This window comes from Dendrobates tinctorius, unplaced genomic scaffold, assembly GCF_039654945.1.
Source record: "Dendrobates tinctorius isolate UK_male_01 unplaced genomic scaffold, ASM3965494v1 ptg000263l, whole genome shotgun sequence".
Taxonomy (NCBI): domain Eukaryota; kingdom Metazoa; phylum Chordata; class Amphibia; order Anura; family Dendrobatidae; genus Dendrobates; species Dendrobates tinctorius.
The window spans coordinates 8721423-8865601 of NW_027361930.1; positions in this window are offsets into that span (position 1 = coordinate 8721423).

Sequence of the window (144179 nt, forward strand, 5' to 3'; positions counted from 1 at the left end):
TGGTGAGGAATATGATCCTGGCTGCAGCATTCAAGACAGATTGGAGAGGGGAGAGTTTGGTAAGAGGGAGACTGATTAGAAGAGAGTTACAATAGTCGAGACGAGAATGAATAAGAGAAACAGTAAGAGTTTTTGCAGAGTCAAAAGTAAGAAAAGGTCGAATTCTAGAAATGTTTTTGAGGTGCAGATGACAAGAGCGAACCAGTGATCGAATGTGGGGGGCAAAGGAAAGCCCGGAATCAAGTATGACCCCAAGACAGCGGGCATGTTGCTGGGGAGTAATAGTGGAACCACACACAGAAATAGCAATGTCGGGTATAGGTGCATTAGTAGCGGGAGGAAACACCAGGAGTTCAGTCTTTGACAGGTTCAGTTTCAGATATAGTGAGGACATGATATTAGACACAGCGTTTAGACAATTGCCAGTGTTTTCTAGAAAGGCTGGCGTGATGTCAGGAGAAGAAGCGTATAATTGGGTGTCATCAGCATAGAGATGGTACTGGAAACCAAATCTACTGATTGTTTGACCAATAGGGGCAGTGTACAAGGAGAAGAGGAGGGGGCCTAGAACCGATCCTTGAGGAACCCCAACAGTAAGGGGAAGGTGAGAGGAGGAGGAACCGGCAAAAGAAACAGTAAAGGAGCGGTCGGAGAGATAGGAGGAGAACCAGGAGAGAACGGTGTCCTTGAGGCCAATGGAATGGAGCATAGTGAGGAGGAGCTGATGATCCACAGTGTCGAATGCTGCAGAGAGATCCAAGAGAATTAGCATGGAGTAATGACCATTTGATTTAGCTGTTAGCAGATCATTAGAGACTTTAGTGAGGGCAGTTTCAGTGGAGTGTAAAGAGCGGAAACCGGATTGGAGAGGGTCGAGAAGAGAGTTTTCTGAGAGATAGCGGATAAGACGGGAGTGGACCAGGCGTTCCAGGAGTTTAGAGATGAAGGGAAGATTAGAGACAGGTCTATAGTTAGCGGCACAGTTTTGGTCGAGGGATGGTTTTTTAAGTAGTGGATGTATGATGGCATGCTTAAATGAGGAGGAAAAAATACCAGTAGAGAGAGAGAGGTTAAATATTTTAGTTAGGTGAGGGGTGACAGCAGGGGAAAGGGACTGGAGGAGATGTGACGGAAATGGGTCACTGGTGCAAGTAGTTGGGCGAGAAGATGCAAGGAGCCTGCTTACTTCTTCTTCTGTGACTGGTTCAAAATCAGAGAGTGAGTTAGATGCAGTGGGGGAGGGAGGACGGTGCATGGTATGAGGGGATTTGGAGATAATTTCCTGTCGGATCTGGTCAATTTTTTCTTTGAAGTAATTGGCCAGATCGTCAGCTCGGAGCTCCGTGGTTGGGGCCTGTACTCTTGGATTGAGTAGAGAATGAAAAGTGTCAAAGAGACGTTTCGGGTTAGAATCATAGAATCATAGAATCATAGAATCGTAGAGTTGGAAGGGACCTCCTGGGCCATCTGGTCCAACCCCCTGCTCAAAGCAGGATTCGCTAAATCATCCCAGTCAGATGTCTGTCCAGCCTCTGTTTGAAGACTTCCATTGAAGGAAAACTCACCACTTCTCGTGGCAGCCTTTTCCACTCATTGATCACTCTAACTGTCAAAAAGTTTTTTCTAATATCTAATCTGTGTCTCCTCCCATTCAGTTTCATCCCATTGCTTCTAGTCTTTCCTTGTGCAAATGAGAATAAAGTTGAGCCTTCTACAATGTGACAGCCCTTTAGATATTTGTAGACAGCAATTAAGTCTCCTCTCAGTCTTCTCTTTTGCAAACTAAACATTCCCAAATCCTGCAACCTTTCCTCATAAGACAGGGTTTGCAGACCGGTCACCATTCTGGTCGCTCTTTTCTGAACAGTTATTGGACAGTGAGGTGATGAGGGTGTTGAAATAGGTTTGTTTGGAGAGGTGAAGGGCAGTGTTGTATGTTCTAAGCATAAACTTAAAATGGATGAAAAGGAAAGGGAACCTTACAGGCCTTCATGGGCCAGACGATGATGTAGGCTCAACACATCCTGCCTTAGTTGCTATTGTGCTTTTGCCAGAACCAGCCGATGCACCACCACCATCATTACCAGCCGTGCCCCCCTGCCCACGTCCGCGGCCTCTTCCACCATACTTCCTCATGTTTGGGAAAATGTACCAAAAATACCAGCAGAGAGATGGTACTGTATGAGGAGTGTCCAGCTGTGTAAGGTGTATTAAAAAAATTAAATCTACGTATACATTTTGTTAGTCACAGATGCTCTCCCAGTATGTATTTGACCGTAATCCAACAAGCAGATATACGGTACTGTATCAGAAGTGTACAGCTGTATACATTTTTTGTGTAACTAACAATCTCCGTATATGTATTTACGGAGTGTCACACACACACGCTGACTCTGTATAGATGTGACTGTAATGCGAACAGCAGATATACAATACTGTTTGAGAATCGAACAGCTCAATATGGTTTATAGAGAAAAGGAAATGTCCATATATGTATTTACGGAGTGTCACACACAAGCTGACTCTGTATAGATGTGACTGTAATGCGAACAGCAGATATACAATACTGTTTGAGAATTGGACAGCTCAATACAGTGTATGGAGAAATGGAAATGTCCATATATGTATTTACGGAGTGTCACAGAAACACGCTGACTCTGTATAGATGTGACCGTAATGCGAATGGCAGATATACAATACTGTTTGAGAATCAGACAGCTCTATACGGTGTCTGTATGGAAAATTGTAAATCTCCGTCTATTTTTAAACGGAGTGACACACACTGTCTCCGTATAGTTTTGACCATAATCAAACAGCAGATATACGAAACTGTTTGAAAAGCGGACAGTTCTATACGGTGTAGGTCTGGAAAAATGGAAAATCTCCTCGGTTTGTTTTTCCAGAGTCACACACAGATAGCTTGTATTTGGCCATGATACCAGCCGGTACACGGTAGTGTGTGAGGAGCATACACCGCTCTACGGTGTCTGTATGGAAAATGTTAAATCTCCGTCTATTTTTATACGGAGTGACACTCACTGTCTCTGTATAGTTTTGACCGTTATCAAACAGCAGATATACGAAACTGTTTGAAAAGCGGACAGTTCTATACGGGTCTGGAAAAATGGAAAATCTCCTCGGTTTGTTTTTCCAGAGTCAAATACAGATAGCTTGTATTTGTCCATGATACCAGCCGGTACACGGTAGTGTGTGAGGAGCGTACACTTCTATACGGTGTCTGTATGGAAAATTTTAAATCTCCATCTATTTTTATACGGAGTGACACCCACTGTCTCTGAATAGTTTTGACCATTATCAAACAGCAGATATACGAAACTGTTTGAAAAGCGGACAGTTCTATACGGGTCTGGAAAAATGGAAAATCTCCTCGGTTTGTTTTTCCAGAGTCAAATACAGATAGCTTGTATTTGTCCGTGATACCAGCCGGTACACGGTAGTGTGTGAGGAGCATACACCGCTATACGGTGTCTGTATGGAAAATTTTAAATCTCCGTCTATTTTTATACGGAGTGACACACACTGTCTCTGTATAGTTTGACCATAATCAAACAGCAGATATACGAAACTGTTTGAAAAGCGGACAGTTCTATACGGTGTAGGTCTGGAAAAATGGAAAATCTCCTCGGGTTGTTTTTCCAGAGTCACACACAGATAGCTTGTATTTGTCCGTGATACCAGCTGGTACACGGTAGTGTGTGAGGAGCGTACACCGCTCTACGGTGTCTGTATGGAAATTTTTAAATCTCTGTCTATTCTTATACGGAGTGACACACACTGTCTCTGAATAGTTTTGACCATAATCAAACAGCAGATATATGAAACTGTTTGAAAAGCAGACAGTTCTATGCGGTGTAGGTCTGGAAAAATGGAAAATCTCCTCGGTTTGTTTTTCCAGAGTCACACACAGATAGCTTGTATTAGTCCGTGATACCAGCCGGTACACGGTAGTGTGTGAGGAGCGTACACCGCTATACGGTGTCTGTATGGAAAATTTTAAATCTCTGTCTATTTTTATATGGAGTGACACACACTGTCTCTGAATAGTTTTGACCATAATCAAACAGCAGATATACAAAACTGTTTGAAAAGCGGACAGTTCTATACGGTGTAGGTCTGGAAAAATGGAAAATCTCCTCGGGTTGTTTTTCCAGAGTCACACACAGATAGCTTGTATTTGTCCATGATACCAGCTGGTACACTGTAGTGTGTGAGGAGCGTACACCGCTATATGGTGTCTATGGAAAATTTTAAATCTCTGTCTTTTTTTATACGGAGTGACAGACACTGTCTCTTATAGTTTTGACCATAATCAAACAGCAGATATACGAAACTGTTTGAAAAGCGGACAGTTCTATACGGGTCTGGAAAAATGGAAAATCTCCTCGGTTTGTTTTTCCAGAGTCACACACAGATAGCTTGTATTTGTCCGTGATACCAGCCTGTACACGGTAGTGTGTGAGGAGCGTACACCGCTATACGGTGTCTGTATGGAAAATTCTAAATCTACGTCTATTTTTATATGGAGTGACACACACTGTCTCTGTATAGTTTTGACCATAATCAAATAGCAGATATAAAAAACTATTTGAAAAGCGGACAGTTCTATACGGTGTAGGTCTGGAAAAATGGAAAATCTCCTCGGTTTGTTTTTCCAGAGTCACACACAGATAGCTTGTATTAGTCCGTGATACCAGCCGGTACACGGTAGTGTGTGAGGAGCGTACACTGCTATACAGTGTGTGAAAAATGAACGCTCGGTAACTGACCAGAACAAAACAATAAAAGTTGAAGTGCTTTGAAAAAAGCAGTTTGAACAGTGGTGTGCACACAGCAATGCAGGTATCAGGTAGCCTTAAAAGGCAGCCTAATCACCACCAGTGATGCTGCACACAACAAAAATCCTCCCCTTTCACTGCACACTAACTGTACAGTGAAAAGCGCTATCAGCAGAAGCTATTTTTTTTCTTCTTCCCTGCTTAACGCTCTCCCTATTCAGAATCAGCAGCAGCCCCTCTCCCTATTCTAAGATCGGCATAAGTAAGATGGCGGTCGGCGGTCACGGCTTTTTATAGCCACTGTGATGCCACACAAAGCTAGGCAATCACTTCAATACCTTTCTCTAAGATAGTGGTGGCTGCTGCCCATGTCATCCCATTGCCCACAGTGTGCGTCCTCCATCATTGGCTGAGAAAAGGCCCTGGAAGCATTATTTGAAACGCGACTTTGGCGCTCGGCTAGGCGACCTCATGGCCGACCTCACACTATAGTCGGGTTTCGATCGGCGAAACCCAACTTTAGCTAAAGTCGGCGACTTTTGAATTTGACCGACCTGTTTCGCTCAACTCTAGGACCAACACGATGGGGGCCGCCGAGGGGCTCTGGCTTTCTCGTATGACCCCCTTGCGGAGCATTTGGCCCATTAAAGTTTTCACCTCCTATTAGAGCTGTGGAGGGATCTGCCGATATAGTTCCCGGATGGGGGCCATTCCTGCCACGGGAATTCCATGTGTGATGACTGTGGTGCATCCAAAATCATCCTCGTGGCTGGCAAATACCTCGGGGTACTGTCCGAGTAAAGTTTCTACCTGGAGGAGTTGGGCTGGAGCGAGGCAGGAGAGTTCGGCCCGCATTCTTTCCAGGATGTTTCGACCCTTCTCCTCGGTCAAGGACTCGGCAGTCTGCAGAGTATGAATAGTCACTGCCCAAGGGTCCTCGGGTTGCACCTTTAGCTGGACCGTAGGCGCTGGCAGCACCTCTTCCAATGGCCTTACCAGCTTGGCCATTTCGGCCCAGGGCTTCAAGACGATGTCTTGGTCTTCTAGGTTGATGCAGCGCACCATGACGGTCCCTCTCTGCACCGTGGCCAGGGAGCGGGCCACCAGTATGCCAGGGGCAGGCGTTCCGAATAGCATGGCTCCACCTGCATCTCCACGCCCTCCAAAGCCACTGGGGCCCTGATAGGAAGGGCCACCACTGTCTGCCCGGGGGGCAGTACGAGCGGGGGAGCCGCTGGCACAATGACTTTGCCCAGTGCCTCGCCCTCCTGACAGTCTTGGAGTACTCGTGCCTCCCGTACCAACTGCTGGAAGACCTGCCCTTGGGCCGTGCGGGAACTCCACTGGTTCAAGGTCTCTTGCGTGGGGTCGTTGAGGAGTAAATTGCCAAACTCCCGCAGTATATTCATGCCCAGGATAAGTGGATGTTTGTTACTAGTTTCCCCTTTGGTCAGGATCACTCCCCGGCGACCGAGGGATTTGCCACTCGGCGTCACATGCATCCAAACCACCCAGATGACAGGGACCGGTAGCTGATTGGTGGCTACTAGTCTTGTCATGGACCCCCACTGGGGTCTTGCTGCCTCTGGAATGTGCTGCTGGAAATAAGTTGCAGGCATGGTCGTTACTTGCGACCCCGTGTGTTGTGAGTTCATTTTTCGGTCCACCAGTTGTGAGTTCTCCTTCCAGGCTCCCTCTGGTGGTAACTGGAGGTAGTGAGGCTGATTTAATCAGTAGAAAATTGCCACCTGATAATGAGGATGACGATTGGACCTCAGGAATCTCAGACTGGATTTAAGACAGCCGACGCCCTAGTCTGGTGCTGTTGATTCCTTCTGGCTTGTCAGGTCTTGGTTTTCAGCTCTGTTCCAGTCATCTAAAGCTAAGTTTTTCTGCTAATGTTCACACTTGATTTTGTTGGTCTATTCAGTTTTTTGTGTGGTCAGCCAGCCCGGATGGGGCTGCGCTAAATTTCCACTCTTATTTATCTGTATTTGCTTTTTGTCCCTTATTAGATTAGCCTCTTTTTGCTCTGTCTCAGAATATTTCAGAGTGCTGATATAGTGGAGAAGTCTAGTGACTTCAGGGTTAATTTTGCTATCAGAAGTGTTGGACTTTATTTTTGAAGGTTTTTTTGCAGATTGCAGACAGTGTCTTTCCTTTCCTTTCTATTTAGTTTGGGCCCCATCATTTGCTCAGCCTATTTTCCTGCCTGTGTTTGTGCTTTCATCTTGTTTCACCGTCAATACATGTGTGGGGGCTGTCTTTCCTTTGGGGTCTGCTCTGGGGCAGTTAGTTTTCCCCTTTTCATGCTTCAGGCTTATTTAGTCCTCCGGCTGTGACGAAGCATCTAGGACCATCGTAGGTACGCTCCACGGCTGCTGCTAGTTGTGTGGTTAGGATCAAGGATCTGCAATCTGCATAGTTACCAACCTCTCTGGTTTTCTGTGACTTAGCTTGTTTTGTTTTTTTCTCATCGGTGACCCATTCATAACAGATTCTAGGGTACTCAAAAGCAGGAAAAAGTTGTTAAAAAGAAAAAAAGTGTCAGAATTTTTTTTATTTAATTTATTTATTCCTCTTTTCCTTTTTTTTTTTTTTCCTAATGGAGATTAAGCAATTGTCTGATCGTGTGGAGCAACTTGCTGCTGAAGTCAGGGAATTTCCACCTACCTCATTCAGTCACATGCTGCTGAACCTAAGATCCCTACTCCTGATATGTTTTCTGGGGATCGGTCTAAATTTCTGAATTTTAAGAATAATTGTAAATTATTTCTTGCCTTGAAACCTAACTCACCGGGGAGCTCTGTGCAGCAGGTTAAAATTGTCATCTCCTTGCTGCACGGCGATCCCCAGGATTGGGCTTTTTCTCTGACACCTGAAAATCCTGTTCTGACTAATGTGGATGCATTTTTTCAGGCCTTGGGGTTGTTGTATGATGAACCTAATGCTGTTGATCAAGCTGAGAGAACCCTGTTGGCATTAAACCAGGGTCAGGATTCTGCAGAGTTATACTGTCAAAAATTCCAAAAGTGGGCGGTCCTTAATACATGAATGATAGTGCATTGGCGGCTCTCTTTCGGAACGGTTTATCAGAGACCGTCAAAGATGTTATGGTGGGATTTCCTGTTCCCTCTGGTCTAGATGATTCTATGTCATTAGCCATTCAAGTTGATCGGCGTTTATGTGAACGTAAGACTACACGGGAGGCGCTGCCACCTTTTGAACAAACGTCTGAACCTATGCAATGTGATGGGGTTTTGTCTAGGGCACAACGTCAGGAGTTTAGAAGGCGTAATAAGCTGTGTTTTTTCTGTGGAGACGCCTCTCATACTATTTCTGTCTGCCCTAAATGAGAGAAACGTTTTGCACACACATTTGCTGTGGGCAGTGTACAACCTAAGTTCCTTTTGACAATTACTCTGATCTGCTCTTTATCCACGTTTTCTACTAAGGCTTTCGTGGATTCAGGAGCAGCATTGAATCTGATGGATTTGGACTTTGCTAAACGTTGTGGATTTTCCATGACACCTCTGCAGACGCCTATTCCTTTGAGGGGTATTGATGCTACTCCTTTGGCAGAGAATAAACCTCAGTTTTGGACCCAGGTGATAATGCGAGTTGCCCCAGACCACCAAGAAAATTGTAAATTTTTGGTGCTGCATAATTTGCATGATACTATTGTTCTGGGTTTTCCCTGGTTGCAAACTCATAATCCAGTTTTGGATTGGAAGTCTGGGTCTGTGGTGAGTTGGGGTGTCCGTGTGTTCTTAGGGACGCTCCAGTTTTCTCGACCTCTCCTCAGTCTCATAATATTCCTGATTATCTAGCCGATTTTTCTGATGTATTTAGTGAAAGTCTGCATCTTTGCCTCCTCATAGGAGTTATGACTGTGCAATTGAGTTGATTCCTGGGTGTAAATTTCCCAAGGGTCGGCTTTTCAACTTATCAGTACCCGAGCATGATGCTATGCGGTCCTATATTAAGGAGTCGTTGGAGAAGGGTCATATTAGGCCATCCTAGTCACCTTTAGGTGCTATTTTTTTTGTGGCCAAGAAAGATGGTTCATTAAGACCGTGTATTGATTATCGTTCCCTTAACAAAATGACTGTTAAATATCAGTACCCGTTACCTCTGATGTCTGATTTATTCTCCAGAGTTAAGAGTGCCTGCTGGTTTACTAAGCTTGACCTCAGGGGGGCGTATAATCTTATTCGCATCAAGCACGAAGATGAATGGAAGATGGCGTTTAATACCCCGGAGGGACATTTTGAGTACCTGGTGATGCCTTTTGGGCTCACTAATGCCCCTTCTGTCTTCCAGTCCTTTATGAATGATATTTTCCGTTACTTTATGGATAAGTTTTTGATCATCTATCTGGATGATATTTTGATCTTTTCTAGTGATTGGGATTCTCATGTGGAACACGTCCGGACTGTATTCCGGATTTTGAGGGAGAATTGCCTGTTTGTTAACGGATCGAAATGCCTCTTTCGTGTACAGAGGATTTCATTTTTGGGATTTATCCTGTCTCCATCAACTATTGAAATGGACCCGGCCAAGGTACAGGCCTTTTTTGATTGGGTTCAGCCTACTTCTTTGAAGGCCCTCCAGAAGTTTTTGGGTTATGCCAATTTCTATCATAAATTTATTGGTAATTTTTCTGGTATTGTCAAACCACTGACTGATCTGACCAAGAAGGGCGCTGATGTGCTGAATTGGTCTCCTGAGGCTGTCTCAGCATTTCAGGAGCTTAAGCGGAGATTTACTTCAGCTCCAGTTTTACGGCAACCTGATGTCTCACTTCCATTTCAGGTGGAGGTAGATGCTTCAGAGATTGGTGCAGGAGCTGTTTTGTCCCAAAAAGACCCTGTGACTTCTAAGATGAATCCATGTGCCTTCTTTTCTCTAAACTTCTCCCCATCTGAACGCAACTATGATGTGGGGAATCGGGAATTGTTGGCCATGAAATGGACATTTGAGGAGTGGAGACATTGGTTGGAGGGAGCTAGACATCAAGTTGTGGTCCTCACCGATCACAAAAATTTGATTTATCTGGAGTCGGCCAAACGCTTGAATCCTAGGCAGGCTAGATGGGCCTTGTTTTTCACGCGTTTTAATTTTGTGGTCTCTTTTCTTCCGGGCACTAAGAATGTTAAGGCAGATGCCCTTTCTGCCATTTTGCCCGATTTGAGACGCGCCCTGGAGGAATTTCAAGAGGATAAACCTGAGCGATACCCTAAGGGAAAATTGTATGTGCCTGACCAGTGGAGAAAGAGAGTGATGTCTGAAATTCATTGCTCTGCATTGGCTGGTCATCCAGATACTTTTGGTACCAGAGATTTGGTTAGTCGGTCTTTTTGGTGGCCTGCCTTATCTCGTGATGTTAGGAATTTTGTACAGTCTTGTTGGACTTGTTCTAGGTCTAAACCCTGTTCTCGCTCTAGTGGGTTGCTGATGCCCCTGCCGGTGCCCTAGAGGCCATGGACCCATATCTCAATGGATTTTATTTCTGATCTTCCTGTCTCTCAGAGAATGACTGTTATCTGGGTGATTTGTGATAGATTTTCGAAGACAGTCCATCTTGTACCACTCCCAAAATTGCCATCTTCCGCTGAGTTGGTGCCCTTGTTTTTACCACAGGTGGTTCGGTTACATGGGATTCCTGAGAACATTGTGTCCAACAGAGGAGTCCAGTTTGTTTCCAGATTCTGGAAAGCCTTTTGTTCCAATCTGGGAATTCAGTTATCCTTCTCCTCCGCATTTCATCCCCAGACCAATGGACAGACTGAGAGAACAAACCAGACCTTGGAGTCTTTTATAAGATATTTTATATCTGCTGATCAGGATGATTGGGTCTCATTTTTGCTGTTGGCCGAATTCGCACTGAACAATAGAGTTAGTTCTGCCACTTTGATGTCACCCTTTTTCTGTAATTTTGGGTTTCATCCTCGATTCTCTTCAGGGCAAGTGGAATCTTCGTCTTGCCCAGGTGGGGACACTGTGGTTGAGAGAATGCAGCAGATATGGGACCAAGTGGTGGATAAGTTGTCACTCTCTCAGGAAAAGGCCCAGCGATTTTCCAACCGGCATAGTTCCATTGGTCCCCGGATTAAAGTGGGTGATATGGTTTGGTTGTCATCTAAGAATATTCCTATGAAGGTTGCATCTCCAAAATTTAAGCCAAGATTTATTGGACCTTATAAGATTTTGGAGATTCTTAATCCTGTTTCTTTTCGATTGGCTCTTCCAGTTACGTTCAAGATCCATAACGTATTTCACAAGTCTCTGTTGAAGAGGTTTGTTGAGCCATTGGTTCCTATGGCAGCACCTCCTGACCCTGTGTTGGTTGAAGGCAATATGGAATATGAGGTAGAGAAAATTTTGGATTCTCGTTGGGTTAGACGGAGACTCCAGGGTTTGGTCAAATGGAAGGGTTATGGCCAGAAGGATAATTCTTGGGTCTCTGCCTCTGATATTCATGCCAATAGATTGGTTCGTGCTTTTCACTGGGCCTGATGGCGTGGTTGAGGGTTCGGTGACCCCTCCTCAAGGGGGGGTACTGTTGTGAGTTCATTTTTAGGTCCACCAGTTGTGAGTTCTCCTTCCAGGCTCCCTCTGGTGGTAACTGGAGGTAGTGAGGCTGATTTAATCAATAGAAGTTTGCCACCTGATAATGAGGATGACGATTGGACCTCAGGAATCTCAGACTGGATTTAAGACAGCCGACGCCCTAGTCTGGTGCTGTTGATTCCTTCTGGCTTGTCAGGTCTTGGTTTTCAGCTCTGTTCCAGTCATCTAAAGCTAAGTTTTTCTGCTAATGTTCACACTAGATTTTTTTGGTCTATTCAGTTTTTACTGTGGTCAGCCAGCCCTGGCTGGGGCTGCGCTAAATTTCCACTCTTATTTATCTGTATTTGCCAATTTGCTTTTTGTCCCTTATTAGATTGGCCTCTTTTTGCTCTGTCTCAGAATATTTCAGAGTGTTGATATAGTGGAGAAGTCTAGTGACTTCAGGGTTAATTTTGCTATCAGAAGTGTTGGACTTTATTTTTGTAGGGTTTTTTGCAGATTGCAGACAGTGTCTTTCCTTTCCTTTCTATTTAGTTTGGGCCCCATCGTTTGCTCAGCCTATTTTCCTGCCTGTGTTTGTGCTTTCATCTTGTTTCACTGTTAATACATGTGTGGGGGGCTGTCTTTCCTTTGGGGTCTGCTCTGGGGCAGTTAGTTTTCACCTTTTTTTGCTTCAGGCTTATTTAGTCCTCCGGCTGTGACGAAGCATCTAGGACCATCGTACGTACGCTCCACGGCTGCTGCTAGTTGTGTGGTTAGGATCAGGGATCTGCAATCTGCATAGTTACCAACCTCTCCGGTTTTCTGTGACTTAGCTTGTTTTGTTTTTTTTCTCCTCGGTGACCCATTCATAACACCTGTGTCCACTAGGCACCGTACGGCACGGCCCTCGACCTCTGCCCATACCACCGGACATTTTGCGACCAGATCTTCGGGACTTCCACCACCCCATGTCGTGGCTTCTGGCTCCGAGCGGCGTCCCCCCAGCCCAGAGCCCTCTATTTAATGACCGCCGGGGTGGGCACCTCCCACGCCACAGACACTCTGGTGCGAGATGGCCCAGCTCCCCGCACTCATAGCATCGGGGCTGTGAGGCCCTACTGCTCCGGGCATTGCGAGATCCCCAGGGCCCGGGATTGAAACTAGGCCGACCAGTCGTGGGCTCAGTCCTTCTTTTCACTTTGGCCAACTCGCCCCTGATGCTCTTCAGCTCTTGTCTCATCTCTTCTATCTACTGGGGCTCCCCGACAGCATTTACGGAGGCCTCCACACTCCGGACCTTCCCCACGGGGACCATCATTCCCTGCTCCTGTTCTCGAGCACGCGCCTGACTCCCCACCTCAGAGAAGGCCAAACATGGGTTTACTCGGACCTGCTCCTATAATGCCTGCTTTATTAACGGGTCTTGGAGTCCAGTCACTAACAGGTCACGTAGGGTAATGTCGATGGGTCCTACCTAGAGATGAGCGAGCATACTCGTGAGGATTCGGTACTCGGCGAGTGATGTGGTACTCGCGGCACTCGAATCCTCGCGAGTATTTCACTACATGCCTCGCAATATTCGCAACAACCAGCACAGTCCCCGCACAACCCTGCACAGTCCCCGCATAGCCCTGCACAGTCCCCGCACAGCCCTGCACAGTCCCTGCACAGCCCAACACGGCCCACCACAGTCCCACACAGCCCAGCACAGTCCCGCACAGTACCTGCACAGTCCCCGCACAGCCCTGCACAGCCCCCGCACAGCCCAACACAGCCCACCACAGTCCCACACAGCCCAGCACAGTCCTGCACAGTACCAACAAAGCCTTGCACAGTCCCCTGCACAGCACGGCACAGTCTTCGCACAGGCCAGTACAGACCCGCACAGCCCAGTACAGTCCCGCATAGCCTGGCACAGTCCCCGCATAGCCTGGCACAGTCTTCGCACAGTCCCTGCCCAGTCCATCACAGTCCCCGACCATTAATCGCATTTCCCATAGACTTACATTGGACTCGGTACTCGTTAAGAGTACCCGAGTATTAGGAGGTACTCGTAACGAGTACAGCGAGTCCGAATACTATAGTACTCACTCATCCCTAGTCCTACCCCTATGCCGTCCTTCCGCTCGATTGCTGTGTATACAGTTGTGGCCAAAAGTACTGACACCCCTGCAATTCTGTCAGATAATACTCAGTTTCTTCCTGAAAATGATTGCAAACACAAATTGTTTGGTATTATTATCTTCATTTAATTTGTCTTAAATGAAAAAACACAAAAAGAATTGTCATCAAGAAGTTTAAAGCCCATGGCACTGTGGCTAACCTCCCTAGATGTGGACGGAAAAGAAAAATTGACAAGAGATTTCAACGCAAGATTGTGCAGATGTTGGATAAAGAACCTCGACTAACATCCAAACAAGTTCAAGCTGCCCTGCAGTCCGAGGGTACAACACTGTCAACCCGTACTATCTGTCAACGTCTAAATGAAAGGGAACGGTATGGTAGGAGACCCAGGAAGACACCACTTCTTACCCCGAGACACAAAAAAACACAGCCTGGCTGGAGTTTGCCAAAACTTACCTGAAAAAGCCTTAAACATTTTGGAAGAATGTTCTCTGGTCAGATGAGACAAAAGTAGAGCTTTTTGGACAAAGGCATCAACATAGAGTTTACAAGAGAAAAAAGAGGCATTCAAAGAAAAGAACACGGTCTCTACAGTCAAACATGGCAGAGGTTCACTGATGTTTTGGGGTTGCTTTGCTGCCTCTGGCACTGGACTGCTTGACCGTGTGCATGGCGTTATGAAGTCTGAAGACTACCAACAAATTTTGCAGCATAATAGGGCCCAGTGTGAGAAAGCTGGGTCTCCCTCAGAGGTCATGGGTCTTCCAGAAGGACAATGACCCAAAACACACTTCAAAAAGCACTAGAAAATGGTTTGAGAGAAAGCACTGGAAACTTCTAAGGTGGCCAGCAATGAGTCCAGACCTGAATCCCATAGAACACCTGTGTAGAGATCTAAAAATGGCAGTTTGGAGAAGGCACCCTTCAAATATTAGGGACCTGGAGCAGTTTGCCAAAGAAGAATGGTTTAAAATTCCAGCAGAGCATTGTAAGAAACTCATTGATGGTTACCGGAAGCGGTTGGTCGCAGATATTTTGGCTAAAGGTTGTGCAACCAAGTATTAGGCTGAGGGTGCCAATACTTTTGTCTGGTCCATTTTTGGAGTTTTGTGTGAAATGATCAATGTTTTGCTTTTTGCTTCATTCTCTTTTGTGTTTTTTCATTTAAGACAAATTAAATGAAGATAATAATACCAAAGAATTTGTGTTTGCAATCATTTTCAGGAAGAAACTGAGTATTATCTGACAGAACTGAAGGGGTGTCAATACTTTTGGCCACAACTGTAACTCCTGGAGGACATTCATATACTGGGTGATGGTCTCCCCCTCTCCCTGCATTCGACTGAACAACCGGATCCTCAACTCTGCCACATTTGTTGGATCCCCATGGGTCTCTTCCAGAATCCGCAAGACCCTAGCAAAGGTGTTGCGGTGTCCCGGGGGCCTCAACATTACTGAATCTTGGGCCTCCCCATCTAATGCCATAAGGGCTACCTCGGCTTCCAGGTCAGGGGTCATCGGATGCATTCGGAAGAGCCCTCGCATTCGCTCTGTCCAGCTCCATAGCATAGTGTTGGAGCCGGAGAACCTAGGCAGGTTGCTTAGCATAGCCCCCACAGAAATGCTAGACCGGGGGCCACCGTTATTTGCTGAATGTACGGCCCCACTTTGATCTGGGGTGTCGTCTGTGCTCGGAGACTGCATTACACCAAATGTGGTCATGGCAGGTACGAGGGATGCAGTGACGAGGCGCGAGAAGGATTATACTTTTAGTAATAACTTTTATGGATTGATGCCGCTAGGGCTATCCTAAGCAACCACACAAAATAACAGAAATTGTCCTTGCAGGGACTCAGTACAAACTAACACTGGTTATAAGAACACGACTACTCCGGCAAAGGCCGGTCACTATAGGGCCGCGATATGGCCGACTACGGGTCCTTAATTACGTGGTGTCAATTATCCGTCCTGATGTCCCTCGGCATCCTGGACGATGGTGCTTCGGCGTCGCAGCCGCTGAGCCCAGCTACTGAGGATCTGGTGTAGTCTTCGGTCGTTCCGATGCCCAGGGGAAGCAGGGGCACAACAGGCCCTAGAAAGGTTCTTTGGTGGGATGTCCCGCAGAGGCAGCGGGACACAGCCTGGGATGGGAGAGTCGAGGCCACAGTCCCTGTATGGGGGCAGGCAGCGACATGGCTGAGTGGCGGTTGGTAGGCCACTGGCACAGCCAGCGGCTGTACTAGGGGACCCGCGGCGGGCAACGGCCCGGCCCTTGCCACGGACTGGAGCGAGGCGGTGGCGGCTGCGAGCGGCAATGGACAAGCTGCAGCCGCGGTCGGGAGTGGAGTGGCAGTGGCTGTGTGCAGCAGCGGACAGGTCGCATCCACGAGCTGGAGTGAGGCGGTGTGACATCTGCGAGTCTGAGCTGCAGTAAGACAGCACCCTGAGCAACCCCAATACCCTTTACCCCTATACAGGGATCTGGATTTACAGCAGAGCCCAGGAGGTAGCTGTCTGAATAAGAGCAGCGGACCAGAGCAGGACAGTCGCCAGAAAGGGGTTAAAAAATGGGACCAAAAGCGTAGTCAGGAATCCAAGTCTAAACCAGGCGGGCAGCAGAGGTACAAAAATGGCAGACAGTAGCAGAGTCAAATCCAGGCCAAGGTCAGAGTCATAAACCGGGAGGGAGGCAGAGGTACAAAATAGTTAGGCAGTCGCAGCGTCAAAAACCTGGCCAAGGTCAGAGTCGTAAACCAGGAGGGCGGCAGAGGTACAAAATCGTCAGGCAGGAGCAGAGTCAGAAATCCAGGCAAAGGTCAGAATAAAAGATAGCAAATAAACTAGCACACTGGGGAAACCAAGACTATATCTGGCGGCCTGCAAGACAGGCCCCAAGGTATTTGAAGAATCAGGCTATCCCTCACAGGTTCACAGTCTGATGATGTCATTTGGACCGCCCCCAGGACCAGGCCAGATGGTGATGCACCAACCCTTTCATGACTGACAGAGGAGCGGAGCCTGCGCCCACCAGATGCCTGCGCAGGAGCCCCTTCTTTGTCACCACCACCCATGGGGAAACCACGGCGCCTCCTAGTGGCCAAGGCAGGAACAGCCATCCCCAAGTCTGACGGTGACGTGACCGCCCGGCACCTCCCAGTGGTTGAGACCGGAACAGCAGTCCCTGTATCTGACAGCGACGTGACAGTCCGGTGCCTCCCAGTGGCCGAGGCAGGAACAGCAGTCCCTGTGTCTGACGGCGACATGACAGTACCCCCCCTTCTAAGAGGGGCCTCCGGACCCTCAAAATCTGGTTTGTTAGGGTGAAGGAGGTGAAATTTCCTGATCAAACCCTTGGCATGAATGTCACCAGCAGGGACCCAGGACCTCTCCTCCGGACCGTAGCCCTTCCAGTGCACCAGATACTGCACGGACCCTCTTACTAAGCGAGAGTCAAGGATACCCTGGACTTCGTATTCCAAGGCACCCCCGACCAAACCTGGAGGAGGGGACCGGACAGGACAAATTGGGGAGCGGTACAATTTGAGGAGAGATTTGTGGAAAACATTTGGCAGCTTGAATGACTGAGGGAGTTTTAGACGAAAAGCTACTGGGTTAATCACCTCACTAATTTCGTACGGACCAATGAACCTGGGACCCAGTTTGGCAGACGGCACTTTAAGCCTAATATTCCTGGTAGAAAGCCAGACTTTGTCTCCAACTCCCAGGTGCAGCCCTTTGGATCGCCGTCTGTTAGCAGCCGAAGCTTGTCTAACCTGAGCCCCTTTCAAGTTTGTGTTCACTTCTGCCCAAATCGTCTTTAACTGATGTATAGATCTTTCTACCCCAGGGAGCTCTGACATCTGAGCAGAGAATGAGCCAAAGCGTGGGTTCAGCCCAAGATTGCAGAAGAAAGGGGTAGTCTTGATGGACTCCTGGTACTGATTATTCAGGGCGAACTCTGCTAACGGCAGATGTTCCACCCAATTGGACTGATGCTCAGACACATAACAACAGAGATATTGTTCCAGAGCTTGGTTGGCGCGCTCGGTTTGACCATTGGTTTCAGGGTGGTAGGCAGAGGAGATGGACAATTCAATGCCAATGCGTTTGCAGAACGCCCTCCAAAATTTCAAAACGAACTGGGTACCCCTGTCAGACACAATATTCACAGGAGTGCCATGCAGTCATACAACAGGAATAATGAACAGTTTACTTAGGGTTTCGGAATTAGGTAGTCCAGACAGAGGAACGAAATGACACTGCTTACTGAACCTATCCACCACCCCCCAGATACACGTCTTCCCTTCTGAGGGCGGGAGGTCAGTAATAAAGTCCATGGAGATGTGGGTCCATGGACCCTCAGGGGTAGGCAAGGACTGGAGCCAGCCGGCAGGGCGATTATGGGGAGACTTAGCGCAAGCACAGATTTCACAAGCCAGTACATAGTCCTTACAATCCTTTATTACAGTTGGCCACCAAAAATTCCTGGTCACCAGTCTGATGGTATTATGTATACCTGGATGCCCTGCAAGGACGGAATCATACGATTCCTACAGAACTTGCAGGCAGATTGTGGCTGGAACAAACAATTTTTGGGGAGGCGTAGTGTCAGGGGCTTGTTCTGGGGATCTACAGATCTCTTCCAGAAGATCCAAGGACACAGCCGAAGCAACCATCCCGTTGGCCAATATTGGAGCTGGTTCAGAGTCCTCGGCCTGAGAGGGGCAAAAACTTCGAGAGAGGGCATCAGCCCTTACATTTTTAGTACCTGGTCGAAAAGTGATCACAAAATCAAATCTTGAGAAGAACAGGGCCCACCTTGCCTGTCTAGGATTCAGTCTTTTTGCTGATTCCAAGTAGGTCAGGTTCTTGTGATCCGTGATCACGGTGATCTTATGTTTCGCACCTTCGAGGAAGTGGCGCCATTCATCGAAGGCCCATTTTATTGCCAACAGTTCCCGATTGCCTATATCATAATTCCTCTCAGTGGAAGAGAATTTTCAGGAAAAGAAGGCACATGGACGAAGTTGAGTGAGGGATGCCGTGCCTTGTGCTAGCACTGCTCCTACTCCAATATCAGAGGCATCAACCTCTACAACAAAGGGGCGGTCTAGATCAGGCTGAATCAATATTGGGTTAGACGCAGAACATTCTTTTAAAACAGAAAATGCCTGAAGTGCCTCAGGCTTCCAATTAACCACTTCCGCCCCTTTCCATTTCAAATTCGTGAGTGGTTTAGCAATCTCCGAAAAACCTTTGATAAATTTGCGATAATAGTTCGCGAACCCTAAGAATCGCTGCAGCGCTTTAAGAGACTTGGGTTCCTTTATGGGCTGGATTTTGGCAGGATCCATGCAAAACCCTTTAGCTGAGACAATGTATGCTAGAAACTGTACCTCCTCAGCCATAAAAACTAATTTCTGTAATTTGGCGAATAGAGAATGTTCTCTAAGCCTCTGGAGAACAGAACAGACATGTTGGACGTGCGTCAGAAGATCAGCAGAGTAGATCAGGATGTCATCCAAATAAACGACTACATATACTCCACAGATATCTCCAAAGATATCATTAACAAAATTTTGAAACACGGCAGGTGCCTTACTGAGCCCGAATGGCATTACGAGGTACTCAAAGTGGCCAAGGGGAGTGTTAAACGTGATTTTCCACTCATCTCCCTTTCTTATATGGACAAGATTATATGCTCCACGGAGGTCAAGCTTAGTAAACCAACGGGCTCCCAACAGCTGATTAAAAAGATCAGGGATGAGTGGAAGCGGATAATGGTTTTTTACAGTGATTGCATTTAACTCACGGTAGTCAATGCAGACCACCATCTTTCTTTTCCACAAAAAAGAACCCAGCTCCAACAGGTGAGGTGGATGGTCTAATAAACCCCTTATGTAAACTGTCTGCTGTGTAGTCTTACGTGGCCTGACGCTCTGGACCAGAGAGATTAAATATTCTCCCCTTTGGGAAACCATGGCGCCTCCTAGTGGCCGAGGCAGGAACAGCCGTCCCTGTATCTGACGGCGACATGACAGGCGGCAGCGGCCGCGGGTGACTGCGGGCAGGCCACAGCCGCCAGCTGGGGTGAGGCGGCAGAGGTCACGGGTGACTGCGGGCAGGCCGCAGTCGCGAGCTGGAGTGAGGCGGCAACGGCCGTGGGTTGGATTGGAGCAGCGGTCTTCTGTCGGTCGGCTCAGCGCCATCTCTCTGCAGTCCACCATGAGTCTCCCTCCCATCGCTGTCCTCCTCTCTGGTTTCTGCTTGTGGCTCTTGCTCCCTGGGGCTCCCACGGTCTCTTGCTCCTTCTCTCCCGTTCTGCTGACTCACTCTGACTGGTGTGCTCCGCCCCTTTTATATAGGCTCTGCCCCAACCATTCCGTCAGTCTCAGCGGTCCGTCCCCTAACTCTGCTCCCCGGAAACAGGCTCCCTAGGAACTTAGATGACGGTCCCCTTGGTTCCGGCCCAGACACTCGGCGGGGGCCCTTCTTCCTACAGAGGAAGAAGCAGATGCGGTTGATGGGACAGCCAGTGGTTGGCGAGGCCCACTAGTCCGCATTTTAGCAAAGTGAGATTCCCTGACTAATGCATGTTGATCGTGCATGTGTCGGTTCACTCATGTTGTAGTCAAATTATTGCAATTTTTACCTCTACTGAGTCGTGTTTTGCAAAGTTGGCAACTAACGTGAGTTGGGTCATCCTTTGCCATCTTAAAAAGGCCCAGGTAAGGCAATCCTTGCCTCCCCTGTGAATTGCAGACCCGTGACTGCTGCTGCCAGAGTTGCCGCTGAGGATACAGTGTTGACGTGGTTGCATCACTCCGTTTCTGTGAAGCAAGCCACAACAAAATCTTCTCATCTTCCTCCTCCTCCACCTCTAATGATGAGCTACTCAGCTGATTTCCTCTGGGTTCACACCAAGAGGGATCTACTACCTCATCCTCTATTCTACCACTCCTCACCTTGAGAGTCACCCTTCTCCTCTTCACGGTAGAGTCCACGTGCATCTCAAGTATCTGAGTCTCATCAGGATCACCTCCACCCCCCCGAAGTTAACATCTGTTGATGATGGTTTGGGTTCTGCTCGGACCCTACTTCATCCAGCCCTGGATCAAACTGAAAAAAAATGTGGGCATTGGTGCAGATGATTTCCTCATCTTGACTCTGTGAATCTTTGGAGTACACTTCTGATGCCCATGGCATAGACACTGTGAACAGATCTGCAGATTCAGCCATCTGTAGTTCTCTACAGTCAGTTGGAGAGTTGTGACGTGGGAGGAAACAAGGGTAATTAGATTGTTAACGCCACAGATTGTACTGTGTGTGATGTTAAGGTGGAGGAAGAGGAGGAAAGGCCACTTGATGCAGTGCTTGCCATTCACTGGAGCACATGCTCTCTCTGGCCCTCATCTACAAGGCATACTGATGTGTGGCTGCCAAAGAAAGGGAGTGGAGTAGCCTGTCCAGTAATAGATGTTGTCAGTTGTCTCTGGATAGGACGAGATGGTGTTTGTTCAGTAGAGCTTTCAGTATCATTACCATTTAACGCATGTACACCTTGAACACCAAGCATTTTCCCCCTTCCACCATGACCTTGCTTTTTCCCACTCATGTTGGATGTACCCTTTCCCTCTTTTAACCAGCTGTTTCACAACCCTAGGCCCAGACCTATCAGTCACCTGTCAGTAAATTAACAATCAGTATTTATTTGCTGAGATAGTGTGTCTGGACCACACTATTAACAGAAAGGATTTAGATTCTGAAATGTGGCCTGGTGTATGGCCCACACTATTAGCACTAACAATTTTGATTCTGAAATATGACCTGGTGTATGGCGCACACTATTAGCAAAAAGTATTTAGATTCGGAAATGTGGACTTTTGGCTGGACCACACTATTAGCACAAACAAATCAGCAGGAGCAGTCTCTCTGCGCTGTTACACTGACAAAATGGGCGCAAAAACCACATGTCCGCTTTTTACATGAAGAGGGATATCTGACTTTGGAAGCCAATGACAGAAGCCCTTGTGTCTCTACATGGAGATGATTTCTGTGCCCTGATTGGCTGCCAGAATCTCCACACACTAAGTTAAATAAAAAAATAAAAATACAATCTGTAGCTACTCTGACCTCTCCTCACACCCTCCCTCATCAAACATGTTTCCTATGCTCATCATACAGCACCACTATCCTAGCCAAAGTCCGAAAAAAAGCATTTGTCGAAACTCATTTATTTACTGAAATTTGGCCTAATTTTGCAGATTTTGAGGAAAATGCCGGAGAATCTAAACAGGAATCCCCGAATGTGCAATGTTTGAGCCGAATTTGAGATTAGCAAACGTTTTCTGAACAAGTTAGCTCATCTCCACAGGTGACCACATTTTTTGTTCCAAAAATTAACTTTTGTCATCCATACAGTTTAACCTGCTTTTTGTGAAATTACAGTGGTTTGAAATTTAAAAAATTGCTTGGCCTGCTACAGGTGAGCACATTTTTGGTTCCAAAAATTGACTATTATCATCCATACAGTTTAAAGTGCTTTGTGAGACATTACAGTGGTTTGAAATTTTTAAAAACCGTCTGGCCTGCTTCAGGTGACCCCATTTTTTTTGCTCCAGAAATTGACTATTGTCATCCATACAATGTAACGTGTTTTGTGTGAAATTACTTTGGTTTGAAATGTTTAAAAACTGCTTGGTCTGCTATAGGTGACAAAATTATTTTGTTCAAAATATTGACTATTGTCATCCATACAGTGTAACGTGATTTGTGTGAAATTACACTGGTTTGAAACTCAAAAAGGCGCTTGGCCTGCAACAGGTGAACAAGCATTTAGGAAATGCATAAGGCGAGTGGTAAGGGGTAGGGAAAATGAAAGTGCTGATGGTGGTGCACATACTGTAGATGGAGAGGTTGTGAGGCAGATGTGACTGCGCCTGTTGCTGTAGCATGAGAAAAATGCAAATCCACAACACATTGCTTCCTGTCCCATTTTGCAGGGAGGCACAGGAAACCACTTCTGAAGCCACACCAGTGCGAACAGGTGGTCAATTGGACAGCACATAATGCTTCCAGCATGCTTGCCAGCACCATTTAGTCTAACGCACTGTCCAGTCTCACCAGCCAAGAGTCTGGATCACTTAATCGTAAGTCCAAGGCCTGGGTCAGACTTGCGAGAGCTATGCGAGAAACTCGTGCGAGTTTCTCGCAGCAATACCCGGCACTGCCACCGGGACTTGGGACCGGAGTGTGCGGCTGCATAGAAATAAATTCCGGTCCCGAGTGCCAGCGGCAGTGCTGGGTATTGATGCGAGTTTCTCACATAGCTCTCTCAAGTCTGACCCTGGCCTAATCCATCTTCCTCCCACCATGTTGAATCTCAGGAGACCAGTGAATCCCACACTAGGAAACTCCAAGGAGCTATTTACATATTGATTTCTTGATTGTGGCCTCTTAGCCTGCATGTTCCAAGAGGGACAGGAGGACTTGCTGTTTAGTGATGCCCAAAACTTAGAACAGAGATGGTCACAAGAAGATCACTGTGGGGAACAGCAAATTTTTTTATGGAGGTAGATGATGCTGAGTCAGTTGCGGATAAGTCAAGTTGTTGTTAAATCACCAACTCAGGAGGACCAGAGTGCAGCGGTGGAAGACGAAGTCACTGACCCAACCTGGGATGCTAGCTTGCAGAGTGAGGCTAACAGCGCTGAGGGGAAGTCATTGGCAGCACCAAAAAACAGGCAGGAGAGGCAGTGGGGTGACCAGAGGGAGAAAGTGGGAAATTGTTCTGCAGAGCACTGACACTCATGAATTTCTCCATCAAAGAGTTAGGTGTTCCCCAGTTTGTGACTTTTATAAAGCTTTCTGAGACAAAAAAAATTGTCATTTGCAACCTGTGCCAGGCTAAGATCAGCAGAGGGCTGACCACTAAAAGCCTAACCACCACTAGTATGATCAGGCACATATCATCTAAGCATCTGACTCAGTGGCCCGAACACCTGGGTCCACAATTGGTGATATCACTGCCTCTTCCCCTGTGCTAAGTGCTTCCCAATCCTCTGTCAGCGACACTGGTGAAGATGTCCCCCGCTTTGCACATTCTGAGGCATCATCATCATCAGGCACTTCCAAATCCTTGTCCCAGCTCAGTGTTCAGCTGTCCCTACCCCGGAGTGAAAAACAAAGTTCTCAACCACACAACCACAGGCACAAATGCTAAACAGACACATTTTTAAGCTGATTGTGGTGGAAATGTTGTTTAGACTTGTAGACACAGAGGATTTACGCCGACTCATGATGGTAGTCATCCCTCGATACTCTATCCCGAGCCACCAATACTTCTCCTGTTGTGGCATTCCTGCTTTGTACCAGCACATGTCCAGGAACATCACTCGTGCCCTTATCAACACACTTACTGTTATTGGCCACTTAGCGATCGACATGTACACAAGTGCTTATGGCAAGGGTTGCTACATTTTGCTGACTGCACACTGGGTGAACATTGTGGAGGCTGGGGTCAAGTCCCACCCTGACACGTTACATGTGCTAACGGCGTTGATGATTGTTGGCTCTAGTTCTATCAGGGTTTCCTTCACCTCCTACAACAGTTCCTGGCAACTCCTGCTTGTCCTCATCCTCCATCTCCAATTTGGTATCTCATAGCACATCGTCCACAACAGCTGAAAGCTGGAAGCTCTGCAGCACTGCCTTAGCGAAGTGGCAACAGGCTCTGCTGAAGCTGATTTTTCTAGGAGACAAACAGCATATGTCGGCAGAGTTATTGAAAGGAATAACAGACCAGGCAGATCTTTGGCTCTCGCCGCTGAACCTACAACCAAGCATGGTTGAGTGTGATAATGGCCGTTACCTGGAGGTGGTTGTGAAGCACTGTGAAAGTGCTGATGGTGGTGGCCGCAGATGAAGAGGTTGTGGGGCAGATGTGACTGTGCCTGTTGCTGCAGCACAAGCAACTTGCCCATCCATGACACATTGCTTCCTGTCCCACTTTGCAGGAATGCACATGACAAACTGACACTTTGCATGTACTACCGACACTGACTATTGTTGGCCCTACTTCTATCAGGGTTTCCTTCACCTCCTACCCCAGTTCCTGCCACCTCCTACTTGTCCTCATCCTCCATCTCCCCATTTTTGTATCTCAGAGCACGTCATCCTGGAAGCTAGAAGCTCTGCAGCACTGCCTTAGTGAAGCGGCAGCAGGCTCTGCCAAAGCTAATTTGTCTAGGAGACAAACAGCACATGCCGGCAGGCTTATTGAAAGGAACAACAGACCAAGTAGATCTATGGCTCTTGCCACTTGGCAAGCTCACACATGTACCAAGCTTGGCCCAGTTGCCCAACTTGGTATTTCAGCAGTTTCTGAAAACCTATCCAGATTTGCTAAAGCTTCTGGTCAAGGTAGGCCGCGTCAGTGTCCATTTCTGCAAGTCAGCTACTGCTGCCGCCGCTCTAGCAGTGCTGCAGCAGTGCATCAAAGTGCCAGCTCACCAAGTGGTGAAGCGACATGTTCACAGGCTGAAACATCACACTGCACATGCTGGCAAGGCTTTGTGAGCAGCAGAGGCCAGTTGATGAATACCAGCTCCAACACGCCAATCGGTATTCTGGTCAGCCTTCACCCATAGCAATTTAAAATTGGTCATGGATGTCTGATATTTGTGTGATTCTCCAATACTTGAAGAACTCCACAAAGCGGTGATGATGCCATAAACAGCACAATGATCTGTCACTACTGAAATAGTCACTGCTCACAATTAAACAGGAAGCTTTGCATGCTTACCAGGTGGAGATGAAGGAAGACATGAGACAGGGATATACTACCCAGCCTTATCTCATCTGTTCAGTGCGCATTGGTAACAATGAAAAGATGGAGGCTGAGGTGGAACAGGAGCTGGTTGCTAGTGCAATAGAGGCTTATACCTACACAAGCTTCATCCTGTCTCTCTTACATGGATGAGCTGAGGAGGGGAATGAGGAGGAAAAGAGGGAGGAGGAGATAGAAGTCTTCATCATTGTGGTGACAGGGAAGTGCTGGCTGTAGGGAGAGTGGCACATATGGCAAACTTTATGTACCAATGCTTTTCCCGTGACCCTCATATTATATTCATGTTCAAAAATGAGTACTGGTTGTTCACCCTGCTAGACCCACGCTACATGGAGAACCTTGCATCTCTACTTCCTGAGGTGGAGTGATCTACTAAAGTGGTGCTATACAAAAAGGCCATTGTGGAAAATATGTTGAGAAAATTCCCATCAGACAACGCTAGCTTTAGAGAGCAAGTTTTCTTGCCCAACAAAGGAGGAGAGGTGAGAGAGACACACACCAGGTACAGCAGAGACAGGGGTACACTGTCAAAGGCCTGGGACAATTTCTTGACACCCTCCCAGAATCCAGACCCTGATGACAGGTTATTTTTGACAAGGAAGGAAAAGTTTTTATAGATGGTCAAGCAATACCTGGCTGGCTAAACTTACTCTCTAATTCCTCTGTGACCTTCAACTATTAGGTCATAAAACTAGACTCGTCACATGAGCTATCTGCTTTGTGGGTGTTGTGCTATTAGGCTGGGTTCATATTGAGTTAATGGTGTGCGTTTACTGCATCCGGTACATAGCGGCATTAACGCTATGTAACGGATGCGTCAACGCACCCATACATTGCTATAGACGAGCGCATCACTAACGCATGTCATATTCAGTATGCGTTAGCGATGTGCCGTCATTCTGTGACGGACCCTCAGACACGAGCTGCAGCCTTCGTGGGTCCTCACTGCTAGCAGGATCGCATAACGCGATCGCATAAGGGCATAGCATTAATGCAGTCCGTCAATGCTATGCGTTGAACAAACTGCATTAACGCTATGTGAACCTGGCCTTAGGCATTGCTCGGTTCGAGTAACGAACTTCCAAGCATTTTAGTGCTGGCTCATAACTAATATTGCCCTATTGTGCGCGTCTGTTCCTGCCAGACCTCAGCATTCTCATCCTTTTCATTTCTCTTTGATCCATATACTATGAAAACTTTTTGCATCCACAACTCATCTGTGCAGATTTTCATCTTTTTCAGGCTAAGTTCACATTTGCGCCGTTTTGCGCAGCGTTTCGAGTGCACATAAAATGCATGTAAAAAACGCTTGTAAATGCTGGTAAATGTTGTGATATTTTGCTGCATCAGCGTGCGCATGACGACAAAAAAACGCAGCGTTTGTATGCGATTTCAAGCGTTTTTCCATGCATTTGCATTTTTTATGCGCATGGGTTCTCCTAGGTGTCACATTTCACAGGAGAAAAATCATTGAAAAATTCTTGCAACAGACTCCACCAATGGGACATCAGTGGGTGTGTGTTATGGGAATTCTTTATATAGACCTTGTTTACAGCCGAATTCTTCACATTTGCTTGCTTTTTCTCTTGTCAACATGGATCTGCGCTGGAAGAGTTTTCACTTCAACTTGGATCTGGACATCACGATGGCTCAGGCTTATGCATTTGCTTGCCATCAACAAAGGGAGAGAGAGACAGCGAAGATGGCAGCGGGGGCATTTGTGGATACATCCGATTATTGAACTCCGGGAGAGCCGTGGAGCGTACCACACCCTCTACAGCGAGCTCCAGGCAAACCTGGAGAAATTTACAGACTATACCCGGATGTCCCAACAAAGCTTCAGGGATTTACTTGCTCGTGTTCAACAATCCATCCGGAGACAGGACACACAGCTCCATCGTGCGATTCCTCCGGAGGAACGGCTCCTGGTCACATTACGGTACGTATTGCAAAACCAATGCCTGCATAATTTTCTTTGTTCTGACATGTACTATTCCAAAGCTGGCAGAATTACTGTTCTGCCATGTAGTAAACAAAAGGTTGCAGAATTATTTTTATGCCAAGGACTTATTTTTTTTGTTTGTTTAAAAAACCATATACATAAATATTAATTTTAGTTCTTTCTCTGTTTCACAGATTCCTGGCTACTGGAGAGAGCCTCTCTTCACTCCACTTCAAGTACCGGATTGGAATATCCACCTTGTCAGGAATTGTTGTGGACTCCTGCTGGGCTTTGTGGAACGTTCTCTGTCCAGAATTTATGCCCCTGCCCACTGCCGAAAAGTGGATGGAAATAGCAGAAAAATTCTGGACATTTTGCAATTTCCCCAACTGTTTGGGAGCGGTGGATGGGAAACACATCCGGATAATCAAACCCAAAAGAACAGGCTTGGAGTACTACAACTACAAAAAGTACTTTTCTACAGTACTCATGGCCATTGCGGATGCAGACTGTGTGTTTGTTGCAGTGGACATTGGGTCATTTGGCCGTGGGAATGACTCCCAGGCTTTTAAGAACTTGGACATGGGCCAGAAGTTGTATGGCAATCATTTCAATTTCCCCATGCCACGGCCTCTTCCCAACACCGAAGGTCCGCCACAGCCATTTTTAATGGTTGGGGATGAGGCCTTTCAAATGTGTCAAAACCTGCTTAAACCCTACTCCAGCCGGGACTTGGACCACACCAAAAAATCTTTAATTACAGACTGACCGGGGCAAGAAGAACTGTTGAGTGTGCCTTTGGTATTCTTGTCTCCAGATGGCGAATTCTCACCACAGCCATTAATCTGAAACTGGAAACAGTGGATGAGGTGGTGAAGGCGTGTGTGGTTCTTCATAATTTTGTGATGGCTAAAGAGCACCCTAACTTTGAACTAGTTAAACCTACTGCAAACCCATTGCCTGAATTCAATCAGCACCCTCGCAGGTCATCCGTTGAAGTTGGCCAAATGAGGGACCAATTTGCGGCCTACTTTATCTCAGATATAGAACGGGTGGAATGGCAAAATCAAATGTTGTAAAGATTTTTTCTTGTGTGTTTGTTAATAAAAACCCTATTTTGATACCTGTACCGAGTGTCAGGAACACCGCACTGTACTTGCTCATTGAGCCAGTGCGCGTGTCCTGAGTGTCAGGATCCTGTCAGCGCCGGAGTGCAGCCTCCGCTGAGCAGGGACTCAACTGCACTGTAGGGGTACCGGGGTCAGGTACAGCCAGAAAGTACCGATGCACAGGACCTGTGGATGCTGAAGTTTAGCAAGCAGACACGGGACCTACGGTCATGTGACTGCAAGGGGGAGGGGCTTAGCATCCTGCTTAGTGAGATGGAAAGACACTATACAGAATTACTCAGAGTCAGGCAAAACGGGGTTCATACACATAGATAGCCGTAATGTACCAAGGATGAGACAGAGCGGATAGTCAGGGCCAAGCAGCAGTCAAAACCAAACAGACATAGAAGGAACCAAGCAGAATCCAAAGCAATATCCAGAGAACAGACCGAGTCATACACAGGTTATCAAGCAACCAGAACACAGCAAAAACACACTCAGGGGTCACCACACTATGCCAAGGGCAAGAGTATAACTGACAGGGATGGGAGCATCCTGAGGCTATAAGAAGCCTCTCCCAGAACCAGGGAGAGGCCACAATCATAGCCCCAGGTGTGCAGGTAAGCCTGCACCGGGATCACAACCTTTAACCACAGAAATGCCAGTCATCAGCACTGGTTCCAGACATTAACCCCACGTGTGCGAGTCAAACCCGCACTGAGATCTGGACCCCCAGGCTTGCCCGGATACATAGCATGGAAAGCCTGCACCAGGCAATCAGCATGCATCAACCGGGCCGGTACCCAGGACCTGTCTTCCGGTCCATACCCCTTCCAATGAACCAGGTACTGTACCGACCGCTGTACCAACCTGGAATCTACGATATGACCAACCTCGTACTCCACCTGCCCCTCGTCCAAAACAGGAGAAGCAGCAGACTCGGAGTCTCCCAGGACTGCTTCAAAAAGTTTCAGTAGAGATTTGTGGAAGACGTTAGGGATCTTGAAAGTGGGTGGAAGGTACAGCCTATACGCCACTGGATTGATTTTTTCCACAATCTTGTTTGGGCCAATGAATTTAGGCCCCAACTTGGCTGAAACTTAATGTTTCGAGTGGAGAGCCAAACCTTGTCTCCAACCTGAAACGTGGGCCCTAGTGTTCGTTTCCTGTCCGTGAAAAACTTATACCTGCCCTGAGACCTAGATATACTCCGCTGAACTTCTGCCCACGTATTCTGTAATCGCTGAACAGAGCCCTCAGCCCCGGGACACCCCGAGTCCAGACGAGAAAACTCACCAAAATGAGGACTGAACCCATAATTGATCAAAAAAGGAGTCATACCCGTGGATTGACTCATCCGACTATTGAAGGCAAATTCAGCCAACGGCAGTGCATCGCACCAGTCATTCTGTCTAGCAGAGGTTAGACACCTGAGGATCTGTTCCAGGGACTGGTTAGTGCGCTCCATCTGGCCATTGCTCTCAGGATGGTATGCAGACGAAAAGGACAGAGACATCCCTAATTTTTTTCAGAAAGCACGCCAAAAATTAGCCACAAACTGCACACCACGATCAGACACCACATTCAGGGGTACCCCATGAAACCAGATCACATGCTGCACAAACAACCTGGACAACATCTCAGCAGACGGTAGTGCGGACAGGGGTACAAAATGAGCCTGCTTAGAAAACCTGTCCACCACTACCCATACCACTGTATTACCCTTAGATGGAGGGAGATTGGTAACAAAATCCATGGATAAGTGAGTCCATGGTCTTTCGGGCACTGCCAAGGGCATCAGCTCCCCTGCCGGCCAGCTATGAGAGCTTTTAAAATGAGCGCAGACCCCACAACCAGCAATGAATTTTTTTATGTCCGAACCAAGGGTAGGCCACCAAAAGATCCTAGCCACCGCCAGACGTGTGGCTGAAATACCAGGGTGAGCACTCAGCTTGGATTCATGGAACTTCTGCAAGAGTTTCAGGCGAAGTTGCTCTGGGACAAACAACTTCCCCTCCGGCTTGGCTGCCGGGGCCCGCGACTGGGCCCCTTGAATCTCCCATTCCAATTCAGATGAGACCTCTGCTATCACAACCCCAGGGTGAGGAATGGAGGACGGTGGCTCAGGGGGCGACACCGGCTGAAAACTGTGTGATAAGGCGTCAGCCTTGACATTCTTAGGCCCCGGACGAAATGTAATCGTAAACTGAAAACGGGAAAAAAAAAGTGACTAATGGGCCTGACTGGGCGTTAGTCTTTTAGCAGACCCAAGGTATGACAAATTTTTGTGATCCGTGATCACCGTAACCGGGTGACTGGCCCCCTCCACAAAGTGCCTCCATTCTCAAACGCCAATTTGACCGCAAGAAGCTCTCTATTGCCTACATCGTAATTTCTTTACGCAGCAGAGAACTTCTTGGAAAAGAAAGCACATGGCCTGAGGTTGGTTAGAGTGGCAGGCCCTTGGGACAACACTGCCCCCACCCCCACCTCAGAGGCGTCCACTTCCACGACGAATGGTTTGGACGGATCTGGCTGTACTAACACAGGAGCAGACATAAAGCTTCTTTTCAGGGTCGCAAAGGCCTCCTTTGCGAGCGATGACCAGTTTCTCACATCCGCACCCTTACAAGTAAGATCTGTGAGTGGTTTGACCACCTGTGAAAACCCCCGAATAAATTTGCGGTAATAATTGGCGAACCCCAAGAAGCGCTGAAGACCCTTAAGGTCTCGGGGTTGCACCCAATCCGCAATGGCCTGCACCTTCTTGGGGTCCATGTGAAAACCCTCACAGGACACAATTAATCCCAAAAAAGACAATTCTTGAACAAAAAACACACATTTCTCCAATTTGGCATACAGATGATTTTCCCTCAGTCTTTGGAGAACGGTTCGTACATGATTCAGATGAGACTGACTGTCGTGTGAGTATATCAGAATATCGTCTAAGTAAATGACAACAAAACGACCAATGAGATCTGAGAATACCACGTTGATGAAATTCTGAAATATGGCTAGGGCATTGGTAAGACCAAACGGCATGACTAAATTTTCAAACAGTCCCTCGGTCGTGAGAAACGCGGTTTTCCATTCATCCCCCTCCCGGACCCTTATCAAATTATATGCCCCCCAAAGATCCAGTTTGGAGAACCATTTTGCCCCTGAAAGTTGGTTACACAAATCGGGAATCAACGGAAGGGGATACGTATTTCGTACAGTAATCTTGTTCAGCTCACGAAAATCGAGGCAGGGACGTAAACCACCATCTTTTTTCTTAACAAAAAAACCCCATGCCGCCACAGGTGAGACTGAGGGACGTATGTGTCCTTTGCGAAGACTCTCAGCAATGTAATCTTTCATCGCCAAGCGCTCAGGGCCAGATAAATTAAACAGACGGGCTTTAGGCAATTTAGCCCCCGGGACTAACTCGATAGCGCAGTCAAAGGGTCTATGTGGCGGCAACGTCTCGGCCTCGCTTTCAGAGAACACATCTTCGAATTCTTTCAGGTACTCCGGAATACCTTCTAGCTCGACAGATGACACAGATACAGATTTAACAGGTTCAACCAATAGTGCAGACTTATCACATAACATCGAATCATTAAACCCCCACTGAACAATCTCCCCCATTTTCCAGTTAATGACTGGGTTATGGCGTTGTAACAAGGGCATGCCCAACACCAATCCTGCTGGTAGATTGTCCAGAACCAAACAACTTACTTTTTCCACATGGGTAGTGCCCACTTTGAGTGAAAACAAGTCAGACATAAAGAGAATTCCCTCTTTAGTGAGTGGGGAGGAGTCAATGTCCACCACTTTGATCGGAACCTTAAGTCTACCTGTCCCTATCTTACAGCTTGTGACCAATTGGGAGTCAATGAGATTGATGGATGATCCGCAGTCCACGAAAGCTGTAGAGGGAAAACAACAATTGTCCACTAACAGTTCCACATGAAGCAACACCTTAGAAAATGAGGAAAAGGGTACCTGAGGGTCTGAGTAGTCTCCCCGCTGACTACCCAGACCTAGTCGTTACCCATCGACTGGGTTGAGGATGGACAATCAGGACACTCCCTTTTCCAATGTCCTGTTTTACCACAGTAGAAGCATAACTACTTTTCTCTCCGGCGTTCTCTCCTTTTCCTTCAGGGAGAGAGCCCCTACGTCCATGGGTACAGAAACAGTCTCTTTTCCACTAGGGAACAATGGGGTCTCTGCCTGCATCACCCCCTGGCCCGCAGCCTGCGGTCCATCCGGACGGCCTGGGTCATGGCGTCCTCGAGAGAGTTAGGTGGGGGATGTAATGCCAATGTATCCTGTAACCGCTCGGACAAGCCTCTGAGAAAGAGTCCTCGGAGTGCGTCGTTGTCCCAAGAGACCTCTGCGGCCCAACGGCGGAATTCTGTGCAAAACCACTCAGCTGAGTGTTTCCCCTGACAGACACTCATCACCATGTCCTCTGCCAATCGCACTCGGTCCGGCTCATCATATATGTGCCCGAGGGCCTCAAAAAACGCATTCACAGACACTCTCTCAGGGGCAGTGGGAGGAAGGGAGAAAGCCCAAGCCTGTGGGGACCCTCTTAACAGAGACATAAAGACCCCTACCTTCTGACTTTCGTCCCCAGAGGAACGTGGCCTCAAACTAAAGAAGAGTTTAAACCCCTCCATGAAGACCCTGAACTCCTTTTTGTTCCCAGAAAAATATCAGGCAGTTTAACAGGTGGTTCTGGGGACACCAAAACAACATCACTCGCCCCAGCCCCCAGAGACCCAGCAGCTAAAGCCCCCGCACTGTCTCAGAAACCTGCTGCTGAGAACGAGCCAGAACTTGCTGCTCCAGAGATAAACCCTGAAACATCTGACTCAGATTTTTCATTTGCTCAGCAAGAGATTGTATGGGATCCATATTTCTCAGCAGAGAAAAAAAAAACAAAAACAAAAACTTAATGGTCAGTTATAATGTCAGGAGCACCGCACTGTACTTGCTCACTGAGCCAGTGTGCATGTCCTGAGTGTCAGGATCCTGTCAGCGCCGGAGTGCAGCCTCCGCTGAGCAGGGACTCAACTGCACTGTAGGGGTACCGGGGTCAGGTACAGCCAGAAAGTACCGATGCACAGGACCTGTGGATGCTGAAGTTTAGCAAGCAGACACGGGACCTACGGTCATGTGACTGCAAGGGGGAGGGGCTTAGCATCCTGCTTAGTGAGATGGAAAGACACTATACAGAATTACTCAGAGTCAGGCAAAACGGGGTTCATACACATAGATAGCCGTAACGTACCAAGGATGAGACAGAGCGGATAGTCAGGGCCAAGCAGCAGTCAAAACCAAACAGACATAGAAAGTACCAAGCAGAATCCAAAGCAATATCCAGAGAACAGACTGAGTCATACACAGATTATCAAGCAACCAGAACACAGCAAAAACACACTCAGGGGTCACCACACTATGCCAAGGGCAAGAGTATAACTGACAGGGATGAGAGCGTCCTGAGGCTATAAGAAGCCTCTCCCAGAACCAGGGAGAGGCCACAATCATAGCCCCAGGTGTGCAGGTAAGCCTGCACCGGGATCACAACCTTTAACCCCAGAAATGCCAGTCATCAGCACTGGTTCCAGACATTAACCCCACGTGTGTGAGTCAAACCCGCACTGAGATCATGACACCGAGTTTTTTCTTTTTTTATACACTCCAATACAATAATCAACTTCCCAGGTGTACCAGTGAATTCATGATGCTGTGTTTTTTGCATCATGAATTTACTAGTACTCCTGACCAGGTGACTATACATACACACACACAAGTTGTATTCGCTTTATCATCTCTACAGTTTGTGTTCAATTTACAGTGACAGTGGAGATAATACAACTAATATTTGTGTCACCTGGCCTGATGTTACAAATAGTGATGTGGGGATGCACTAGTGTCCTTCACTCTTTATGACACCTGACCATGTGACTATAAATATTATTTGTAGGATCACCACTGTGGCTTGAGTTTGAATGCAGACTGGTGAGATAATAAAGGTTATACAACTTCTACAATACCCAGGCCTGGTGTCATGCTTAAGTGAGGATGCAAAAAATAATGCATCCTGAATTCAGAATGTTATCACACATGGGTAGGTGAATACATATATGAGTTAAACTGCAGCATTGCTCCAGTCTGCTTGAAATAGATAATGCAGACTGAAGTGATGCTGCCGGTTAAACTCATATTTGTATTCACCTGGCCAGGTGTGATAAATAGTTAAGATATGAGGCCACTGTATTGTAGATGACATGTATTTTCCCCATCATCTCCTCAGTTCATTCACCACACACTGAATAGAGGATGTGGTTAATTGCAAGGTATATCTAAAATCCCCTGGCCTTGTGTCACAAAAAGTCAATTGATGATGGTAAAAACACACCATCCTCAATTAACTTTTTATAATACCTGGCAAGGTAACAATAGATATGCCTTGCAATCAACACCACCCTCTATTCAGTCAGTGCAATATTAGCAGACTGAAGACAGCAATGGTGGTGAAAATACAAGTCATATATTTGTGTTTTTGACTACACATATCTCCAGGAATGACACAAGAAACGTGTCATTCCTGGAGTTATGTTGTGTCAAAATCGCAAAGTGTACGGCGCAGTGTGCGTACAGCACAGTGTGTGTAGGCAGCAAAAGACTCAGTAACCAAACAGTTTTATGGTAAACCATAATTTGACTTTTATTTGAAAAAATAAAAAATATAAGTTTTATTGTGAATGACGGTTGGGGGAAGATGGGTACGCTTTGGGGGTGTGGAGTGACGAACGGCTGGAAGGCGAGGAAGGGGTTCTAGGCAAAGGGGCGATGAATGTAGGGGGGAAGGGAGCTCAGGGATGGAACTGGAGGCAGGGTGAGACACATTAGGAGGAGAGGGGGGAGCCACAGACAAAGTCTTTTTTTATTTTTAATTTTCTTTGTTACTGGAGTCTCCTGGCTGGAATTACTTAAAGTGCTTGACCGCCTGGAGCTGCTGGACCTTGGCCTTGACTCAAAAAAGAGGGAATGGAGGTCATCCCTCTGATGATGCTCGGTGGTGGCAGTGGCGGTGGCAGTGCTCCTATGAGGAGGAGCGCTGGCGGTGATCCGAGCAGGATGCGTAGTGGTGGCAGTTCTCCAAGGAGGAGGAGCGCTACCGGTCCTCCGAGCAGTATGAGGAGTGGTGGCGGTGATCCTAGTCAGAGAAGTGGTAGCGGTGCTCCGATCTGGATGAGGAGTGGTGGTGGTGCTCCTAGACGGAGATGTGGTAGCGGTCCTCCGATCAGGATGATGAGTGGTGGCGGTGCTCCTTGACAGAGAATATGCGGCAGTGGTCCCAGAAGGTGGTGCAGTGGCGGTGCTCCAAGATGGTGGTGCTGTGGCGGTGCTCAAAGCAGGTTGAGCGGTGGCGGTGGCGGTGCTCCTAGGTGGAGTGGTGGCAGTGCTCATAGGAGAAGAATAGTTGGCAGTGCTCAAAGAAGGTGGTGCGGTGGCGGTGCTCCAAGCAGGTGGTGCGGTGTCAGTGCTCTAAGCAGGTGGTGCAGTGGCAGTGCTCCAAGATGCTGTAGCAGGTGGTGTGGTAGCGGTGGTGGTGCTCAAAGAAGGTGGAGCAGGTGGAGCGGTGGTGGTGCTCCAAGATGATAGAGCAGGTGGAGCGGTGGCGGTGGTGGTGCTCCAGACAGGAGCAGCACTTACCATGGTGGTTGCGGGGGAGTGTCCAGCAACACTCGGGGCGGTGTAGTTGTGTCCGGCTTGGCTTGGAATGCTGGTGGCCGTGCAGTGGTATGCAGCAGAAGTCGGTAGTGTGGTGAAGCGAGTCAGTGGTGGCACATTTGGAAATGACACCACTGACTGCTGAATGTACTGATTCTTCTGCATAGCCTGCAAGTAAACATTGGTGCAGGCCTGCATCACCTGCAGCTCTTGATCAGGACTAAGGTGTTCCGCCATGGCCCGTTCAATTTTGTTGAAAAAATGGTGCGCTGGTCTGTTGAGATCAGCCTCCAGATGGTCAAGGCGACTGTCGACAAAGTGGAAGTGGTGGTCCATGTGGGTAAAACCATGTTCCATTAGGGCAAAACCGCTTTCCACTCTGTCTGACAGCGCCTTGAGGCTCGTCTGAAAGACGGAGCCCAAGTGCATGAACTCGGGCATGACATTCCTGTCCAAGGCCCTCTGCCGCTGGCGAGAAGTGCCCGCATAACCAGTGGCAGAGACCTGGGACAGGGGAACACCTGATTGACCAGCTTCCTGACCTGCAAGATGCTTCCTGGCTGTCGGATGGCTGGGACGGGTTCGAGGTCGTTCGATGAAGGACCGCTCCAGGGACAGGTTGCAGGGTGCTGCTCCAGGTGCTGTGGAAAGAAAAGAAAAACATTACTATCATGCATTTACAAGAAGCAACTGCTGTGGAATAGAAAAGCACAGATTTAAAAAAAAAGGAAAAAAAAATACTTACGCTCTGCTGGCAAGGACCAGTCTTAGGAATGCCAACTCCCGATGATATTGGTATTTTCTTGTGGTCCTTGCCGCTGAACCACTACAAACCTGTCCCTCAACATGAACATCCCTGTTGAAGCGGTCCTTTATCGAGCGCCAACGGGTTCTGACTTTGTTCACTGTGGGAAAAACAAAGAAAAAATAATTAAACAATGCACTGAAGGCAAAATCTGTATCATCATACACACCTGAGTGAACATGGCAAACATTCAATGTGTCATCACCAAACAATTCAATGGACAATACAAGTATTGTTGGCCATGATAACACAATTGTGTTTCCTGCTAGAATATATCTTGCAGGAAACACAACAGTGTCATCAGGGACAATAGTCAACGCGGCACAATACAGCAATACATTACACCATGCAGACACTGTTGACCATGATAACACTGTTGTGTTTGATGCTAGAATATATCTAGCAGGAAACACAACAGTGTCATCAGGGACAATAGTCAATGCGGCACAATACAGCAATACAATACACAATGCATACACTGTTCACCATGATAACACTGTTATGTTTCATGCTAGAATATATCTAGCAGGAAACAGAACAGTGTCATCAGGGACAATAGTCAATGCGGCACAATACAGCAATACATTACACAATGCACTCACTTTTGGCCATGATATCACAAGTGTGTACCATGCTGGAAAATATCCAGCATGCCACACAATTGTGTTATCACGCCCAATAGTCAATGCGGCACAACAGAGCAATACAATACACAATGCACTCACTGTTAGGCATGATAACACAATTGTGTACCTTGCTGGAAAAAATCCAGCATGCCACACAACTGTGTCATCACGCCCAAGGTGACTGCAGAATCACAGAGCATTGAAATACTTACGAAAACCCTTGCGGACCCTGGCACAGGCGTGGTCCCAGCCATCCATAAGTGCAGCGGCCACCTCATTCCATAGCGTCCGGGTCACCGTCGTTTCTGCGTGCTGCAGATCACGGCTGTCCCACAACGACATGCTCCTGGACCAGGCGAATCAGGGCGTCATTGTCAAGATAGACGTCTTCATCCCGTTGTGAAACCTAGAAAAAAAAAACATTACAATCTTGGAAAAATTGGAGAAGGAAAAGGATAGAGAAAGATAGAGAAAAGAAGAAAGATTGAAGATGAAAATCAAGACAGAGGCAGGAGAAAAAAAAAGTCAATACTTACTTGCCTTCTCCCCGTCGGGACTTGGCGTGTCTGCTCCTGCACTGCTGACTCTGATGCCGTGTCCGAAGATGTCTGAAAAAGAACATAAATTATTGTACACATGTGTATATAAAGGCAGCTATACTTACCCAAAATCTAGGGCAGGAAGATACTCACATCACACTCTGCTTGGGCCACTTCTTCCCGGGATGGTGTATATTCTGATCCAGAAGACATTCTGCAATAAAAAAAATGAAAGGCATTAGTACATTAAAGGACAGGCAGACATTAGGTTTAAGAATACTCACATTCTTGCTGCTGCAGCTTGGATCAAAATTCTGTCTCTTTGTGTGTTGATGTCTGCTCTCCTCCAGGCTGTCTGTAGAGTATTGTTCTGCCAGTGCAAACAGGTTCTTTTATCTCTACAACCAACGAACAATGTTGCTTTGTATAGGAGGTAGTTTAACCAGGTCTAGACATTGTTTACTCAAAAATCGCATGCGCTCAAAATCGCAGACGTGCGCATGGACAGCGATCCCATAGACTGTAATGTGATTTTTTGGCGCATTCCGTGTGCACACGTGCGCATGCGCTTTTTTTGACGAGGTTGGGCGGAACAAAAAATGCAACATGTAGCGGCTAGCGCGTCTGGGCGCACACCTGGAAAAAGCACAGCGCACGAAAATTCTGATGAACGCATGCAAGCGCTAGACCATGCGCCCGCCATGTTAAACATAGGGGAGCAGGGCGCAAGCGACCGATAGCGCACGATGCGCTGCGCTATAAAACACTAATGTGAAACCAGCCTCAGTCTTCAGCAGCAAATCCAAACTTGTTCCCTTAATATTCGGGATCATGGAGGTCTAAAGGATTGGATCTCGGAATACTTATTTGAATATTGGTCTCCCATGCTTGCCTGAATAACATTTGGATTCCATTGTTTCAAGATGTCTTTATCAGCAGTGTAAGGCCGGGGTCACACTTGCGAATATGATGCCAGAAACTCGCACGAGTCTCTCGCATCGATAACCGGCACTGCCGCCGGCACTCGGACCGGAGTGTGCAGCTGTATGTATTTCTATGCAGCTGCACACTCAAGTCCCGAGTGCCGGCGGCAGTGCCGGGTATTGATGCGAGTTTCTCGCATTGTACTTACAAGTGTGACCCCGGTCTAAAGAAGAACATTTTCGTCCAATTTATCAAAACAGGTTTGAGACTTTTGCATTTTCACACTGTCTCCAGCGATCTTCCCTAACAATTTGATGAGTTGGCAAAGTATAATCAGGAGGAGGCTTGGGCAATTGATCAAAGTATATGCGAGGCAAAGGGTGTATATTAAAACACAAATATACTTCAATTCTTGACGAGTCCATTTTTTTCTTGTGTGGTCTCAAGATAACTGAAAGACACTCCTAACTCATTAAACTGCGTACACATCTTAATGAATTTGTTACATCTTCATCCAGCGTACTTTTCATCAAGAATAGGGTACAATCATGTTCACCTCTTCTGCTTGTTAAATAAAGGAAAAACAGGAAAAATAAATCTATCAAGTCTGTCAGCGTTATGTATCCTATTAAAACTGAAACACAAGGCCAGTGTGAACTAGACCTTATCATTATACACATACTCATAATGTAGTATCGTAATGTTTTACAAAAGAAGCAAAGACAATGGTTATAAAATTAACACAAAGCTGGTGTTAAAAATAAGAGCATGAATTAATTAGAAAATATGAGAAAACTAGCTGGGTCTGTGATTGTTTTGATGTGTTTAAAGATCAGATACATTGTAAGGAACAGTATACAAGAACTGCAAAATGAATGAGACTGGTAGGTGAAGGGATCAGAGGCTCACAAGCTCATCTTTGCCTTGCACATGAGATGTCCTGGATGCAGAATAAGGGGACTGCAGCCAGTTGCACACATTTCCATTTTCCCTACAAATCCATGTGAAGTTCAGCTCCTGCTCCTCCTCCAGTCCCAGCAGTGAGGCAGGCACAGTGCAGGCAGCTATGTGAGACACATGCATGCTGGATAGTAGAGTCAGTATTGTTTCCAGTGTATTGACAGCTGTAGGATTGGCTGGGCATCACTGACTTGTGACATCCCTCATCCCTGCTGCTCCCTCTGCCTCTGATCAGCGCACAGCTCTTTGAATTGCCCGCTGCCAGTATATGCCAACCAAGACAATAGCTGACCCTAATTTCTTCGGGAACCGTCTCAGGATTCTAGAGGGGTATGCCATTGTGGAATGGAGTTTCTAGCAAGTTCCCCATCACAGCTCTTGGATGTATGGAGTATTGATGCTCCCTGGTACACAGCTCATGACTGATCAGGACACTTGTTTGATCCACATATTGCAAATTAAGGTAATGGGCAGGAAAGATTCCTGGGGAAGGTGCATTGAATGAACTGAATGCACCTCCATCCTGGTCTAAGCTTCCATAAAGCCAAGGGCAAAGGACACTGACCTGGCTCACCAGTCAAAGATACAGGATCCAAAGAGAACAGCTGTGAGGATCAGTCAAGTAGCAGAACACAGACAGGTAAGGAAGGACTCCTCCTTCATCCCATTTGTAACGATTGTATCTGTTTGAGGCTCCAGCAAGGAAGAGGTTAACGCGCTGGTCATTGTCAAATGGTCCTATTCTGTTCTGTAGTTTGGGAAATAACCTGCTTTCCTGAAACCTGTTGTCATAGTGCTGGGGGATCCTGCTCCACTCCTGCATTACAGCCTATGTGCAGGTCCTTGCATTTTTTTTTTTTTTAATTAGGAGATGTATTTTTTGGCTTGCTCTAACTAGAGTCCAGTAATTTAGGTTTGCTCATTTACCTCCTCACTGGCTGCAGTGAATTGAAGCATGGAGCTGTTCATCACTCTGGTAATGGAGCAGGCTTCAGATTCTGTGGTACAAGCAGCAGCCTCTCAGCATGGACTGGACGAACTGTAAGAATTTTTTACATTTACTTGCTCTTGTCTGTGCCCCCCCCCAAAAAAAAAAAATCTAGGCAATCTGGCATCCATGCGGCAATTTACTGCTATTTGTCTTATGATATAACGTGGAGGATATGAGACACAGTCCATTTATGAGTCATTTGTCAGAATCCTTTTTATTGTAGCTTTGCATTATAAATTGTCACATCATGAAGCCTTGCAATAAAAAGATGGAAGGTTTACTTATTGAGGAGTGTGCTCTGCTATGCCCTTGGTGTCCCACAGCTAAATGCATTTCCATGAAAATAGAGGGAATAATACCTGTGTGTAGTAGGTGGACAGTGTTGGTAACCAAATACCTGGGTTATATTATGGCATTTTATGAAGTACACACCCCAACTGTAAGCCCAGTCCTCTAATCGCAGCATATGACCACAGTAACTGCTTGGATAATCATTTTTGCTTGCAACTGTGGGATAGTTCAGGATTATCTGGGCTGAAAGACAATCATTAGCACATAAGAACTAAGTTGTACAGCTGTACAGTAATTCAGATGAATCATGTCACGCAAGACCATGGCTCGCAGGCTGCAGCGGTCTCATGGACCACAGAAATTGTAATATGTTACACTGTATATTATATATTCTGGTGTAAAAAGCTTATTTGTGGAAGCGTCAAGTGAGTCGAGGTTTTGCTTTGACTCATTGAATACATCTGACTGCTAAACACAATTCATATACATTAGTATTAACACTATGACCTGCCATCGCTGTATAAAGCACTAGAAATGCCATTGGAATCCCAGCTACATGGAGCTAGGTAAATGTTAGCAAAATATATATATTCTTATCCGTGCCTGTGCTGTATTTCCATACACCAACATGTTTCCAAAATGTCGTAAAATCTATTTTTTTTTACGGTGAATTACTACGTGGTTTAAGAATCTAATTTGTATTATTTCTATAAATTGTGCAGAATAATCATAGCGCGAATAAGTTAAAACTCCTTCTCTGCTTGTGGCATGTTGCTCTGGAAATTGCTTGGCTTTATAGCAGACATGTTTTGATTTTTTAGCAAGGTGGAAGAAGGAGTGGGGTTCAACATTTTTACAGAACAATCACTGCCCCCCCCATTGTCTTCCTCAATTTTCATTGTGAGGGGTCCCGGAAAGCCTAGCAGGAATGTTGCAGCATGTATCTAAGCAAAGAACTGTTCTCAGATGATAATGACTTCCAGTAGCTGCTGACCCAGGCCAAGTTCCAACTTACTTCCTGTAGGTATAAAAACGACACATCTCAGTGCCAATCTATTGAGGCATCAGTGCCGTTACTCATGTTCTGTGTTGCTTCTGCTAAGAGCCAAAGATGAGTCATAACATTTGGGCACAGTGGCATACTGATTAAGATGCAGCTTTACCATGATGAAAACTTTGATCAGCAAGCAGTAATGGATCTCTTTACGGTGATGCGTAGGTTTCTTAGTGATGTAGACAAAAGACTTGAAGGAAGAAACCTTCAAAATACCTAGATGCAGAATACGTGTTTCATTCTTCATTTGATCTTTTCCCTAGATGCTGAGCACCAGACATGATACCAATTTAGTTGGGTCTTTACAGTTGAAGCTCGGGTTTACCTATTGTCATATACACCGCCAGATCTCTTCCGATAGGGAAGGCATTGATACATTGATACAAAAATCATTTAGTAAGATTCATCCAAATTGCAACAAATTACAATGGTGTGGGAGAATATGGAAACATTTTTGTAGACTGTACTTAACCAGCATGGATCTGTGACGCTGATGGAACAATAGTCCAATAAATTACACTTTATCCACAGTCGGCTCCTACATAGCATTTCTGACGTGTTAACGTGGGAATATTCGGAGATTAATCATTGTTTAGGAACATATCGTTAGATACAGTAGGTTTACTAGAGCATAGTTATTATGTTTCAGCATATTAATAATAATCTCTCAAAAATTGCTACTTTTTACACATTAATAAGAGGAGGAATACTCAGCCATATGAGGCTTTCAGTGTATGAACTTGGAAGTACCTAAAAATAATAAGTTATGCATAAAGCATAAGAAATTAACAACTGTGTGTTCTTGTAATGACCATATAGGACTATACTGTGCAATCCGACTGGCAGGATCCCACTTCATCAATCACCCTTAGCCTAAACACACCGCCCGTTATATGAATCAGTTATATCTTTTTTTAAACAAGACGTCAGGTGGTGACAATTTTTGGTGAAGTTTTTGTATATTCACTATAAGATTACGAGCAGCTTAAGAAAAATACCATTCAAAGTATGTGTAGTAGAGAGTAGAGGCAATGCAAATGCAATGAAGATCCATGTGACATATAGATATACATAAATACTTGACAATTCATGGAAATGATTCACTATCTACAGAGCAGAATAGAAATGGGGTTTTATTAGTATATTGGATGTTTCAATTTTGATATGCTACGTTGGTTTTCCTTTAGGTTTGAAGCTGTAATTCATTCTGCGAGTGACATTTTTCCTATAAATATTTATGAAAGTATTGGATGTAATTTGTACATAGGTCTATAGCGCTCCATAGGTGATAAATGATTTTACAGTATGTATATGAAAGCTGCTTTTCATTACTATTTGAATATATTTGATTTTACATGGTGAATAAAAAAAACATAATAATAATAAATAATATTTAATCTACTACAACAATTGGATTGATATTATGTTTCTTTGCGGCCTGGCATCCTCTCTGTGATGCATTGCAAAGTATTTTTTTTTTTAGTGCCTTGCTTTCAAGTTAAGATCACTCGCTCTACTTTGTCTTGACACCTTTTTATTTTTGTTCTTTCTTAAGGATGACATTTTGAAGGTCATGAAAGTGTTTTCTGCCCAGCCAGTTCGTGCTGCTTATTGTATTTTGTCTCTTCAGTTGGTTCTTCTTGTCTGAATTTTTATCATACAATGCGATTCTTTTATTTTTAGAGTTTATAGCAGAGAGCAAGAGTGAGATGGGCTGAAGTCGATGACATAAAACGTGTTTAAGGATTTCTTAGAAAAGGGTTTTTTTTTAAAGAAAAAAATAACTATATTAGCTAAATCTTACTTAAAATGTATTTCTTTGTAACATAATAAATCGAGTAGGCTAAAAAAATCACAAACTATAAAATGATATATTGCATGTGTATTGTGAACAGAGCAAATTTAATAGCCTTAGGCTATGTGCCCACGTTGCGTTTTAAACCGGACATTCAAAACCGGACTCCTTCCCAGAAATCGCGCGTTTTTTCCACGTGATTTTACCGCGATTATGTTCACGATTTTGCCGCGATTTTCGCGTGCGATATTCAAGCACTTTCCAAGTGATTTGAAGCATCGCTTGGAAAGTGATTGACAGGTTGGTCACACTCGTCAAACATAGTGTTTGACAAGCGTGACCAGCTTTTTACTATTGAGGCCGCCTATGCGGCATCAATAGTAAAAGATAGAATGTTAAAAATGATAAAAAAATAAAAAATCGGGGTATATTTACCTTCCGACGTCCCGCGCAGTCTCAGCGACGCTCCCGTTCCCAGCGATGCCTTGCGAGACCTGCGATGACGTTGGTCTCGCGTTGCTATAGCGATCTCACAAAAATTCCGCAAAAAAGAATGAGCATGCTGCGATTTTTTCCGCAATGCAATTCCGCCACAGAAAAAAGTGCAGCATTAGCACAGCATGTGCGGAATGCCATAGGAATGCATGGGGTGCATTCTGTATGAGTTTTTAAAATGTTTTCGCAGCGTTTTCGCGCCAAAAATCGCTGCAAAAATGCTTAAAAATCGCATCGTGGGCACACAGCCTTATAGTAAAAAATATTTCACTAACTGGAGTGAATAAAAGGTAAGATTTTTTAGGCTATACTGTTATAGCATCGAAGTTTCAGAGAAAATCAGTCTTAAGTACGGTAGGTTGTAGACAGCCATTACAGAAAGATGTATGACGCTGATTCTCTCTCCCGTCTTCCCTCTACCTAGAAAGAAATAAAACCAGACCACATGTAACAGATCGCAGTGATAGTATCACTTGTGTGTTATAGACCTTACCTTGGTTTTGCTGCAATTTTTGCTAAAATTGAGATCTACGGGTAGGCGACAGTAAAATTTCATATTATATTAGCAAAAGAAGCACCAAGGCCAAATTCGCTAATCTTAATAAATTTGGTGAATATTTAGGCTGTTTGTGCCACTAGAAAATGCAATCTAAATCAGCTTTGATCTAACATAGATTTCACTTACATTTCTGGAATACATTAAATTTGTTGCACAGTTGGCCACTGAAGTCTACTCGCTTTTTGACAAGAACGTTGGGGCCAGCACAAAAGGGCAAAAATAGAAACATTTTGGTGCAAATGTCCTTTGTGCCACATTTGGTGATCCTTGCTGTTTCCATGCTTAGTAGTCCAGTGGGCAGCCCTGTTAAGTGATTGACAGCTACCTCTGTTTACACAGGCATATAAGGAAAACTGTCAGTGAATAGAATCTCCCACTAAACCCAAAATCTTAGAAAGTACAGGGACTTAAATGAATAAAGTGTAAGTTATACTAATCTTTTACCACAAAACTATAAAACATTCTGCTCAGCTCTTTCTGCTCGATAGCATGAGATGGATGTCTACACAATATGTTAACTATACTCTGATCTGGAAAAAAACAGAAAATGGTAACTGGATATTTAACAGAACACAAGCCATTGAATATATCAAGTTAGGTGTGGAGATAAGATTTTGTACAGCAATACATTGCTGCACTGTAGTATTTATTTATTTTACACACATATAACACCATTAATTTCACAGCACTTTACAGACATCATCATCACTATTCCCATTGGAGCTCTAAATTTCCTATTGGTATGTTTTTGGAGTGTGGGAGGAAACTGCAGTAAAAACTTGCAAATGTAACAGTGGTGGTCTGTTCTGTCACATTTCTAACCTTGAAGATACCAATTGTGTCATGCCAATAGTGTTGCGCGTCATATAAATATATTGTGTTGTGTGACATGTAAACTGATCCAGGGTAATGTATAGAGTGTTGAAAAGTGTATGGAAAGTATAATATTCATAGTGTATAGTAATGTAGGATGTGATAGAGTAAAGTATAGTATAAGTATTGTTAATGCATAGTGTGTAATATGACTTCTGCCCAGCGACAGACAACAGGGTCAGAAGTAGTTAAGTGTTGGGACTAGCCCACAGAGGATGGACTTAGTGATAGAGAAAGGACTGTGTTTTTTGGTTGAAGTCAGATATTAGAGTCTGAAGAAGTAACAAGTGTGCAATGCTGCCAAGGGGTGATTCACAGCATAAAGAGACAGTGATAAAGAGATCCTGATGAGAATTACTGATGAGAAAGAGTGGCCTTCTACCTTAAAAGGGTCCTGTGATAGGATGATGTGCCACAAAAAAACAGAGAGCTGAAGATAATAGACCTAAAGAGAACTGAGAGAATAGGAAAAGTGGGGGTCCTGAGCGTTAGATGCAGGCGATCCATAGTAATAAGACACTGGACCGCTGAGTGTGTAGAGAGATTCATTGATTATGAATGTGGCCTAGAAGCTGGGTTATGGTGAAGTAGGAGTGAAAAGTGTGCTTCACTGGCCCTGAAGTAGACTACAGTGGAAGGAAATGATGTGCGTGAAAATTCTTTTCATTGAGAAGAAAACGTGCTTAAGACTATGTACCTGCTATCCCTTGTACATAACTGTTATCAAATTAAGTAAAGTCACCATGTCTGAACAGAAGTCTCCTTCATTAATATGTGGAATTTGTGGTTTTGGCCAGCCAATACTATCAGTTAAAGGCAGCCTGCATGGGCGCAAGGCCCCCACATCACCAACACCCTGCCAGGACCTATTTTTCCTGTAAAGCGTCAGGGCTTTATGAAGCAGCAGCTCGGCCATGGCTACTACCTGCGATCACTTTACACAAACACAAGGAGAACATACAAACGCCTCACATATCTTGTCCTTGGTGGGAACTGGACTCAGGACCTCAGCACTGCAAAGCAACAGTGCTAACAATTGAGCTACCATACTGCCTCATTTCAGTTTTGTGTGGGTCAGCCAGCTCCGGCTGGGGCTGTGCTGAATCACCATCCATATGTTACTGCTTGTGCCAGTTTGTTTTTGTCCCTTATTCGATTGGCCTCTTTTTGCTCTGCTTTCAGAATATACCAGAGTGCTGATATAGTGGGCGAAGTCATGCGACTTCAGTATTTTTCTATCAGACGTGTTGGACATTTTTGCAGGGTTTTTTGTGTGATTGCAGACCGTGTCTTTCCTTTCCTGTCCTGTCTAGTCAGTGTGGGCCCCATCGTTTGCTCAGTCTATTTTTCTACCTGCGTTTGTGTTTTCATCTTGTCTCACCGACAATATATGTTTGGGGGCTATCTATTCCTTTGGGGTCTGCTCTGGGGCAGTTTAGATTTCCCCTCTCTTGCTTTAGGCTTATTTAGCTCTCTGGCTGTGCCGATGCGTCTAGGATCATCGTAGGCACGCTCCACGGCTACTGCTAGTTGTGTGGATAGGATCAGTGGTCTGCAATCCGCTTAGTTACCAACCTATCTGGTTTTCTGTGGCTTAGCCTGGTCTTGCTCTCCTTCTCGGTGACCCAATCATAACAGATATCGCTAAAGCGTCACCGATTTTGTGACGCAACAGTGATATTGCTAGCGATCTCGCTACTTGTAACACATACCTGCGATCCAGCTCCCCGCTGGATATCGCTGATCGCGCGAGAACGTCCAGTCCCATTTTCTTCTCGCTGGCTTCCCGCTGCATCCCGCTGGCGCCGACGAGCGATGCATGGACGCAGGCGGAAGACGTCATCATCGCTGCATCTGACAGGTAAGTAACGACTGCCGACGGGCTGCTGCGTCGCTGGTAAGATCTGTCTGTTTGGCAGCTCACTAGTGACCATTTAGCGATGCACCAGCAATCCTGACCAGGTCGTATCGTTGTCGGGATCACTGGTGCATCGCTAAATGTAACGGGACCTTTAGGCTTTAAAACACTGAATTCAACAATGTGTCACATATTAGGCTGTGTGCAGTTGTTTATTTACACTGAAGCTTTTATCACTAGGAAATTATCATTTTCTGCACTACAGAAGCTACAGAATGCTGATCGAATTCCTCCCCTCCTGTGATAAGCAGTTCACTGTTTATTGACAAGGTATATACAGTGGGTAGAAAGTATTCAGAACCCTTTTAATATTTCACTCTTTGTTTCATTGCAGCCATTTGGTAAATTAAAAAAAGTTCTTTTTTTTCTTTAATGTACACCCCATCTTGACTGAAAAAAACAGAAATGTAGACATTTTTGCAAATTTATTAAAAAAGAAAAACTGAAATATTACATGTTCATAAGTATTCAGACCCTTTGCTCAGACACTCATATTTAAGTAAAATGCTGTCCATTTCCTTGTGATCCTCCTTGAGATGGTCCTACTCCTTAATTGAAGTCCAGCTGTGTTTAATTAAACTGATAGGTCTTGATTTGTAAAGACACACAGCTGTCTATATAAGACCTCACAGCTCACAGTTCATGTCAGAACAAATGAGAATCATGAGGTCAAAGGAACTGGTTAAGGAGCTCAGAGACAGAATTGTGGCAAGGCACAGATCTGGCCAAGGTTACAAAAGAATTTCTGCAGTACTCAAAGTTCTTAAGAGCACAGTGGCCTCCATAATCCTTAAATTGAAGAAGTTTGGGACCACCAGGAGTCTTACTAGACCTGGTCGTCCAGCCAAATGAGCAATTGTGGGAGAAGAGCCTTGGTGAGAGAGGTAAAGAAGAACCCCAAGATCACTGTGGCTGAGCTCCACAGATGCAGTAGGGAGATGGGAGAAAGTTCCACAACGTCAGCTATCACTGCAGCTCTCCACCAGTCGGGCCTTTATGGCAGAGTAGCCTCTCCTTAGTACCAGACATATGAAAGGCTGCATAGAGTTTGCTAAAAAACACATGAAGGACTCCCAGACTATGATAAATAAATTCTCTGGTCTGATGAGATGAAGATAGAACTTTTTGGTGATAATTCTAAGCGATATGTGTGGAGAAAACCAGGCACTGCTCATCACCTGCCCAATACAATCCCAACAGTGAAACATGGTGGTAGCAGCATCATTCTATAGGGGTGTTTTTCAGCTGCAGGGACAGGATGACTGGTTGCAATTGACGGAAACATGAATGCAGCCAAGTACAGGGATATCCTGGATGAAAACCTCTTCCAGAGTGCTTTGGACCTCAGACTTGGCCAAAGGTTCATTTTCCAACAAGACAATGACTCTAAGCACACAGCTAAAATAACAAAGGAGTGGCTTCAGAACAACTCTGTGACCATTCTTGACTGGCCCAGCCAGAGCCCTGACCTAAACCCAATTGAGCAATTCTGGAGGGACCTGAAAATATCTGTCCATGTCCACCAACGTTCACCATCCAACCTGACGGAACTGGAGAGGATCTGCAAGGAAGAATGGCAGAGGATCCCCAAACCAAGGTGTGAAAAATTTGTTGCATCATTCCAAAGAAGACTCATGGCTGTACTAGCTGAAAAGGATGCTTCTACTCAATCCTGAGCAAAGGGTCTGATTACTTATGACCATGTGATATTTCAGTTTTTCTTTTTTAATAAATTTGCAAAAATTTCTACATTTCTGTTTTTTTCAGTCAAGATGGGGGCAGAGTATGCATTAATGAGAAAAAAACGAACTTTTTTTAATTTACCAAATGACTGCAATGAAACAAAGAGTGAAAAATTTAAAGGGGTCTGAATACTTTCCGTACCCACTGCAGAGAGCCTGGTGTTGGAGTGGTAAGCTTTCTTAGCTATCTTGCATTGCTAAATCTAAGAACTCTGTGTCACAAATGCTGCACCCAGAAAAACTAAGTTATACATCGTTGGATTTAGGGTCTCTTTTCCTACATCATACTGCTCTCAGATGAGGTAGCAAAAACCTGCTGACAGATTCCCTTTAAACTAAGGTATTTTACTTGCAATCATTCAGATATGCCAGGAAGTTCTAGTAATTGGAAATATGTAGTGTAACGTAGAGATCATAAGGCAAACATGTTTCAGAGCTTCATGATATTAATTCCATTGATGAAATTTGCAATTATTCTCCGATAGGCTGACATGACTTTTTACTGTCATTAGCCTGTTTAATATTGGAATACAATAAACAGATTGCTTCTCTGTATTACAATATTTTAAGGTCACTTCTAGTAAATGCAATTACCTTTATCTGTGCTTCACCATAGTAAATTTATCTCATATTCCATTTATAGAAAGCTAAATCAAGCTGAATTAAAAATTACAGCAATCTAATTCGTACAATGTTTTAAGTGCCTCAAGAAATTTTCAAGATTTCAAATGTGAAGATAAAGAATAAAAAAATTAAAAAACAATTTTTTATCACCATGCAGATAGTGAATTTACAAGAACATTCAACTATAAATCTTCATTGATTCATGTATATAATCAGCTGTGAATGTTGTATATTAACTGAGACCATTTCATAAAGTTTCAGCCTTGTTCACATATAGTCACTAAAATAGAAATATATTTAAATTAACTTTAATTAAGGATTAATGTTATAAATCATCCAATCAATATACAGTACACTGCATATATAGTTGTGGCCAAAAGTATTGACACCCCTGCAATTTTGTCAGATAATACTCAGTTTCTTCCTGAAAATTATTGCAAACACAAATTCTTTGTTATTATTATTTTCAGTTAATTTGTCTTAAATGAAAAAACACAAAAAGAATTGTCCTAAAGCCAAATTGGATATAATTCCACACCAAACATAAAAAAGAGGATGGACAAAAGTATTGGCACTGTTTGAAAAATCATGTGATGCTTCTCTAATTTGTGTAATTAACAGCACCTGTAACTTACCTGTGGCACCTAACAGGTGTTGGCAATAACTAAATCACAGTTGCAGCCAGTTGACATGGATTAAAGTTTACTCAACCTCTGTCCTGTGTCCTTGTGTGTACCACATTGAGCATGGAGAAAAGAAAGAAGACCAAAGAACTGTCTGAGGACTTGAGAAATCAAATTGTGAGGAAGCATGAGCAATCTCAAGGCTACAAGTCCATCTCCAAAGACCTGAATGTTCCTGTGTCTACCGTGCACAGTGTCATCAAGAAGTTTAAAGCCCATGGCACTGTGGCTAACCTCCCTAGATGTGGACGGAAAAGAAAAATTGACAAGAGATTTCAATGCAAGATTGTGCGGATGTTGGATAAAGAACCTCGACTAACATCCAAACAAGTTCAGGCTGCCCTGCAGTCCGAGGGTACAGCAGTGTCAACCCATACTATCCGTCGGCATCTGAATGAAAAGGGACTGTATGGTAGGAGACCCAGGAAGACCCCACTTCTGACTCCGAGACATATAAAAGCCAGGCTGGAGTTTGCCAAAACTTACCTGAAAAAGCCTAAAATGTTTTGGAAGAATGTTCTCTGGTCAAATGAGACAAAAGTAGAGCTTTTTGGGCAAAGGCATCAACATAGTTTACAGGAGGAAAAAAAGAGGCACTCAAAGAAAAAAAACACGGTCCCTACAGTCAAACATGGCGGAGGTTCCCTGATGTTTTGGGGTTGCTTTGCTGCCTCTGGCACTGGACTGATTGACCGTGTGCATGGCATTATGAAGTCTGAAGACTACCAACAAATTTTGCAGCATAATGTAGGGCCCAGTGTGAGAAAGCTGTGTCTCCCTCAGAGGTCATGGGTCTTTCAGCAGGACAATGACCCAAAACACACTTCAAAAAGCACTAGAAAATGGTTTGAGAGAAAGCACTGGAGACTTCTAAGGTGGCCAGCAATGAGTCCAGACCTGAACTGGAGAGATCTAAAAATGGCAGTTTGGAGAAGGCACCCTTCAAATATCAGGGACCTGGAGCAGTTTGCCAAAGAAGAATGGTCTAAAATTCCAGCAGAGCATTGTAAGAAACTCATTGATGGTTACTGGAAGCGGTTGGTCGCAGTTATTTTGGCTAAAGGTTGTGCAACCAAGTATTAGGCTGAGAGTGCCAAAACTTTTATCTGGCCCATTTTTGGAGTTTTGTGTGAAATGATCAATGTTTTGCTTTTTGCTTCATTCTCTTTTGTGTTTTTTCATTTAAGACAAATTAAATGAAGATGATAATACCAAAGAATTTGTGATTGCAGTCATTTTCAGGAAGAAACTGAGTGTTATCTGACAAAATTGCAGGGCTGTCAATACTTTTGGCCACAACTGTACTAAGTATATATTACCATAGCTAGAATATATATCATTTAAGTATAGATTTATATCAATAAGTAAAAGCCCTATGGTCGGAGTTAATGCGAACAGGACCCAAATAAGTATCAAAAAGAAAGACGAGTATAACCTAGGACCTGGTCAAATACTGAAAAAGTACTCACCAATGTCACAAATGGAGATGAAATACCACCAAAAACTAGTACAGAGAATCAGGAAAAACCTGCTTGGAAAATATGGCAGCTTAGTTTGGTATAATGGGCTGGTTTAAACCTGGGTTTGAAATAACCCACATGGGGAAATGGAGGAGGAACCCAATTAACTTATGAAAGACTGTCAATCTCTAAAACAGTTCATTAACACAGCCAGGGCACTGCGCTAGAGATATAAAGGGAGCCTGTCTGCAGGATTGTGCACAGTAACCTACAGACAGTGTCAGGTCGTCGACATTATGCTGACTAAAATGATACCTTGGTTGATGAAATCCATCTTGTGGTTGTTGTTTAATCTTTATTTTCAGTTTTGAGTTAATGGTATGCTCATGCTCCAGGGCGGCCTGGGGGGGGGTCTGCATGTGGTGCTCTGCTTAGATATTCATCTGTATGGCTTTGGACAGATCACTGATCCCTCAGTGACCTGTCCACTATTTTACATACTGAATATTATATATATATTTCAAAATAAATAAAATCGCCTTCTGCAGGCAGGCGGCACCTGCGCTGGACCATGACCACATCCATAATGTCCATTTAATTATTGGTTTTGATGGTATCCATAAATTTATTAAAAATATCAGTTTGAAAATGGCAACGGCTGCGCCTGTGCAGTAGCAGCTATCGGTGATCCCATAGCTACTACTGCGCAGGCGCCGACAGCGCCATCTTGCTAGAGAAAAAAAATTGCCACTTAATAGTGCAGTAGCATCTATCAGATCGCCGATAGATGCTATTTCGCAGGCGCAGCCGGCGCCATCTTAGTGGAAACCATTTTTTTCTCTAGCAAGATGTCGCCGCTGGCGCCTGCTCAGTAGCAGTTATCAGCGATCCGATAGATACAGCTGCACAGTCATCGGCGACTCCATCTAGGAGAAGGCAATTTTTTTCTTTCTCTAGCAAGATGGCAACATTGGCGCCTTCACAGTAGCAGCTATCGGATCGCCGATAACTGCTACTATGCAGTCGTGGCTGGCGCCATATTCAAACTGATTTTTTTAAAATGAATTTATGGATACCATCAAAATGAATAATTAAATGCACATTATGAATGCGATCATGGTGCAGCGCAGGTGCCGGCGACTGAAACTAGGGGGTAGTTTACTGAGGGATACAGGTGAGTACCTAAGCAGAACACTATATGACCTGAGGTTAGCATCCTCAATAATCAGAACCTCCCACTCCTGTCTCCAAGACTTTTCACATGCTGCGCCAATTCTTTGGAATGCACTACCCAGGTTAATATGATTAATCCCCAACCCCCACAGCTTTAAGCGTGCCCTAAAAACGCATTTATTCAGACTAGCCTACCGCCTCAATGCATTAACCTAACTTCCCTGTTGGCCCATTCAAAATTTTTTTACCATAATCAGGTACCTCGTATTATGTTCTCACCCGCTTTATGCATTTAATATCCCTGTGAGTCTACTGTTACATACTTTGGTTGTTAACTGGTTCATGCAGAATTACATGAACACCCAATTCGAACACTATGGCTGGTCCGAACAATGAAAGCAATTGTTACCATCCACCTTACGTGTCTCCCCTTTTTCCTTATTTTTCCTTATAGATTCTAAGTGTAGGTAACAGCAGGTTCGCAGGATGCAGTGACGAGACGCGAGACTGGTTGAACTTTGAAAAGCAAACTTTTATAATTTGAAGCCGCTAGGGCTATACTAAGCAACCAAAAAGGGTAACAACAGTTGTCCTCGCAGGGACTCAGTACAACCAAACACTGTTTGAAAAGACCTCGACTAACCCGGCCGAGGCCGGTTACTATGGGGCCACGGTTTGGCCGTCTACGGGTCCTTATACTCTATAATGTCACTTATCCGTCCTGACGTCCCTTGGCGTCTCTGTTGGAGCTGCGTTGTGGATGCAGTTGCTTTGATGTCTTTGATGAGGCTGCTGTGGCGTCTTTGATGAGGCTGCCTTGGCGTCGCAGCCGCTAGGCCCAGCTGCTGAAGATTTGGAGTAGTCTTCGGGCGTTCCAGCACCCAGGAGGAGTTGGGGCACAACAGGCCCTGATGGAGTCCTGATATGAAGTAACCCCCTGTTGTAACAGTGGGGTTGCGCTTGTTAGCGAGTTCAATTGGACTCCTGTCCCCAAGCAGGGTTGTGTCGCAGTGCTCAAGAGTGGCGGTTTACTGGCCATGCGCACAGCCTGAGGCTGTGTGCAGAGTGTCTCTGTTGATGAGAAACAGTCCCCAACTGCTGACTGCAGCGGGGTGAAGGTGGCTGTGAGCTGTGATAGACAGGCCGCAACCACGGGCTGAAGTGAAACAGCAGCGTCCGCGGGTAGCAGTGGGCAGGCCGCAACTGTGGGCTGAAGGGGGATGGCAGCAGCCGGGAGAGGGAGCGGACAGGCCGCGGAGGGCTCGACCTCAGCGGTAAGGGCAGAGGATGACCAGGGGCAGATCGTATCCCGGGATTGGGGTGAAGAGGCAGTCCCCTGTCGGTAAGCTTGGTGCCTCTTTCCTTAGGGCCACTACATATCTACCCTCTGCTGCTGGTCTCTTCTCTCAACTGTCAGTGTCCTTCCCGTTCTCTCACGCCCCCTCCGTCTCCTGCTCCGTGTCTGACGTATCACCAACTGACTCCTCTGCGCGCTCCCTGTCCCTTTTATACTCGCCCCTCCCCTTGCTGTCCTGTCACTCTCAACAGTCCTCTCGCCTCCTCTGTTCCCCAGGTACTGTTTCCTTAGGAACTCAGATGGCAGTCCCCTTGGTTCCGGCCCGGACACTCTGTGGGGGTCCTCCTCCCTACATCAGCTTGCGAGCAGGGCCCTCATTTCTCTTGGTATCTACTTTGATCTGTGTTTATTGTTATGCTGTAATGTCTATTGTCTGTACAAGTCCCCTCTATAATGTAAAGTGCTGTGGAATATGTTGGCACTATAGAAATAAAATTATTATTATTATGAAAACCACCCACAGGCCACCTCGGAGCACGAGCATATCATTAACTCAAAACTACAAATAAATATTAAACAACAACCACAAGATTGATTTCATCACCCCAGGTATCATATATTAATCAGTATAATGGTGCCAACCTGACACTGTCTGTGTTAATGACGGCGGACCGCACCAAATATAAATAATAGGAGGTGCGTTCGCCGCCCCGGGGTCCATCGTGCGGTAGATGATAAGACCGCTGCTGGACAATGGCAGATACGCTAGAAGGTGCAGTACGGCGCTCGGGTTAACGTCACTGAGAGCATAAGACCGGCTCTGTTCAGACACAGAGACGCCTCAAGGTAATTTAGGTAAAAACGCTGGCCCTGTTAACCTCACAGGGTAACCAGCGGGTGGCGTTGCAGCCGCAAACGCCAATGGATGCTGCAAAGCGCAGCGGAACTACTGCCGCAAGGCGATGATGCCGGGGGACCGGACACCGTCGGACTCTAGTGTGTGGTGCAGTAAGCACAGTGGCGCTAGTTTGCCACTACCTGGCACTGACCTATGAACACACTCAGTCACCACTCATAATATCAGAGGGAAGGGGTTTCTTAATAAGTCAGTCACCAGTCCATGCATCCATCACCATACACACACAGCATGATATGCTACACTAGCGCATGGCCGAGGCGCCATGCGGGCTTTTTATAGTCATGCACTTCCGGGACCTTCCAGTACCCTGAGAAGGACCAATCAGATCCGACACAGGACCTGAACATGTGACCCCTGCTCTCCACTGAGAGGTCACCTTGTGGGCATGCCCAGTAGCACAGCATGAGGACTTAGCCACTGGAGCGGTTCCCTGCAGAGCAGGTTGCGCTACCATTTCTGCACCAGAGGTGGCAGCAACATCCAGGCTGTCAGAGCAAGTCTGAGCAGCACCTGAAGCGGTCGGAGGAGAATGGGAGACCGCTGAATGTCTGGCTCTGGATTCCTGCTGTGCAGTGTCAGGAATCCGACGCCTAACAGTCTGTAGGTTACTATTCACAATCCTGCTGATAGATTCCCTTTAAATGAAAATAAAAGGTGACCGGTATGATAAAGTCACCTTAAGCTCTAAAAAATCAGTGGCATGGATTTACAAATTACAAGTTGTCACCTGTCAATCACCTCTACTGGCACAAGAAGAAGCTGGCTGAGTACTTATCTTGCCTCCAGTCGTGCAGCCAGGTTCTGATTCATGCTGCCTGCTATTTGGGCAACATAAATCAGTTGATGCTTAATTGGCCAAAGAAATGATTCAATCTGCAATAAAAGGAGAGTTTTGCTTGTTAGTCATTTGATCAGTGACATGTATAAAAGTACCAATAACTGGAAATGAGGGTTCTTTTCAGCACTTGTTCACTAACTACTGGCAGGTGTGAAAGGGCCTTAAGCCATTGTAAGAAACTTCTGGTGGTAAATTACATCTCCCTGGAAATAAAAGGCAAACACATGTTAAAATTCAGAAGCATGGTCCTTCCCATCCCCCCATTAGGAAGAGTATACACACATTACGTGGTCAATAGGTTTGGCTAATATTAATCTTAAATGTATGGCCAGCTTAATTTTTGAAAATACAAAGTTACATATAGATCTGACCACTATTTCCTCCTGGCTCAATATATCCTGACATGTGACTAGCAAATTAAAAATGTATGATTACTATGTCTCAAGATGTACATTGAATGCATCTATCAGTGAATAGAAACTTTCTTTTTCCATACAGACCTGATACTTCTTAAGAATTACTATAATTGACCCTGACTTATTTTCACTAACAACAAGCAGAGTTTTCATAACACAATGACTAAAGAGAATCTGTCAGCCGGTTTTTGTTATGTAATCTGAGGCCAGCATGACTTAGGGGTTAAAATACTGAGTTCAGTGATGTATCCCTTATGAAGCTGTGTGCTCTTGTTTACTTACACTGAATGTTTTATCACAAGGACATTATCATTGTTGTGACTAGTTGGAGCGCAGACACTCACCTGACTCCGCCCCCTTCTGTAATAAGCAGCTCACTGTTAATAGACAATGTACATGGAGAGCCTGGTGTGGGTGTGGTCAGATTTCTCAGCATTGCTTTGTTCTACACCAAAGAACTCTGATTGTCTGAGAATGTCTGCGCTCAGGAAACCAAGTGATACATAGATGGATTCAACTTCTCATTGATTAGATTAAGCTGCTCTCAGATGAGGTAGCAGAAACCATGCGGACAGATTCCCTTTAAGCTTTGGCTACATTAGGCTGGACAGTGTTTTGGAAAGAATAAAGTCTTGAGGTGTTTAATATCGTAATACACTCATTTCCCAAATACTGCAATGATAAAAACAGAATATACAATATCTAATATATGTTTTCACTTTATGCTTTATTAAAAACATATATTCTTAAGATATATTTGTAAAGATGTTCATCTAGTGCACTGTTAGTACTCTATGTTTCTTCGCCTAACAAAATGTATGTTATATTATATTATTACAACAGTGCCCTCTACTGGAGCGAATGCAAGCCCAAAGGAAGAGTTTGCCTAGCTAGATCTCTCAGGGTGCATGTGGTCAGACACTTAGGGACGGAGTGCTTTCCCATTGTCGGCTAAACCCAATATGCAGAGAAAGTACGAAGGGATGACGGTGTAAGGCTAAGATCACACTGTGTCTGGGTACTTAGTCTAAAGTATACGTCAGGTGAATATACTGTATGTATATATAGGACCCTTTTACGAAATGGAGGCCAAACGTCAGTTATGTTGGCCTTTTCACTGTTATGCATCTGTATATCATTATATGCTCTAATTCAGAGATATGCTCCAATGCAGAGTGCATATACCATGCTGTATCAATATTTATTTTTTACAATGGGTCTCTATGGTGTACCGTTATCAGGGCATCCATCTTATTAGGAGCTCTAGGGCTGCAGAGGGCCCATATATTGTTCCTACTCAGGGGCCCTTTTCTGTCTGTGTCTGCCAGTTCCATCCACAATATAGGCACTGTCAGGCATATACACATCTCCTGAGAGAATGCGCCCTACAGTGGCTTTGAATTTATTGTGTCTTTAAGCTTATATAGACAATTTTGCACACATGGAAAACGTATGGAAAGTGAGGGAGAGGAAGGGAAAAAGCACGCATGTGTGCCTCGGTGATAAAACACATCCAAATTTAACAGGTCTCAATATTTTGTCCTAAGTTACAGTAGGAAGAGCAACTCTGGAAAATAAACTGCTGCTGCTGTGACTAGAAAATCTATCAATGTCTATACTTCAGTAAGATAATGCCTGCTTATATACAAGAGTTTTACCAGTTATTAGTTGGATCTTCTTTTCTAAGCACCTACATCACACATTAGCACCGTCTGTAACATTATATGTTTGATATATGCAAATAGCCTCTTTAAAGAGCAAGAGGACAGGAACTGTAGTGCCACCTAGTGGGAGATTCCTACTTCTAATAGTTGGCACTAGAGTTCCTGTTCTCTGAAGAGGCTATTTGTGCATTTAAAGTCCCTGAGGATAATTGCATGGACTGTAAGGGTCTCGTTTCACATAGTGACGCACCAGCGATCCCGACAACGACCTGGTAGGGATCGCTGGTGCGTGGCTACATGATCGCTAGTAAGCTGCCAAACAGGCAGACCTCTTCAACGACGCACCAGCGATCCCGACAGCGATATGACCTGGTAAGGATTGCTGGTGCGTTGTCACACAGCAGCTATTCTGAACAATTCCAGCCTGCGTCCCTGAGTTCTGTGCCTCCAACGAGATCGCTCGTCTGCGTCAAACACAGCGATGTATGCTGGCCAGCGGGACGCCAGCGATGAGAAAATTGCCCAGGATATTCGAGCACGATCAGCGATATCCAGTGGGGGGGCCGGTCGCTGCTATGTGTCACATGTAGCGAGATCACTGGTGAGATCGCTGCTGCGTCACTAAATCGGTGACGCATCAGTGTTCTCGCTAGCGATCTCGCTATGTGAGACGGGGCCTTTAGCCTTGTTATGCTGATTTGGTGTTCTCCACAAGAAGATACTTTACAGAACCCAGCAGTCAAAGCCTCAGCAATCAACAAGTTATCCCTTATCCCAGGGGTGGGGAAACTTTTTCCAGCAGGGGGCCATTTGGAAATTTCTACCATTATTCGGGGGCCACACAAAAATGATCACCTTGAAAATCACCTCAGTATATTCAGTCAAAAAATGAATTATGGTAACTCGCCCTTAATGTGACGGCTGGAGCTGCTTCTCTTTGGTGCAGCTGTGATGTTAGGTGATACTGACCATATTGCTTCTCACAGCTGCTTTTCCAGGTTTGTTTCGGCTAGGAGAGCAGTCAACTTTTTGTCATAAGTTTTGTAAATCATATACATCGCATAGGAGATGCTGGGACTACTGCATATACACCACATAGGAGATGATGGCACTGCTGTATAAGCATCACATAGGAGACACTGTAACATAGTAACATAGTAACATAGTTATTAAGGTTGAAGGGAGACTTTAAGTCCATCTAGTTCAACCCATATCCTATCCTAACTTGCCCTAACATGTTGATCCAGAGGAAGGCAAAAAAACCCCATGTGGCAAACAGTAAGCTTCACATTGGGGAAAAAAATTCCTTCCTGACTCCACATACGGCAATCAGACTAGCTCCCTGGATCAATGCAATATTAAGGAAACTAGTGTATATACCCTGTAATATTATACTTTTCAAGAAAGGCATCCAGTCCCTTCTTAAATTTTAGTAGGGAATCATTCATTACAACATCATATGGCAGAGAGTTCCATAGTCTCACTGCTCTTACAGTAAAGAATCCGCGTCTGTGAGTATGCTTAAACCTTCTTTCCTCCAGACGTAGAGGATGCCCCCTTGTCCCCGTCACAGGTCTAAGAGTAAAAAGATCATTAGAAAGCTCTTGGTATTGTCCCCGCATATATTTATACATTGTAATAAGATCACCCCATAGCCTTCGATTCTCCAAACTAAATAACCCCAAATGTAATAACCTGTCTTGGTATTGCAGACCCCCTAGTCTCCTAATAACCTTGGTCGCTCTTCTCTGCACCCGCTCCAGTTCAGCTATGTCTTTCTTATACACCGGAGACCAGAACTGTACACAGTATTCTAAGTGTGGTCGCACTAGTGACTTATATAGAGGTAAAATTATGTTCTCCTCATGAGCATCTATGCCTCTTTTAATGCATCCCATTATTTTATTTGCCTTTGCAGCAGCTGCCTGACACTGGCCGCTAAATGTGAGTTTGTCGTCCACCCATACACCCAGGTCTTTTTCAGTGACTGTTTTGCCCAGTGTTTTACAATTAAGCACATAATTATACATCTTGTTCGTTCTACCCAAGTGCATGACCTTACATTTATCCCCATTAAAGCTCATTTGCCATTTATCAGCCCAAGCTTCTAGTTTACATAAATCCTCCTGTAATATAAAATTGTCCTCCTCTGTATTGATTACCCTGCAGAGTTTAGTGTCATCTGCAAATATTGAAATTCTACTCTCTATGCCCCCTACAAGGTCATTAATAAATATGTTAAAAAGAAGCGGGCCCAAAACTGACCCCTGTGGTACCCCACTGCTAACCGTGACCCAGTCTGAGTGTGCTCCATTAATAACCACCCTTTGTTTCCTATCCCTGAGCCAGCTCTTAACCCACCTACACATATTTTCCCCTATCCCCATTGTTCTCATTTTATGTATCAACCTTTTGTGTGGCACCGTATCAAAAGCTTTTGAAAAGTCCATGTACACCACGTCCACTGCATTCCCTTGGTCCAGTCCGGAACTTACCTCTTCATAAAAGCTTATCAGATTAGTCTTACAGGAACGGTCCCTTGTAAACCCATGTTGATATTGGGTCATGAGGTTATTCTTCTCCAGATACTCCAGTATAGTATCTCTTAGAAAACCCTCCAGGATTTTACCCACAGTTGAGGTTAAACTTACTGGCCTATAATTTCCAAGTTCAGTTTTTGTCCCCTTTTTGAATATTGGCACCACATTTGCTATACGCTAGTCCTGTGGTACAGACCCTGTTATTATGGAATCTTTAAAGATTAAAAATAATGGTCTATCTATGACTGTGCTTAATTCCTGCAGTACTCAGGGGTGTATCCCATCCGGGCCCGGGGATTTGTCAATTTTAGTGATTTTTAGACGCCGCCGTACTTCCTGCTGGGTTAAGCAGGTGACATTTAACAGAAAATTTTTATCCCTGATCATGTTATCCGTCATGGGATTTTCTTGTGTAAACACTGTTGAAAAAAAGTCATTTAGCATATTGGCTTTTTCCTCATCCTCATCCACCATTTCACCCAGACTATTTTTAAGGGGGCCAACACTATCATTTTTTAGTTTCTTACTATTTAGGTAGTTAAAGAATATTTTGGGATTATTTTTACTTTCTCTGGCAATGAGTCTCTCTGTCTCAATCTTTGCTGTCTTGATTTGCTTTTTACAGAATTTATTTAATCTTCTGTATTTAGTTAATGCCTCATCACTACCTACTTGCTTTAATTCGCTAAATGCTTTATTTTTGTCCCTTATTGCGCCCCTTACAGCTCTATTTAGCCATAGTGGTTTCTTCCTATTTCTCGCATGTTTATTCCCATACGGTATATATTGTGCACAGCTCCTATTCAGGATGCTAATAAACGTCTCCCATTTTCTTTGTGTATATTTATGTCTCGGGATATCGTCCCAGTTAATTGCACCAAGATCATCTCTCATCCGTTGGAAATTTGCTTTCCTGAAGTTTAGTGTCCTTGTAACCCCTCTACTACACATCTTATTAAAGGATACATGAAAACTTATTAATTTGTCATCACTGTTACCCAAGTGACCCCCAACCCTTACATTTGATATTCGGTCTGGCCTGTCGGTTAATATTAGGTCTAGCAGTGCCCCCCCTCTTGTTGGGTCCTGAACCAGTTGTGAAAGGTAATTGTCTCTCATAGTAGTCAAAAACCCATTACCTTTGCTGGAACTGCAGGTTTCTGTTCCCCAATGTATTTCAGGGTAGTTGAAGTCCCCCATAATAATGACTTCTCCTTGAGTCGCAGCTTCATCTATTTGCTTTATGAGGATATTCTCTGTTGCTTCCATTATTTTTGGAGACTTATAACAAACCCCTATCAGTAATTTATTATTTTTCCCCCCTCCCCTTATCTCTACCCACAGGGACTCTACATTTTCATTAGATTCATATATATTATCATGAAGGATGGGTTTTAAGGATGATTTTACATATAAACACACGCCTCCCCCTCGCTTATTTGTTCGGTCATTTCTGAACAGACTATAGCCCTGTAAATTAACCGCCCAGTCGTGGCTCTCGTCCAGCCATGTCTCAGATATCCCCACCATGTCATAATTATGTTCCAACAACATTAACTCCTATTCCTCCATTTTGTTGGCGAGGCTTCTGGCATTAGTATACATGCACTTTATGTATCTCTCTGTACCTCTATTCTTTCTTAAATTATTAACTGTTCTAACCCCACCCCCCATGCCACCCCCACCCCCAATTTCATTATTTGTGCCCAGGTCTCTAGCTGCACTGTCTTCCCCTCCTATAAAAGGAATACCCTCCCCCCCGTCCCTAGTTTAAACACTCCTCCAACCTTCTAGCCATTTTCTCCCCCAGCACAGCTGCACCCTCCCCATTGAGGTGCAGCCCGACCCTAGCGTAGAGCCTGTAGCCAACTGAGAAGTCGGCCCAGTTCTGCAGGAACCCAAACCCCTCCTTCCTACACCAATTCCTGAGCCACTTATTAACCTCCCTAATCTCCCGTTGCCTCTCTGGCGTGGCACGTGGTACAGGAAGTATTTCCGAAAATACCACCTTGGAGGTCCTTGCTTTAAGCTTACAGCCTAATTCCCTGAAATCATCTTTAAGGACCTTCCACCTACCTCTAACTTTGTCATTTGTGCCAATGTGCACCATGACCGCTGGATCCTCACCAGCCCCTCCCAGTAATCTGTCAACCCGATCAGCGATGTGTCGGACTCGAGCGCCAGGTAGGCAGCACACCGTTCGACGATCCCTGTCTTTGTGACAGATTGCCCTATCAGTTCCCCTAATAATTGAGTCTCCCACTACCAGAACCTGTCTGGCCTGCCCTGCTCTCCTATTTCCCCCCTTACTGGAGAAGACACTCCTCCGGCTTTCAGAGGACGCCTTGCTGCAGCAGTGCTACTCCTGCACTAACACTCCCCTCATCTGCCAACTTAGCAAACTTATTGGGGTGTGCCAGATCAGGACTAGCCTCCCTGGTGCTCTTCCCTCTACCCCGCCTCCTAACTGTCACCCAGCTAGCTGCTTCATTGTCCTGCAGCTCCAACCTAGCATCCCCCCCCTCATCTATCCCATTGAGCGTCTGCTCAGTGAGCAGAAGACTCCTTTCCATATTGTCAAAGGATCTCAGTGTTGCCAGCTGCACATTTAGATCCAGAATCTGGGCTTCCAAATGCACAACGTGCTCACATCTTGCACAGCAGTATGCACCCTCGACCGGCTGTTCAAGGATTTCATACATGCGGCAAGATGTGCACTGGATGGCATTGGCAATAGTGGAGCACATCCTAATGGGGATTGCACCAGACAATAAGATAAGCAAAAATAAATTAAAAAAAAAAAAAAAAGTATTAATATATTATAACAGCAATTCAGTAAGACCTCCCTTTGAAACTCCCTGAATCCAAAGTCACTGAATCTCAAGTCACACACTTACCACAGTTCGCACTTACGCTCCGGTCACACTCAGCTCGTTCACACTCGCTCAGGCAGAAGATTTCAAAGAGTTTTTTTTTTTTTTTTTTCCCCCTTTCACCAGCACACCACCTTGCTGCTCAATGCACTTCCAAAAGGAGTTGAGCCCCAACCAGCTGCCCCTTATAAACCCTTAATTACTGTATGAACTCCCACCCTTAATTAACCCCTTGTGAATATAGTTACACCTCAAGATTTAAATGCAATATAGTTAACCCTTAAAAACAGATAGTAAAATAAGAGATTAACCCTGTAGAGAGAAAAAATAGGTTAAACAAGCCCCCAAGCCCCCCAAAAATTGAACAGGTAGAAAGCACTCAGCAACCTACAATTCAGCAACTCACACAGGTATTTGTTATAGGTTTTCCAAACACCTCTTCACTGAATCTCAAGTCACACACTTACCAAAGTTCGCACTTACGCTCAGGTCACACTCAGCTCATTCACACTCGCTCAGGCAGAAGATTTCAAAGAGTTTTTTTTTTTTTCCCCCTTTCACCAGCACACCACCTTGCTGCTCAATGCACTTCCAAAAGGAATTGAGCCCCAATCAGCTGCCCCTTATAAACCCTTAATTACTGTATGAACTCCCATCCTTAATTAACCCCTTGTGAATATAGTTACACCTCAAGATTTAAATGCAATATAGTTAACCCTTAAAAACAGATAGTAAAATAAGAGGCTAACCCTGTAGAGAGAAAAAATAGGTTAAACAAGCCCTCAAGCCCCCCAAAAATTGAACAGGTAGAAAGCACTCAGCAACCTACAATTCAGCAACTCACACAGGTATTTGTTATAGGTTTTCCAAACACCTCTTCACTGAATCTCAAGTCACACACTTACCACAGTTCGCACTTACGCTCAGGTCACACTCAGCTCGTTCACACTCGCTCAGGCAGAAGATTTCAAAGAGTTTTTTTTTTTTTTCCCCCTTTCACCAGCACACCACCTTGCTGCTCAATGCACTTCCAAAAGGAGTTGAGCCCCAACCAGCTGCCCCTTATAAACCCTTAATTACTGTATGAACTCCCACCCTTAATTAACCCCTTGTGAATATAGTTACACCTCAAGATTTAAATGCAATATAGTTAACCCTTAAAAACAGATAGTAAAATAAGAGATTAACCCTGTAGAGAGAAAAAATAGGTTAAATAAGCCCCCAAGCCCCCCAAAAATTGAACAGGTAGAAAGCACTCAGCAACCTACAATTCAGCAACTCACACAGGTATTTGTTATAGGTTTTCCAAACACCTCTTCACTGAATCTCAAGTCACACACTTACCAAAGTTCGCACTTACGCTCAGGTCACACTCAGCTCATTCACACTCACTCAGGCAGAAGATTTCAAAGAGTTTTTTTTTTTTTTTTTTTTTCCCCCTTTCACCAGCACACCACCTTGCTGCTCAATGCACTTCCAAAAGGAATTGAGCCCCAATCAGCTGCCCCTTATAAACCCTTAATTACTGTATGAACTCCCATCCTTAATTAACCCCTTGTGAATATAGTTACACCTCAAGATTTAAATGCAATATAGTTAACCCTTAAAAACAGATAGTAAAATAAGACTGCTGTCTATATATAACATATCTTCAATATAAATATTGAAGATTAAAAACACTTTATGTGCTGCTGTCATCTGGTGGTGTGGAAAAGTCGGGGCTAATCCAGGCTTTGTTCATTTTTATCAGAGTGAGCCTGCTAGCATTTTCTGTTGATAGCCAAAACCACCTGTCTGTTATGACCTCCTGACGGCACTAAAAACTTGCTTAGACAAGAGGCTAGCAGCAGGGCAGCATAATACCTCCAAGGCATAGAGGGACAGCAAATGGCAGGTGTCCAGCTTTGAGACAAAAATAGTTGAAGTTTGCAGAGGAATTAGGGAGTTCATTGGTTTTGCAGACCATCTTTAAAAACGTTTCCCTCCTTGTCATGGACACTGGGATGGTGTTATGAAATTGGCCCTGGCCTTTGACAGTGTATGCCTGTCTCTACTGTACCTGGTGTGCATCTCCCTTGCATCTCTTCCTTGGTTGGACAACAAATCTTGCTTGTCCTGTCGCTAATGTTGTCTGCTGTAATTTTTTCAACATATTTTCCACAATGGCCTTCTGGTATAGCACCATTTTAGTAGACCTCTCCACTTCAGAAAGGAGAGATGAAAGGTTCTGACATAGCGTGGGTCTAGCAAGGTGAACAACCAGTACTCCTTTTTGGCCAAGATGAATGTAACGTGAGGGTCATGGGAAAGTTATCAGTACATGAAGTCGGCCATATGTGTCAAGCTCCCTATAGTCAACACTTCGCTGTCTGCACCATGATGACTACTCTCCATCTCCTCCACCATCTTTTCCCCTTTATTCATCTCCTCAGTCTATCCACGTGGTAGAGACGGGACAAAGCTCGTGTGGCTACTAGTGTTAGCAACCAGCTCCTGTTCTTCCTCAGCCTCCACCTCCTCATTTTTACCAAATCTACAGTGAGCAGATGAGAGGCTCTGCTGGGTAGTATCTCCCCGTCTCATGTCTTCCTACATCTCCACCTAGAACTTATGCAAGGCTTCAGCTTTAATTGTGAGTAGTAACTGTCTAAATTGGCACCACAGAAGCGGGATAATTGCCCTGATTATGGCATTATCGCCGCTCACCTTCTTTGTGGAGTCTTCAAATTATTGGATAACCGCACAAATGTCAGAACACGTGGGCCATGCATGGTATGTGTGTAAGCTTGCCAAGCATTACAGCTGCCACCAGGTTGCGGCCATTATCACACACGACTGTGCCTGGTTGGAGGTCCAGTCGTTTGAGCCACAGATCTATCTGGTCAGTTATTTCTTTCATTAATTCTGCCGCAGTTTGTAGTTTGTCTCCTAGACAAATTAGCTTCAGCAGAGCCTGATGCCACTTCAATTGTGCAGTGCTGCAGAGCTTCCAGCTTCTGACTGATGTGGATGACATGCTTTGAGATTCTAAGTCGAAAATGGAGGATGAAAAAGGGCAGGAGGGGCTGCAGGAATGCCATCGATTCACTCCACCATTATGGTAATAGTGAATGTTTTGCACCCACATCAAGGCCACGCATTCCATGTCATGAGCACGCTCGCTGTCCTCACATGCGCACAACCTTAGGATGTGAATTAAATTAGCTATGGCAAATCAAAGTGCCTTGGATTGCGAATGATGTGAAGGAATGTGTGGGATGTGTAAGTGCTAAAAGAGACATTTTATGGTCATTGTAATCTGCCCACACAACTGAATTTTAATGTCATACCTTAGTTGAATTTTAATTGAACATCCTTTGTTCAAGACATGAGGTTTTTATCATGGTTAGCAATTATCATTATCTGAGTCCTATGTTCCTCCATCTTTTTTTCTTGTACCATTCTTAATTTTATTTTGTTTTTGTCATTAAGAAAATATTTTTTCTTACATTTATCTGTACTCCAAGGCTGTGTGCCCACGTTGCGTTTTTTAAGCGTTTCCGCCACGTTTTTGCCACTGCAAAAATGATAGCAAAATGCATTCACATGCAATCCTATGGGATTCCGCAATTGCTGTGCCCATGCTACGGATTTTCCCGCTGCGGAATCGCATAGCAGTAAAATCCTCAGCATTTCCATTAATTTTGCGGAATCGCGGCAATTCCGCCGCTATAGGATTGCATTGAAATGCTCACTTTACGCATGTGGCTATGCCCATCATGCGTAAAGTGAGCGCTTCATGTGCGGATGGTACCCAGGGTCTGGAGGAGAGGAGACTCTCCTCCATGCCCTGGGTACCATATTCCTGTAAAAAAATAGAATTAAAACAAAAAATAGGGATATACTTACCCTCTGTCGGCCCCTGGAGTCCTCCCGGCCCTTATTGGCGCTGCCAATAACTACCGTTCCCAGGGATGCATTGAGTGATTGACCTCTGATGACATAGCGGTCTCATGTGACCGCTATGTCATCAGAGGTCATTCGCGTAATGCATCCCTGGGAACGGAAATTGCTGGCAGCGCCAATGAGGGCCGGGAGGACTCTAGGGGCCGACAGAGGGTAAGTATATCCCTATTTTTTAATTTTTTTTATTATTTTTTAACATCCTATCTTTTACTATTGATGCTGCATAGGCAGCATCAATAGTAAAAAGTTGGTCACACTTGTCAAGCAATATGCTTGACAAGTGTGACCAACCTGTCAATCACTTTTCCAAGAGATGCTTCAAATCGCTTGGAAAAGCGCTAGAATTCTGCAAGCTAAAAAGACTTGCAAAATGCTTGTGTTTTGCGTTTTGCGGGAAAATGCATGCGAATTTAGCATGCGTTTTACCTGCAGTGGGGAGTTGCAGAAATACTGCAGACAATTCTGCAGCATTTCTGCAACATGAGCACATAGCCTCATTGAACAAATCCATTCACCTATGGTTAAACTTGCACCTAGGTTAATATACATTGTTTTGTGAATTTTAGGGGGTGTTCATCTATTATTATAGGAATGTTACACTAACATAGACATTAAGTTTATATAATGTGCCTGATCATACTGGTGGTAGTTAGGATCTTAGTGGTCAGGCCCCTTCTGATCATGGCACAGTTTGCAAATTACCATTTTTTTGTCTCCAAAAAAATTCCCAAACTTTGGAACACCTAAATTTGACAGAGAAATTCAAGAATAATCTGTAGATCAGTTGCCCGTCCTCTCCCTCTGGCTACCCCACTGCCTCTTTCTGCCTGTTTTGGTGCTACAGATCTCTCCCCCTCAGCGCTGCTGGTCTTGATCTACAAGCCAGCTTCCCAGGTTGGGTCCGTAACTTAGTCATCCACCACCGCATCTTCCACTGCCACACACTGGTCCTCCTGACTTGGTGACTTAACAACAACTTGACTTATCGGCCAATGTATCTCATCATCATCTACCTCATAGACAAAATTTGCTTAAGTTAGTGTTCATCTGACCAGGGTGTTTATCTGTGCTTTGTGCTTGGATGTAAAGTTTTATGCATTTATTTTGTACACTAAATAAAAGCAGAAGCCGTGTTTGAACTGAACTTCCTTGTCGGTTGCTCTTGTTGCATTGATCACGTGCTCGGTTAATCTTCCACTATATATAAAAAGTACATTACATTGGCACACAGTTTTCTATTTAATAACATCATAACAAGCATATGCCATGTCCTGAATTAGATTTGTTCATACAAAGGTTCTATGTTTGTCAGGAAAGCGATATTACCACTGTACGTTTTTTAGACTTATATTTGGTTAACATTTATTACAAACCATATCTTCCCAGTGCCAGTTGATCTATAATTGTCATTTTTATTAGGTCACGTGTGTGTGAGTGGAAAATTTGTCTTTCTTTTGACATGCAATAAATCCATATTACTGTGTGCTACATAGGACTATTTAAGACGCATATTGAAAAGACAATAGTTTAACATTAGTTTTGTCTTACACAGACATGCATTGCAGTAAAATTAATGAGGCGATTTCGACAGGAGTGCTGAAAAAAATAAACTTTTTTTATGCAAAGATTAAATGACTTCTGAGTGAGCTAACATATAATGTAATACCTTATTTTTCAGATTAGAAGTTACACTTTTTGCCCCCAAATTTGGGAAGAAAATTGGGGTGCGTCTTATTATTCGAATGTAGCTTAGGACAGAATCTCCCAGCTCTGCGGGCCCTGGGCTGTCAGAAAATGTTGGCGTTGAGCGGAGTCATCACATTCTCCCATTGATTTACCAATGGTGGGCTTCGGGAAACATGACCACCAAAGGCAGCGCATGTGCAGATAGAGATCTTGGCTACCAAGATATTTGGAGTCCAGGGCCCATGACTTCACAGCGATGGGATGCCCTCTTCTCCAACCACGGCGCCCGCAGCATCGTCCCATTTCTGCTGCCACCGTTGTTCTGCAGCAGCGACACTGCCTCCTGTGACCCTGCTCCCCTGCAGCCGCCAGTAAGATACCGTAAAATTGAACTATAAGACGCACCACAATTTTATTAAAAAATTTTTTATATACGGTATATATTTTCCTCTCCAATATATGGGATGTGTCTTTTGGCCCAGAGCATCTTATAGTGTGCAAAATATGGTAATAGATAACACACTGCATTGGTTCCTATCAGATATCTTTTCTGATACATTACATGGTTATTAGGAACATACAGATTCTGTGTAAGGCTGGCATCCCTGCATGGTTCCTCCCCCTCCTCCTGGCTATTTCTGAACACGGACAATTATGAGATAAGTACCCCCTTACTATTCTCCTGATGAACCTTGGAAGATTGGAAGAGGAGAAGCACATCGAGTTTAAGGGTTATGGGTTAGAAATTAATACAAGTGGTTATTGCATATTGCACATGAAGGTCTGCAATGTATATTTCAATATTCCATGGTTATATATGATTTCTCTTTTCTGATTCCCAAGTAGGGTAGACATTTTATGTGGAGCTATATAATAGTTATTTTGGGATGAATATTGTATCTATCATTTTGATATCTTGCGGAAATTCATCAATTTCCACCTGCATGTTGGTTCTGGATATCTGTGAAAACTATGCCTATCATGTTGTCATTTAGCGGTGTCTTATTAATATCTATTTGCCCATTATCTTGTTATCTAGCGGGGTCTTATCAATATCTATTTGCATTTAAGCCATAACTCTTTCTGATTAAGCAAAAAGATATCTATTGGTTGTTGATCGGAAGGCTGAATTTGTCTGCATATTATTGCATGGCTGATTTATTTAATCTTTTGATTGCTAGGCCCACATGACGTATTATTGAGCAAGACCTCTGTGCCAGGTCTCCCTCCCATAAACATATGTTGATCTATGGGTACCTAGTGGGCAATTATCATTTATATTAGGTGTTTATTGTTGAGCACCTATTGTGACGTTTTATCTGTGGTTTATCTAGAACAACTCATCTTTAATCACTTGTTTCATCTGCAACCACTTGACTTTCTATCCCAAAATCTTGGAGTAAATATATATGTCAACCAATTTTTCTATGATTAAGTCATCATAAGGGTAGCAATAATACATCTATTTTAGCACTGAGCAATTGCACTTTAGCCTTCATTTATTATTATCTAATAGAGTGGTGGGTCAGTAAGAATAGTTGCTGAAGAGCGGGGCACCAATCTCATATGCATATAGGGTGCTAACCCCCGCAGTCATACAAAGACCTCTAGGAGAGAAAGGCGCAAATAGGGTCTTATCCGATGATAATTTCACAAATGAAAATTAATTTGCACTCACCTAATCATCCATATTAGACACGCATATAGGACTCCTCAGAGTCAACAGCTGCCGTAGATCCACAGATCAGATCATCTGACCAATTCACAGTTGCAGAAAGGAGGAAAAACATGGATATAAACCGCACTGCTGTAAAATTCACAATCCAGGTATATGGATAAAAACGATTGGTATTTATTTCATAGTTCACACAGTTCAGTCATTGCATTTCAAAGTTCACATAACTTTTTCTTCAGGAGATGCATCTGAACTCGTAGTTGCACAGACATTTTGCAACTTTTGATAAATTCATGCCAGTTCTTCTAGTTCCACCAAAATTGGCAGAGCTGGAGCGGAACGGGAGCACAGCAGAGCATCACAATTCATCTAATTCATGACAAGCTGAAGCATTCCTTGTGCCAGAGATATTACTCCAGTTCGTGACTGGAAGAATGTTTGTGGCAAGGTGAACGTCACTTGTAAGACACTACTTATTGATTTAGATATATATGTCTCTTAATGATTCAGAAGTGTTTGACTCCAATAAGCAGAAAAAAGGGCCATAGTGTATTTGGAATTATTACCATTTCAAATAATTCATATAGTCAATGCCCGCATATACCTTAGCGCACGCGTTGCGCTCCTGTATTCTTTGGAAATAGATAAAAGGCTCAGAAGAGGTAAGTCTGAGAAAGTCGGTTCCCATCCAAAAAAGTTATTACTTGTCGAGCCTGGTGAGTATAAACAAATTGCCTAATTGGTATGGTATGTACTTTAATTCAACAAGTAAATTCTGTGTATTTTTCTTTACAACTTTTACGTTCTGACCCACATAACTCAAAACTCCCTGACTCTGCAATAACCTACAGGACCACAAGTGTTTTTATAGAATCCAGAGGGGAAGCCAATTTTACAGGAAGAGAGGTGTTTGAACAAACAAATGTAATCTTAAGGTGTAGAGAATGATGCTCTGGGGAAATGTGAGCAGGCTGTTTTGCTAGAAATGCTTCCGTTATTTTTGCACTTGTGAGGTAATATTGCCGAAACTCTTAATATGGATGAAGCTTTTTATTACAGACCATATCATAAACTGGATTTTAATAATACTGCTATGCTTTAAAACTAAACATATAGCAGTAAATGTGGAAAAAACAAAACTGATAACTTGCTAGCACAGTAACTCGATAGTTTGCATTCCTGCCTTTCAGTATTGAGTTCTTGTTTTGGTCGTTTTCCTTTGACTCCTTCTCCCCTGCCCCAAAAATCATGCTTCAGAAAATCTGTCTGCTACATAACTGACCTTAGAGTTTTTGTGCCTGAGACAGAGAAACACGTCTTGAACTCAGTGGAGGACAGGGTCAAAGTGATGACAATCACTGTACAATGCTGAACAATATGTGGGTGGTAAGTAAGTAAAGGGAAATTAGAGGATTTATCAATTAACCACATGGTTAATGAAAAATTCAAAGTCACACCACTATGGATTTACAAAACACAAAGGACCCGGCTTCCACATTCATCACTGCTCATCACCACCAGCACATCCACAAATTGTATGGAGTAGTAATTGAGCTTGCATATTGGCCTCCAATACAGCTCTATGGTAGATATGTAAACTTCAAAGTATTCATGGACCTCAGTGTCACAATCACAATTTGCCAAACAAGCATACATTTTGTAAACTGTTCTCTTTTTTATTGTTTCCCTAATACAAAATCAATTTGAAAGAAAAATAGCATCAATTATATTTGGTAGATTGCATTTTTATGGCAATATATTCAGTAGAGAATGAGATAGATCATCTTTCATAAAAAGGTGTTGGGTAACCATAGGCAGACTAAGACAAAGAACAACTTTACACATTTATAAATGTTATTTTTTAATACTTTTCAAAATTTGTGACAAGCATAAATGCAAAAGCATAGCTGGCACAACTGTATATTGCAGGGAGCGGTGTACAGACACAATGATGGCCTCCTGATGGATAGCTATATAGGGAGCGGTGTACAGACATAATGATGGCCTCCTCATAGATAGCTACATAGGGAGCAATGTACAGACACAATGATGGCCTCCTCATGTATAGCTATATAGGGAGCGGTGTACAGACACAATGATGGCCTCTTTACGGATAGCTAAATAGGGAGCAGTGTACAGACACATTGATGGCCTCCTCATAGATAGCTACATATGGAGCGGTGTACAGATGTAGTAGGGCCGAGATTGGGGGGTGGTCCACTGTTTACCGCGCAGAGACGACACAGAGACGAGACGGAGGCAGATTTTCGGGTACAACAGGTCCGAGTTTATTGGCCGTCCTCCTGACGACCGTAGCCATACACCGCAGCACCTTCACAGCTCTCCGTATTCGGGCCCGGGTACCTGCACCTCTCTTCTTCATTGTGAAGTTCCTCGCGGCTCTTTGCTGGAGCTGCCCTAGGCCTATCTACCGCCAGCGCTTCATCAGTCCGAGGTCGTCGTCAATTTGGTACCCCGGGCCTCGTCTGTTCTTTGGTTCTTCGAGTCGGGGCCACCCCCCTGACTGTCTTCTCTCCTCAGTCCCCTGGTCGAGCTATCCACTGCTGCCCATTTTCCTTACTGATGCTTCTCCTCCTGTGCTCCTCCTGGGACTGGAACCTTCTGGAACCCTCTCCTGTCCTATTTATCTCCTTCCTCTGGAATTTCCCTCCTGGGTTCCTATCTCCCAGCACCCCATGACTAAGCGGTTTCTAAAGTCCTAAGCTGCTGTCAAGTCCTGAACTATGCTCCCCCTCCTCACCGCACCTCAGACTCGGATCCGGCCCTGCACTGGCCGCACAGCAATAATAAAAGAAGAAGCGATCCAGCTGAGTGCTCTGGTGATTTATTGAATGCTGTTCAAACAACAAAGCATTGTTAACGCGTTTCTGGCTAGACGCCCTGGTTATGATTAAGGGCGTCTAGCCAGAAACGCGATAACAACGCTTTGTTGTTTGAACAGTATTCAATAAATCACCAGAGCACTCAGCTGGATCGCTTCTTCTTTTATTAGCGGTGTATAGACACAATGATGGCCTCCTCATGGATAGCTATATAGGGAGCGGTGTACAGACACAATGACCACCTCCTCAAGGATATGAAACAAGTCATTAAGATGAAAATGAAGTTTAGGGTTTCATGTTTATCTTCAAGATTTCATAAAAATATTGCTCTGAGCTCAAGACCATCAAGTCTGTCTGGAATTGAACGAAGCTACAAAAGGATTTGCTGGAGACTATACCCACAAAAGATTTGTGGTCAGGTCCACAAGATGTTTGGAACAACCTCCCATTCCAAATTCTTCCAAAAACTGTGTAAGGGTATGTGCATACGATGCGGATTAGCATGCAGATTTTTCTGCAGAGAATCCGCATCTCTTGGCAAAAAGGCAGGGTAAAACACATGCTGTTTTCCTGCGGATTCCTTGCGGTTTTCCAGTGTATTTGATGCGGATTCTAGTGCATTTTGGCTGTGCAGATTTGTTCAAAACTTTGTCCCTTGTGGAGAGAGAGATTTATATGTTCCAGAATGGAAACCGCGTTGCAGATCAGCAAAAGCAAGTGACATGCTGCGGAAAATAAAATGCAGGAAATCTGTGCTGAATTTTCCGCAGCATGTGCACAGTGGATTTGGTTTTCCATAGGTTTACATGTACTGTAAACTGCATGGAAAACTGCTGCGGATCCGCAGGGCCAAATCCGCTGCGGATCCGCAGCAAAATCCACAACGAGTGCGCATACCCTTAATATTCCTAGAAGAAAAGACACTTTGATACTGTTGTGAAAACAAAGTGTGATAGCACCAAATATCAATTAGATTAACCGCTTCCCGACCGCCCACAGTAGTTAAACGTCGGCGCTAGCTGGGCTTTGTGCAGAGCCGACGTTTGTCTACAGTGGGTGGTCTCGCAGCTCTCAGGACCCCCAGGAGGTTGCAAGCGCTGCGTTTCCTGTGCAGAGCCGTTGCTCTGACAGGTGACATCATCGGGACCTGATTAGATCAGGTCCTAATGGTGTTAAACCTTTGCTATCTTCTAGATGCCTCGATCACGGCATTTAGAAGATAGCAATAGGAGACCCCTGCTATTTTTACCTTTCAGACGCCCCCCGCAGTCAGATCAGCGTTGCCTGGCAGCCGGAGGTCACGTGAAGTCCTCTGGCTCTGTCATCTATGGTGGCTTGTTAGGCTCAGCCTGCAGCTGAGTCTAAGGCTGGAGTCACACTAACCTGCGCAAAATACGCTCCGTATTTTACATGCGTAATACGGATCAATGACCACTAAATAGTGGTCCGTAGGTCACCCGTAAGCAAGGTGAGGTCGCGTATTTTGCGCATGTGTGTCTCCGTATGTAATCCGTATGCAATCCGTATGGCGAGATTTTCTCGCAGCCTTGCAAAATGGACATTTAACGGTTTTGAGGCCTGCAAACAATTTAAATCATTAGCCTGCACCCTATTTAGACACTCAGAAACAGGTGGCTGCCTACATTCTGTACATTTCTCACCTTGCTTTCACGAGGTGTGTTGGTGTTCTTTGTGCAGCATGGCAGAGGGTCTGACATTCAATACAACCGAGCAGGTTCTCTTTACCTGGCTTTTGTCACGGCACTTTGGCCAACCATATCCTGTGATAGTGGATCTGCGGAGGAGGAGACGCATGTGGGTACTTCCACTTTTGAGGCAACGACTCACAAGAGGGCATTTTCACCGCCTCTATTCGTCTCTGCGGGAGCATCCGGACAAATTTTACCAGTACTGTCGAATGAGCATTTCCACATTTGATCGCCTCTTGGAGACAGTGCGCCCTGGGATCACCTTTCAGGACACTAGGATGCGCAAAGCCATATCTGCAGAGGAGCGACTTCTACTCACAATACGGTATGTACTCCACAAACACATTCTCTATGTTCATAATGTGTGTGTTAATTTATGTTTTTTGGCCTTCTTGGACAAAGTTTAATACCCTCATCTTACTCAAAATATGTTTCACCTGACACAGCAGAATGTTACATCTAATATGTACTGCATATCACTTAGTCATTGTGCCACCAAATATGTGTGTGTTGTTCTCTCTCATTTCCTACCAAGTGTGGTCGGCATGTAACTGATTTTTTTTTACTTTAGCCATTCTAACCTGGACTATTTCTGTTGTTCTACAGCTTCCTGTCCACTGGCCTGTCTTATGCCGCCCTCCACCATGAGTTTCTCATTGGAAAGTCCACCATTTCAGGCATAGTGAGGTCTACATGTGCAGAAATCTGGACAAGACTCCATCAGGTGGTCCTACCTGAGCCCAGGATGGAAGACTGGTTAAGGATTTCAAGGGACTTTGAGGAGGACTGCCAGTTTCCAAATTGTATTGGGGCCCTGGATGGCAAACATATCAGGGTGCGTAAGCCGCCGAACTCAGGCTCCCAATTCTTCAATTATAAGCAATACTTTTCTGTTGTATTGTTGGCTCTGGTCGACCCTCAATACAAGTTTATAATTGTTGACATTGGGGCCTATGGAAGGACGGGAGACTCTAGAGTCTTCAATACTTCCATAATGGGTCGGCGGCTACGCACCAACCAGTTGGATCTACCACCACCACGCCAGCTACCAGGCTCCCCCGAACAATCAGTCCCTTATGTCCTTGTGGCAGATGAGGCCTTTAGCAGTTATCACGTAATGTCATGAGGCCATATCCCCGGCGCAACCTTGACCACAGGCGCAGAATTTTTAACTTGCGCCTATCACGTGCTAGGCGACTGGTGGAGTGTTCCTTTGGGATTCTTTGTGCCAAATGGCGGGTACTCCAGTCTGCCATTCAGTTGAGTGAGCAAAATGTGAATGAAGTTGTGAAAGCCTGTGTTGTTCTGCATAACTTCACCAGGATCCATGATTGTTCCTCCTCTGATGGTGTTGTGCGTAGGCCGGACAATGTGCGCAGGGTGAGACCACCTATCATCCCTCAACGTAGACCGCTCTCTGGCCTCAAAGTGCGTGATATATTCACGAATTACTTTATCTCACCTGAGGGGGCAACGTCTTGGCAAGAGAATGCTGTGTCTATGTTATAATTTGTTTTTTTCAAAGTGTGTCTAAATATATATTACTCAAGCCTTTTTATGATTCTATGAGTGTTTCTTTGCATTGGTTGGTGTCTGTAAGTATGTTGTGATGGATAGTGAGAAATCACACAGAGACGTTAACTAGAGTAGACAAATTTTTAGTTTTGCCTTTTTTTTTTTTGGTTTTGCTTAAAGGCAAACATAATTTTGACAGAACACAAATTTGGCAATGGCCAAAATGACCCTTTGGGCCTTCTTTAACTTGGTGTAACATTAACATTACCGAAAAAAAATGCACCAAACATTATGCAATAACAACATTGCTGCATGCCTACATTAACCTTGATTAGGCAACAAAGGGTGAGCTCCATCACCTAAATAAAGTCAATAAGATAACACTCACATTTCCTCATAATGTTTTCCAATCATAGAAAGATTCCACCATGACCGGCAAGGCTACCTCACATCTTTCACACAGATATTACCTGTCTGTAGAACAGACAATATTTAAGCATGCTATACTGGAAAGGATGAAAATACAAAACTCACTTGTTAAGACATTGAGAGAGCGTGATATTGTGAATGCTGGTCGCCTCAAATTGGTTTAATAGAGAATGCTAATAACAAAGTTGACTACTTAACTAAAGGCAAGCACGCCTTTCCTATGCATTAGCAAGTGATTAGTGTATTTTCATCTTTTCAGGTAACAGTATAGCGCATTTAAATATTCTCTTTTATACACACATGTAATATCTGTGTGAAAGGCGTGAGGTAGCGTTGCCTGTTATGATGGATTGTTTCATGTTTGGAAAACATTGTTTAAAAATGTGAGTGTTAAATTATGTTCTAAATGTTGGTGAAGGAGAACACCTGTTTTTTTGTCTAGATTAGAAGAACCAGTTACATGTAACTGGACATCTGCAAATTTTTGAGTCATAAATCCTCATATGTAGGGGAAGGGGAACGGGGAGGAACAGCCTGTGGGTGCTGCTGGACATTGTGGCCAACATCGCCCTGTGTGGGGCCATACTGTTGCCCATGATGCTGTTGTTGTCCAGCCTCCTGGGCCTGTTGGTGATACTGCCCAGAGTAATAATGATGATGGTGAGGGGCTTCTTGTTGGCTCTGGTAGGCCCGTGGCTCATACCCACCAAGATAGCCAGATCGTCCCCAACCAGGTTGGGACCAGCCTCCAACACTGGGTGGGTACAAGTGGCCATATTGGTGGGGTTGGCTTGAGGAAGACATTTGGGGCTGCGGAATAGAAGGATGGGTAGGGGGAGGAAGGGGTTGAGGTGTTGGCCCACGTATTAGGGGCTGTTCAGACCCTGCTTGAGCAAGCATCTGTGTGGATGGTCTCATGCGCATTAAATTTCTTGGTGAGAGCTGCCACCTCTCCAGAAATTCAAACACCTCATATGGGGTATTGGGGGGGTGCTTGCATCAAGCAGGATCTGAATACACCCCCTAATACGGAGCCGGACCTCACGGGTAAGGGCACGGAGATAAAGGGTGAGGCTACGTGCATAGGCCTCCTCACCATCATCTGTAGTGACTCTGGACAAGTAATTCAGCACCCCAGTGTCCACATGGGTCCGGCTCTCTTGAATGGCGACCTGGCGCCTTCTTCTTATTCGCCGTGATGCAAGAGCAGCCTGTGGGGAGGGCCTGATCTGGGCAGTTGGGCTGCTGCTCAAGTTGCCCGGCTCTTCCAGGATGGGTGAGTTTGCAGCAGCAGACAGTCCTGGTGGTGTGTTGTGTAGGGCAGCCATTGTGTGGTCTTGTGATGCCTCCTCTTCAGCCATCCTTCTTGTAGGGGGAGAAGATGGGCCAGCCACCTCATCCCCTACAGGATCAATAATGGGCTCTGCCTCTGAGGCCGTTCCTCGATCCGTAAGGTTGGATTGAGTTCTGTTATGAAATAGAACAGAGGCAAAAATACATCAATATTTTTGTCCCTGTAAAGTATTTGTGTAATGTTTTTGTGTCATGTGGTGTGAGGTATGTACTTACGTCTCAGAGCCAGAATTGGGGCGAGGAAGTTCAGCCGGTCATAGTAGATGTATTTGCGCTTGACATGGCCAGCATCCCCACTCCTGGACCGCTGCTGGCGTTCACGGCGGTACTGGTCCCGGATGCTTCTCCACCGTTTCATCACATCTTCCACTGCAATGTGACAGGAAAGATTGTCAAAATCACATATTTGAGAGGTCACATTTTCAAACAGTAGTCTAGGCATGGGGCCTTATGGGGGTGTGCGTTCTACCCATGGTGGCATATGTAATTGGGCTACCCAGGGTCTCATTAGCTCCCCTGAAACTAATTTTAGTGGCTAGGAGGATGAGGAGCTTGTGGCCTAACCCCTAATTATGGCTGTGTGAAGCCACGTGTCACATCCTAATGTAACGGCCTCATGAGGCTAATAAAAGTACATGCACAGGAAGGGGGGGGGCTGATTGTACATTCATTTTATAGCGCGCGCTAACGTTAATTATATTTTTATGGTTGCACTTACGAATTTTCTGCTGCTCATCACGTGGTCTGTCACCAAAGTCATGGTACATCTGGCGACAGATGCGCCTCCATGACGCCTCCTTTCTTGTGCGGTTCGCATAGTTTGCGTCGCGTGGGTCCCATATTTCTGGACGATCCTGCACCAGCACAATTAGCATCTCTACATTAATATATGTGGACGCCATGCTGCTGCTGTACTCCGTGTAGGCTGACTTCCTGGATGTCTGGAGCGCTTTTTGAGCTCATTTGCATGTCTACGCTTCCTGATGATGGATTGGCCCATTTCCTGTTCACCAGCCAAAAGACCTGCGTATTGCTCGCAGGTCACACGTGTGTTCAGTGTGTAATTCGTATTTTTTGCGCACCCATAGACTTGCATTGGCGTGCTACGGGCGTAGTACGCTGACAATCGCAGCATGCTGCGAGTGGCACGGAGCGGAGGATACGGAGGAGAAATATACGCCTGGTGCGAGTGACCCCATAGAGAATCATTGGTCCTTGTCTAATGCGTGCTTTTTGCGCCTCTCACGCACCCGTATTCCTCGCCAGTGTGACTCCGGCCTAACAAGCGATCTCCCTCTGCAGCACTGACAGGTCCTCTTGCAATGCAATACATGTGTATTGCATTGTAAGAGACCAGTGATCTGACAAATGAAAATTGAAGTCTCATACAGGGACTAAGTAAAATAGTAAAAAAAAAAGAAAAAAAATGTTTTAAAACTATTAAAAAAAATCACAAAATAAATAAAAAAAAAGAAAAAATATTAAACCAATAAATACATATATATATTTTTAAAAACAAAAAAGTACACATATTTGGTATTGCCGTGTCTGGAAGGAGCCAACCTATAAAATGGTCACACTTCAGTGCAGTTCTTAAAAAGAAAAAAAAAAAAAGGAGGAAAAACCTTTGCTTTTTCATCATGTCGCCACACAAAAAGTAGAATACGACGCGATCAAAAAGTCATATCAAAATAAAAATGGTAGCAATGAAAATGTCATCTTGTCCCGCAAAAAAAAAGCCACCATCCAGCTCCTACAGCGGAAAAATAAAAAAGTTATAGCTTTCAGAATAAAGCGATGCAAAAACAATTATTTTTTCTATAAAATAGTTTTTATTGTGCAAAAACAGCAAAACGTAAAAAAAAATATACATGTGGTATCACTGCAATTGTACTGACGTGAAGAATAAAGCTGCCTTATTAATTTTACTACTCACAGAACGTCATTAAATAAAAAAAAAATTTCCAGAATTCCTGGCGTTTGATCATTCTGTCTCCCAAAAATCAGAATAGAAAGCGATCAAAAATTTTCATGTGCCCGAAAATGGTACCAGTAAAAACGTCAGCTCATTCCGCAAAAAACAAGCCATCACATGACTCTGTGGGCCAAAATATGGAAAAATTATAGCTCTCAAAATGTGGTGAGGCAAAAACTAGTTTTCGCAATAAAAAGCATTTTTTTAGTGTGTGACAGCTGCCAAACATAAAAACCCGGTATAAATCTAGTATCACTGTGATCGCACCGACTCGAAGAATAAAGTCACCTAATCACTAATACCGCACAAGGAACGGCATAAAAAAAAAATAAAAAAAATACTTCTACACAGGCTATTGTTTTTTTCCATTCTGCCTCCCAAAGATCGCAGTAAGGCTTGGCGCACATTTATCCTGCGCTCTGCGCTGAGCGCTTACACCAGGGTTTCTGTGTAAATCTCTGATTAGGCACATCAGGGGCTCTCCAAACGCAACATGACTTCCGCTGTCGATTCCAGTTAATTTTGCATTACAAAAGTCAAATGGTGCTCCTTCCCTTTCAAGCCCTCCCGTGTGCCCAAACAGTAGTATTGTCCCACATATAGGGTATCGGCGTGCTCAGGAGAAATTGCTCAACAAATTGTATGGAGCAATTTCTCCTGTTACCCTTATCAAAATGCAAAATATGAAGCTAAAATGATTTATTTGTGAAAAATGTTGCTTTTTTTTATTTCCACGGCTCTATGTTATAAACTTCTGTGATGCACCTGTGGGTTCAAGGTGCTCAATACACATCTAGATAAGTTCCCTAAGGGGTCTAGTTTCCAAAATGGGGTCACTTGTTGGGGTTTCCACTGTTTAGGCATGTCAGGGGCTCTCCAAACGCAACATGGCGCCCACTATCGATTCCAGCCAATTTTGCATTCCAAAAGTCAAATGGCGCTCCTCCCTTTCAAGCCCTGCCGTGCGCCCAAACAGTAGTATTCTCCCACATATGGGGTATCGGCATGCTCAGGAGAAATTGCAAAGCAAAATGTATTGTCCATTTTCTCCTGTTACCCTTGTGAAAGTAAAAAAAAGTCTAAATTTAAATTTTTGTGAAAGAAAAGGAAATGTTTCTTTTTTCCCTCCACATTCCATTCATTCATGTGAAGCACCTGAAGGGTTAATAAACTTCTTGAATGTGGATTTGAGTACCTTGAGGGGTGCAGTTTTTAGAATGGTGTCACTTTTGGGTATTTTCTGTCATAAAGGCCCCCCAAACTCACTTCACTTCAAATGTGAGGTGGTCCCTAAAAAAAATGGTTTTGTAAATTTTGTTGTAAAAATGAGAAATCGCTGGTCAACTTTTAACCCTTATAACTTCCTAACAAAAAAACATTTTGGTTTCAAAATTGTGCTGATGTAAAGTAAACATGTGGGAAATGTCACTTATTAAGTTTTTTGTGTGCCACATCTTGCTGATTTAAAGGCATAAAATTCAAAGTTAGAAAATTGCAAAATTTTCTACATTTTCGCCAAATGTCCGTTTTTTTCACAAATAAACGCAAGTTATATGAAAGAAATGTTACCACTATCATGAAGTACAATATGTCGCGAGAAAACAGTGTCAGAATCAGCAGGATCCGTTGAAGCGTTCTAGAGTTACAACCTCATAAAGTGACACTGGTCAGAATTGATAAAATTGGCCCGGTCACGAAGGCAAAAACAGGCTCTGGTGCGAAAAGGTTAAGATCTGCCTTTTGTTCATTCACTTTGTATTCTGTTAATTGATAAAAGTTAAGGGAATATTTTTCCATATATGTGCACTTACTGTTCTGCCACGTTCATGAAGCCAACAATTAAGAGGTGAGATATGAAGAGGAAAGTATATTGTTGTTATGTGTGCTATACTTGTGTATTACAATATGTAGACTCACAAATGTCTGACTATTGTTACAAATCTTCCTGTCTGCAATCAAAGTTTGATAAGAAAGCACAATCTGCTGCTTTATCAGTTGCATTCCTGTGCATGAACATGCATGGACAAATAGACGTATTTATTGGAGAACAAGCACTCTAGTTTGATATTAGTTACTCGAGTTTTCCGAGCATGCTCGGGTGTGCTCCAAGTATTTTGGACGTGCTCGTAAATTATGTCTGAGTCCCTGTAGCTACATGATTTATGGCTGCTAGACAGCCTGAAGACATGCAGGGATTGCCTGTTTGTTAGGGAATCCCCACTTGTATTCAGGCTGTCTAACAGCTGCAAATCATGCAGCTACAGGGACTCAGACATAATTTACGAGACGTCCAAGATACTCGGAGAACACCCAAGCATGCTCGGAAAACACTCACTCATCACTATTTGATATGTTAAACCGGCACTTAATTTCAATAAATAACTATCTTGCTACAGTGTATGGAGTCCTACAATACTCTCAAGCCCACAAACATCATTGCTGTTTTTTCAGTTTTCTGGATTAATTTGCTCCTTTTAAGTAGATTTAGTATTTGCACAATATTCTATACATATTTGGCACTATTTTTAAAGTTGTATTTAATTTTTAAAAGATACTTAAATGTTTTACACAGATTCATGAAATGTGACTTTTACCTAATGTCAAATTTGTTTTTGGACAATCTCATTCCCAGTCCCTGGCTGGAGTATGGTTTATGGCAAAATATTCAATTTGGTCCATTTTAAAACAAAAGAGAAAGATTGAACTTGATGGACCTAAGTCTTCTTTCAGCCTACATAATTATGCAACTCTTATGTAACTATGAAAATGACTTTTTAAAGAATTTGAGACTTTTTTTTGCCAAATTAAAACTGTCTGCACCATTTTGAAGAATTTGTCACAGAAACCATTAGTGAATACCACAAGACAAAAAACGTGATTTCAGAATATTGCAAATGATAAACAGGCTAAAATTTTCAGTGGGGAGTTAACGTAATCAGTTAAAATACAATATTGTATATTGATGCATAGCAGTTATAGTAGTAGTTAGATTGTTACTGTATAAGGTGCAGATCTTCCAATGAACCGTGCAGTATTTGTGAGGAAGGTGATTTTTTTAACTTCTGTAGGAACATGCTGTACTTAAGCTATAAATATTCTATAATCATAATGTAGCATTTGTATATGCTGTTGTGTATATAAGGCACTGTAGATACTTTATATTATGCCGTTTAAAAATAGAAATAAAATTATGCAGGTGCAGATAAGCTTGTGTCACGTTGTGCTAAATGGGGTTCCTGTGTCTTTAGTGCAACATACTGTACATTTCACATTTATTTATATTAATCCTGCTTATTTGGGACTTTTTATCATGAAAATGTAGGTTTTATTTGAACTCATATGCTAAAAAGAGACCAAGTATGAAATCATTTGTACTATTATTTTTTTAAGAAACAGGAACACTTTTGCCCATGGGCTGTGTCTTATATTACAGCTGATTACCATTAAAGTTAATGATTGAAGTAATTTTCTAGGAGTAGTTAACCACATAAGAAATAAATCTTGGTCCAAGAGGCATAAACAAAGACTTGAGCTAATGAATATAATGACTGACGAGTGACGACAAGTGTTTCCCATATAATTTAATTTTTGATTATGAGGAAAAGCATATAGTAAGTCCTATGTCTTGGTTCGTTTTGCTCTCTAGTTATATGTTATATATATAGACACACACACACACACGTATACATATATTATATAGTCTCCTTTATTATGTATATTGCTGTCTCTTATTACACAGTGTCCTCTCTTGTTATGAACAGCTCTGTCCCTTACATATCAGATTATATAGAGCCTTGTCTTTATTACAGACCGTCCTGTCTTGTTAGATGTATAATGCAATGATGGCTATTGGAGCATGGGAAAGCTTCTCTATTGGAGGAGCTGATGGACTGGTTGTCTGGTCACTGGCTGCTCCATCAGCAGTCATTTTATATCTAACAAAAGAGGATTATGTAATAAAAGAGGGCGCTGTGAATAACAAAAATAACAAGAATAAACTATATAAGAGACAGCACTGTACAAAACAGCAGAGGAAGCTATATAATAAAGAGGGTACCATATATAACTAGAGAGGATGGTACTTAATGAGGGATGGTATTATACATCATAAAAGAGGAAACTATGTCACTAAGGATGGCACTGTACATAATAGGTCAGTACACTATATGCTAAGGGAGTGTGCTATACATAATAAGGCTACATTCCGGTATCTGTGTGCAGTGCCAGTGTGTTGCCCGGTTTTACAGATGAATTGAGCATGTCCTAGTCTGACCCTCAAAATCGGATCAGAAGAGGACATTCTCTGACCCTCACAGATCTCATTCTCAGATCCTTGCTTTTCACAGATGTGAGAATGGACCTATAAAATTCTTTGAGTCTGTGTGCTGTCCGATAAAAAATCTGGCAGCACATGGACATTTCACACAAATGTGAGAATATGACCTAAGGGATTTTACAGATATGAGTATCACTCCAAGTCACACAGTGCAGATACAGAATAATATTTACATCCAGGTACTTACCACTGACATTTCATCTGATTAGAGTAATTTTCTGCTGTTTTTTCTCCATCTGGTCAGAAATACATGTCTACATCTCCACGTCTTATCACAATGATTGTCACAGCCCTGAAAATAACAAGGTTACATTCTATATCTATTGTATCGTGTCTCTCCCACACTGTGCCCCTGAATAGATATGTACCCCACCATTATTATACTATTAGCCATGCACCAATCAAAATATAAAGTGATAACCACCACTGTGCCCCCTATTAGCTATAATCTATGCTACACAATAATATAAATTATTGAGTCTCTGTGACTTTCCCCAATTAAAAGGTATGGCCACACAGAAAATATGCAAGATTTTATAGTACAAGCAAAGTGAATGAGATCCATAAAGTCTCATGCACACATTGCTTTTTTTCTACTTTCAGATTTGCAGCACTTTAAAATCTGTCTAATTTCAATTCCTGCAGTGTATTTCACCCATCCCAATGAGTGGGGGAAATTACGCAACAAAAGCATGTAAAACCGTGGCAAAAAATGTATTTTACGCAGCATTCTTCCTCCCAACACACTAGGATATACAGCAGGATTTTCTCCTGCAAATCCTGAATGTGTGCACATAGCCTTAGTCCCTGTCTTGAGTCCAACTCATTCATTATAAGTACTTGATAGCATCATAATGAATTTGAGGGGTGGGAGAAGACATTATCAGGTACTGAGCATCCTCCACCTCCGCCCAATTCATTACAAGTCCCTGATAGAATTTTCTCCCACCTTTCAATTTATAATAAAGTGTCCTATGCACCGTACCCTCTCCTCAATACATTTTAAGTCCCTGATAGCATTATAATGAATTGTGAGATGGAGGAGGATGCTATCAGGGACTTAGCACCCTCCTCCCAATTCATTTTACATTCATATCTAAAGTCTTCCTCCCCTTTTCTCTGTTCATAAGTCCATTCTAAGTCCCCCTTACTCCCCTTATTGTTCTCTCCCCATTCATCCCTTATTGTCATCTCCCCCGCATCCCATCATTGTCCTCTCCCCACCTTCATCATTGTCCTCCCCTTACATCCATCATTATCTTTTCCCCCACATTCATTATTGCCCTCTTCCCAACCTCATTGTCCTCTCCTCACCTCCATCATTGTCTACTCCCCGACCTCCAACATTGTCTTCTCCTCCACCTCCAACAATGTCATCTACCCCAACCCCATCATTGTAATCTCGCCCTATTGTCCTCTCCCCATCCACATCATTGTTCTCCCCTACCAGCAGCATTGTCCTCACCCCACCTCCATCAATGTCCTCTCCTCCACCATCTTTGTTCTTCCCCACCACATCATTGTACTATTCCCACTTCTATTATTCTTTTCTCCCCCACCTTCAGCATTGTCATCTCCCCCACCCCCATCATCATCATCTCTCCCAACCTCTCATTGTCCTCTCCCCATCCCATCATTGTTCTCCCCACCACTATCATTGTCCTCTCCCCACCTCCATGATTGTTCTCTCATCCACCACCATCATTGTTCTCTCCCCCACCTCCATCATTGTCCTCTCCCCACCTTCACCATTGTCCTCTCCTCTACCTTCATCATTGTCCTCTCCCCCACATTCATTATTACCCTCTTCCCACCCTCCATCATTGTCCTCTCCCCACCTCCATCATTGTCCTCTCGCCAACCTCCAACAATGTCTTCTCCTCCACAACACTGTCATCTACCCCACCCCATCATTGTCATCTCCCCCTTATTGTCCTCTCCCCATCCACATCATTGTTCTCCCCTACCACCAGCATTGTCCTAACACAACCTCCATCAATGTCCTCTCCACCATCATTGTTCTTACCCACCTCATCATTGTCCTATTCCCACTTCTGTTATTCTTCTCTCCCCCACCCCCTCATTGTCTTTTCCCTTACCCCATCATTGTTCTCATCACCACTATCATTGTCCTCTCCCCACCTCTATGATTGTTCTCTCCTCCACCACCATCATTGTCCTCTCCCCTACATTCATTATTGCCTTCTTCCCAACCTCCATCATTGTCCTCTACCCACTTACATCATTTTCCTCTCCCCACCTTCATGATTGTTCTCTCCTCCACCACCATAATTGTTCTCTCCCCCAACTCCATCATTGTCCTCTCCCCAACTTCATAGATTGTCCTCTCCCCTACCTCTATTATTTTCCTCTCCCCTACCTCCATCATTGTCCTCTCCCAACCTCCATCATTGTCTTCACCATTAGCCCCATCATTGCTCTTCCCAACTCTATCATTGTCCTCTCCACCTCTGTCATTGTCCTCTCCCACATCCATCAATGTCCTCTCCACCACCCCATCATTGTTCTCCCCCACTTCCATCATTCTCCTCCACCAACATCCATCATTGTCCTCTCTCCCACCTCCATCATTGTCTTTGTCCCCACCTCATTGTTTTCTCCCTCACCATTTCTGATTGTCCTGCACCTCTCCCCTGTGTATTGGTAAAGAAAAAAAAAACACAACACTCACCTCTCCATCCGCAGCATCATCGTGGCTGGCAACTTTCTCTCTGAGCTCTGACACAGGAGTGCGTGCTGCATGCTGACACCATTAAGCTGCACATGCCTGTGCCAGACAGGAAGTGCCAGGCAGGAAGCAGAGGATGGATTCCTGGAGCTCCACTGACATTTTATCCGGTAGGCAACAGAGCTGCAGGGATCTCTCCCTGCCCGCCACACATAATAAGGGCAATCTGGTCATGCGCCCCACAGAGTCTTGGACTCTGGGAAACAGGTCAGATTGCCCTCTGTTGTGAGTTCATTTTTCCCTTCACCGTTGAGGTCTGGTGAACTCCCTCCTCTGGTGAAGGAAGGTAGTGAGACTGATTACCAAACACCTGGGCAGCTAGATGATAACTGGGTGGCTGGAATTGAGGACTAGATATAAGGCTGCCGACGCCCTTCTTCCTGGCTGGTGATTTTCCTGCTGGATTCTTGGAGACCAGTCTGATTCCTGCGTCTCAAAGCTAAGTTTTTCTGCTCTGCTTTGTACTCTTCAGTTTTGTTTTTGTTTTGCCTTGTTTTTTGGGAGTTCTGCCATCCCCGGCCGGGGGTGAGCTGAATTCCATTTTTGTCTCTGATCTGTTGATCTTTTGCTCTGTCTTCAGAATATACCTGAGTGCTGATATAGTCTTTTGAAGCCTAGCGACTTCAGGGCCTGTTTTTCCTATCAGTCGGTTGGCTCTGGGGCAGTTTAGTTTTTCCCCCTTTCTGTCTTTAGGCTATGTAGCTCTCCGGCTGTGATCGAGGGGTCTAGGGCACCGTAGGAACCCCCCACGGCTACTGCTAGTTGTTGTGGATAGGTTCAGGGGTCTGCAATCTGATAGCTGCCAACCTCTCTGGTTTTTCTGGACTTAGCTGGTATTTTGTTTTTTCCTCCTTTGGTGACTCATCATAACAGCCCTCATTCTCTACTCTGCAAGGGCCCCCCTTCACCTCCGTGACCCAGTGCAGGCTAGTCTCCAGCAGAAACAGCACTGACAATAGCAGCAGCAGCACAGGCAGCAGATGGAACTCCTAGCAGAGGTGATCTGTGGCAAGATGACCGCTCTATCTCCAAGTCAAGGTGATGATTCACACATGAGAAAGATGGTAAGGAAAGCCTTGCAAAAGATGACCCCGATTGATGATGGTTAAGGCATTCTTGACGGTGTTTGAATTGGTGATAGAATGGGAGAAACTTCCTCCAGTGAGCGGTTCTGGCCCCATATCTAACATGGAACCACAGGAAGCCTATTATGACCTGTACTTGCAGGACACAAAAAGAGTGTGCCAAGTTGAAAATGGAGATCTTGGAGCGTTTAGGAGTAACTCTGACTTTAAGAAAGCAACGAGTGCATTACTGGCCCTATCACAATGACAAATCTATATTGTCCCAAATGTTTTACTTATTACACCTGGTTCGAAAGTGGTTGCAACCAGAGTACTAATTACCAGCACAGACAGTGGAGAGGGTCATCATGGACAGGTTTATGCACTCCTTTCCGATGCTGGTTCAGTCCTGGAATGCCCAGGGATATCCCTGGAATGCCAATGACCTGGTTGAAAGGTTTCATGCTGTCAAGAGTTTCTTGAGGAAGCAAGGGGCTTTAACATCACCATACTGGGGTTCCCAAAGGGGGGGCTATGGAGACACAGGAGGTCAGTGAGTGATCTTGTCCACTGGCCCGAGACCGCATGGACCAGAGCTCATCCCACTTAACACCCACTCTCCTGTTTACCATGGGCTTAATACTACTCAAACAACACAGGGTGAGGATAAAACAGTGTGGCAATACTTTATTGAGCTACAAAACAGACAATAATATATAGAAAAGTCCCAGCAAAATACCCAAGATGGTGCAAATTAGAGTGACACCCTTCCACTGACTCACTGGAATTAGAGCAGATGTGACTTCGGGGCTTCCTGGGCCGAATACCCCCACCTGTGACATCCACAAAAAGGAAAGGAGGTAACGATAAACTGAGGACACTGACAGTCCATTGAGGCATGTAGTCTGGAGACTGAATGGTCAAAACCTGGCTTCTCTGAATGTCTCCATGGAGCCAAGTGACTGGTGGGTCCCAATTCTGGCTTTCCCAAATGTATCCATGGGGCTCAGGTGACCAGTGTGTTCAAATCCTGGCTTCCCCAATTGTATCTATGGGTTCAGTAATAGTCAATAGGGCAGATCTGTATTCTTTTAGCTGGGGCCGTGGTCCCCTTAGCTCGCATCCTGTAGAATGTCAAATCTGTGTCCCTCGTGATGGAGCCATGTCCTGGCTGCTGTTGTATAGGGTGTTTTGCAAAGAGTCTCTGATTTGCCTTGTAGAACAATATAAATCCTTTTTGATATCCACATCTGTGTTTTAGGTCATCATTGGCTGTAGGAGCTGATACTATATTAAGAGGCAAACAGCAGCTATTCAAAAATATCAGGAATCAACTTTTAAGACTCGTGTAACAACAGTCTATGAATAATTAAGATTAAATGCTGGGTCGTCAGAGGGGCTAACACTCAAAAAAAGGGAAGTAGAGCCACATCTGGGGGGGCATCCAAATGAATCCCAGGAAGCATGTGAGTTGTTGCCAAAGGCCCTATCTCATTACATGATTTGGTGGAGGTGTCATGACCCGCGTCACATAGCCGCTCGTAGCACCATTACCACCAAGCATTGATTGGTGCAGCTCGTATTATTCATATCCCACCCGCAGTGTTTACCCTCAACCTTCTGAGGGCCACAGGCATGTCCCATATCAGTGAACGGAGTGATAATGACTTGTTTTTCGGACTCGGAAAGTTTGGTAACACTAGTGAGGGCCACATTTCCTCACCAGCTAATTCCGGGAATTATGTGCTTCCGCTTTATCCATGGGGACGCTAAAGACTACCGTATGGCCTGAGTCGTCATTGACACAAACTGTGGTTTCTCTTTTGTGTGCTGGTTGGCAATGGGGATGAGGCAATGTCCCCTGAGTCCAAAATCCTTGAGCTGGGGGTGTGAGGGGGGAACTCTGGAACCACCCATTTTGTTATATATCCTTTGTTGGCAATGACATAGGTCAAACATTTTCTGTAAGTCTTCACAAGGTTGGCACACACTGTTGGTAGTATGGTGGCCCATTCTTCCATACAGGTCTACTCTAGAGCAGTGATGTTTTGGGCCTGTTGCTGGGCAACACGGAATTTCAAATCCCTCCAAAGGTTTTCTATGGGGTTGAGATCTGGAGACTAGCTAAGCCACTCCAGGACCTTCCTATGTTTCTTACGAAGCCACTCTTTCATTCCCCACTGTGTACATATATACAGTGGGTAGAATAAGTAGTTTATATACTGCCCACCTACAAAATGTGAAGAGGTTTGTAATTTTTATTGTAGGTACACTTTAACTGTAAGAGACAGAATGTAAAAATGAAAGCCGGAACATCAAGTTGTATGATTTTTAAATAATTAAATTGCATTTAATTGCATAAAACAAGTATGTGATCACCTACCAACCAGCAAAAATTCTGGCGCTCACAAACCTGTTAGTCTTTCTTTAAGAAGCCCTCTTACTCTGCACTCATTACCTCTATTAGTTGCACTTGTTTGAACTTGTTACCTGTATAAACGATGCCTCTCCACATACTCAATCACACTTCAACCTCTACTCCATGGCCAAGACCAAAGATCTATCTAAGGACACCAGGGACAAAATTGTAGACCTGCACAAGGCTATGGAGGACTACAGTATAATATGCAAGCAGCTTGGTGAGAAGGCAACAACTGTTGACACAATTATTAGAAAATGGAAGAAACACAAGATGACTATCAATCCTCCTCAGTCTGGGTCTCCATGCAAGATCTCACCTTGTGGGGAAAGGATGATTCTGGGAAAGGTCAGGAATCAGCCCAGAACTACATGGGAGGACCTGGTCAAAGACTTGAAAAGAGCAGGGACCACAGTCTCAAACATTACCGCTCGTAACACACTACGCTTCATGAATTAAAATTCTGCAGGGCATGCAAGATCCCTCTGCTTACACCAGCACATGTCCAGGCCCATTTGAAGTTCGTCAATGACCATCTGGGTGATCCAGAGGAGGCATAGGGAAAGGTCATGTGGTCAGATGAGACCAAAATAGTGCTTTTTTAGAACACCATCCCCACTGTGAAGCATGGTGGGAAAAACATCACACTTTGAGGGTGATTTTCTGCAAAGGGGAAAGGATGACTTCACTGTATTGAAGGTAGGATAGATGGGGTCATGTATCCCGAGATTTTTGCCAACAACCTCCTTCCCTCAGTAAAAGCATTGAAGATGGCTGAGTCTTCCAGCATGGCAATGACCCAAAACACACAGCTTGGGCAACTAAGGAGCGACTCTGTAAGAAGCATTTCAAGGTCCTGGAGTTGCCTAGCCAGTCTCCAGACCTGAACCCAATAGAAAATCTTTGGAGGGAGCAGAACTCAATATTGCCCAGCGACAGTACCGAAACCTGAAATATCTAATATCTACCCCAGTGTGTGCAAGATTGGTCGAGAGGTACAGGAAACGTCTGACTTCTGTAATTACAAACAAAGGTTTCTGTACCAAATATTAAGTTCTCTTTTTCCATTGTGTCAAATACTTATTTCATGCAATAAAATGCAAATGAAATATGTAAAAATCATACAATTGGATTTTCTGGATTTTTTTTTAAAGATTCTGTCTCTTACAATTGAAGTGCACCTAAAATAAAAATTACCGACCTCTGCATTCTTTGATGGTGGGAAAACTTGCAAAATCAGCACTGTATCAAATACTTATTTCTCCCACTGTATGTATATTTATATAAACATACAAATATATTTGTATATGTAAATATATATACATATATATTTACATATACACACACGTGTATAAGTACATGCTGAAAACATTATATACATGAATTTCATTATTTCTATTGTCCTTGGATGGCAGAAATTTGGGATATGAACAAACAAGCAGTTGCATTTTCAGGAGAAAAGATAAAGAGTTGGAAGATAAATCCTACACTAAGTGCAATGTTCCCATTTTCCCTTATAAAAAAACGCTCGGTAATGCTACCTTGTTCTTGTGCCTGATTTGTTATGCAAGGCATGGCATCAATCGTGGTGCTACTTGAGCTTAGTACAATTGATTAGATAATAAAATACTCTTACCAGGGATATCTCTTACGCTCTAAGTGATGATTTGCAATAATATGTTCATGGCAAATTGCAATTCACATCATAAACTGCTGCTTTTGATATTTTTTTTACATTCAGATCACATTGATGCTTTTATAAAACTTTGCATCGTTTTGTAAGTGAATGTTACAGAGTAATGGTGTTCCATGAGAGAGACAGACTTTATACTTTAGAGAATCACAGGAAGGAAAAAGCATGTACATACTGTAGAACAGTATCATTAGTATCCAGATCTTCTGGATGAAAGTCAATCTGTGTGAAAGTCACTGGGAATTAATAAAAATGTTGTTTATATAAAAAGACCAAAGCGGATTTGTACAGACAGCTTTCTGAAGTGAATGTGCCTTGAAAGAATTATGTCCAGAAATGATAATCACAACAACAATCCTCCCACATCATTTGTTTTCTGATCTACGGACGTTATGAAACGATATTATATATTTCTGTGGAGATTTTTAGCATTATCTGAACATTGTTCACATTCTGGCATTTCTTGTCATTCAGGTTTTAAATTTAGGTTAGCGAAATGTTGTCTTAAAAGTGAACACTCAGGCTTCAATTCAATAAGACTGGTCTTTTGGATGCCCGTCATCATTCTATCAGTGGCATGCGCCTCGCCAGAAATATCATTTCAGTCAGTGACTGGACTTACATTTCTGATATAAGAAATGCCGACACTTTTAATGAATTTGTTGGGCTTGTTTACCACAACTCAATCCATCCCAGTCTGTGCTTACTCTGCCCATTGTAGTAAATACACATAGAATAGGTAGACTCGTACGTGGTCAAAATTGCATTTAATGACAGAAAAACCCACAATGGTCACAAAAATAACTTGAATCTGAGAAAAATTAATAATAAATAAAAAATCTATGAAAACGAACAAATGAAAGTCAGACATTGCTTTTCAACCATACTTCCACAGAAAAAAAAAAATAAAAATGAAATAAGCCTGGACAGAAATGATGGTGCCCCTGAAAATAATGTGACAAAAGGGACATGTGAAATCAAGGTGTGTCCACTAATTAGCATCACAGGTGTCTACAATCTTGGAATCAGTGGGTGGGCCTGTATAGAGGGTTACAGATACTCACTGTGCTGTGTGGTGTCATGGTGTGAGTGCCTGTTAAAACTGGTTTGAATCACTGACTGGTAACCAACTTACAATTTTACTTAAAAAAAATGCTTTGTCTCAATTAATTTGCACAGCACTGTATACACAGGTGCATCTCACAGAATTAGAATATCATCAAATAGTTAATTTATTTCATTTCTTCAATACAAAAAGTAAAATTCATATATTAGATAGAGTTACTACTAGTGATGAGCGAGCACTAAAATGCTCGGGTGCTCGTTGCTCGGGTCGAGCAAATTGGAATACTCGGGTACTCGGACAGAACAACGAGCCCAATGTAAGTCTATGAGAGACCGGAACATTTTTACTGCGATCCCCCTGGGGGTCCTTTTAAGGTCTAAAAATGTCTGAAAACGATGGAAACACTGCTCAAATGACATGGGGACATCATGGGGATCACCCCTGGAAGCATTCCTGACTCCTAGTTCACAGCTTTAAACAATGTTGTCAGAGTTTCATGCCATTTTTACCGGTGCAAGAAAAAACATACCAAAACGGAACCAAAATGGATTTTGCTGGGAAATATGTTAAGACACATCCTTTCCAGGTTATTGACTTGTATATAAGGCAAAATAATTAACCCTAGACCAAAATGTTCCTCCACCGCTTGGGCTATGTTCAGACACAGCGTTTTTGAAGCGTTTTTCAACTTTAACATTGCGTTCAACCAATACAAATGCATTCACTGGGAAATGTCATTGTAACATTTAACAACCCTTAGCTGGCCATGTGGTGTGTGACACATAAGCAGACACATCTTGTTTACTTTATGAAGGAGGGACTCTGAAAGTCACAGAGCCTATTTTTACCGGGGCATCAGGCGGCATTAATCTTCTTAAAGGGCCATTATTAAACAGTGCTTCTCCTAAACTGTTATTGCCTATGCAGTGAGTGGATGGGCTGCCAAGAATTATGACACACCACAATAACCCTTTCACGATAGGTACAGGAGGGTTTCTGAAAAAATGTTGCATTGAATGCAAGGCCTGGCCTGCCCCAAAGTTACTTGCACCCCAATAAGCTTTTCAAACCATGTACTGGATGGCCACCGGAGAATCCACTTCACATCATTTATTTTTTACTTTCATACTCTTTTCTTATGCATTGACAGCAAGGCATGCCCTGCTGCCAAGTCATATGCACCCCAATATGCCTTTGAACCCACGTACTGGATGGGCCCAGGAAAATCCACTTCACATTATTCATTTTGTAGTCCCATTCTGTTTTCTTATGCATTGACTGCAAGGCCTGCCCTGCTACCAATTCATCTGCACCCCAATAACCCCAATCCCCCCTTGGAAGAAACATGGAGGAGGGTGTGACGGCCGTCTGCGAATCTGGGCTGCAGTAGAGACAGCACCCCGAGTAACCCCGAGACTCTTAACCCCTATACAGTGATCTGGAATTGTAGCAAGGCCCAGGGGGTAGCTGTCTAGAGGAGCAGTGGACCAGAGCAGGTCGGCTGCCAAGGGGTTAGAACTAAAGCCCGTAATCGACGTCAGGAGGCAGGAGTCAGAGGCCGGACGGGAAGCAGAGGTACAAAATCAGCATGCAGAAGGAGAGTCAAAAGTCCAGGCCAGGGTCAGTAAAACCAGGAGGGCAGGAAGGTACAGAATCAACAGGCAGCAGAAGGGTCAGGAATCCAAGCGAAGGTCAGCGTAAAAAAATCGGAAGAGAGGCAGAGGTACAAAAAACGGCAGGCAATAGAATGGACAGAAATCCAGGCTGAGGTCAGAGTTCACTATAGCAATTACACAGTAGCACATAGGGGAACCAAGAATATATCCGGCAGCTTGCAAGACCAGTCCCAAGGTATTTGAGAGGTCAGTACTGGAAAAGATGAATTTCAGCTCACCTCTTGTTAGTTCGTAAGAACTATTGAAAAGCTCTGAGCGCGAACACGTTTCTGCCAGGACGTATAATGACTCCAAGAAAAGGAAAAAAGGTCCAGCTCCAGAAATTTAAAATCCAGGATTTTTATTGTATCATATTTAAAATACATTCATGGCTGCTTGTGATCAATTAACGGCAACAAAGTTCACCGCATGGGGATATTCTCCAGGTCTCTGTACGCGTTTCGAGCACAAGTGCTCTTAGACTCAGAGCCAGACACCAGATGCCTGCGCAGGAGCCTCTTCTCTGTCACCACCCTCACCCAGGGGCAAACCACGGCACCTCCCAGTGGCCGAGGCAGGAACAGCCATCCCCGAGTCCGACGGCGACGTGACGGTCCGATGCCTCCTAGTGGCCGAGACCGGAACAGCAGGCCCCGAGTCTGGTGGCGACATGTCAGTCCGGCGCCTGCTAGTGGCCGAAGCCGGACCAGCAGGCCCCGAGTCTGGCGGCGACGTGCCAGTCTGGCGCCTCCTAGTGGCTGAAGCCGAACAGCAGGCCCTGAGTCTGACAGCGATGTGACAGAGGGCCACTTAACAAAAAATGTCCCATTGAAAAGGAGCCGGTCTCCTAGACTTGTAATGCCCATACACTAAGTGTATGGGCTGGCAAACATTTCCCCTGTGGGGTACACCTCAACCATTTTCTGAACAAGTATTTTACACCCAGCATAACCAACGACCCTTGTTAATAATTCGACACTGGCTTTAGCAGCACGAAACATGTTAACCCTGTTGATCTAGTGGCGGTGGATGATGAAACGCGGAGGAAGGCATCATTAAAAAATAGGCCAAATGTAAAGGGAGCGAGTCTCATAGACTTGGAATGCCCATACACTAAGTGTATGGGCTGGCAAACTTTTCCTCTTGGGGGGGTACATTTTTTTTTATATTTGGTGACAGGCATCATAACACCCTTGCCAAAAAATAGAGTGGCTGGAGCATGACGGAATATGTTTACCCTGGTGTTTGAGTGGTGGTTGACTGTGAGGATGAGGAGAAGGAGGAGGAGGACACCAAATAGCCAAAATCAGGAAGCGTATACCCATGGTTGGTTGTGAAGAGGTGCATGGGAATACACCTCTCAAAAAGAGACTACATTGGAATTTATATTTCGCTGTCATCATTTGGTGGTGTCGAGAAGTCTGGCCAAATCCATCCCTTGTTCATTTTTATAAGAGACAGCCTGTCTGCATTTTCCGTTGAAAGGCGAATGTGCTTATATGTGATAATTCCACCAGCGGCACTTAAAACCCGCTCTGACAAAACGCTAATGGCAGGGCAGGCCAGGACCTCCAAGGCGTAGAGAGCCAGTTCATGCCACATGTCGAGCTTGGATACCCAATAATTAAAAGGCACTGTGAAATCATGGAGGACGTTGGTACGGTCAGCAAGGTACTCCCTCAGCATCTTAGAAAACATTGCATTCCTTGTGAGATTACCACGCGCCTCAGTGACAAGTTGATGGGAGGGTCTGAGAAAACTATCCCAGAACTTTGCCAGTGTTCCCCTGCCTCTGCTGGATTGGAGTTGTGTCTCTCTCGTCTGTCCTCCTTGGTTGGCCAACAAACTGTTATCTCTGCCTCCAGCATTTTGAGATGGGAATTTTTAATAATTCGGCAACAATGGCCCTGTGGTACTGCACCATTTTAGTACACCTGTCTGCCACTGGAACAAGAGATTGGAAACTCTCCTTGTAGCATGGGTCTAAAAGTGTCACTACCCAGTAATGACTGTTACCCAATATTTTTACAATACGAGGGTCATGGGAAAGGCAGCGCAACACAAAGTCAGCCATGCGTGCCAGACTGGTAACTGGCAAGCCTTACGTGTCCTCACCAAGAGGACGACTGACCAAGGTGCCCCCCTCCTCCTCTCTGTCCTCAGGCCATCCATGCTGAACAGACGGTATGACAGTTGTTTTTGTAGTACCATCTATAGCGCAAGAAAGTAACTCCTGTTCTTCCTCCACATTGGGATGACATGAGGCTGGGCTGTGTGGAATCACCCTGTATGGTTCCTTGATCCATGTCCTCGTTTCCTGCCTGCAATGCTTCCTCTTTCATTGTGAGCAGAGAGCTTTTCAGAATGCAGATGAGCGGGATAATGACGCTAATTATGGGGGTCATCGCCGCTCACCATCTTGGTGGACTCCACAGGAGTTTTGGAGGATGTTACATATGTCTGACATCCATTTCCACTCCTGAGGTCTTATGTGTGGAGTTAAACCTGAATAATGATGGCCTTGTTGATGCTGGTATTCAATAACTGCCCTCTTCTGCTCACAAATCCTTTCCAACATATGCAGTGTAAAGTTCCAACGTGTGGAGACATCACACACCAGTCGGTGAGCCGGAAGCTGCAATCGCTGCTGAAGCACGGCAAGGGTGGCTGAAGATGTAGCTGACTTTCTAAAATGGGCACAAAGGTGGGATACTTTCACCAGCAGATCCGGCAGCTCCGGGTAGCTTTTTAGAATATGTTGAACAATGAGGTTAAGCACATGGGCCAGGCATGGTACGTGTGTCAGTTCACCTCAGAGCCACCACCAGTTTCCTGCCATTGTCACACACAACCATGCCTGGCTGGAGATTCAGAGGTGTCAGCCACACATCTGCCTGCTCTTTCAGAGCTGTCAACAACTCTTCGGCATTGTACAGTTTGTCACCTAAGCAAATTAGCTTCAGCACAGCCTGTTGCCGCTTGGCTTTGGCAGTGCTGCAGTGCTTCCAGCTTGTGACTGATGTGCTCATTTTGGAGATGGAGGCTGAAGAGGAGGAGGTGCAGGGGCTGTACACAGTGGGGGCAACCCTGATTGACGTAGGACCCGCAATCCTGTCATCAGGAGGACGTGTTCCATCCCAAGGTCTGACTGGGTCCCGGCTTCCACTATGTTAACCCAGTGTGCCGCCAGAGAGATGTACCTTCCCTGGCCACAAGCACTTGTCCACGTGTCCGTGGTTAGGTGTACTTTCCCAGTAACTGCATTGTTGAGGGCACGGGTAATATTGTGGGACACGTGCTTGTGTAATACCGGGACGGCACAGTGGGAGAAATAGTGGCGGCTGGGGACTAAGTACCTTGGGACGGCCGCCGCCATCAGGTTGCGGAAAGGTTCTGTCTCCACGAACCTAAAAGGCAACATTTTGAGTGCAAGCAGATGACAAATATGAGAATTGAGTACTGTGGCCTGTGGGGCATTGACTGCATATTTACGCTTACGTTCCAATGACTGGGGTATGGACAACTGAAGGCTGCACTGGGACAAGGACGTGGACGTGCTTGATGATGGTGCTATTTGACTGTGAGCAACGGCAGGTGCAGGGCAGGAGGCATCTTTGCATACACCGTGGACAGGGGATTGGCTTGCACGCACAACAGTGGAAGAAGATGTGGGGTCACCTGCAGACACTGTTCCTGCAGCATGGGTTGGGCACACAAAGTCAGGTGCTTTGCTGCCATGTGCCTGATCATGCTGGTGGTGGTAAGGCTGGTAGTTTTGCTATCCCTGCTGATGCTGGCATGACAGGTATTGCAAATGGCCTGTTTGGGGTTATCGGCAGAGTCTTTAAAAAATAACCAGACTTGGGAAGACCTAACAGTTGGACTGGCTACTTCCGTCATGTTGGTGTTACGGGGAACAGTTGCACGCCTTCTGTCTGCAGCCACCACACTGCTTCTTCCTGCCTTCAGTGCTGCTACCCCTATCTCCCCCTGTGTGCTGCTGTCCTCGCTCTGCATGTCCTCCTGCCAGGTTGGGTCTGTTACTACATCATCCACCACCTCATCTTCCACTTCTGCACCCTGGTCCTCCTCCTGACTTTCTGGCAATTGTGTCTCATCATCGTCCATCTCTTGTGACTGTGGCTGCTCAAATATTTGTGCATCGCTACATGGAATATCATCTTGCCCCGCTTCAAGTGGAGCGGGCAAGAGGCACGAATCTCCAAATAGAAAACTGAACAGCTCTTCGGAGTGTCCAAGTGTGGGATCAGTTGTCTCAGGGCACTCAGCCTGGTGGGAGGAAGGAGGATCAGGGTAAGGAATATGCAGTCCAGATTCATGGCTACTGTGACTTGATCGTGTGGAAGACAGGGTGCTGGTGGTGGTGGATAAGTAACTGGAAGTATTATCCACTATCCAACCAACAACCTTTTCACACTGCTCGGGCTTCAATAGTGCTGTCTTGCCGCGGTCTCCTAGGACTTGGGACACTAAGGTCCAGCGAGATGATGTGGGTGTTTTTGGTGGCCAAATTTCAGCATGGCCACGGCCTCAGCGTGCACCATCACGTTCACTTCCCCATCCCTTGCCACGCAATTTGCCCATTGTAAATGGACTAGAATATTGTACACGTTCACTACAAACGGCAGATTTGGGAGCCAACTTGTATGTGATACGTGTGCATGAAAACCACACTTTTACCTATCTGGACTGTAGTAAAAATGTTTTTGGGCTTATCAGATTTGTGTCAATAAATACGGTAACAGACTGCAAAAAAACTAGAATATGTAGGCCTAAAATTGCCAAATTTTGGCACAGATAAATGAGGCCTGTTTGGGAGATACCACACCGGCAAATCTGTGGCCTGTATTGTTTGCTTTTTTTGGCTAAATAGTGCTGTATATAAGTACAGTGAGTGACACAAAGGACTAAAATGGAAAACCAGCCTAAACTGGCAAAACTTGGAGCACTCACAGATATGAGCTGGCACGGAGATACCACACCGACAAATGTGTGGCCTGTATATTGTTTTTTGCTAAATAGTGCTGTATATAAGTACAATGACACACAGGACAAAAATGGAGAACCGGTCTAAACTGCCCAAACGTGGAGCACACATAGATACAGTATGAGCTGGGATGGAGAAACCACACTGACAAATGTGTGGCCTGTATTTTTTGCTTTTGTGGCTAAATAGTGCTGTATATAACTACAGTGACAGACAGTTAAAAAAATGAATTTAGGGCTAAAAAGACCCACATTTTTAGTAGACGGATGGATGAGGAATGTCACAGATATACTGCACTGTAAAATATGTAGCCTGTATATATTTTTTGGGGGTTCAGCAAAATGGTGTTAAGAAATTGTGTAAGACACAAAAAAATCTACTCTACCGCACCACATAAAAATTAAATATTTCTCTGCGCACTCAAAAGTAATTTTTGGGACCCCTTTAAAATTGCAGGATTGTTATGGAAGCCCAGATTGCTTTGATAGCAGCCTTCAGCTTGTCTGCATTGTTAGGTCTGGTGTCTCTCATCTTCCTTTTGACGATACCCCATAGATTCTGTATGGGGTTAAGGTCAGGTAAGTTTGCTGGCCAATCAAGCACCGTGATACTGTTGTTTTTAAACCAGGTATTGGTACTTTTGGCAGTGTGGACAGGTGCCAAGTCCTGCTGGAGAATGACATTTCCATCTCCAAAAAGCTTGTCACAGGGAAGCATGAAGTGCTCTAAAATTTCCTGGTAGATGGCTGCGCTGACATTTTTATCACTCAATGAATGGCGTAAAAAAGACCAAAAACAATGGGAAAATTACATTTTCTTTAATAATTTCACCTCAATTGGATGACAATTTGTCTTATAAAAACATTCCTTTATATGGTTATATTGACTAAAATATACACAAGTTATGACTTTTGGAAGAAAAGGAGTAAAAAATTAAATCACAAAAACAACAATTTTCCAATTCAGATGAGATTAGAGAGATATTGAACTTTTGATAGGGTAAAGATGTTACTGCAACACACAAGTCATCCAAAGAAATGTCAATAATCTCAGAGATTGCTTTGTAGTACCAGCTTGAGTCATGCAAGTTTCAGAAATGAAAGGATGTTAAGATTGACATTCGCAAATAAAAGAATTACTCTTCAAATCATTAAACAAATTACAATGTTACTTACATGGGAATATCTGGAGGAAGTAGATTAAATTAAATCAGATCAGACTGAAGAAATTGCTTGTTTTTTCAGAATATAGTGAGTAAATTATAGTAAAACAAACCGGGTTATCCAAATACCCTGGCAATTTAGGACACTATTAGGAATAAAATAGTATAGGAAAGGAAAACAGCTAAAATGTGCCTGTTATCTTCAGAATTTGGACAGAGTGGCATAAAAATGTAGAATATATTAGCAACCTGATTAACCTTGAGTCCAAAATGTATTCCTTCCTACTGTCAGATTTCACAAATCATGGAGCGCATTTATCAGGTAGCATTAACACTGAATAGCGTGGAGCAGTCAGTACAGACTTGTTTATTCCTCTGTACACCTTGATCCATTGTAACATAGTGGCCACATTGTCAATATTAAATATTAATAATCTTACCTTTACTAATAGAAGTATAGTCTGGAAAAAAAGATTTTGGTAAACAGGCTGACATTTATTGGTGAGGAAAATATCAATTAATTGGTAGCAAGCATAAGTTTTCTTTAGCATTAGTGATGAGCAAACGAGCTTGGATAAGATGTTAACTGAGAATGCTCAAGTGCTAGTAGAGTATCTACAGTGTGCTCAAATACTATATTCAAATCGCCGCGGCTGCATGGCTCGAGGCTGTTCGACAGCTACAACACATGCAGGTATTACCTAACAAACAGACAATCCGTGCATGTGTTGCATCTGTCGAACATCCATGAGACATGCACACGAGGCAACTAAAACATAGTATTAGAGCATGCCGTAGATACTCTATTAGCTCTTGAGCATGCTCGGATAACACCTTTTCTAAGTGCGTTGACTCATCACTAATTAGCATCTGTACAAAATGGTGGCCGGTTATTTTATCCTTAGAATACGTTCATTGGGGTTTGTCAGATAATAACAAAATAAAGAAAGTGATCTATAACTGCAGTTGGAAACTAAAGTTGGCTGCACAGTTGTTCTTGACAGTATTCTTTCAAAAACAGTAAAGCTTGGGTTCCCGTGATCACTTAGGAGTACATGTGTATTGTGCTCCCATTGATCTGTATAGGATTTATATAAAGATCATCTCTCTTGAAGTGGCAACTCACATGTATTTTTGGTGAACAGGTAAACAGTGCCCTGGGCTAAATCAGAGCTCAATGTCAGTACACATCATAACCTTATCAAGATGGTTGCTAGCCACTGTAGAAATGTGCAGAGCGCAGACTGACTTGATAAGTATCACTAACAAGCCTTTGTGGCTGTTTTGGGAACTTCTATTAATTTTAATAGAGAGAGCCATAAGGACATCTGTTGCTTCAGACCCAAAAACGATTCTTAAGTCACCTGCTGCTTCACCTTAAAAGAAATGGGTTAGGATACATATAGGTTTGTTCCAGAAGTGAAATAGAAAACTATAAGACATTTATGACTTAACCTGTAAATATGTCAAATATATGTTAGGAAAAAAAAGACCCCTAAATAGTACCTTCTAATACCTCCAGTGTTGATCTGAAGCCTCTGCTGCCTCAATAGAAGCATAAAGGCAGAGGTCTCAGGTTTGGTAAAGTTACCTGGGACATAGATTAATCCCTTCATGACTTGGCCAATTTCCATTTTTGCAGTGTTGCTGTATTTAGTGAAAATTACAATCTGAACAGCAAAGCACCTCTGTAATGACAAGCACGGAGGTTTTCAACAGACCATCCAGTTGTCATAACAATTCATTATTGACCCTCGATCACATCACAGGTGCGCTGATGGGCACATAGAATGACGCGCTCCTTTTCTGCTGTCAGAGTTTGATAGGGGAATTTAACATTTTAATAATCAAAATATAAATGGAAAAAGCAGCAGCAAGGCTTAAGATTTATAATGCAATAATCCCTGACTAGATGTCTGTCATACGCTTTACCTAGTGCCATACCTCATCCCACATGAATTGCTATTGGTTTTATTTTAGAATGTAGAAGGGATTAGAACTGGCCCAAAAAGATTTTCTGTTGTACATGGCACCAACAAACTGTGGAAAAAAGCAAATAACACTGCCAGTTTTGATGAATTTCTGAGTACAGATCATAGTAAAAAACATGAATCGGTCAATGAGTCCATGAAAAAAATAGCAGCAAGGCTTAGAATTTTTAAGGCAACTAGCTGAAGAGCCCGGTGCTGCCCAGGCATAATAACTAACTGCAGTTAGTTATAACAAATTATAATGACTATAGCTATGTACATAAAGCTGAGTGTATAGCCCCGCCCACTCCGCATAACCACATTCACTATAATATCCCACATCATCCCATCAGCCAGAGCTACCGGACTACTACCCCTAATATCCCATATCGTCACCTCAGCCAGAGGCACCAGACTACTAATAGCCCACATCATCCCGTCAGTCATAGCCACCAGACTACTACCCCTAATATCCCACACCATCCCATCACAGCCGCAGGACTACTACCCCTAATATCCCACATCGTCCCGTCAGCTAGAGCCACTGGACAACTACCACTAATATCCCACATCATCCCGTCACAGCTGCTGGACTACTTCCCATAATATCCCACATCATCCCGTCAGCCAGAGCCACCGGACTACGACCCCTAATATCCCACATCATCCCATCTGCCAGAGCCACCGGACTACTAATATCCCACATCATCCCGTCAGCCAGAGCCACCGGACTACTCCCCCTAATATCCCACATCATCCCATCAGCCTGGGGTCAGAACCAGAGTGCTGAGTTGAATGGCCCTAACTTCCATACCAGGGATCCCTTTAATAGAAGCCTGGGGTGAAAATCAGAGCGCTGAGGGATTTACCTTAACTTCCATACCGGAGATCCCTTTAAGAGAGTCCTGGGGTCTGTACCAAAGAGCAGAGTGGATTTGCCCTCACTTTCGTACCGGGGATCCCTTTAAGAGAGGCCTGGGGTCAGAATCAAAGTGCAGAGTGGATTTGCCCTCACTTCCATACCGGGGATCCCTTTAAGAGAGCCTGGGATCAGAACCAGAGCACTGAGTGGATTTGCCCTGACTTCCATAGCAATGATCCTTTTAATAGAATCCTGGGGTCAGAATCAGAACGCTGAGGGATTTGCCCTAACTTCTGTACAGGAGATCCCTTTAAGAGAGCCTGGAGTCAGTACCAGAGCATTTGAAGGCAATAGCCCTGAATTCCATACCGGGGATCCCTTTAAGAGAGGCCTGGGGTTAGAACCAAATCGCTGGATGGATTTGCCCTGACTTCGATACCAATGATCCCTTTAATAGAGGCCTGGGGTCAGAATCAGAGCACTGAGGGATTTGCCCTGACTTCCATACTGGAGATCCCTTTAAGAGAGGCCTGGGGTCAGTACCAAAGCGCTGGATAGATTTGCCCTGACTTCCATACCAATGATCCCTTTAAGAGGGAAGATGTGCCCATTGGATGGAGGATGTGTGATGTGTATATGGGCATGGGAGTGGGGGGATTCATTTCTGTCGTGCTCTCTGCTCCTTTCTGGGGGGCAGACAATGGCTGGGAGCTTATGTTCCCGGGGATGCTAGATTTCTCTCACCATGTCAGTGTCTGCTGAGGTGTTTTCCAGAGTGGGAAAACTGTTGCTCATAGCAACCAATCATAGCTCAGCTTCTTTTAAACAGCTCTGGTGAAATGAAAGATGCTTCTTGATTGGTTGGTGATACACACACACACATGCATGCACGTATTCAGTTTTATATATAGAGATAATATCTAACTAGATGCATGTCATATGCTATACCTACTACAACACCGCACCAAAGACGAATTGCAGATAAGAGAGGTATTATTGCAGAATATAGAAGGAATTTGAACCGGCCCTGAAAAGATTTTTTGTTGAACGTGGCAGCAGCAAACTCTAGAGGAACGCAAGCAATACTGGCAGCTCTGATAACTTTCTGAGTACAGATCACTAGAGTTGAGTGAAATGGGTCGGTCAAATTCATAAGTTGCTGACTTTCGCTAAAGTCGGGTTTCATGAAACGAAACCTGACCATAGCGTGAGGTCGGCCATGAGGTCGGCGACCAGAGCGCCAATGTCGCGTTTCAAATGATGCTTCCAGCGCCCTTTTTCAGTCAATGATGGAGGACGCACACTGTGGGCAACGCGATGACATGGGCAGCGGTCACCACCATCTTTGAGAAGGGCATGCAAGTGATTGGCTTGCTTTGTGTGGCATCAGAGGGGCTATAAAAGGGCGTGCACGCCGACCGCCATCTTACTTCTGCTGATCTTTGCATAGGGAGAGGTTGCTGCTGCTGATTCTGAATAAGGGAGAGCGTTAGGCAGGGAAGAAGAAAAAAAAACTGCTTCCGCTGGTAGTGATTTTCACTGTACAACACAACAGTTTGTGTGCAGTGATAGGGGAGGATATATTTTTGTGCATCAGCTCTGTTGGTTATTAGGCTGCCTTATAAGGCTCCGTGATAGCTGCATTGCTGTTTGCACACTGCTGTGCAAACTACTATTTTAAAAGCAAAAATACTTTTCTTCCTCTTTTCTGCACAGTTACCAAGCGTTCATTTTTCCACACTTTTGTGTGCAGCAGTCCTGCTTATTAGGCTGCCTGCTGCCATACTTGGACTGAGAGCATCATTGTCAGCCTCCTAAAATCTCTAGGGAGATTCAAATTCTCCCCAATACTATATACACCTTGTACCTTGCCATACACCAGCCAATTTCAGCCTGTTCAATTGAGGTGTAATCTATAGTGGGCCTGAGATAATTGTTCAGCCTCCTAAAATCTCTAGGGAGATTCAAATTCTCCCCAATACTAAGTACACCTTTTACCTTGTTATACACCAGCCAATTTCAGCCTGTTAAATTGAGGTGTAATCTATTGTGGGCCTGAGATAATAATCCAGCCTCCTAAAATCTCTAGGGAGATTCAAATTCTCCCCAATACTATATACACCTTGTACTTTCTCATACAGCAGCCTGTCTAAGCCTGTTAAATTGAGGTGTAATCTATAGTGGGCCTGAGATAATAGTCCAGCCTCCTAAAATCTCTAGGGAGATTCAAATTCTCCCCAATACTATATACACCTTGTACTTTCTCATACAGCAGCCTATCTAAGCCTGTTAAATTGAGGTGTAATCTATAGTGGGCCTGAGATAATAGTTCAGCCTCCTAAAATCTCTAGGGAGATTCAAATTCTCCCCAATACTATATACACCTTGTACCTTGTCATACACCAGCCAATTTCAGCCTGTTAAATTGAGGTGTAATCTATAGTGGGCCTGAGATAATAGTTCAGCCTCCTAAAATCTCTAGGGAGATTCAAATTCTCCCCAATACTATATACACCTTGTACCTTCTCATACACCAGCCAATTTCAGCCTGTTACATTGAGGTGTAATCTATAGTGGGCCTGAGATAATAGTTCAGCCTCCCAAAATCTCTAGGGAGAGTCAAATTCTCCCCAATACTATATACACCTTGTACCTTGTCATACACCAGCCAATTTCAGCCTGTTAAATTGAGGTGTAATCTATAGTGGGCCTGAGATAATAGTTCAGCCTCCTAAAATCTCTAGGGAGATTCAAATTCTCCCCAATACTATATACACCTTGTATGTTGTTTTACAGTACCATATAGCTGGTGGTATTTTTGGTACATTTTCCCAAAAATGAGGAAGTATAGTGGAAGAGGCCTTGGAAGTGAGCGGGGGTTGCCAGCTGGTACTGATGGTGGTGGTGCATCTGCTGGTAGTGGCAAAAGCACAATAGCAGCGAAGGCTGGAGGTGTTGAGCCTGCGTCATGGTCTGGCTCTGAAAGGCCTGGAAGGCTACCTTTTCTGGGAGTAGGTTAACTGCTTTTAAAGCCGGAGCATCAGGAACTGGTTTTGGCTTACATGGTTGAAACAGACTCCAGCTAATATGCCCTCCTCTTCTGAAGTTTCAAAAAATGCAAGCACTGAGTCGTCAAGTGCTGGCTCCTGGTCAGGAAGAACCCCTTTCCTTGTGTGCTTCACCCCCACCAAAAGTGAATGATGCAGCAGGCCACACTTCACATTAGTCCATGTAGCTCTTTCTCACATACCATGCCTGGGTTATCAAGTCAAATCGTGAATTCTCCAGTCCAAGTTGAATCTGACATGGAGTGTGGGTCGCCAGCCAGGGCAGTGGGGTTAATCGGTACCGGGCCGGTGTCTCAGAGGGATGTGTCACGGTGGTGGTGACCCGGTCCGTGGCCCTGGGCATCCATTCAAAGGGGTGAATAACGTTTATAGGTGAATGATATGTGTCGCCACCTGTGGTTTCTGATCAGATTGACCAGCGCTGCAGTGTCACTTCTCTGGGACAGATGTGGTGCAGCTAAGATGTAGAAGCCCTGCACAGGTAGGGCCGTAGTCGCAGGGCAGATGAAAGAGTTGGTAGATGGTGTGCAGTGCAGGATGTAGCAGAGCCGTGCGCCAGGCGCAGGAGAAAGATGACAGACACAGTCGTGCAGTTCCTTTACCTGCACTTGGTAAGTGCCGTCCAGGACCCAGAGTACAGATGGAGAAGGAGTTGGTCAGCCTAGAAGCAAATTAGGAATTCTCTCTCTGCAGATAAGTAGTGTGGCCTCCGTTCTAGCGCTTATCTGAGGTACTCGCAGTACTGAGTTCACTGAAGATCCCACTGTTGACTCTCTTTTGGAACTTTCTCGTATGGCAGGCAGCCGTAGCCTTTTCCTTCTGGCTCACACACGTCACTGCTGGGGCCTCCGAGCCTTAGTTGGGAACAGAGCATTTACAGCTGCTACTTCCTCCGGTTTCTGCTGCAGGACCGTCAGTGTCCCTACAAACTCGGAGACCGGAATCCGGACCATGCGCTCCAGCAAGGAGTGAGCCTTAACTCTGCTCATCCTCCAGCTCCCCTTCTCACGTCCACTCACTTCCCCTTCCCTTCACAGACTGCCCAAACTTCCCTCCTACCAACCACAGAGAGCAGCTCCTCAGCAGTCAGGTTCAGAGCTCTCCCTGCTGGCCTGGAGTGGGAACTGTGTTGTGTGTTGGTTAACTGCTAGAGAGATCCTTCGTTGCTCCCAAGCATAACATCACACACCCTAGGAGGAAGGTAATGCCACTGTGGCAACCATTCTCCTGGGGGCACCACAAGTGCACTGATGCCCAGCCACTGCTAGATGATTCTGCTGGTACATTGACTCAGACCACTACATTCCCCTCGCACTCTACACAGCCAGAATCTGACCCTGATGAAACTCAGGTTCCCCTTCCCGCATACTATACCACCTTACACGGTGACAAAGAGTAAGGTGCAGATGAAAGTGCAGGTTCCTTGAGCAGGTGGGGGGGGCATACTCATGGGCGACGGCACTGGCACAGGGCCCCTCATAGTACGCAAAAGTGTCTCTGTCGGTGGGTGCCGTCAGACACACTGCCGTACTATGAGGGGCCCTGTGCCAGTGCCGTCGCCAACGAGTGGGCCCCCCTGCTTGCTCAGAATCACAGCACTTGCAAAGTTGAAATACTTACCTCTCCCTGCTCCACCTCCGTGACATCTTCCGCGTTTCCTGACAGTGACATTCTGGTCAGAGAGCGCGATGACATCACGTCTGTATGCCCTCTGCCTAAACAGTCCAAGTGCAGAGAGATGGAAGATGGGGACAACGAGGAGTCCAGAGTACAGGGTTTCCCTATCGAGGAGACTTATTTAATTGTTTTAAAGGTTGGGAGCAATTTTTGGGGAGCACTATACTCTGGAGAATGATATATGGGGCCCACCATACACTGGAGCATTCCAAAGGTGGACATCCGACAGTGTAGCAGCATTCACAGAGCCCATTATACACTGGAGCATTAGAAATGGGGCCCATTATATATGGAGCATTATTTGGGCCCATAAGACACTGGAGCATCATCCATGGGGCCCATCATATACTGGAGCATTGTAAATGGGGCAGATTATATATGGAGCATTATTTGGAACAATCATACACTAGAGCATCATCCGTGAGGCCCATCATATGCTGGAGCTTTCCAAATGGGGGACATCAGACACTGGTGCAGCATTTACATGGCTCATAATACACTGGAGCATTAGAAATGGGGCCCATTATAAATGGATCATTATTTGGGCCCATAAGACAGTGGAGCTTCATCTATGGGGACCAACATATACTGCAGCATTATGTGGAGCTCATCATATACTGTATCGAACATTACACTGTGCACAGAATTATTAGGCAAATGAGTATTTTGATCACATCATCTTTTTTATACATGTTGTCCTACTCCAGGCAGTATAGGCTTGAAAGCCAACTGCCAATTATGTAAATCAGGTGATTTGCATATCTGTAATGAGGAGGGGTGTGGTCTAATGACATCAGCACCCTATATACAGTAAGGTGTGCTTAATTATTAGGCAACTTCCTTTCCTTTGGCAAAATGGGTCAGAAGAGAGATTTGACGGACTCTGAAAAGTCAAAAATTGTGAGCTGTCTTGCAGAGGGATGCAGCAGTCTTGAACTTGCCAAACTTTTGAAGCGTGATCACCGAACAATCAAGCGTTTCATGGCAATTATCCAACAGGGTCCAAGAAGCGTGTTGATAAAAAAAGGCGCAAAATAATTGCCCATGAATTGAGGAAAATCAAGCGTGAAGCTGCCAAGATGCCATTTGCCACCAGTTTTGCCATATTTCAGAGCTGCAACGTTACTGGAGTATCAAAAAGCACAAGGTGTGCCATACTCAGGGACATGGCCAAGGTAAGGAAGGCTGAAAATCGACTACCTTTGAACAAGAAACATAAGATAAAACGTCAAGACTGGGCCAAGAAATATCTGAAGACTGATTTTTCTAAGGTTTTATGGACTGATGAAATGAGAGTGACTCTTGATGGGCCAGATGGATGGGCCCGAGGCTGGATCAGTAAAGGGCAGAGAGCTCCACTCCAACTCAGACGCCAGCAAGGTGGAGGTGGGGTACTGGTATGGACTGGTATCATCAAAGATGAACTTGTGGGACCTTTTCGGGTTGAGGATGGAGTGAAGCTCAACTCCCAGACCTACTGCCAGTTTCTGGAAGACACCTTCTTCAAGCAGTGGTACAGGAACAACTCGGTATCGTACAAGAAAAACATGATTTTTATGCAGGACAATGCTCCATCACATGCATCCAAATACTCCACAGCATGGCTGGCCAGTAAAGGTCTAAAAGAAGAAAAAATAATGACATGCCCCCCTTGTTCACCTAATCTGAACCCCCCTAGAGAACCTGTGGTCCCTCATAAAATGTGAGATCTACAGGGAGGGAAAACATTACACCTCTCTGAACAGTGTCTGGGAGGCTGTGGTGGCTGCGGCACGCAATGTTGATCGTAAAGAGATCAAGCGACTGACAGAATCTATGGATGGAAGGCTTTTGAGTGTCATCGTAAAGAAAGGTGGCTATATTGGTCACTGATTTTTTGTTTTTTTGTTTTTAAATGTCAGAAATGTTTATTTCTAGATTTTGTGTTGTTGTATTGGTTTACCTGGTGAAAATAAACAAGTGAGATGGGTATATATTTGGTTTTTATTAAGTTGCCTAATAAATCTGCACAGTAATAGTAACCTGCACAAACGGATATCCTCCTAAGATAGCCAAATCTAAAAAAAACCCACTCCAGCTTCCAAAAATATTAAGCTTTGACATTTATGAGTCTTTTGGGTTGATTGAGAACATAGTTGTTTTTCAATAATAAAAAGAATCCTCTCAAATACAACTTGCCTAAAAATTCTGCACACAGTGTATATGGGACCAATGATTCTGTATGGAGAAATATATGGGCCTCAGTACTCTGTATGGCGCACTATGCGGTGGCCATAATACTGTATGGAGTAATATACTGTCCATTTTTGGAGGTATTGTAGAATTTAAAATGGATATCAGTCATGTGATGTAAGAAGTGAAGTATTTTTCATTGTACTATACCTCTATTTCTCTGCCGTATCAGAGGATCATGAATTGTGGCATGTGTTAAAGGATCCCAGTGACTCTCTTTGGCCCTGGGCCCATGAAAATCTGGAGCCAGACCTACTCCCTGCACAACTTTAGCCAAATAACCCCCAGTTTTCAATGCCTAACTATTATTATAAAGTAAATTAAGGTTGACAAGCTTAAGTAATAAGAATTGATGTTTTTGGCATTAAAATGGGCACTGTAGGTGTGTTTCCTGTCCTCCACTCACTGCCGACTTTTCTCCCCCATTGACTTGCATTGGGTTTCGTGTTTCAGTTGGCCTTCGACTTTTCACGATAATCGGCCGATTGCGTTCGACCCGACTTTTGTGAAAGTCGGGTTTCACCATAAAGAGCATGAGTCGGTCAATAATTCCATGGAAAAGAGCAGCAACGAGTGTTAGAATTTATAATGCAATAATCCCTGACTAGATGCCTGTCATATGCTATCCCTACTGCCATAACTCACCGAAGACGAAGTGCAGATAAGAGTGGTATTATTATAACAGGATAGAATCTATTTGAATTAGCGCTGATAAAAGAAATTAGTTTAATGTAGCAGAATCAAGGACTGTTATTTTATCAACCCTGCAGGGGAACATAGTGGAGCGTTTTGCATTTATTTAGCCCGATATGGAGGATACCAGGATTTTCTGTACTTACTGTACAAAGTCTTCTGTCCCGGATGTGAAATCATGTATACAGTGTGAGAAATCCCTATGTGATCACCACCTGACATAGCCCACAACAAAGCACTGGATCATATACTAATAGAACCCACTGGCTCTTTTGGTTTTCAAAAATGTTCCCTCAGCTAGAAAGTGGAGCCTCAGAAAAGCATTTTTTCCATTACTAAGGAGTGGGTCTCCTACACTTGTAAAGTGTATGCATTAAGTGCAAGGAATGCCAAAAAAGTAGAAGGAGGAACTCCAATACTCCTTTGAAGAGATGTAGTGGAGGGCCGCAGAAAACATTTTTTCCCATTATTAAGGACTGGGTATCCTAGACTGGTAATGCCCATGCCCTAAGTGCACTGGCTGAAAAACATTTAATCCTGAGGAGTATACCTATATGTATCAAAGAATGTTTAAGGTAGGCCTCCAAAAATTGTTAAAGAGGGCATCATGAACACCCTTCAAAAATGTATAGCAAGGGTAGCATGATCACCCTGTTTATATGGTGGCAGAGAAGGACGACTCAAAAAAGACAAAATCCTGAAGCGTATACCCATGTTTGGATGGGAAGGGGGGCATGGGAATGGACCAGAAAAAAACAAAAAAAACACTGGATTTTAGTTTATGTTCCACAGCTGTCATCCTGTGGTGTTCAGAAGTGTGGCCCAATCCTGTACTTGTTCATTTTGATAAGAGTCAGCCTGTCAGAATTTTCAGTGGTCAGGCGGATAATACCACCAGCGGCATTAAACACCCAGTCTGACAAAACTCTAACAGTAGGGCAGGCAAGGACATCTAAGGCATGAAAGGACAGTTCATCGCATTTGTCTAGCTTGGATACCCAATAGTTGTAAGGCACAGAGGAATCACAGAGGAAGCTGTTACAGTTGGCAAGGTACTCCTTCAGCATCTTCCAAAACTTTTCACTCCTTGTCAGAGTACCCCGTGCATCAGGCCGGGGTGATGGAAGGTATACATGTTAATCCTTAACCTCACAACTGGGTCACATTCCGTATATGACAGAAATCAATAATGCCTTTATAAAATACAAAGATACAAGGAATGCTAGTTTGTCAACCAAAAAAACGGACAGATACTGACACACAACCACCGGCAAAATTATCATTATATAGCTCAGTGGTCTATACATAATTATAGCTAGCAGCAGGCAAACTCATTACAGATAGCAGCAAATAAACCGATAAAAAATGCAGCCAACGTTAAATGTTCACAAAAAACTTCAATAAGCAACCACATATATAATAAGGCATAGTGCCAGCAACATCATAATGTAATAAATATTCAAAACCGTCCTATACTCCTAATGAGACAGGCAATGAGAGGCTGCCTAATGAATAAGGTGTCTATGTGCAGCTGATAAAGTGCCAATCGTGCTAATCAATGAAGTTTTACTGCCTAAGGATTTAACCCTGAATACTGTGATTCATAATAAACCACCATAAAGTGCTTAAAGTATTGTATTACCTGTTTGATGTGTCAAGACCTGCCATGTCTCCCCCCGACGCGCGTTTCGGCGTTCCTTCTTCAAAGGGGCATATCCTAACTAGGGGATATTTCTCCGTTTTAAATGGCTGCCATCCAATGAGATCATATAAAATTATCATGTGATATTGCCCCAAAGTAGTGATTAGTGTGTGCATGTTCAGCGGGATTTAGTGGCGCATCCCGCCCTGACGTCACCTCTGGGCAAAAGGACCTCCCATCTCTGGCTGAGATGGAACGCATTGCGTTCCACCCGGCCAGTCAAGCGCTCACATCCGGTGCCAGACATGGGACGTCAGGAGAGACATCAGCGGCGCATGCTCTCATCCCGATTAATGTGAAAATTACTAAATAGAATTGATGATATGTAAGACTAAAGTATTTCTTAATAAAGTGTATTAACACTAAAGTACAGTGCATAATGAAAAATATTTGATACTAAGGTGTATTAATGCTAAAGTGCAGTGCATGAAATAAAAAACGTGACTATGAATCATATTGAAATAAAGTACATAATAATAATAATAATAATAATAATAATAATAATAATAACACATGAAAAAATAATAAATAAGGAGGACCACATGATTATTACTATACGAGAAAAAAATAAAAATAAAAATAAATAATAATTAATAAATTATAAATAATAAATAATAAAAAATAAAAAAGGAAACACTGATACAAAATAAATAGAAAAAAAAAATATATATGACAAAAACACCACCTCATTAACAATTGGAGGGACTAAACTCAGTCCCTCAAGCAAATTACATCCAAAAACACATAAAAAAGATCATATTACAGTAACCATGTACATAACTCCACTGAGTATACAACAATTTTGTTCTTTTTTCATATCTTTTAAATCTTTTATATCAGTAGTCCAATGATTATTTAGATGCAGAATTCTTCAAAATTGGTAATCTTCTCTAATGTCAGTGTATACTTTCACATAATCAAGATTATATATGGCATAATAATCAGATCAAATTGGCAATAACAGGCGAGAATCTAAAAAGAAGTAAATTTTTATCATTATTAGAGATTTATTAGACATGTCACAAACTAAAAACACTAAACCCAATAAATTACCCCCCATAAAACTTCCATATTAAACTGAACCAATATATTATACAGAAATTCCCCAAAACCAAGAGTCTCATTTAAGTCTTGTGGCGATGGAAGGGTCTGAGAAAACTGTCCCAGACCTTTGAGAGAAATCCCCTGCCTCTGCTGGTGTGTGTCTCCCTCGTCTCCACTCCTCGGTTGTCCAAGGAACTGGGACCCCTGCCACCAGCATTGTCAGATTTCTACAGTGTCAGTCGTTCCTTGGGGTTCTCTTGGAGAGGGGCGTCGTTTACCATGATGTACCCATCTGTATGCCTTTCCTTTGCTATAATCCAATTTATCCCGTTGAAATTTATTCCTCTTTTGAATAATAATCTCTTCCTCAAAGTGATCTATTGTGGTTTTTAATTTTCGTTGAAAGGACCCACAATAGAATCTTTACCAAACTTAGTCAACTTGTTTTCACATTTTTTAATATCCTCTTTAATTTTGTTAAGCAAGGCTTGGTCATGCTCAATAAGAATATCAATTAGAATGACTGAACACTTCGCCAACAAATAGACTGAAAGTCAGAGGCAGCTTCCTAAGAGGGGAAGATTTTTATGCGAAGACCACGGGGAATAATTCCCACTGTTTTATATTCTTCTAAGCTCCTGATATTCCAATATATCTTGATGAGTGACTTATGCAAGTTAATAATTTCAAATGACAAAACCTGAAAATCCGGACCTGTTACCAGGTTGTCAGTCTCTGTATCAAAAAGCCCTAATGCTCTATTATTCCATGCTATTTCTCTGGCTGAAAGATCCATGGAATAGATGGACTACCCAACAAATAACAAAAACCAATAAAGATACAATACAGATATAAGACGTGTAAAGTACACAAATAGATAGATGTGCCACAACTCCTGAAGTAGAGGGTACAAGACGCCCCTCTAATAATAGAAATGTATCAAAAAGCAAGTGGAGGGCACATCAGAAATAATTATAAAAAGCAGGGGATCTGACGATGGCATGTGCATAACTGCGATCAGCAAAAGAAAAAAAGGGCATGCTAAGCCGGCGATCACCCAAAAAAGATCAGATATATATTTCAAAAAGGTATACTGTATATACTCATGTATAAGCCAACCCGAGTATAAGCCGAATCCCCCTAATTTTCCCACAAAAAACTAGAAAAATTATTAACTCATGTAAAAGCCTAGAGTGGAAAATGCAGCAGCTACTGGTGAATTTAAAAAATAAAAATAGATACCAATAAAAGTAAAATTAATTGAGACATCGGTAGGTTAAATGTTTCCATATTGAATCAGGAGCCCCATATAATGCTCCATACAGTTCATGATGCGCCCCTTAAGATGCTCCATACAAAATACACCCCATATAATGCTTCACAAAGGTTAATAATGCCCCCATAAGATGCTACATAGAATAATATGCCCCATAAAATGCTCCATAAAGGTTATGGCCCCATAAGATGCCCCATAGATTATGCCCCATAAAATGCTCCATAGATTATGCCCCCATAAAATGCTTCATAGATTATGCCTCATATGATGCTCCATAGATTATGCCCTCATATGCTGCTCCATAGATTATGCCCCCATATGCTGCCCCATAGATTATGCCCTCATATGCTGCCCCATGGAATATGCCCCCATATGCTGCTCCATAGAATATGCCCCCATATGCTGCTCCATAGAATATGCCCATATGCTGCTCCATAGAATATGCCCCCATATGCTGCCCCCATATGCTGCTCCATAGACTATGCCCCTATATGCTGACCCATAGAATATGCCCCCATATGCTGCCCCATAGAATATGCCTCCATATGCTGCTCCATAGAATATGCCCCAATATGCTGCCCCCATATGCTGCTGCTGCAAAAAAAATGCCATACTCACCTCTCCTGCTCAGGACCTGAGGAAGGAGCTGTGTGCTCCGAAACGCGCGTCGGGGACAGGCTGACATCACTGCCTCCACTGCTCCCAGGTAATGACACCTTAACAACAATGACTTGCTGCATATTGAATTTATTATGTGCATTTGCTCCAGAATGGTCTCTCCTGTGCCATGTCAGGGAGTTTCCTTCAGTGTCCGATTACAACTATTAGCACTTGCTATAGATGATTTTTTGATATTGTAATCGGCTACTGTTATTATAAAAAGTATCTTTGACTTCCTATATAGGCGTCTCCTTGTCATTTTTTACATCAGTTTATAAGGCTAATTACCCTGGGGATGTGTTGGTGGGGTATTCGGCCTTTTTGCCATTAGGCACGCTCACTCTTTTACTCCCCCTAATTCCATGTACAGTATTGTCCATATTTTATCAGCATTATCAATAAAATATTATTTTTTAGGGATTTTTGACTGCTTGTGCTTCTTGTTGATTTTCAGTAAAAATTGCAGTTATCCAGGTATAATCCTTTTCTTATGCATATGTGGTTAACCATTCCTTTTGATCCATTTGGTTATGTGATTTACAATATCTTTGGTTTCCACATATACTATGTCTACTACAATTTTATTACACCAAATATAAATGGACCTAACTGTATCTGTCCCAACAGTGCTACAGTACACTTAGGTCTTTCTGGGCTTGTACTGGCCCTTTAAGAGTTTGTGTGACCTGGTTCACACTGTCCTCCTATGATACCTCACCAGGTCCTGCTGGCACTGCCACCACTCCTGTTGCAGTCACAAACCACCGGCACCTCCGGCTGCCGCTCACAAGCCGCTGCTGCAGAACCTCTTGCTGCAACTTGCAACTGCAGCTCCCGCTACTGCAAGTCCCTGCATGGCTCCACACCGCAGACTTTGTGGACCCACCGATCCACAGCAAGCTTCGTAACCCCACCGAGTTACAGCCAGACGCTTGTCACCTTTGTAGCCCCGCCAAGCCACAGCAAGCTGTCTTGAAAAAAAAACTTCGTGACCCTGCCGAGCCACAGCAAACACCTCACACATGTTTTTTTTTTTAACTAGTCTCCTGTCCGTTACCTGTTGGTGTCAGCCACACAGGTTCCCGGATGCCTCTCCTCCTCAGAAGTATCCCAAACAATTTCTCACTGACCCCAGTCAGTAACACTCACGGTTGTCAGACCGTCCATTCCTCTGGCTCAGACTAGCCATCACTGCAACATGTGCTTCTTGGACCGTTGTCCACAGTCTAGCACCAATTGTAACGATTGTACTCAGCTACGCAGGAGGAAACAGGAGGCACATTCTCTTCAACGCCCATGTGAGTTTATTTGCTCCATAAACCATCAAATCCACAACAAAAGAGGTAAACAGTCTTTACATCAGGCAGACATAGCATCAGCATCAATGTCCATAACAGAGCTCTATCTGGAGCCACAGACACAGGAAGGCTTCTCCTTCTCTGCACACAGACCATTCTGTAGTATCCAGCCTGGACATATAGAATTCTGTGCACCCTGCCAGACTCCGAAACACTCACTCCCATGTGCTAAACACACCTTGATTACATAGCCTGTAACCACACCCATAGGTGAGGTATGGATCACATGGGCTGGTCACATGGTCAAGAAGGGGGCTGGGGAGGGCACAGCCTAGAGGAAGCCCCCCATGACTGCAATTGGCGGGCAAGTTTTGAATTTGTTGGCAGATTTAAAATGATTGGTTGGAAGGGGGCAGGGGAGGGGTTCGGGGTGGGGGGGCAGCCTGGTTGTGGAAAAAGTGCGGGAAGAAGCTACACTTCATCATCAGCAGAGGAGAGAAGACCCACCTGTCAAGTTGTCAAGAAGATGGAGACTGTGGAGCAGCTTTTTTCCAGGCTTCAGGATGCTGCTCGTTCCTGGAGGGGAGGTTGGCTCCGGACACAGCTGTCCTCCCTCCTCAGGGCGGCGGATCCCCCAGGCACCAGCCGGCGTGGTAGACGGACCTGGCCCCCTGAAAGGCTGTCACCGGAGGTGACAGCGTGCACCAGGTGACGGCTGCGGAGCCCCTCCAGGGAACCTGCGGGCGGCACTAACGATTCCCACCTCAGTGCCCGTCCCGGCAGGAATCCGCCCAGCCGGCCTGTCAGCGCTTGCAGCAGAGATCCGGGAGCCGCACAGGACCAGGAGGCGAGGGAGGATGTGACGTCGCGGGCGGGAGCCGAAGTATCGCGGGGCGCAGCAGCGCCTGGCCGGCACCAGGGAGAAGGAGCAGGCTGAGGCAGGTCCCTGTCGCAGCGGGGAGGACTACAGCGGGCGGCGCCAGAAAGCTCAGCGGTGGGTGAAGCGGCAGGTGCCCCAAGTGAAGAGGATCGTCACGGGGTGCCTAGCAGTCGGAGAGCCAGATGGGGCAGTGCGACGGGCAGGAGGGGGCATGGTGAGGACGGCCTGCCTGGCCCCAGTACATCATGTTTGGACGAGGGCTCAGTGGGCGGGAGGGAGCAGCGAGAGGACTCCTTGCCTGGCCCATATGCAGCGCAGAGGTCAGAGAGAGTGGCGGGCAGGGGGGGTTACTGCGAGGATGCCCTGCCTGGTCCCAACACATCGTGGGGTACAGAGGGTGCAGCGGGGAGTCAAGAGATGATGTCCGGCAGTCGGCCGGAGGATGCTGCGGGCCGGTCAGGCTGGTCCGGGTCCAGGGACCGTCGCAGGTCCTTCTCCGGCGGGAGTTCAAGTGAGCACCGGGTTTCGCGAGCTTGGGTCCCCCCTGGTGACGAGGAGGCCAGGGGCGCGGGCCTTGAGCAGCGAAGCGCCCATCGGGATCACGGAGGACGTCAGGATTCCGGATATCCAGCTGGCGGGGACACAGCAATCGCGCAGCTATGTGAGTATGGCTCTATGTCTTGTGTGTCGCCCGCAGGGGCTGTATTGCAGGATGTTGGGGGTAGGATGGGAGATGTTAGGGAGCTAGGGGGGCTTAGCATGACTACCAGGGCTGAGGTGCCCGGGCTGAGGGATATATTGGACAATATGTCACTAATTTTGAGGAGATTGGAGGGGGGTGTAGTTGGGGAAGCAGCTCCATCCCCGGCGGACGCATGGTTAGTGGGTCCGGGTTCCAGGAACCAGCCAGTAGGTGAGGTGCTGCGCTCGGTCGAATGCGACGTGGGGTCATCGGCGGGGGTATCTGTCTCGGTGCAGACAGAGACAGATAAGGGTGATAAAATTAAATTGGACGATAGGGCAAAAGGGGAGGTTTATGTGTGTTCTGAGGGGCCTTTGGGCACCCATTTAAAAAAAGAAGTAAAAGAAAAGATCTGGCGGGATGAGTACGTGGAGATATTTTCCCTTCTTCCATTGGAAAAATTTAACCTGGATAAGGGGAAGAAGGACGATAGTAAAAAGGAAGAGGAGGAAAAGAGGAGGTGGCGACTGATTCCGCAGACTTTTGTGAACGGGATGCAGGCATTTGCTATTTTGGCAAGTTTCATAGGTGAAAAGTCTCCAGACAATTGTTCTGGTTTGTTTTGTTATTTAGATGCTATTGGGGAGGCACATCGTGTTTATGGGGGGCAGGCGTGGCTGCGTTATGACGAGCAGTTTAGACAGAGGAAGGCGGTAAGGCCAGAGATAAAGTGGGATCAGAAGGATATCGGGCTGTGGCTGAAGGTGATGGCTGTGGTGAGGTATGGCCAGTCCTTTCACGGGAGCGGGCGGTCGGTAGTCAGCAAGCAGGTCACGGAAGCGGTGGTCAGGCAACCCAGGGAAGAGAAAAGTCGGGTACTTGCTGGCAATTTAATGATGGGCAATGTAAGTACGGGAACAGTTGCAAGTTCAAGCACGTGTGCTCACACTGCAATGGCAGTTCGCACGGGGCGTCTAAATGTTTTAAAAAAGGAAAGGGTAAGCCGAACGTGGGTGCCGGTCAAGGGGAGAGTCCGGTGAGAGTTCAAGAGATGGCCCCCTTTCTAAATAGGTATCCAGCTCGGGCGGAGGCAAGGGTTATTTGGGACGGTTTTGTTGAGGGCTTCAAGATTCCACCCCCTGGCCATGTGGTTCCTGTCTCCTTCAAGAATTTGCGTTCGGCAATGATGCATGCAGAGGTGGTGGACGCGAAGTTAAAAAAGAAGTGGAATTGGGTAGGATGGCTGGTCCGTTCCCCAAGGCTCCGGTAGCGGGTGTAGTTGTTTCCCCTTTGGGGGTAGTTCCGAAGAAGGAGCCTAACAAGTTTCGTTTGATGCAGCATTTGTCATATCCAAAAGGTTTGTCAGTTAATGATGGTATTGATAGAGAGTTGTGTTCCGTGGAGTATACCTCTTTTGATATGGCGGTGCTTTGGGTGCGTCGGTATGGTTCAGGGGCTTTGCTGGCGAAGACAGACATTGAGTCTGCGTTTCGGTTACTGCCGGTTTATGCAGATAGTATCCCGCTGTTGGGTTTTTTTGGAATGGGAGTTTCTACCTCGATAGGTGTTTGCCGATGGGTTGTGCGATTTCGTGTTCATTGTTTGAGACGTTTAGTACTTTTTTGGAATGGGTGGTGAGGGATGTTACAGGCATACAATCGATCATTCATTATCTGGATGATTTTCTTTTTATTGGTCCCCCGGACTCACCGTTGTGTAGGAACGCATTGGCAACCATGTTTCGGGTGGCTGAGCGCTTTGGGGTGCCGTTGGCATCAGAAAAGACTGAAGGCCCTAAGACCGTTATAAGTTTTTTGGGCATCATCATCGATTCAGAAAGGATGGAGTGTCATTTGCCAGAGGACAAACTGTTGGTGTTGAAGCAGGAGGTGGATAGTGTTGCAAAGTTGCGAAAAGTGACCCTGAAGGAGTTGCAAACTTTATTGGGGAGATTGAACTTTGCCTGTAGGATCATGCCTATGGGTCGCATTTTTTCTCGTCGCCTGACTGGTGCGACGGCGGGAGTGAAAGCTCCGCACCATTATGTTCGTTTGAAAAAGGAGCATAGGGAGGATTTGATGGTTTGGCAGCGTTTTTTGCGGGAGTACAACTGTCGGTCGTTGATGCAGGAGGAGACTTTGAGCAATTTTGATTTTGAGATTTATACGGATGCAGCGGGCGGCTCTGGTTACGGCGCCTACTGCAAAGGAAGGTGGAGCGTTGGGCGGTGGCCTCCGTTGTGGAAGTTGTTGGGTTTTACAAAAAATTTGGCGTTGTTGGAACTGTTTCCTATTGTGGTAGCTGTTTTCGTGTGGGGTCCCATGTTCGCGAATCGTAGAGTGCGTTTTCATTGTTACAATGCAAGTGTAGTGGCGGTGATTAACAGTTTGACTGCCTCTTCTCCCCCTGTGATCAGGTTGGTTAGGGTTTTGGTGCTTCGTTGTTTGGAGTTGAATGCAGGGATTTCCGCAGTGCATGTGCCCAGTGTTACGAATTCAATAGCAGACTCTTTGTCTCGTTTTCAGTGGGGGCATTTTCGAGAGCTGGCACCAGGAACGGATGCCACGGGCGTGGAATGCCCTTCTCATCTGTGGAAGGTGATTATGGACGAGCGGGACGACTGATTCGGGAATCGTTATCACATCAGACATGGTCGGCCTACGAATCTTCGTGGCGAATATGGCAGAGTAGGATGGAGGAATGGGGAGGGGTTAGTAGCAAGGAGGATAGGGTGTTAGCGGTATTGTTCTTAATTGGGAGGGCGGCCGACAGCGTTTGGTCTGCTGCTAAGGTCAACAAGTTTGTAGCGTGTTTGGCTTTTGGTTTTAAATTACAGGGAATGACAGATGTGACCAAAGCTTTCTTGATAAGACAGGCTTTGAGGGGGTTTCGCAGGGGTAAAAAGGTTTGCGACAAGAAAAGGCCTATTTCGTTTAGTATGTTGGAAAGTTTAGGCAGAGTCCTGGAGGGTATTTGTACTTCTGGATTCGAATTGGCGCTTTTTAGGTTGGCTTTCTCTTTGGCCTTTTTTGGAGCAATGCGCATTGGTGAGGTGGTGTCAGGCAGCAAGGTTTCAGCCGGTGGGGTGTTAGCTGAGGACGTGGAATTTTGGGCGGGGGGCATTGTTTTCTGGATTCGGCGTTCAAAAACTGATCAATTGGGTAGGGGCAGACGAGTGGTTTTGGGCCGAGTCGGAGGGGCAGTCATGTGCCCATGCAGTTGTTTAAAATCATATTGGGATGTGTGAGCAGGTAGGGCAGGTCCTCTGTTGTGCCATGCGGATGGCACCTATTTGTCTCGCTTCCAGTTTATTGCGGTCTTGAAGAAGGGATTGTTAGAATTGGGCCTTCCCCTGGACAGGTATGGGTCCCATTCTTTTAGGATCAGGGCTGCAACTGAAGCGGACAGTCTGGGCCTGGGGGCGGAGGCGATCAAAGGCATTGGGAGATGGCAGTCGGATCGCTATTTACTTTATGTTCGGCGTGAATTGTGTTGGTTATATGTCCAGGACTGTGTTTTTTCCATAATCTGTTATGTTTTTTCAGGTGGCGCCCCCTTTCTTGCCTGGATATTTGGACACCCGTATGTGTATTGGGGTGCGCTACGGGCTGATGCAAGGCCAGATGGGAGGCAATTGGGCTTTAGGAGGGAGCAGATTCTGGTCCGTTGGTTGGGTTACCGTGGGTTGGTGTGGAGCAGGGTGCTACCGGAATTGGCTAAGTCCGCACGCCTGGACAGAACCCCCGATGTTATTGTAATACACGCGGGGGGTAACGATTTAGGGGTCAGGCCGGTGAGGGAACTAATAAGGGACATACATTCTGATTTTTTAAGACTGTGGACATCTTTCCCGAATGTGGTGACTGTATGGTCGGATGTGGTTCCTAGGAAGAGGTGGAGACAAGTGAGGTCTTTAAAGGGGATTAACCGGGCTAGGGTAAAACTGAATCGGGCAGTGTCGGGGTTTGTGTCAAGAAATGGGGGAATTAGCGTTAGGCACTTTGAATTGGAGGCAGGTGTCGGTAATTTTTGGCTGGACGATGGAGTTCATTTAAATTCTATTGCTGTGGATTTGTGGGCATTGGCAATCCAGGAGGGGATTGAGAGGGCCTTGGTGGTTTTGGGGCACTCACGAGCCTGAGGTGGTCAGGGCTGTTCGTGGTTGGCGGGGGGTGGGGTTCTTAGAGTTGGCGGTGATTGGTCGGGGAAGGAGTTGGAAGTAATATTCCTGACAATTTAAATGGGTATGGGGGATCTGTCTTTTGGTGATGGGCTCTGGACGGGGTTGTTACCTCCGGAGCTCTGGTGGTTAGTCTCCCGGAATGGGAGTTATGGTGCCCTCGAGCTGGGCTGGACGGCTGAGGGTAACATGGTGGTAGATTTTGAGGTTTTATAGCCAGATCTTTTAGCTCCAAGAACCCTCCCCTCATATTATTTGCATTAAGATTAATATTTTGATGTTTATTGTTAATGTAATTGTTCATTAATAAAATCGGCCGCTGTGGCCAAAATTATCCAAAGAATTAAAAAGTTGTAGTGTGAGTTATTTTAGGAGTGGGGGGAATACTGGGAGCTGGGTAGGTATTAATATAAAGGAAAAACTGTAGTCGCCATATGCGGTCATGACCTCACTGCAGGTCCTGAAACTCACAACCACATACACACAGGGAAAAAGAGGTACAGTTAGCACCCTCACCCAGATAATATGAGTAGCCAGACCCTCCCATCTCTCATAGCTACCCGCAACCTGAACCCTGGTGCACTAAACGCCATATTAGTGCTTATGTGCACCAACGTCAAAATACTCCGGGTTGAGTCGCAGGGAGCATCCATCCCTGTGACATATACCTCCCATTAACCACGTGACCACTAGTCACACCACAGCTTATATAGTTGATTGACTACCCCAATAAAAATTATACCTTTTTTTGCAGATCGCTTTCAGTGGTAGTCACATAAAATATGGCATAGAAGCAACATGCAAATCAGGCTGCAAGTGAAATGAGGGTCAGCTCAGTACAGAAGTGAAGAGTATTTTTTTGTTGGAGACTAAAAATGAATTTATTTTAGATTTAATTGTGATAAAAGCTTTGGGTGGAAGCATAACATCTATAATTTGTACAGTTTATGAGAGAAAGTATGTAATTTCTGGCTGGGGGAAGGGGAGCAGGTGCTCTGGTGGATTATGATATCAATGGTTTGGTGCCTAAAGCTCCAGCAATGCAGCTCTGGTCCTTTACCGGGTCTATTCATTTTCCTGTCTGTTGTTCACACATTAATCTTGCCATAAGCATTGTCAAGACAAACATTACATACCTGACTTTACTGGTGGCATACCAATTTCTTATTTTCTTTTCCTGTAAACCTGAGGGAAAAGCAAAATCAAATTTGCAGACTGAATACATGGAGAAAATAAACCTATTTAATTGAAGAATTGGAACTTGACAACTGGGAGGAGCACTTTGAAATGTATATCTTTGAAGAAATAAATCCTTGTAAATCCCAATTACAGATGACATCTGTTATAATTCTGTCAGTGTTATAGCTCTAGGGAGTACAGATGTAGCAGTGACATCACTGACCCAGGGAGCTAACAGTAGTATCTGGCAGAGTCAACTACACAATGAACGGATCAGTGTTGTTCTGTTAAATGTTTTCATCTATCCCCATCAGAGATAATAAGAGCTGATTGTTGGGGTGATTGGTTTTGCCCTCCAAACTTTTTATATTTATGACCTATCCTAAAGATAGATCATCAATATTATATGCCCAAAAGTTAAAAATTAAAAGGGTTGTAAGGCCTTAGGATACAAGTCTGCAGTCACTCTATGTGACTTCAGACTTGTGAACCCTCGCATCATGCATACAATGTGATATGAGGATTCTCTGGTGCCGGGAGCAATATGCATATTCTCGGCCACATTCCAATTAAACTGTCACAGGGATAGAGAGAAAGTGTGAAGCCAGAAGACTGCAGCATCTGATTGCACTTCTTCATTTTAAATGTGTTTATTCTGGCAGAACAGGGGTTAATTGGCCATGATGGAAATCCCTGTGTTAACAGCTGTGCTTGGTTAGCCACTCCTTCCCCATTTATAATCTGGGCTCTATTACAAATCTATGTCAGAGCAAACATTTGCTGCATGGCTAAGGAGAGGCGTTCATATGAGAAGGAGAGTGGACTGCGACTGTTGTTTACCGTATATACTCGAGTATAAGTCGATCCGAGTATAAGTCGACCCCCCTAATTTTGCCACAAAAAACTGGGAGAACTTATTGACTCGAGTATAAGTCTATGGTGGGAAATGCTCCATAGATTATTCCCCCATATGGTGTCCCCAGAAGAAGCTCCATAGATTATTCCCCCATATGGTGTCCCTATTAGAAGCTCCATATTGTTCCCCCATATACTGCCCCCATAAGCAGCTCCATAGATTATTCCCCCATATACTGCCCCCATAAGAAGCTCCATAGATTGTTCCCCCATATACTGCCCCCATTAGAAGCTCCATAGATTATTCCCCCATATGCTGTCCCCATTAGAAGCTCCTTAAGATTATTCCCCCATGTGCTGCCGCTGCTGCTGCATGTAAAAATAAAAAAATTACATACTCACCTCTCCGTCGCTGGGTGTCAGATTCTCACCTGTCCTGCGTCCATGGCTGCTCACCGCTATCTGCCACGTCATCAGTCAGTGACATTCGACTGCAGGGGGCGCGGCGCGCACTAACCACGTCACCGCGCCCTCTGCTGTCTGAAGTCACTGACCGATGACAGACACAGACAGCAGCAAGCAGCCATGGACGCAGGACAGGTGAGCATCGCTATACTTACCCTTCCTGACGCTGTGTCTTGAGCCCCCAGCTTCTCCGCATTCTCTCTTCCTGCCTTCAGTGGTCACGTGGTACCGCTCATTAAAACTCATGAATATGCGCATATTCATGAGTTTTAATGAGCGGCACCACGTGACCGCTGAAGGCAGGAAGAGAGAGCACGGGGAGAAGCTGGGGGCTCAAGACACAGCGTCAGGATGGGTATATATGACCTGACACCCCCGCCCCCCCTCCCCCTCCGACCCCCTTTGTATATGACTCGAATATAAGATGAGAGGGGGACTTTCAGCCAAATTTTTTGGGCTGAAAATCTCGACTTATATTCGAGTATATACGGTAGTTTGTATGTGTGGTAATTCTTGAATCCTTATCCTTCTCTATTTTGGTTTATTCCCCTACCTTCACACCCCTGTGCAGTTCTTTGTTATATGTGAGTAAATATTTTGTATGCCTAAAGTTTTCTGTTAACCCTTGTCTGTGTTGCCTTATTTGTCAGGTTGGTGTACTATGGTGCACAGTAGCTCCTCCTCTTCCCTGGGTATGGGAAGAGAACAGATGGAAGGCTAACTCAGGAGATAAGGCAAGGGCCGAGGTGCCGGCATCTTTGCCATCTGAAATATCCCGGAGAGAAGGACTAGCTAGGGCACCCTCTTGTGTTAGGGACAGAAGCCACTGGTCCCAGGTCAACCAGCAGCTGTGTTGCGACATAAACTGTGTTTGTCCTTGCTCAATACACTTGCATTTAGCTGTAAGGTGTGCAGGATGGCAGTCATGGGCAAGGGGCTATTGTCCTCCCACACCCAGGCACCCCTCAAATAAACGGTGTGCAGTTCCCATGTGTTGTAAGTGCAGTGCCGTTCAGTCACATTTTGGTCCCGGGCCTCCACTGTCTCCCTGATCCCAGATGCAGGAACAGCCATACATTCAAAAAACAAACACCCTTTGTTTTAACAAGTTCGTGTTTACTGAAAATTTCAAGTACAGCCATCTTTAACGCGCAGCATCGGGCACAACACCCTCCATCAATTGCTTCCTCCACACAGAACATTTCACTACTGTTCTCACATTTGGCACAGATTACCTCTACACTTGATCCTCCTGTTAGCCCCAGGGTTTCCCAATCTGGCTACTCAGTATGCCCAAGATCAGCAACTATTCCCTCACATGGTCCTAGGCCACTATACAGAAGGGTTGTCGGAGCTGTATATAGACCCTCAACTTGAGCGTTAGTGTGACGGACTCAGCTCCAGCTGAGCCCATTTTTTGAGTGGACCCTCTGGGTCGTGGCACCCACCCACCGAGGGTGAGCTGACCTTGTGAGAATCCACCCCCTATACAGGGAGTGTCAGGGGCAAGACCAAGGGGGTGAGCCACCACGACTGCTGGGACCAGACGGCCGGCTCAGGGGACACTAGACGAGTGTCTGACGACAAGGACGAGCAGGAAGCAAGACGAGACTAGACGTAGGTGCAAGGTATCTTCATTAGAATAACACAGGATCACATACAGAGTAAACAAGCAAAATGTGCAAGGTGCGCGCGTGGGCACGCCAAGGTCCATAACATGGTACATTCCAGATGGCACGCCTAGGCACAGGTAATGGCATGATGGCATCGGACTCCGGACTGCTGGAAAACCGACAGGGTCCAGGGATCAGGCTGCGGATGCCAGCTCCGGACATCAGGCCGTAGTCATCTGGTTCCGGACCTCTGGCAACGGTCGGCAGGTTCCGGGCATCCGGCAGGCAAACCAGGGTTCAGGCAAGGAGGCACGACAGATATCCAAGCAGGGTGCGTGTTTAGGGAACACGCCAAGGTCCAAGGCTAGGTGCGTGTGTAGGGGACACGCCAGGGTCCAAGGCTAGGTGCGTGTGTAGGGGACACGCCAGGGTCCAAGGCTAAGTGCGTGTGTAGGGGACACGCCAGGGTTCAAGGCTAAGTGCGTGTGTAGGGGACACGCCAGGGTTCAAGGCTAGGTGCAAGGCAAGGTGCGTGTGTAGGGGACACGCCAGGGTTCAAAGCGAGGTGCGTGTGTAGGGGACACGCCAAGGTTCACAAACGAGACATGGTGCGTGTGTAGAGCCACGCCAAAGCATAGGATAAGACAGAGTGCGTGTAGAGACACGCCAAGGCACAAGGTACAAGACAGAGTGTGTGTAGAGACACGCCAAGGCACAAGACAGGGTTCGTGTAGAGACACGCCAGGGTCCAAGGTACAAGACAGAGTGCGTGTAGAGATACGCCAAGGTTCAAGGCAGGGTGCGTGCTAAGAGCCACGCCAGGGTTCAAGGCAGGGCTGTGTGCTAGGAGCCACGCAGAGACGCACACCTCACTGGCCAATGCACACGGCTGTAACGCCAGCACGAGGCATGACTAAGGCATAGGAGGCGGGCAAAGGAACCTTCGTGCTAGGAGCCACGCCAGGTTCAGGGCAGGGTGCGTGCTAGGAGCCACGCCAGGGTTCAAGGCAGGGCTGCATGCTAGGAGCCACGCAGAGACGCACACCTCACTGGCCAATGCACACGGCTGTAACGCCAGCACGAGGCACGACTAAGGCATAGGAGGCGGGCAAAGGAACCTTCGTGCTAGGAGCCACGCCAGGTTCAGGGCAGGGTGTGTGCTAGGAGCCACGCCAGGGTTCAAGACAGGGTGCGTGCTAGGAGCCACGCCAGGGTACAAGGAAGGGCTGCATGCTAGGAGCCACACAGGGGGCACGCCACACTGGCCAGTGCACACGGCTGTACACAAACACGTGGCACTTACCACGGCACAGGAGACGGCCAAAGGGAACCCACGCCGGGGTTCAATGCAAGGACAAGGCAGGGAACAAGGCAAGGGATAAGCAGAAACAGAGCCAGGTCAGAGCGAGGACAGAGTCCAGCAGCGGAGCGTAGGCAGAAGCCCAGAGCTGGGCCAAGGGAAGACCTTGGGACTAGACATAGAAACGAGCACTAAGGAGAGGAGAAATGGTGCGTGTGCCAGGGAGCACTACAGAGCACCATAGGAGAGAGCAAGGCAGAGCAAGCAAAGACTGAGACCATAGGGAGGAACACAAAGCAAGGAATAGCAAGGCAGAGAACACAGGGAGGACTACAAGTCAAAGCATAGCAAAAGCAAGACATGGCAAAACAGGCGAGGCAGAGAACACAGGAAGGACTACAAGTCAAAGCATAGCTAAGGCGAGACATAGCAAAACAGACTAAGACAAAGAACAGCAGAAGGACTACAAGGCAAAGCAAGGCAAAGACAAACATAGCACGAGAGACAACACAAGACATGGCACAAGACAAGAGGCAGAATACGAGCACGGAGCGTGTGCAGAGACGCACTACAGAGCAAAGTGCAAGGGCACAGAATAGACGGAGCAACCCCACAGACCCAGAGCCTTGCAGGGAAGCAACACAATACTCAGGCCCTGAGCATAGGAAGAGGCGGCCTGATATAGGGCATAGCACCTCCTCCTCCAGGTCAGGACCAGGGGAGCACTTCTGGGATTCTAGACATGACGAGATGATAGCAGAACCAGACAGTGCAGGATCTTAGGAAACGTCACATGATCAGGGTTTCAGACATGACGAGATGATCACCGAACCAACCAGTGCAGGATCCTAGGAAGAACACATGATCCGGGATTCTAGACATGACGAGATGATAGCAGAACCAGACAGTGCAGGATCTTAGGAAACGTCACATGATCAGGGTTTCAGACATGACGAGATGATCACCGAACCAACCAGTGCAGGATCCTAGGAAGAACACATGATCCGGGATTATAGACATGACGAGATGATTGCAGAACCAGACAGTGCAGGATCTTAAGAAATGTCACATGATCAAAGACTCCAGACATGACGAGAAGATCACAGAAGGTAGAGCAGAAACGCAGGCATCCTGTAGCTCAGACATGAGGTGAGTGTGCACACTGCTCTAGGGGACATGCAGGACAGCAGACAAAGCATGCGCATGCACATCGCTCCAGGAGTTCTTGAGACAAACAGACATGGCAGACATTGCGGACGTGACAGTTAGGCTATGAACATTGCAGGAATATCCATAGAGAGTTTTGTGTGACCTCATACTGCCAGAACATCTGTGCCCATGCTGTGCTTAAGCCCACTGTACCTTAAACTAGCCTTTGCAACTGTCACCAACAAACTCTGCTCACTAATTGACTAAACCAGGAAGTGGTTGCCTTTAACTGGACTTAACTCCTCCCACTTTGGGCTGAACAAATCAAAAACTGTCTCCTTTCTGTCTTCCCCAGCAGTCGGTTGCTGGCATATTTCACCTTTCACCTATTTAACTTCAGTCACTACCGTCTAACAGTATGCACTGCGCTTCCTATATCTAATGTTCCTTCAACTAAATCTCCCCCCTTTCCAACTTAATCCTTAAATCCTATGAAACTCTTTGCAGATTTATATATTAATACAGTCACAAAAATACAATAAAACCTTTCACTTGGTACAAACACTGTTTAGGGAGGGAGAGGAATGTGACATCCCCTGTTACACCCTTTCAGAATGAAGCCACATTCATCTAGTCAGCACGTGACCACGTGTATGCAAATCACATACTTGCGGTAATGTGCCCGCTGCTCCTGGCACTGGCACAGGAGAATCCTCACATTTACCTAATATTTGGTAAGTCTACATTTCATACTAAAATGCAATATCATTCCTTTGGATGATATTGAGAAGTGAATGGAAAAAATCATCTTGATGAGCAGTAACTGTTACAATAACTGAAAAAAACCTCCCATACCAAGGCAGCAACATTTCTTGTTTCTATGCATTTTTAAATGTCCATCAACTCCATATATTACTATACCAGTCAGTATAAATAAGTCCTTCCTGGATACAAACATTATTTTATGAGTAATTGATTTACATAGGCTTGATAACTGGCCCTGTAGTTTTTATTTAATTTGTAATGCATTCTACTTCATGAAACTAAAATAATAAAGAACTGTACTTTCCACAAACTGTGTATATATCAATAGAACATAATAACAATAATAATAACCATTTTATTTCCATAGCACCAACATATTCTGCAGCATTTTACAATTCAGAGGGGACATATACAAATGTGGCGCCCCCAGGAGTATGGTCGCCACACTGGCATTGCCTTCCTCCAGGGAGGGTGATGTCAGGCTTGGAAGCAATGAAGGGTCTCTCTAGCAGTTAACCATAACATGCAACACAGTTCCCACTCCAGGCCAGCAGAGGGAGCTCTGAACCAGAATTGGGAGAGGAGTGCTCTCTGAGGGCCAGGAAGGGAAGTTAGGAGTTAGTGTGATGAGGGCAACGAGTGTAGACGTGTGGAGAGAACCTGGAGGTTGAGCTGAGGATAGAGAGCTCCCTCTCAGTGATAGCGCATGATCTGGAGCCTGGTCTCCACGGTTGTATGGATACTGAAGGTCCTGCAACAGAAACCAGAGGAATAGGAAGCTGTAAATGCTCTATTCCCACCTAAGACTCGGAGGCACAACAGCGACGGGTGAGCCAAGAGAAATAGAGGGCTACAGCTGTCTGCCATACGAGGTAGATCCAAAGGGGAAGAAGAAGGAGGAACTTCAGTGTAACACAGTTCTGCATGTCAACAACCAATATAGCATGTACGGATATTCATGAAAGACAATAGAAACCTTCTCAACTAATGAATAAACCAAATTAAAGTCCAGATAATAAAGACTTAAAATTATTTTATTAATTACACAATAAAAGAAAAACCAGACAAATGAGACATAATACAGTACCATAAAATATCATAATGTAAGAAGGTAGTTACATAGAGAGCACATAAGCCATAAGTAAATATAGTGATCATAAAAATTCCATCCGCATCAAAGTGCATATAATGAACAGACAAAGAGTATAAAAACTCAAATAAAGTGCATAGGAAATGTAATAAGATCATAGATACCCGTGATCAATGGCTAAATGCATCTCCAGCTCCCTCCCTACAGTTCTGCATGTACCTCAAGTAAGCGCTAGAGAGGAGACTACACAACCCATCTGAGAGAGAGATTCCTAAGTTGCTTCCAGGCTAATAATCTCCTGTGCCATCTGTAACCTGGACCCTGGACTGCACTTACAAGTAAAGGTAAAGAAACTACATTCCGCTGTGTCCTTGCCTTCTTTCTGCAACTTCTTCAGCACTGCTACATCTCTGCGCCAGACACTTCACCCTCTTCCTCAACACCTATCCCCTTCATCTACTCTGCCCTGGGACTACAACCCTGCCTGTGGAGGGCTATAACATCACCGCTGCACCCCACCATCTGTCCCAGAGGATCTGTCTGCAGCGTCGGCTTAACACCTCCCTTGCCGAACACCACAGGTGGCGTCACAAATCACTCATAAACTTTATTTCATCACTCAAATCCTCTTTTACATGGGTGCCCAGGGTCACCGCTGCTGTAACACCTATCTCTGAGAGACTGGCCCGGTACTGAGTACCCCACAGCCCTGGGGAGGCCGACCCATTTTGGCGTCACAAACAGGATTACGGAGCCCAGTATCCCCGGGTCCTGTGTGCTATAGACTGTGAAATTGCCGCCATTACCCCGCTGCTTGGCGCGCGGTAAACCAAGGAGGCGGGCCGTCATGGGCAGAGCCTGCCGAAGAGCGCAAAGAAGTGAAGTGCTGCGCGGGAAGGGGACAGCGCGCGAGAAGTGGGAGGGGAGGAGGCCTGCAGCCTGATCATCAAGCCTGTAACGCGGCAGCCGGTAAGCCTGCTCAACCCCAGGTCCTGGCTAACGTTAGCTAGGGGAGAGAAGAGAATGTCTGAGGCAAGTGCCAATGCAGCGGCAGACGCCCCCGCAAACCCCTCAGCGCCGCAAGATGCAGGGCTCAATGCGGTTCTGGCTCCAATAGTGCCGCTGAATCCAGCAGTCAGTGTTGCCTCCAGGGCACCGCAAGAAACAGCGCCCACTGCAGCGGTCCCCATAATGCCACTGTCTATGCCTTACATACCGGGAGCAGCCTGGCTACCGCAGTATTCAGGGGAGTCCCATACCCTGAGTGAATTTAAAGAGAGACTGTGCAGTTTGTTTGAGGTGTATCCTCTGAAAGCCAGAAGGTGAACATCCTTATTGGGCAGCTAACAGGTGCAGCACAGAGGGAAGTAAAAGCCTGGTAGGACACTGACAAAGAGACTTAAAAAGATTTTGGCCAAGCTAAGAAGCACCTTTGACACCCGCAATGCAGCTGAAATTAAGAGGAGGTTCTTTGGATGTAAGCAGAGAGCGCAGGACAGTATACGGGACTATGCTCTTAACCTGCAAGAGACGCTGCAAGCCATCAAGCAGATTGATCCAGACAGTGTGAAAGATGGAGACGGACTGCTAAAGGAGCAATTCATTGAGGGACTCCTATCTAGTACCCACAGAGCACAGCTGCGCACCATAGCCCTACAGAACCCTGATCTAGACTTTGCTGATTTCAAAGACAGGGCTATCCGGGTGCTGCAGGAACCAACTGTCAGCCGTCCAGCGCCCCCTAGGCACCCAGCGATCACATACCACCAGGAAACAACATCCTTCCCTTCCATCCCTGTGGAGGCTGATGCACAGACTCTGGACAAAGATCCATCTGCAGACCTGCGTCTTCAGGTCCAGGAGTTGACCAAGGGCATGGCTGCACTTACTAAAACCGTGCAGTCCCTGCAGGTGTCCTCCAAGGAGAAGATCCAGCTTGCTTCCAGTCCAGAGGATGTCCCGTGGCTACGGAAGAAGAGGATCCCGCCACTCCGAGGGAGAAACAACGATCGCTATGACCAGGACGGACGTCCCATCTGTCGTCACTGCCACAAGGCAGGCCACATCGCAAGATTCTGTCATTTAAACGAGCAACCCCTGGGGTAGAGGGCCAACCCCCAGGAGTAGGACCACCAGGCTCAAAGAACTGGTGAGCCAAGTATGTTGGAGGGAGACCGATCCTTCCAGTGGTGATTGACAGCATCCCCATGAACGCTTTGCTGGACACTGGCTCTCAGGTGACAACTATGCCCTATATCCTTTACAAGTGGTATTGTGATGATTCTGAACTTACTTGCGGCCCAAGTGATGAACTCACAGTAGTTGCCAGTAATGGTCAGTCTTTACTACAAGTAGGATGTAAAGAAATTACTGTTAAAGTGGGGAGGGTGGAGTTAAAATCTCAAGGTCTGATAGTTGTGGATATTGATCGACGAGAATGTAATCCCATGATGACTCTTGGTACAAATGTAATTGAAAATTGTCTTTCCGAGGTTATTGTCTTGTTGCAACAGGTGGCTGAGACTGCTGGTTCCAGTGAACAACGAGTCCTGCAGAAGGAGATCAAGGCCCTAATGCAAAGATAGCAGGTAGAACTCTCTGGCGGAGAAATTGGCAGCGTTAGAGTGAGTGATTCTTTCCCCATTGCAATACCCCCAGATGTGAAATGTTGATTTGGTGTCGGGCAGCCATAGGCCCCAGAGAAAAACATTACCAGGCAATGGTAGAACCAGTGTACTCTGATAGCAGGCCCACTGTCCTGACAGCCAGAGGGGTAGTTGATGTCCGTAAAGGGAGAGTACCTGTACGCCTCTTGAATTGTGGGGAGGAGGAGGCCACAATACCTCGGTATGCCACAGTTGCTAAGCTGCTCACTGTCAGCAACAACACCATACAGGCAGCAGAGCCCTTGGTCTCATCCGACCAGGTGGAGGACAATGGCTCTGTAAAGCAGCTGGAGGAGTGGTGACAGCCACTGCAGGTGGGAACTGACTCCACCCATTCATACCAAAAGGATGGGATTTACAGAGTGACCCAGGAGTATGAGCGGGTATTCAGTAAACACCTCTAGATTTTGGGAAGGCAAAAGGGGTTCAACATCATATCCCCACTGGAGATCATCCACCCATTAAAGAAAGGTACCGGCTTATACCCCCAACACAATACCAATGTGCCAAAGGTATGTTGCGGTAAATGAAGGAGGCTGGGGTGATCAGAGACAGTTGTAGCCCCTGGGCAGCTCCCATAGTTTTTGTAAAGAAAAAGGATGGTACCATGAGAATGTGTGTTGATTACAGAAAAATTAACAGCATTACACATAAGGATGCCTACCCATTACCCAGAATTGAGGAATCATTAGCTGCACTTAAAACTGCTAACTATTTTTCCACCCTGGATCTCACTAGTGGGTATTGGCAGGTTCCCGTGGCAGAGGCAGACAAGGAGAAAACGGCCTTCACCACCCCAATGGGACTCTGCGAGTTCAACTACATGCCATTCGGGCTCTGCACCGCTCCTGGGACATTCCAACGGCTGATGGAGTGCAGTCTGGGACGCAAGAACTTCGAGACAGTCCTGTTGTACCTGAATGATGTCATTGTTTTCTCCAAAACCTATGAAGACCATCTGAAGCACCTGGCTGAGGTGTTTGAAGCCTTGTCCAGCTTTGGCCTGAAAGTGAAGCTTTCCAAGTGCCACCTCCTGAAGCCCAAGGTACAGTACCTCGGTCATGTAGTGAGTGCCGAAGTTGTGGCACCAGATCCTGACAAAGTCACAGTCATCCGGGACTGGCCGAAGCCCAGCAACCTCCATGAAGTATGGCAATTTCTCGGGTTGGTAGGCTACTACCGAAGGTTCATCAAAGGCTTCACTGAAATAGCCACAACTATGCCAAATCTTCTGGTGGGGCAGTCCAAGAAAGCCAAACAGAAAAGTTGCACCTTTGAATGGAATGAGGAACTGGAGAGGTCCTTCACTCGTCTGAAGATGGCTCTCACAGGAGATGAAGTTCTGGCCTACCCAGATTATGACCAGCCCTTTGTGTTGTATACTGATGCCAGCAACGTGGGACTGGGAGCAGTACTGTCACAGGTACAGAATGGCAAAGAAAGAGTGATCTCCTACGCCAGCAGGAAGCTTCGTCCCACTGAAAGGAACCCTGACAACTACAGTTCCTTCAAGCTGGAGTTCCTTGCCATAGTTTGGGTTGTGACTGAATGATTCGAGCATTACCTAGCTTCAGCCAAGTTTACCATCTTTACGGACAGCAACCCGTTGATTCACTTGGAAACTGCAAAACTAGGTGCACTGGAGCAGCGATGGATGGCTCAGCTGTCTAACTATGAATTTACCATCAAGTACCGAGCAGGGCACAAGAATGCCAATGCTGATGCGCTGTCCAGGATGCCTAATCTTCCAGATGCAGGAGAAGAACCTGAGGCACTTGAAGAAATCGAGTTACCTGCCTTCCACCGGCCAATTGCGGTCCAACATGCCCAAGGAGTGAGAAACAAGGTCTGGCTTGAAAGAGGCCACCCTAAATCCATTGCCTCATCATGACTGGACAGAATCTCAGGATAGCGACCACGCAGTCCGCCTGGTGAAGGAGCTACTGTCACAAGCTGACTCACACCCAGAGTCGGATGCTCCTGAAGAAACTCAGCAGTTGTGGAAGGAAAGAGGCCGGCTGTTCATCTATGAAGGAAAGCTGTGTTGGAGGAGTATCAATGCCCGCACTCACGAGTTGGTCTGGCAGGTGGTAGTCCCGAAGAGAGAGGCATCAATGGTCTTGGAAGCATACCACAATGGAGCTGGACACTTCGGATGGAGGAAGTTGGAACCCTTACTCCGGGAGAGATTTTACTGGGCTGGTATGAGGAAAGCCATTGAAAATTGGTGCCGGGAGTGTGGACAATGCAACCTGTGCAGAAAGGACCGTAACAGCCAAACAGCTCCTTTGCAGCCAATAATAACCAAACAACCACTCGAGTTGGTAGCCCTGGACCATGTGAAGCTGGTTCCAAGCCGGTCAGGCTACGTTTATGCCCTTACCATCGTGGACCACACTACTCAAGATTCCTGGTAGTAGTGCCTGTCAAGGATCAAACAGCCAGGACAGCAGCCAGAGCCTTCCAACAGCACTTTTGTCGACCACACGGATATCCCGAGCGAGTGCTTACAGATCAAGGGCCAGCCTTTGAGGCAGAAGTGTTCCAGGAATTCTGTAACTTGTACGGTTGCAAGAAGATCAGGACAACACCATACCATCCACAGACCAATGTCATGTGTGAAAAGATGAATCAGGTGGTGATCGACCTACTGAAGACCTTGCCTTTGGAGGAGAGGAATCTGTGGCCAGAAAAGTTGCCAAATCTGGTAGACCTCTACAACCACATTGCTGTGAATTCCACCAACTGCACTCCAGCCTACCTAATGAGAGCGAGGCCTGGCAAGCTGCCTATTGATTTGGATATGGGAGTCCTTACACCTGAGGTGACATCCCCAGATGCTGACTGCGATACAGAACAGCAGCAACAGTACCGTAGAGTACAAGAGTGGGTAGAAAAGAGTCTAGCTCAAGCAAGACAAAAACAAGAAAGGCACTACAATCAACATGCACCTGCAGTTCCCTTGTCACCAGGAGAACAAGTCCTAAAGAGGAAAAGGAGGATGGATAAATTGGATGACCAATGGGAAGCTGAACCCTACACCATTCTACCCTCAAACTTTGACAATACCAAGGTGTGCCTTATTAGTAAAGATGGAGGAGAAACCTCAGCAGCAATATTGAGGGATCATTTGAAATTATGCCCTGACCAGCTAAAGGAAAGAATGGAAGAACAAAATAACATCCAACCCATAGAAGAAGAAAAAGTCAGCACTATACTTGGAGAATTCCCTGCAAATTGGACAAAAGTAAATGATGCCATAGTGGTGCCAGTGTCGACATTTCCCCAACTGGTAGTACAAGAAGAAGTGACTCATGAAATTCAAGCAGTGGATGCCACACCAGCAGTGGAGCCAGAGAATCCTCGCCCCGCCAGTGGTGAATCTGTCATGCCCACAGTGAGTCTAGGAGTTCGTAGAAGGATACTACCCAGTTTACCCACACCAGAGTTATGTAGATCTACCCGTACTACCCAAGGTATACCACCCATCAGATTCCGCATATAACTAAGTTAAAGTAATGTAAGTGTAAGTGTTAACATGTATATATGTAACTGTTGACGTTTTGTGCCTACAGATACTCCGTAAGAAATCCCTTTTTGAATATTTTAGTTTTGTTTTGATGAACATTTTGGCTACAGGACTGTGTGTAGTCACTAACTTTGTACATAGTTCACCATTTGCCCAGGAATGGACCATGGACGTTGATGCATGGACTTACCATCACAGGACTATTTTTGGAGCCTTTGGTTTTTCTAATTTTTCATTTGTTCTAAATCTTGTACATTTATAATTGTTTATTTGTTTATATGTTCATACTGTATGTTTTCTTTTATCAGTCCAGGAGTACTGAATTGCACTAGGGGGGAATGTGGCGTCCCCAGGAGTATGGTCGCCACACTGGCATTGCCTTCCTCCAGGGAGGGTGATGTCAGGCTTGGAAGCAATGAAGGGTCTCTCTAGCAGTTAACCGTAACATGCAATACAGCTCCCACTCCAGGCCAGCAGAGGGAGCTCTGAACCAGAATTGGGAGAGGAGTGCTCTCTGAGGGCCAGGAAGGGAAATTAGGAGTTAGTGTGAGGAGAGCAATGAGTGTAGACGTGTGGAGAGAACCTGGAGGTTGAGCTGAGGATAGAGAGCTCCCTCCCAGTGATAGCGCATGATCTGGAGCCTGGTCTCCACGGTTGTATGGATACTGAAGGTCCTGCAACAGAAACCAGAGGAATAGGAAGCTGTAAATGCTCTATTCCCACCTAAGACTCGGAGGCACAACAGCGACGGGTGAGCCAAGAGAAATAGAGGGCTACAGCTGTCTGCCATACGAGGTAGATCCAAAGGGGAAGAAGAAGGAGGAACTTCAGTGTAGCACAGTTCTGCATGTACCTCAAGTAAGCGATAAGAGAGGAGGCTACACAACCCATCTGAGAGAGAGATTCCTAAGTTGCTTCCAGGCTAATCATCTCCTGTGCCATCTGTAACCTGGACCCTGGACTGCACTTACAAGTAAAGGTAAAGAAACTACATTCCGCTGTGTCCTTGCCTTCTTCCTGCAACTTCTTCAGCACTGCTACATCTCTGCGCCAGACACTGCACCCTCTTCCTCAACACCTATCCCCTTCATCTACTCTGCCCTGGGACTACATATTTTAGTTAGGTGGGTAACATACATAGTAACATAGTTAGTAAGGCCAAAAAAAGACATTAGTCCATCCAGTTCAGCCTATATAATTCTGTCAGAATAAATCCCCAGATCTACGTCCTTCTAAAGAACCTAACAATAACTGTCAAGATACAATATTGTTACGCTCCAGGAAGAAATCCAGGCCTCTCTTGAACCCTTCGACTGAGTTCGCCATCACCACCTCCTCAGGCAGGGAATTCCAAATTCTCACTGACCTAACAGTAAAGAATCCTCTTCTATGATGGTGGAAAAACCTTTTCTCCTCCAGACGCAGAGAATGCCCCCTTGTGACCGTCACCTTCCTTGGTATAAACAGATCCTCGGAGAGATATTTGTATTGTCCCCTTATATACTTACTGTATACATGGTTATTAGATCTCCCCTCAATCGTCTTTTTTCTAGACTAAATAATCCTAATTTTGCTAATCTCTCTGGGTATTGTAGTTTCCCCATCCCCTTTATTAATTTTGTTGCCCTCCTTTGTACTCACTCTAGTTCCATTATATCCTTCCTGAGCACCGGTGCCCAAAACTGTACACAGTACTCCACGTGCGGTCTAACCAGAGATTTGTACAGAGGCAGTATAATGCTCTCATCATGTGTATCCAGACCTCTTTTAATGCACCCCATGATCCTGTTTGCCTTGGCAGCCGCTGCCTGGCACTGGCTGCTCCAGGTAAGTTTATCATTAACTAGGATCCCCAAGTCCTTCTCCATGTCAGATTTACCCAGTGGTTTACCGTTCAGTGTGTAGTGGTAGTGACAGCCGGGGAGATGGATTGGAGGCGGTGAGAGTGAATAGGTTAAGAGGGGCAGGTATTAAGGCAAGAAAATGCAAGGAGCTTGGTAATGACTTTTTCGGTGACTGGTTCAAAGACAGAAAGTGAGCTAGACAAAGTGTAATAGAGAAGACAATGCATGATATTTCGGGATTTGTTGTGAATTCCCTGGCTCAGACTTCTGAGCCGAAGCTCCCCCTTCTCCCTCCAGTGGTTACTGGAGGTAGTGGAGCTCACCAGATTGAAAGAGGTCTGCCACCTGATGATGATGATGACGGTTGAAGATCTGGGGTTACTGATTGGAGTATTTAAGTCTGCAGACTTCCTTTAAACCCTGCTGGTGATTGCTTTCCTGTGCATTCTGAGGTCTAATGTCTCCTGCCCTGATCCTGCATTGTTCAGCTGTGGTTCATTTGCTAATCCTTTGCATCTGATCTGGTTTTGTCTCTCTCTGCTTGTTGTGCGGGTTCAGCTTGCTCCTCTGGGGGCTGTGCTGGACCACCGCCCAATATGTTACAGCTTGTGTCAGTTTGCTCAGTCCCCTGTTATATTCGTCTCTTTTGCTTTGCTTCCAGTTCATACTGGAGTGCTGATATAGTGGGGGCGAAGTCGTGAGACTTCAGTGTTTTTTGTATATCACACGTGTTGGATTTTTCAGGTTTTTTTCATGATTGCAGACAGTGTCTTTCCTTTCCTATCCTATCTAGTCAGTTTTGGGTGCCATAATTTGCTCAGTCTATTTTTCTGCCTGTGTTTGTGTTTTCATCTTGTCTCACCGACAATATATGTTTGGGGGCTGTCTATTCCTTTTGGGGAATGTTCCTTGGCAGTTTAGATTTCACCTTTCTTGCTTTAGGCTTAGTTAGCTCTCCGGCTGTGCCGAGGCGTCTACGGCATTGTAGGTATGCTCCACGGCTACTGCTAGTTGTGTGGATAGGATCAGGGGTCTGCAATCCGCTTAGTTACCAACCCCTCTGGTTTTCTGGTGGCTTAGCCTGTTCCTGCCATCCTCCTTGGTGACCTATTCATAGCAGAATCGCCAGCCTTACTGCAGACTCTAGGGTACTCTAAAGAAGGAAAGAATTGTAAAAAAAAAAAAAAAAAAAATCAGAATTTTTTTTTGGTATATTTTTTCCTCTTTTTCTCTGGGGCCATAGGAGGATTTTTTGTCTAAAAGGAGACTAAGCAATTGTCCGATCGTGTTGAGCAGCTCGCTGCTGAAGTGCGTGGAATTTCTACCTATCTTGCTCAATCATCTGCTGTTGAACTAAAAATCCCTACTCCTGATGTGTTTTCTGGGGATCGGGCTAAAGTTTTGAATTTTAAGAATAATTGTAAACTATTTTATGCTTTGAAACCTAACTCAACGGGGAGCTCTGTGCAGCAGGTTAAAATTGTCATCTCCCTGCTGCGCGGCGATCCCCAGGATTGGGCCTTTTCTTTGACACCCAGAGATCATATTCTGGCTAATGTGGATGCGTTTTTTAAAGCCCTGGGGTTGATGTATGATGAACCTAATGCTATGGATCAAGCTGAGAAAACCTTATTGGCATTGAACCAGGGTCAGGATTCTGCAGAGTTATATTGTAAAAAATTCCAAAAGTGGACGGTCCTTACTAAATGGAATGATGATGCCCTAGCAGCTCTCTTTCAGAAGGGTCTGGCAGAAACCGTAAAAGATGTTATGGTGGGATTTTCTGTCCCCTCTGGTCTTGACGACTCTATGTCATTGGCCATTCAAATTGATCGGCGTTTATGTAAATGTAAAACTACATGAGAGGCGGTGCCGCCTTTCGAACGAACTTCTGAACCCATGCAATGTGATAAGGTTTTGTCTAGGGCACAACGTCAGGAGTTTAGAAGGCGTAATAAGCTGTGTTTTTTCTGTGGAGACGCCTCTTATACTATTTCTGTCTGCCCTAAATGAGAGAAATGTTTTGCACACACATTTGCTGTGGGCAGTATACAACCCAAGTTCCTTTTGGCGATTACCTTGATCTGCTTCTTATCTACATTTTCCGCTAAGGCTTATGTTGATTCAGGAGCAGCTTTGAATCTGATGGATTTTGACTTTGCCAAACGTTGTGGTTTTCCCATGATACCCCTGCGGACTCCTATCCCTTTGAGGGTTAATGATGCTATTCCTTTGGCAGGGAATAAACCCCAGTTTTGGATCCAGGTGATAATGTGGGTCGCCCCGGACCACCAAGAGAATTGTAAATTTTTGGTGTTGCACAATTTGCATGATACTATTGTTCTGGGTTTTCCTTGGTTGCAAACCCATAATCCTGTTTTGGTTTGTAAATCTGTGTCTGTGGTGAGTTGGGGTTGTCAATGTGTTCTTAGTGACACTCCTGTTTTTTCGCCACCTCTCCCCAGTCTCATGATATTCCTGACTATTTGGCTGATTTTTCTGATGTATTTAGTGAGAGTAAGTCTGCGTCTTTGCCTCCTAATAGGAGTTATGACTGTGCAATTGAGTTAATGCCCGGGTGTAAATTTCCCATGGGTCGGCTTTTCAACTTATCGGTACCTGAACATGATGCTATGTGATCATATATCAAGGAGTCGTTGGAGAAGGGTCATATCAGACCATCCTTTTCACCTTTAGGTGTTGGGTTTTTTTTTGTGGCCAAGAAAGATGGTTCATTAAGGCCATGTATTGACTATCGTTCCCTTAACAAAATCACTGTTAAATATCAGTACCCGTTACCCCTGATTTCTGATTTATTTTCCAGAGTTAGAAGTGCCTGTTGTTTTACCAAACTTGACCTCAGGGGGGCGTATAATCTTATTCGCATCAAGCACGGGGATGAATGGAAGACGGCGTTTAACACCCCGGAGGGACATTTTGAGTACCTGGTTGTGACGGACTCAGCTTCTGCTGAGCCGATTTTTTGAGTGGACCCTCTGGGTCATGGCACCCATCCACTGAGGGCGAGCTGACCTTGTTAGGAACCACCCC